The sequence below is a fragment of the Bufo bufo genome, chromosome 5 (genome assembly GCF_905171765.1).
Source record: "Bufo bufo chromosome 5, aBufBuf1.1, whole genome shotgun sequence".
Taxonomy (NCBI): Eukaryota; Metazoa; Chordata; class Amphibia; order Anura; family Bufonidae; genus Bufo; species Bufo bufo.
In genome coordinates this window covers 71,360,896-71,505,074 of record NC_053393.1, presented here as the reverse complement: position 1 = coordinate 71,505,074, position 144,179 = coordinate 71,360,896, and the positions used below count along the sequence as shown (strand labels likewise).

The 144,179-nt window shown below is 46.0% G+C and overlaps 1 protein-coding gene across 1 annotated transcript; it reads right to left on the bottom strand.

The window, feature by feature from the left end:
- Positions 1–36,242: 36,242 nt before the first annotated feature.
- Positions 36,243–102,287, bottom strand: ATP6V1C1 (ATPase H+ transporting V1 subunit C1). The gene is made up of 13 exons (XM_040432254.1): positions 102,163–102,287; positions 91,875–92,043; positions 88,371–88,438; positions 86,073–86,158; positions 78,123–78,217; positions 74,063–74,154; positions 68,751–68,849; positions 67,552–67,620; positions 60,609–60,701; positions 60,441–60,534; positions 45,485–45,582; positions 38,133–38,259; positions 36,243–36,889 (listed from the first exon to the last, which is right to left on the bottom strand). Exons 2-13 carry the CDS (start codon positions 92,004–92,006, stop codon positions 36,794–36,796), a joined length of 1,149 nt encoding a protein of 382 aa, XP_040288188.1. The 5' UTR covers positions 92,007–92,043; positions 102,163–102,287; the 3' UTR covers positions 36,243–36,793.
- Between the last annotated feature and the right edge of the window lie 41,892 nt (positions 102,288–144,179).

Here is a 144,179-nt window from a genome sequence, read left to right as displayed (position 1 = left end):
AGAAATCTCTGATGCCCGTAAGTTCACCCCTTTATTTTTTTCATTAAATATGATTACAGCATTGTTCAAGGGACAGAGAACCGTTGCAGCAGTTATAGCCACTCCTGGTAGTATTGCTACCTTGCAGCCTAATCGCTGGGGCTGCCATCATCATGAAGATGTATGCCCTAATAGGCACCTGTGCATATCTCTATGCACAGCCAGAATATGTTGTCACACAGAAGTATACCATGATATTACTGGTAAAAACAAATGTCACGTCTCTCTGCGGGAGACAATTATTTTTTTTTAATAAAGTTCTTGTATAAGATAAAAACATGAAACTATACAATTAACCACTTTTTTTATTTAATAAAATATATATTACATTAAAAGCTATGTACACCTTTGGGGGCTATTTTTAAAAAAATCATTATTGCGTTGTACTCATTTTGAGCTAAAAATCATTTTTTAAATTGGTCTTTATTACAAATATGGAGCTCTTTTTTCTGTACAGGGCTGAGATGCTCTAATAGAGGGATCTGAATTTTCTCTCTGCTCCGTCAGCCAGCTAATCTGACGGCTCCTTATCTCTGCTCTCTGACATTATAAACACTCATTATAGCTCAGTTCTTATCTTACTGATAAGAAAGTGGCTTAAATAAGTGTTTATCACCTCTTAGTAAATTAGAGATAAGGGTTTTTTGATGACCAGCGCAAAGTGAAAGTAAAAGCTAGACAAACAGTGAACTCTTTGTGACAGAATTGCTCTATATTTTTTATAAAGACCAATTGAAAAAAAAGATTTTTAGCCTAAAATGCTAAAAAATGTTTGCCTCTCATGGTGTACATAGCCTTTAAAGTCTATGTAGGGGATTAGATGCTTTGTATAAAGAAAACAACCCTTTGGCCATGCGTTTTATTTTGCCACCTTCCTGTGCTGGGAGATAAGTGTGCACGATTATGAGCACTGTAAAAAGCTTTACGGCAAGAATGTCACTCTCCCATTGTAGAAGTATCTGTAGCTATGTACAAAATGAAAGAGATCAAATGTCAGTCCGCAATTGATCTAAAGTCTGTTGTGCAACTTGGAATATGCTGGTAGAGCTCAGTGACAGCTATTTCATCTTACAGGAAAGTGAATGTGATTGTCAGAGGCTAGTTCAGATGAGAACAGTTGTCAATACAATGCTGCACAATCAAACTGTGTTCACGCGTTGTGATTGAAGTTTATTTTATTTTTAAGGACATTAGACATGTAATCTGTAATCCAGTGTACTGTCAGATCCAAAGAATATACAGTAAAATGGCATTAAAGTTACACCTGACGATAGTTCAGTATTTACCACTAAGCACGGTAGGTCCAGTGCCTAGGGTGGCACCATGAGGCTAAGAACGCCAGCTTATAGTTATAAAAATGTGTTAATTTATGTTGCAACCCCCCTTCCCGAGTAAACTAAAAACCAAACAAGTGGAATATAGTATCACAAAATATCATTTATTATAAAATATAAAAAAATCTGGAGAACAACGGGATGTTATACAGTACACGGAGAAGCACAAGGCCAGCAGCATCAAAAACACCACCATTAAAACTGCGCAATGTGTGGCGCAGAATGGTATGACCCAAAGATAGAGCTAAGACTCTGGGATAGCCAGATAGATATCACATATGAAAGGTCTCCCCAATACGGGTGTAGTATGCAGAGTACTACAGACCCAATACGGGTGTAGTATGCAGAGTACCACAGACCAATTATGGTAAACCCAGAGCCGTAGCTGGCAAGCACGGAAATGGTGTAGGCACCACAATCAGCCAATAGAAAATAATACAATGAATGTAGATCACAGGCTGAAATAACAATAACAAACGTGCGCCTAAGTACAGAGGCCCCAGTGTGGATACATACGAGGGTGCCCTGCACGCAGCATGAAACCGTGCTAATAGCGGGACGTACCTGAAGACATGGTGGTGGGATGAATGACAGGCCCTGAGCGCGAGACCTCGACGCGCGTTTCACCTCAGCGGCTTCGTCAGGAGGTACTGAATGCTAGATGAGCAGGGTATATATAGAGCATATGGTGGGGGTGGGACAATGGAAAAGAATTACCTGCATGCGGCACACCTGCGGACCACACAAACGGGCGCGGGAAGCACCATGATACGCGGCGCCATCTCTCAGCGCGTCCCCATCTGCACACCGCGCATGCGCGGCGCTGACAGACGTCATGGAGCGCGTCGAGATGGCGTCGCCCAGCGCATGCGCGCCCCGCGACCCCCGTGGAACGCAGGTGAACCGCAAACAACGGCTAAGATTAGGGCCTAGGGATGAAGCTAAAAGTCGCACAATAGATATAGTACTGCCACAGGCGCACACCCGCTATATCCACACAGGGTCCTACACCCACAGGCAACGCTGTGCTAAAAAGAAAACCGCCAGTGACTATGTGATGTAAACGAAAAATGCATAAAAATGATATATACTGGATAAGAAATATATAGTATAAGGTGATGGCATGATCATGGATATAGCGAAATATAGCATAATTACACGACCTGCCCACACAGTGACAAATAGAATTAAAAAGTGATATATTAGGGGTCCATATAAATGGACCCATCGGAGTGGCTAACCATAGCATAACTCCGTGACCTGCCCGCACGGTGACATATCAGTAAAAAACGCGATGTATTGGGGGTCCATGTAATTGGAACCGCAATACCATTATAACGATCATATAATTGATCTAGATACATAGTGAATAAGAAGTGAATAATTTTCCTATAAGAACATCATATGTGTGAAGAAATGCTATCAATAGTGTACAAGTGGCCATTATTATCCATAATCCAAAAGGCATACAGTTGGCAGTTCTCATGCTTGTAATAATGTAGTCTGGCCCGTAATTGGCCCATAATACAATGCACTCTCGATCTCAATCTAAAATATACGTGATAATACAATCACTCCAATAAAGAACGGATACATGTATATAAAATAAAAGGACCATAAGGGCATGTAGGCCTAAAACATTGGACATAATAAAGCAACAATTCATACAGATGAAAGGAATCGTCCCATTGAATTAATAGACAAAGATAATGTTATATTGAGAGCCACATAATGAGGACCCTAAGACATAGTTGCAACCCCCCTTCCCACCAGATTTTCGACTAAAACCATTGTCTTTCTTGGGGAAGGCTTGCTCAGGCCTTAATGAGAGAGAGATGGCGGCAAAGCAGCAATACTCCTCCCTCTCCTCTGCGATGCCTAGTGAATTCTCCTGTCTGATCTCCACTAATTAACGCAGTCAATGCTGGCTGCCTACGCCAACAAGGAAGCCGTGCTGTCAACTCACCCACCCTTGTCAGAAGATCCCAGTGCTCAGCCCTTGTCACATCCGTGACAGTTAAGTTGGGAGCTCCCCTGTGTAGTGGTTTTCTGACTGTTTGATGTGCTGTGGAGGCCAACATGCAAGGCCTCAGTGACAGGCAGCATCACATGACGCAATCTTCAGAGGTGAGAGATCGGGAGGCATGACAATAATCCTCAGGGGTGGGGAAGCACAAGCCATACAGCACAATCCTCAGCAATTACAGGCTATAGATAGTGCTGTGAGGCTGGGTACATGCAATATGGGACTGGTGAAAGGGGTCTATATTTATATAGTATATATTTAAATTACTGGGGGATGCAAAGTGACCCTCTGAAAATTATGTGGGTGTATAGCATGCGCAAGTGCTTCTCAAATTTATTTTATACTAGGCTGGGGTGCTGTATTGGAAGTAGCAGCAGGCTGTGACTATGGGCAGCAGGATAGGGAGTTTGTGTATAGCGTGAAGATATGCTTCGAAAGTGGGAGAAAGATGTCTGTGTGGTAAACTCTGCAGAAATAAGTCTGGGCTGAAAGAACCCATCATGGTGGTCTGGTCCAATGGAGAAGAAAAGGGAAAATGAAAAACTCAGAGAAGACATCTCCTGTGAATCACTAAATGTACCTGCTGTGCATTCTGCCTCAGAATGTGTTGGATTAGTCCTGTATTTCTGTATAGTCTGCAGTGTGATAATACTCTGCAGACTGCAAACACATCATGTGCACCATATCTGCCAATACTGCCTATCCTACTTAACACTAGGACTCCCTGGCATGTTTTACTGCCAGGATGAAAAGTGAAGGTGACTGTAAGGTGACTCCCCCTTTTCCTGATAAAAATGAAAGACTATTGTATCAGCTAAAGTGGCGGGAGATTTTCATCCATTTGTCATCTGGAGTTAAACATTTTTTTAGCGGGTTTACTTAAAAAAAAAAAAACAGGTTTAACTTCTGATAAATCACCAGTATTGACTAACCAGGGGTGTATTCAGTCTCAGTGCCTAGGGCAGTGTTAACGTAAAATGGGGTATCTTATGACTAGTGTTGAGCAAAGCACGGTTCGAATCATAGATCCGAAGTTGCTTCGTTCAAAACTCCGTTTCAATGCAGTATGGAGAATGGTCTCTGTACTGCATCTGAATGTATGGGCTTCGCGGAGGTGAAATTCGTTAAGTCGAAAGTCTCACAAGACTTTGGTGAATAACTTCTGACTTCAATTATTCAACTTGAAAACCATTTTAAAACTGGGATCTGAAGCCGGCTTCAGTACCGACTGGTACCTCAGTACCAAAGCAGACTTCGGATTGCAATTTTAAAATGGTTTTCAAGTTGCACAATTAAGTTATTCACCAAAGTCTTGTGAGACTTCATACTTAACAAATTTCACCTCTACGAAGCCCATACATTTGGATGTTGTACAGAGACAGGTCTCCATACCGCATTCAAAAAAAGTTTTGAACAAAGCGACTTCGGATCGAAAAATGACAATCAGACATCCTACAGTCCATGACAATCTCTTTCTAACAAAGCTAGAACCAGCCCTGTACCTCACGTGGATCCAGAGATCATCTCCCCATTCATTACTCTGCTAGATTTATATCTATTTTAAAGCTCAAGGGGAGTGCCTTTTCTTCTGCAGCTAAGGGTGTGTGTCCTTTCCGCTGCAGTTTTCTAACTCAGGAGAACAGTTGAAGGATGAAACTGAGCATGTGCTTTCTCAGGGAACTGGAGAAGAAAATACAAAAAACAAACAGCAGGAGGCGCTACACAGATACATTTTATTAAATAGATCACTGGCTATACAAAATTTTTTATTTTTACATGCAATTACAAAAAAAATTCAGATCTAGGCGCTGGCTTGAAAACTGTAGAATATTTTTCAATGGAAACCCCCTTTAAATACAGCCCTGGTAGTTTGCCCTGTGTAGCGTTGTAAACTGGTCAGCACAGTATTTAATATACTTTGCATGGTGTATGTCGAAATTCTATCATTTGTTATTATGGGAAAGTTTTTCCATCATAAGTGTTGATGACTGTTGAATCATGTGCATCCCCATCAGATGTGGACTGAATTGTCCTCAGGACATTCTATTCCAATGGAGATACAGTAATTTAATTCGTTCACACAGGTATGTTTCTCTGTATAGGTGCAGCTTTCCGGGATGTTACAAGGGAAATGCATAAGAGGCCAAACTGAATGCCATAGGCTCATAGAATGCATATGAACTATGGGCCTTATGGTAACATTTGTGCCTGGGGGGTTGAATTTGTGGTTCAGATAATGGTTTCTTTCCACTCCTCCCTTTTTTCTTATTCCATAGTTCTTACCTGGAATCTCATCTGGAGGTTAATGATGATGTCATGGCAGGTTCTGGAGGGTCTCGCTCAGGTGAAGATCTGCCTGCCTCCTGGTCACTGAGTCCATTCTGGTGGGAATCCAGTGTATTTAAAGGGCATCTGTCCCCCACAGGTAGTGTGGCCACTGGCTTCACCCCAAAAAGCCGAACCTCACCGACCATGCCCCCAAACAGATAAACCACGTCCCCCGCCCCCATTGCCGGCTGGAAAAAAAACGAATGGAAGAGGGAAGACGTTTCTGAGAGGAAGGTGAGCTGGCGGCCACAGGGAGCCATGTCTGCAGCTCTAGTGACTGACTGGGGGTGAGAGAAGCAGTGCTGCTGTCTGAGCGTGAGCTACTGCAAGGGTGGACATCCCTGTGTCCGTCCAGGCCCTGTGCCTAGATGGAGGACAGGGAGCCAGAGAACCGGACTGTCAGGCCTAAAACCGGACGTCTGGCCACCCTACTCACAGGGGCCACCTTGCCAGTAGCGCACTGCTAATTACCATATATTTCACTTTATAAGATGCAGTGCGTCTTATAAAGTGAATACTAGTGAGCACTCACTAGTCTGCAGGAGGCAGGGGAGTGAAGTGCTGTGAGCGCTGTACTCACCCCTCCTAACTGGTCTCCTCCAGGCCGAGCTGCACTGTCCTGATGGGATGTACAGCATGCACTATGACCTGACAGGTGACAGTGCAGCACGGGACAGAGGAGACCAGCGAGCAGAGTCTGATGGGGGTCACTGAGCAACTGATATGGGGTCTGAGTATCCGATATGGGGGGACTCAGGATCTGATAAGGGGGTCTGAGGATCTGATATGGCAGTTTGATTTGGGGATCTGATTTGAAGTCTAATATAGGGGTCTGATCTAAAAAGAAGGGGAGTATTTTGTGTATGGTCACACATTATAGGGGGTATTTTTGTACTGGTGCACATTATAAGGGGGCATTTTTCTACTGGCACACATTGTAAGGAGAATTATTACTACTGGGGGACTACGGGGAACATGAATACTAGTATGGGCACTATGGGGACATTATTACTTTTGGGGCACAATAGGGACATCATTACTAGTGTTAAGCATATAAATTACTGTTTCAAAATCCGAAGCTGAACTCGGCTTTGTTAATGAGATTTTGAAACAGTAATTTATACAATTTATATGCGCATAACTAAAGTGTCGTGCCATAGACGCGAGACGAAACAAGTCTCGCGTTATTTGCAGCAAGATTTTCAAGACCTCAGCGAAGCCCATACATTTTAGCGCTCTGCGGAGGAAATGTTGTAAAGAAAGTTTTCAAACAAATTGATTTGCTCAAGCCTAATTATTACTATTGGGGCACTGTTAACACTAAGTGCACTTTGGCAGATAAATATTTCTATTGGTGGGACTATGGGAAGCACTATTACTGTGGGGGGCACTCTGGCACAGTATCAGCTTAGCACAATTATTTTTGGGGGAGATTATGGATACACTATTAGTGTCAGAAATACTATTTCCTGGGAGCAATTATTATTTTGTTAGTTAGTTTGTTATTTTATTTATTTATCGTCTTTTTGTTAAACTCTGCAGAGACAAGATACAGCTGAAAGAAGTCATCATGGAGGTCTGGTCTGAATGGAGAAGATGAGGAAAGAAAAGACGTAACTGGATATAAGAGGTATGTGCGCTGTATTCTCCTGTATGTTTGTATCGCTGTTTATGTAATGGTTTCCAAGTATGTCTTTGACAGTAGGCTTGAGGGAAGGGGATAGGTTGAGAATTTGACATGGGGGGGTGCTATTTATATTTTTGCCTCTGGCAGCAGAAAGACTAGGTGTACCCCTGCCTCCTTGTCCCATGTTCATATGTGCCTGCATCGCTGAAAAAAATTATGTTTTAATATACACTGCTCAAAAAAATAAAGGGAACACAAAAATAACACATCCTAGATCTGAATTAATTAAATATTCTTCTGAAATACTTTGTTCTTTACATAGTTGAATGTGCTGACAACAAAATCACACAAAAATAAAAAAATGGAAATCAAATTTTTTAACCCATGGAGGTCTGGATTTGGAGTCACACTCAAAATTAAAGTGGAAAAACACACTACAGGCTGATCCAACTTTGATGTAATGTCCTTAAAACAAGTCAAAATGAGGCTCAGTAGTGTGTCTGGCCTCCACGTGCCTGTATGACCTCCCTACAACGCCTGTGCATGCTCCTGATGAGGTGGCGGACGGTCTCCTGAGGGATCTCCTCCCAGACCTGGACTAAAGCATCTGCCAACTCCTGGACAGTCTGGTGCAACGTGATGTTGGTGGATAGAGCGAGACATGATGTCCCAGATGTGCTCAATTGGATTCAGGTCTGGGGAACGGGCGGGCCAGTCCATAGCATCAATGCCTTCGTCTTGCAGGAACTGCTGACACACTCCAGCCACATGAGGTCTAGCATTGTCTTGCATTAGGAGGAACCCAGGGCCAACCGCACCAGCATATGGTCTCACAAGGGGTCTGAGGATCTCATCTCGGTACCTAATGCCAGTCAGGCTACCTCTGGCGAGTACATGGAGGGCTGTGCGGCCCTCCAAAGAAATGCCACCCCACACCATTACTGACCCAATGCCAAACCGGTCATGCTGGAGGATGTTGCAGGCAGCAGAACGTTCTCCACGGCGTCTCAAGACTCTGTCACGTCTGTCACATGTGCTCAGTGTGAACCTGCTTTCATCTGTGAAGAGCACAGGGCGCCAGTGGCGAATTTGCCAATCTTGGTGTTCTCTGGCAAATGCCAAACGTCCTGCACGGTGTTGGGCTGTAAGCACAACCCCCACCTGTGGACGTCGGTCCCTCATATCACCCTCATGGAGTCTGTTTCTGACCGTTTGAGCAGACACATGCACATTTGTGGCCTGCTGGAGGTCATTTTGCAGGACTCTGGCAGTGCTCCTCCTTGCACAAAGGCGAAGGTAGCGGTCCTACTGCTGGGTTGTTGCTCTCCTACGGCCTCCTCCACGTCTCTTGATGTACTGGCCTGTCTCCTGGTAGCGCCTCCATGCTCTGGACACTACGCTGACAGACACAGCAAACCTTCTTGCCACAGCTCGCATTGATGTGCCATCCTGGATAAGCTGCACTACCTGAGCCACTTGTGTGGGTTGTAGACTCCGTCTCATGCTACCACTAGAGTGAAAGCACCGCCAGCATTCAAAAGTGACCAAAACATCAGCCAGGAAGCATAGGAACTGAGAAGTGGTCTGTGGTCACCACCTGCAGAACCACTCCTTTATCGGGGGTGTCTTGGTAATTGCCTATAATTTCCACCTGGTGTCTATCCCATTTGCACAACAGCATGTGAAATTGATTGTCACTCAGTGTTGCTTCCTAAGTGGACAGTTTGATTTCACAGAAGTGTGATTGACTTGGAGTTACATTGTGTTGTTTAAGTGTTCCCTTTATTTTTTTGAGCAGTGAATTTAAATTACTGGGGGATGCAAAGTGACCCTCTGAAAATTATGTGGGTGTATAGCATGCACAAGTACTTCTCAAATTTATTTTATACTAGGCTGGGGTGCTGTATTGGAAGTAGCAGCAGGCTGTGACTATGGGCAGCAGGATAGGGAGTTTGTGTATAGCGTGAAGATATGCTTCGAAAGTGGGAGAAAGATGTCTGTGTGGTAAACTCTGCAGAAATAAGTCTGGGCTGAAAGAACCCATCATGGCTGCCTGGTCCAATGGAGAAGAAAAGGGAAAATGAGAAAAACTCAGAGAAGACATCTCCTGTGAATAACTGTATGTAACTGCTGTGCATTCTGCCTCAGAATGTGTTGGATTAGTCCTGTATTTCTGTTTTATTTTTAATATATGCAAATGAGACACTAGCGACTATGCCGTTACTCCTAGAGGCTCTGTTCTCTTTGCAACTGCTGCACCCTGAACACTTTAATTGACTTTAGGAGGTTAGGGCTATGCATGATGAGGTTTTCACTGCCTGGCTCTCTCACTCAAAGTGCAGAGGGAGCGGCAGTTGCAGAGAGAGCAGAGCATCTAGGTGTAATGACAACGCCCTCGTTGCTCCTAGAGGCTCACTTGCATATATTAAAGCTTCATTTTTTTCTCAGCGATGCAGACACATATGAAGACGGGACCAACACAGATGCCTTCAGCTGTCAAGCGCACATGTAACAGGTCAGCCAGTGTCATAGGTACAAATCTGCTGACAGATGCCTTTTAAGAAGGTGAAAAGTGGGAGAGGTGCCCACTGAAAAGAATTTAGCAGCACCCCATCTTCCCCTTGCAGGCTGGCATGGAAGTTTTGTTAGTGGGTAGTCGCCCAGCTTGTGATGGGTGGACAACGTCCCTCAAATGGTTTTAAATGTTTTTTTTTTTTTACTGATTTATTAAAATGGTTTATTTATTATTCATTTATTATTATTAATGGTATTAATTTTATATGTAACCCATAATAAAGCACTGCGGCCTTTATGTCCATATGCAGATCTCTGTGTTATTTAAATTAAATGGGTAATTGTCTCTTTTCATTACATACCTCAGGTTAGGTCATCAATATCAGATCGACAGGGGTCCGAGACCGGGGACCCCCGCTGATCAGCTGTTAGGAGAGGCCGGGTGCTCTGTGAGCGCTGCGGCCTCTTCCTAGGCCATGTTATGTCACCGTACATCGGTCACATGGCCTAGTTACTCCATTTACTTCAATGGGGCTGAGCTGTAAAACCAAGCACAGCTACTATACAATGTACGGCGCTGTGCTCGGTGAGCTGTCAGGAGCCCACCGTCCCAACCAGAGCTCCGGTAAGTGCGGCGGCTCCCTCAAAAAGCTGATCGGCGGGGATGCCGGGACTCAGACCCCCACCAATGTGATAATGATGATGTCATCATTATCATTTCCTGGAGAAACCCCTTTAAGGGTCCATTCACACGTCCGCAAATGGGTCCGCATCCGTTCCGCAATTTTGCGGAACGGGTGCGGACCCATTCATTTTCTATGGGCACGGAATGGATGCGAACAGCACACAGTGTGCTGTCCGCATCCGCGGAGCGTGGCCCCGATCTTCGGGTCCGCAGCTCCGCAAAAGATAGAACATGTCTTATTCTTCTCCGCAGCTGCCTAGGGGTGCCGGGCGGCTGTGTTGCGGATCCGCAACACACCACGGACGTGTGAATGGAGCCTAAGTGTTGGAATCTCGTTGGCCATAGCGGCATTTTGTGTGGATGCATAGACTGGTTTTGGTGTGTGTAGAGTTAAAAAAAAGGGAGTGTGGAAAAACCCAGTAACCCCTTTCAGAAATACTGATGGGCAGAAACCAGGAATCTGACCCCACACTTCTCGCCCCCTCTAGTCTTGCTGTACGCTCTGCGCTGCCTCCTGCCTCTCTTACGTATCTCTCCAACTGCTGTATTTTTCACAGCCCTTTATCAAAGCTTGTGACAGAGAAGCAGAGACATCCAATGGACACAGTCACACACTGCAGCCTGGAAATAATTCACAGTGCAGTCAAACGTATACATTGATAGTGAGGAAGAAATTCATCAATTAGAAGAACTGGGTCTACAAACACAGAGGGGGACACTTATCAAAACCGGTGCAAACTGGCTAAGTTGCCCATAGCAACCAATCAGATTCCACCTTTCATTTTTCAGAGCGCCTATGGAAAATGAAAGGATCAATCTGATTGGATGCTAGGGGAAACTAAGCCAGTTTTCCTTTGCACCAGTTTTGATAAATCTCCCCCATAGTGCGGCCTTCTCAACATATCCAAATCACAAGTACAAAAGGGGTAGTCGCCTGAGAATAACTACTTTAAATATAATAATAATCTTCAATAAAGGGAATGTGTCATCAGAAAATGACCTATTGTTTTAATCATGTTTTTAAGTTAAACATATATTTTTTAAAAATGTTATGTTATTTTTAATATTCCATGTCAATATTTATATTTAAGAGTAACTAACCTTTACATAAACTTTTAATATGTTGTCCCTAATTAAACTATCTCTAATACACTTTATTTATTAATGTTCTATTTTCACTACACTTTTCTCTGCCTAAAGCGCACCATTCCCTGTGCGCTTAAAACTCAGTTCTTTGGGGCCGCAGCAGCGCTGTGAGTACGGGCAGGAGCGCACATTGCTCCATGGACGATTACTAACTCTTGGCATAGCACATGGATACTCTGTACCCATGTACTACGCCAGGATTAGCTGGGCGAAGCGGGTTCCTGCCTGCCCTGCTAGGCTAAGAGCTGATGTAAGGTATGTCAAAATCAGGTAGCCCATAAAAAGCGAATACATATTACATTCCCAGCTTCAGCAATTTAGGAGTATAGCTGTGGTAATAGAAAAGTCAAACTCATGGCATTTCTATTAAATCACCACTAGATGGCAGCAGAGTGTTTAAAGCCTGAATGACGAGCACAGTTCATATAACACTGCTAAATGCAGGGGGAACTAAAAGACAGACCTTTTGTTCCTGGTGGGACAGAATACACAGTTGCTCTTCTGCCTACCTGACTGAAGGTCATGTTGTCATTGCAGGTAAGAGAACACATATTTAGGGCAATAAACACGGCAAAAGTGATTTAATTTATATCCCTGTAATCAACAAAGGCTGCTGGTGATGCTGTGTAAGTAAATAACACACTGCACAAATGTTAGTGGAGTACACTGACGTCACATGGCGCCAGTGTATGGTGAATGTGATTGTTATAGGATCTTATGTTAATATATTATATTATACTGCACTATTTGCCTACTGTGATGCAGATTGAGTAATAATAGATCTGCACATGGTTAATCGTTTATTATTTTATATAAGGACGTTATACCTGTATATGAGAATGTTATTATTAAATAGATAGATGTGCATTAATATGTATAGACAGAATACACAGTTGCTGTTCTGCCTACCTGACTGAACCTCATGCTGTCATTGCAGAACATGTTTCAATAAAAGCACTTCCGGTTTCACCCAGCCCTCTCCCTTCGCACATTGGAATTATTGACCATACTTTCAGCATATGTGCAACAAAATTGGTGGCCCGTACGGGGAACTGGGTGAAGAAGACGCAAAGTGATAAAGAAGTGAAAAAGAGCGGTTACGCGAGCACAGATGGATCTAGAGAGGCTGCAGGATGAAATCAGTGGACACCTGATCCACTTGTCAGTGGGTGATCTCATCGAGGTTTGCCAGTTCATTAAAGCCTCCGACGCCAGCATGGCGAAGGGAAAAACCTGTATATGCACCGGTCGAAGTTGAAAGTGAGGAGACGGTGACACAATTTCTGCAAGCAACAAAAAGATTCATTAGCGAGCTAGAGAAGAAGAGGGACAATGCGGAAGTCCCAAGCTTCAGTGAGAAAGACCCCAACCAGAACAGCAATTAGCGGACTTGCAACAACAGTATCACACTATGCAGGAGAAGTTCCAGGAAACGTCCAGAATAATTGAGGAAAAGATTAAAGAGCTGAGTACCAAAAGTAAAGTCAGCCAAAACCAGAACCAGCTCTGCTTACTCAGAGACTACACCCATGGTAGCTTGCCAGAGGTGACAATCAGAAAAGACTTCAAGATCACAGGCCATATTGGAGAAAAAGAGCAGAGGGATAAGCTGTCCTACACCAATCTGATGCACCAAATTGACCTGGGACTACAGAAAGGGTATCCTGAGACTGAGATCGTCGAAGCAGTGGTCAAAGCTATTAGCCCTGGTCTAAGCTTAAGAGGTATGCTGGGGATGAAAAATGGACTTACTCTAGAGCAACTTAGACAAATCTTGAAAAGTCACTACAAGGAGGAGAACGCCTCCGAACTGTACCAGCAACTCCTCAACATTTCCCAGAAGAGTAATGAAACTCTGCAGAATTTCCTGTTCAGAGCGATTGAATTGAAAGATCGGTTGCCATTTGTCTCCCAAGGGGAATGTTTGGAAGAACATTTCGGGACTGAGCTGATAATGAAGAAATTTCTAAGATCAGTGGGTACGGGACTCAGAAATGATCACATCACATTCCAATTAAAGCAGTATTTAGACGACCCTTCCATTCCAGATGAGGTGCTCATAGAGAAAACGAATGAAGCCGCTAATATGGAGATGGAAAGGGAACAGAAGCAAAAGAAATCTCAGCACAGCAGTTCAACGAAAGGGAAAGAATGTCAGTCTAACGCCTTACAGTGTCCGCAAGAACCAAGTGTCCTGACAACGACTGCCGACACAACACCTTGGTCCCCACCACAGGCAAGTAGCCCAACAATTCAACCGCTGTCTAAGAGCAACTCTGAACTGGAAAAGCTAATGCCACAGATGCAAAAAGAGATGATAGAGAGGAAGACACTTCTCCGAGATTCGAGAACCCGATGAGACTGTGAATTCTGAGGGCCTCAGGTAACAGTGGGTACGAGCAATGGATGTTGTAAATCCTGTAAGAGGAAACGGTCAGAGAAGTGCCTGCCAATCATTGCTTCAACTGTGGACGATCTGGACATAGAGAAAGATATTGCCAAACGCCTAGACCAAACCAGTTAAATGCGAGAGGGTTGCTGTCAAGGGACCGACAGTAACCTGTCCTAGAACCTACCCTGTGTCCCAAAGTGCAACTCTTGTTGGTAGCAAACCAGCAAGCTCCAAAACCACCATCTGTGCCACGGCTGGTAGGGGAAATCCAAACTCTTTTCAGAGAGTGCTCAACTGCTATGACCAAAGATCCCTCCAGATGGCTGAGCAAGTACCAACTCACGTGGACGGTGTTACCATGAGACAAAACAGCAAGTTACTGAGTCTCGTTGGAAAATATGCCTTGTGAACTGTGAAATAGACAATACTCCTGTGCAAGTCCTATGGGATATCGGCTCCCAGGTGAGCATCATCAATTAAAGCTGGAGACAACGGGTTCTGCCACATACAGTTGCTCGATCTTTTTGAAGAATTGCTGGGCCAGGAGTCCTCCATGGGAAGCGGCCAACAAGAATGAAATTCCTTTCTCCGGGTGGATTGAGGTAGTTTTTCAACAAACAGCGGGAAGTAACAACACCAAACAGCTAGTAGTGCCACTTGTGGTATCGGCAGATGAGAAAGTCGCAGAGACGCCAATCATCGGGTATAATGTCATAGAAGAACTCTTCAAGGAGACAGCTGTCAAGGTAAGGAGAACCACTACAGGGTTTGTGGACCTACTAGGAACCACCTTCGATTGGCGACCCCCAAAGCAGAAGTCCTGGTGAGTCAACTACAAGCCAGCCTGAAAGAAACTGGTGGTACTGCACTAAAGACTGGTACCAAGAGCCAAAGAATTCCGGCAAACACTGTGACGTATCTCAGATGTAGGGCTCACGTCAAACCAGCCTTGCAAGATCAGATGGTCTTGTTTATACCTGATTACACCATACCCGCACCACTAGGCTAAAGAACAGCTTTTACCCCAAATCAATCAGTCTCCTAAATGCTCGGAGATTATTGCCCCTTCCTAGGATAGAAACTACCAAAGACTGAAAGTGACTGTGCATTCATGAACCCATGATGATCTCTTGTCTGCAGTGGTGTCTGATCCGTGTGTATATATACTCATAAGCACTTCCTACTTTGCTCTTGCTATATATATGCTGTGAACTGTGAATAGTAATGCTTTCTAGTGCAATGTTTTTGTTTTTTGTTTTTTTTCTAGTGTAATGCTTTAGTTTAAATGTCAGTTCTTGTTCCTCTGTCCATGGCATCTAGGATTGCTCCAAACAATATTTCATTGTATTGTACATTGTATTGTACGGTGACAATAAAGGCATCTTCTCTTATGAGACTCATGATGTGCTAGAAGGACTGTATATCAGGGAGACGTTAGTATCCTTTCAAAAGGGACAGTTTTCCAAACTATTCATCCCGGTTTGGAACACCACCAAGCGAGACGTTATCTTACCAAGTCAGACTAGGATTGGGTGCCTCGAGCCCATCAAGACAACATACCCAGCTCAGGTGAAACCAAAAGAATCAGTGAGTGTGGCCACTCACTCAGTGACTCATAGTCAACAGTCATCCAGAACAGAGCCGGAAGGTCGAGTGGATAATTTAAACACGAGTCAGTCACCGATAAGCTATGCTCATCGAGAACACTGGGATCCATCAGTACCTATAGAACACCTACCAGAGGAAGATCAACAGATAGTCAAGACAATGCTAAGGGAGGAATACCACGCCTTCGCTAAAGATGATTCTGACGTCGGATGCTTCCCTTCCCTACAATTGCAACTGCGCCTGAAAGACAATACACCAGTTAGAAGAACTTACATGTCCGTGCCGAAGCTACTACACCAGGGGGTGAAAGAATACCTGCAGGATCTGCTAAACCGTGGATGGATTGCAGAGTCAAAATCATCATACTCTTCACCCATTGTGTGCGTGAGAAAGAAGGACGGTAGTTTAAGACTGTGTTGCGACTACAGGGAGTTGAATCAGAAGTCCATCCCTGACCGCCATCCAATCCCTAGGATCCAAGACATGCTGGACAGCCTAGGAGGAAGTTCATGGTTTTCGGTGCTAGACCAAGGGAAAGCCTACCATCAAGGATTTGTGGAAGAATCCAGTCAACCAGACTGCCTTCATCACACCTTGGGGTCTGTATGAGTGGATCAGAATACCCTTTGGCCTTAGCTCTGCACCAGCTGAATTTCAACGCAGCATGGAAACTTGTCTAATGGGACTGAGGGATGAGGTCTGTCTGCCGTACCTAGACGACAACCTGCTTCACAGCAGATCATTCCAAGAACATGTGGAACAAGTCCGGTTGTTACTGCAACGGTATTAGAAACATGGAGTCAAGTTAACAGCGAGGAAATGTGAACTATTCCGAAACAAAGTCAGATTCTTGGGCAAGATCGTGTCCAAAGATGGCCATTCCATTGATCCAGCAGACATTGCCCCTGTGCTGGCCTTGAAGAACAACCAGCCAAGGACTGTTGGAGAACTCAGGAAGTTATTAGGATTAATTTCCTACTATCATCCTTACGTCCAAAACTTTTCCAGGATTTCAAAACCCCTGTATGAATTACTATCAGCGGATACAACACCTATCAGAACGTCAGTACCGGCTAGCCAACCCAAGAAGAAAAAGAAGTCAAACTAAAAGGTCAACTACCTTCTCATCAGTCTATGGTCTGGACTGACCACCACCAGGTAGCGCTGAACCGGCTTATTCAGGCCTTAACTCATCCTCCAGTTATGGGTTATCCGGACTACAGCAAATCCTTTGTTCTGCACTGTGATGCCTCGCAAGAAGGACTAGGAGCTGTGTTGTACTAAGAGCAGGAGAAAAAGTTAAAATGAATTGCTTACAGGTCTAGGACTCTCACACCTGCCGAGAAGAACTATCACATACATTTAGGAAAACTAGAATTCCTAGCGATGAAGTGGGCCATATGTGAAAGGTTCCGAGACTACCTATACTACTGTCCATCCTTTGTAGTCTAAACTGACAACAATCCACTAACTTATGTCCTAACTACGGCTAAACTAAATGCAACAGGCCACCAATGGGTTGCAGAACTAGCTGACTTTAATTTCACTATCAAGTATCGTCCAGGAAAGAGAAATGCGGATGCGGATGTACTCTTTCATATGCCACTAAGTCCTGAACAATACATGCAACAGTGTTCGCAAGAAGTCGACCCCAAAGTCATCAGTTGCATAACCCATGCACTTCAAGTACAACAGAAAGAACAAACGCCTTGGCTGTGTCCAATAACCATCGTGAATACAATGTCAACAATAGATGGTACCCAAAAGAAGGTAGCTCAAATACCTAAAGAGACCATAAGGACAGCACAAAATCAAGAGTCAGTGATCGGTCCAGTGTGGAAGTACAAAAATCAAAACAGGTTCCCATCAAAGCAGAAACGACAAGGTGGACCGCTTGATCTCTTTATACTAATGAAGCAATGGACCAAATTATACCTCAACAAAGATGGAATCTTGAGACAGAAAACACGCTCAGGTTCTCAACTAGTGTTACCCAAGCTGTATCATTCATTGGTGTTGAGAGAATTGCATGAGGAAATGGGTCACCTAGCAGTTGAAAGGACTGTTAACTTGATCAGAGAAAGATTCTTTTGGCCACACATGAAGAGAGACGCTGAGCAATACATTAACCACCAGTGCCCCTGTCTGAAAGACAAACGCCCTAATAAGCCTACCAGAGCTCCATTGAACAATATTGTCACCACTTATCCCTTTGAGATGATCTCCATCGACTTCCTCCATCTGGAGACATGCAAAGGAGGTTATGAGTACATACTAGTAGTAATAGACTACTTCACCCAGTTTGCTCAGGCCTACGCGACCAAAAACAAGTCAGCAAAGAACGTTGCCGATGAGATATTCAGTGACTTTTGTCTTGAAGTTTGGATTTCCTACCAGAATCCACCATGACATGGGAAAAGAATTTGAAAACCAGTTATTCTTGGCATTAGGAAAACACTGCAAAAAAAGGGGGGTTAGTCAGCACCTCCCAGTGCGCAGGTGCATGCTGCCATGGCAAAGACCTAGAGGAAAAAAATGGAGGCCATTATGGCACAAAAAATGGAAAAAGGCAGAGTGGATCCAACATGCATGTGGGTCCAACACTCCCTGAATTTTATGGCGGTCATTATGGCGCATAACAGGTAGTATTTAGTGTTAGGACCCATCTAACAGAGATCGCCTTGACGTTCGGCAGACGGGCTCAGATGGTTTTGTACAAAATGCATTGGCCAAGCATCTCGCTTTATAAATAAGCGTAGCATTAGCACCATAATTTTTGTAAGCATTGTTGTTCTTTGTCTGATTTGCAGGGTGCTGCTGCATTGTCTCTTTTTTTTCCTCTAGGTCTTTGCCATGGCAGCGTGCACCTGCGCACTGGGAGGTGCTGACTAACCCCCCTTTTTTTGCAGATTTACAATGCTGGAGATGTGGCACTCCAGCGAGTCGTGCACTCCTGATTAGCCTGTCTGCCCCATAGGTTGATTTTAATTACTTTCAGTATAAAGCTGTAGCCTGCTCTCACTACATTCATTGGAAGCTGTCTAGCACCAGGAAGGGTATAGAGTGGGCTCAGCATGCATGTTGGTACCTGCATCCCTTGTAATGGAGGCCATTATGGCACAAAAAATAGAAAAAGGCAGAGTGGATCCAACATGCATGTGGGTCCAACACTCCCTGAATTTTATGGCGGTGATTATGGCGCATAACAGGTAGTATTTAGTGTTAGGACCCGTCTAACAGAGATCGCCTTGACGTACGGCAGACGGGCTCAGATGGTTTTATACAAAATGCATTGGCCAAGCATCTCGCTTTATAAATAAGCGTAGCATTAGCATTATAATTTTTCTAAGCATTGTTGTACTTTGTCTGATTTGCAGGGTGCTGCTGCATTGTCTCTTTTTTTTCAATTAGGAAAACACTGCCACATTTAGTACTCCCACATGACTCCATATCATCCAGAAGGTAATGGACAATGCAAAAGATGTAATCGTACTCTGTTGTCTATGCTTCGTACTCTGTCGCCAGGTTCCAAGAAAGACTGGAAGAACTCACTTTCCCAGGAACTACATGCATACAACTGCACCAAAAGTGAAGCTATGGGGTATTCTCCATTTTTTTCTACTGTTTAGGAGATCTCCAAGATTACCAATAGACAGCATGTTTGACACCCCAGTCACGGAAAAATATAAGAATCACTCTGAGTATGTAAAAACGTTGACCGATAGGATGACTGAAGCCTATGAGGTTGCTTCAAAAGTAGCTACCCAAGCTGTGCAAAGAGGAAAAGAGCACTATGACAGAAAAACTCATGGAATAGAACTCTCACCTGGCAGTAGAGTCCATGTAAGAAACCTTACTGTAAGAGGAGGACCAGTAAAACTGTGATCGTTCTGGGAAGACGCTGTACACAGGGCCGGCGCCACCAGTAAGGCGACTTAGGCAGTCGCCTAGGGCGCCATCTAGCAGGGGGCGCCCTTTTGCGGTGTAAAAAAAAAAAAAGTTGGTAATATAAGTTTGGGCGGCCGGCCGGCCAGCGGCGCCCGTCATGCTGCCCCTCCTGAGCGCTTGCCGCTCTAAAGAATCTCCGGCTCAGTGCTGCGCAGCCTGCTGTGTCTGCTCTGTGCTACTGCTGTTGTTAGTGTAGCGTGGCCGAGCTCTGTTCGGTCCGCGGTACAGGAGCTTTTGTTTCCTGTACCCGGCCGGACTGACAGGAAGTGCACACTAAGTGAGCACTTCCTGTCAGTCCGGCCGGGTACAAGAAACAAATGCTCCTGTACCGCGGACCGAACAGAGCTCGGCCACGCTACACTAGAGGTGACAAGGGAGGGGGGGGGTGTGTAAAATGAGAGTGACAAGGGGGGGGGGTGTAAAATGACAGTGACAAGGGGGGGTGCAAAATGACAGTGACAAGGGGGGGTGCAAAATGACAGTGACAAGGGGGGGTGTAAAATGAGAGTGACAAGGGGGGGGGAGTGTAAAATGAGTGTGACAAGGGGGGGGGTAAAATGACAGTGACAAGGGGGGGGTGTAAAATTACAGTAACAAGGGGGGGGGTGTAAAATTACAGTAACAAGGGGGGGGTGTAAAATTACAGTAACAAGGGGGGGGGTGTAAAATGAGAGTGACAAGGGGGGGGAGTGTAAAATGAGAGTGACAAGGGGGGGGTAAAATGACAGTGACAAGGGAGGGGTGTAAAATTACAGTAACAAGGGGGGGGGTGTAAAATTACAGTAACAAGGGGGGGGTGTAAAATGAGAGTGACAAGGGGGGGAGTGTAAAATGAGAGTGACAAGGGGGGGTGCAAAATGAGAGTGACAAGGGGGGGTGCAAAATGAGAGTGACAAGGGGGGGGTAAAATGAGAGTGACAAGGGGGGGTAAAATGAGAGTGACAAGGGGGGGTAAAATGAGAGTGACAAGGGGGGGTAAAATGAGAGTGACAAGGGGGGGGTAAAATGAGAGTGACAAGGGAGGGGGGGTGTAAAATGAGAGTGACAAGGGGGGTGTAAAATGAGAGTGACAAGGGGGGGTGTAAAATGAGAGTGACAAGGGGGGGTGTAAAATGAGAGTGACAAGGGGGGGTGCAAAATGAGAGTAACAAGGGGGGGTAAAATGAGAGTGACAAGGGGGGGTAAAATGAGAGTGACAAGGGGGGGTGCAAAATGAGAGTGACAAGGGGGGGTGCAAAATGAGAGTGACAAGGGGGGGTAAAATGAGAGTGACAAGGGGGGGGTAAAATGAGAATGACAAGGGAGGAGGGGGGGTGTAAAATGAGAGTGACAAGGGGGGGTAGAATGAGAGTGACAAGGGAGGGGGGTAGAATGAGAGTGACAAGGGAGCGGGGGTAGAATGAGAGTGACAAGGGAGGGGGGTAGAATGAGAGTGAAAGGGGGGGTAGAATGAGAGTGACAAGGAGGGCGGGGGAGAGTGACAAGGGAGGGGGAGAGTGACAAGAGAGGGAGGGGGGAGAAGAGAGTGACAAGGGAGGGAGGGGGGAGAAGAGAGTGACAAGGGAGGGAGGGGGGAGAAGAGAGTGACAAGGGAGGGAGGGGTGAGAAGAAAGTTACAAGGGAGGGAGGGGGGGAGAAGAGAGTGACAAGGGAGGGGGTAGAATGAGAGTGACAAGGGAGGGGGGTAGAATGAGAGTAAAAGGGGGGGTAGAATGAGAGTGACAAGGAGGGGGGGAGAGTGACAAGGGAGGGAGGGGGCGAGTGACAAGGGAGGGAGGGGGGAGAAGAGAGTGACAAGGGAGGGAGGGGGGGAGAAGAGAGTGACAAGGGAGGGGGGTAGAATGAGAGTGACAAGGGAGGGGGGTAGAATGAGAGTGAAAGGGGGGGGTAGAATGAGAGTGACAAGGAGGGGGGGGAGAGTGACAAGGGAGGGAGGGGGAGAGTGACAAGGGAGGGAGGGGTTTAGAAGAGAGTGACAAGGGAGGGAGGGGGGGAGAAGAGAGTGACAAGGGAGGGAGGGGGGAGAAGAGAGTGACAAGGGAGGGAGGGAGAAGAGAGTGACAAGGGAGGGAGGGGGGGAGAAGAGAGAGACAAGGGAGGGAGGGGGGGAGAAGAGAGTGACAAGGGAGGGAGGGGGGAGAAGAGAGTGACAAGGGGGGAGAAGAGAGTGACAAGGGAGGGAGGGGGGGGAGAGTGACAAGGGAGGGGGGGGGCAGAGTGACAAGGGAGGAGGGGGAAGAAGAGAGTGACAAGGGAGGAGGGGGGAGAAGAGAGTGACGAGCGAGGGAGGGAGGGAGGGGGGGAGAAGAGAGTGACAAGGGAGTCCCCAGAGCCAGACTGAAGCCAGAGACCAGATCATCTTATTGTCCTGGTGGTAAGTAGACAATGCAATATGTTTATTATGTAATTGTTTAGTTATTAATACTACATTGGAAACTAATTTACCTCACATTTAGGGTCCATTCACACATCCGTGTGTGTTTTGCGGATCCACAAAACACGGACAGCGGCAATGTGCGTTCCACATTTTGCGGACCGCACATTGCCGGCACTAAGAGAATATGCCTGTTCTTGTCCGCTATTGCGGACAAGAATAGGACATGTTCTATTTTTTTCAGGATCGGAATTGCGGATCCGGGTCCGCAATTCCGTTCCGCAAAAAGGGACAGCTACAAGAAGCTAGATTAACCGTAAGGGAAACATAGCAGTTTTTTAAATTTAAAAGCTGAGAAAGGGGTGGAACATATGTGATGTCATGATATGGGCAGATCATCTGATAAGGGGGGGGGGCGGCAATTTATATCTTGCCTAGGGCGGCAAAAATCCTTGCACCGGCCCTGGCTGTACATGTGGTCCTGAGGAAAAAGTGTGAAGATAGCCCAGTGTATGAGGTAAAGCCAGAACTCAGAATTCTGCACTGCAATTTGTTAATGCCTTGCGATTACTTACCCGTCGACCAAGGTCAGCAGATACCTGACAGACCCAGTACCAGAAGGCGAGGCCAAGTTTCAAAGACTCCTCAACCAGCGACACAGACATCTGAGGGAATATCAGAAGATGAATAGGATCTTGAACAAGAACAATGGAACTCGTTCATCCCTGTAACCCAGAGAGATCACACAAGGAAAGACAGAACTGAATCCTGAAGCAGCGGAGTTCTATCCTTGCCAGTTGGAAACGAGTGAGGAAAGTACAGAGGAAGTTACAGTGGAAATTACAGAGGACGAGCCTGTGAGTCAATGTGAACACACTACATGTTCATCAGGAAACACAGCAGAAGAAAACTCTTCACCAGAAAAACCAACAGAGACAGTTGACAGCGATGAAGGCAAGTTCGAGGACGCTTCGGATGCCTTTCCGCTATGCAGGATACATACAGCCCAGCAAGAACAGGAGACAGCCGAAAGTTCTGACTTACGACACTCTGGGTCAACCCAGTAGTGTTGCCAGGAATGCAGCAATACAGGTCATAGACTGTGTTGATAGGTACCAGCTAGGGCAAACCGGTGGTCTAAGTCCAGACTGTTTTGCTGAGGACTCTAAAAGTTGGAAACCGTATCCATGCCTATAATGCTATGCTTTATTAACCACCTCCCGTCCGCACGTTGACTATAAACGTCCGGGAGGTGGTTCTCTATTTCTGAATGGACGTTCCAGAACGTCCATTCAGAAACTGCAGCTGCACGCTAATCGTGCACCTGCTTATCAGGTTGCCCGCTGTCAGTGACAGCAGGGCAACCCTTAGAGAAGGCAGGGACAGTGCCCAGGTGTCCCTGTCTTATGGATCGCTGCATACACAGCGCTTACCGAGAAAAAAAAAGTGAAGTAAATGTCCCCCAGAGGTCTTGTATGACCTTATGGGGGACGAAAAGTGTAAAATAAAAAATAAAAAAATAAAATGTTTAAAAAATGAAATAAAAAAAAAAGGTTTCACATGAAAAAAAAAAATTCCTCAAGTAAGGAATAAAAAAAAATAAAAAAATAGAAAAAATAAAATAAAATAGACATATTTGGTATTGCCGCGTCCGTGACGGTCGGCTCTATAAATATATTCACATGATCGACCCAGTCCGGTAAACACCATAAAAAAATAAAACTGTCAAAAAAAGCCATTTTTGTCACCTTACATCACAAAAAGTGCAACACCAAGTGATCAAAAAGGCGCATGTCCCACAAAATGGTACCAATAAAATAGTCACCTCATCCCGCAAAAAATGAGCCCCTGCATAAGAAAATCTCTCAAAAAATTAAAAAAAATATAGCTCTCAGAACATGGACACATTAAAACATAATTTTTTTGGTTTCAAAAATGCTATTATTGTGTTAAAGTGAAATAAATAAATAAAAGTATACATATTAGGTATTGCCGCGTCCGTAACAACCAGCTCTATAAAAATATCACTTGACCGAACCCCTCAGGTGAACGCTGTAAAAATAAATAAATAAAAACTGTGCTAAAACAACCAATTTTATGGTCACCTTGCCTCAAGTGTTATAATGAGTACTCATAAGTACTCAAAAATAGTACCAATAAAACTGGCACCTTATCCCCTAGTTTCCAAAACGGGGTCACTTCTTGGGAGTTTCTACTGTAAGGGTCCATCAGGGGGGCTTCAAATGGGACATGGCATCTAAAAAAACATGTGGAGTTCCTTTTCTTCTGCGCCCTGCCGTGTGCCCATACAGCAGTTTATGATCACATGTGGGGTGTTTCTGTAAACAGCAGAATCTGGGTAATAAATATTGAGTTTTGTTTGGCTGTTAACCATCGATGTGTTAAAGAAAAAATTGGATTAAAATGGAAAATCTGCCAAAAAAGTGAAATAAAAAAATGTGATCTCCATTTTCCTTTAATTCTTGTGGGACGCCTAAAGGGTTAACAAAGTTTGTAAAATCGGTTTTAAGTAACTTGAGGGGTGTAGCTTTTACAATGGGGTCATTTATGGCGGTATCCACTATGTAAGCCCCACAAAGTGACTTCAGACCTGAACTAGTCCTTAAAAAGTGGGTTTTGGCAATTTTCTTAAAAATTTGAAGAATTGCTTTTAAACTTCTAAGCCTTCTAACGTCCTAAAAAAATAAAATGACATTTCCAAAATGATGCCAACATAAAGTGGACATATGGGGAATGTTAAAGTAATAAATATTTTATGAGTTTCACTTTCTGTTTTAAAAGCAGAGAAATTGAAATTTAGAAAATTGCGAATTTTTTCCATTTTTTGGTAAATTTGGGATTTTTTGGATAAATAAAAGGTGAAATATATTGACTCAAATTTATCATGAAATACAATGTTTCACGAGAAAACAATCTCTGAATGACTTGGATAAGTAAAAGCGTTCCACAGTTATTACCACATAAAGTGAGATATATCAGATTTGCAAAGTTAGGCCTGGTCAGGAAGGGGGCAAATGGCCCAGATGGGAAGTGGTTAATGTCTACTTATGTTGAAAATGTTAGATGTTATGTTCTGTGGTTAACAAAAGGAAATTTCTTGCATTCTTACTGCAGACATTCCAGGTAAAATAGCTTCAAGTGATGGAACTAGGTAGAAGGGAAAGTAGTCTGACAACAACAAAAAGTAGAGAATAATAGGTGGTTATGCTGTACTGTATTGGTATCATACCATGGGTATTCCACCTTATTAAAAAGAAAAAAAAGGACAGAAGTAATAAGGTGTCCCCTAGTTCTCCATCAACTCTTGTCTTCACAATGGCGTTTCTTAATAGTTGGCTATATGCAACAATATTCCACCAGGCTTCATAGCGTTGTGGACCTGGTGGGAAACTGTGACATAACTTGGAGTAGATGTCGCAGGGAGGATTGTTCCTCCAGTAATTGTATTACTATTTAACCTTGGCTCCTGATGGTTGTTGGGAGATGAGTAAGAGAATAGTTCTTATACTAAAGTCTGCGTATGTCGGGGACGACATAAAATTTTGTGGAGGAGAGTGTAAGGTATGTCAAAATCAGGTACCCCATAAAAAACTAATACATATTACATTCCCAGCTTCAGCAATCTAGGAGCATAGCTGTGGTAATAGAAATGTCAAACTCATGGCATTTCTATTAAATCACCAGTAGATGGCAGCAGAGTGTTTAAAGCCTGAATGACGAGCACAGTTCATATAACACTGCTAAATGCAGGGGGAACTAAAAGACAGACCTTTAGTTCCTGGTGGGACAAAATACACAGTTGCTCTTCTGCCTACCTGACTGAAGGTCATGCTGTCATTGCAGGTAAGAGAACACATATTTAGGGCAATAAACACGGCAAAAGTGATTTAATTCATGTCCCTGTAATCAGCAAAGGCTGCTGGTGATGCTGTGTGAGTAAATAACACACTGCACAAATGTTAGTGGAGTACACTGACGTCACATGGCGCCAGTGTATGGTGAATGTGATTGTTATAGGATCTTATGTTAATATATTATATTGTACTGCACTATTTGCCTACTGTGATGCAGATTGAGTAATAATAGATCTGCACATGGTTAATCGTTTATTATTTTATATAAGTACGTTATACCTGTATATGAGAATATTATTATTAAATAGATAGATGTGTGTTAATATGTATAGACAGAATACACAGTTGTTCTTCTGCCTACCTGACTGAACCTCATGCTGTCATTGCAGAACATGTTTTAATAAAAGCACTTCCGGTTTCACCCAGGCCTCTCCCTTCGCACATTGGAATTATTGACCATTATTTCAGCATATGTGCAACACTGACATGCGGTTCTCTTAGCTTAGATGAGCAGGCAGGAGCCCTGATCTGTGTCTAATCGTATTGTACAGGTGACTGCAGCTCACATTTGGAAGCTCACATATCCGAGATAAAAGGTGCTGCAAAACAGTGAACAATTACACAACCCACATAGCTACGGCCAGGCTCATGATAGGTTTTATCTTTCAGTATTCAGACCTGCTGACTGCACTGGCGTCACCTCCCAGATGAAACATGTAATAGCCGTCGGCAGAAAATATATCATTATTTTACAAATTCTACAGAGGAGTGCAGAGACATAGGAATTCAACCGCCACAAAGGAGCGCATTGTGTTGAGCTGCGGATCCCGGACGCTGACTCATCTGCTGGGAACACATTTTCCTGATAAAATATTAAACCTAAGCAGCAACGTGCGGATGTGGATCCCAAGGAAAGTGCCTCGCACATACATTTACATACATAAACTGCTTTTGAAACTCTGTTACAAAGGTTAAAAAAAGACCCCGGTCCATCGAGTTCAACCTCTTTCAGACCAATTATAAAACATTAATTGTTAGATTAATTATAACCCTCAATTCCGTTGCCTATGAGATAAGCATCTAGCCCTATTTTAAATGCTGACATAGTGTCTGGTTATGACAATAGAGGGGGGCGTCATGATGCTCCCCTCTAAAATGATTAAAAGGCACAATCATGAATCAGACGGCAGCCGCGCTCTCCGAAGGAACAAAGCAGGCCATACGTTAAAGCAGGAGTGTAAGTGGCTCAGTGATAGAAAACAGAGGGTGGTTATTAACGGACTAATGGGTCACCGTCACCAGCGGGGTACCACAGGGGTTGGTATTGGAGGGGTCACCAGTGGGGTACCACAGGGGTCGGTATTGGAGGGGTCACCAGTGGGGTACCACAGGGGTCGGTATTGGAGGGGTCACCAGTGGGGTACCACAGGGGTCGGTATTGGAGAGGTCACCAGCGGGGTACCACAGGGGTCGGTATCGGAGGGGTCACCAGTGGGGTACCACAGGGGTCGGTATTGGGCCCTATTCTCTTCAATATATTTATTAATGATCTTGTAGAAGGTTTGCATAGTAAACTATCAATATTTGCAGACAACACTAAACTGTGTAAAAAGGGTGGGTTCACATTAGCATTCCTAATTCCGCTATACTGTTCCATTATAACAGGGTTATAACGGAATATAACAGAATTTAAGGACGGAATACAAAACAGAACCCTTTAAGGGGCATTCCGTTTTGCTCGGTCCTAATACATTTCTATGGGCACGAATAACGGTTCCGTTATGCATGGCTGAAAAAAAAAGTCCTGTCGACGTTTCCATTTAGAATTTTTTGAACACCAGGAATTTGTTCAAATCCTTCCGATTGATAATAGTTCTGTGAGAACCATCTGGCTTGGGTGCCAGAAACAGTGGGGAAAAATAACCCTTGTACAGCGCTTTGTGGAACAGGAACAAAGACATTTTTTTTCTATCAGATCTTGCACTTCTTTTATTATGGGAAAAGCACCTTTTACAGAATTTATTTTTGTAATGACGAACCTTTGATGTGGCAAGGAGCGAAACTCTGGTTTTAGGTCTGTTTGAATGATGTCTAAAACCCATGGTCCTGCAATTTTTTCCCAGACGGGAAGGAAGAATTTTAGTCTTCCTCCCAATTTTAGCCTGGCGTCATTGCTACGACTGTTTCCTATTTGACGAGGAAGAGTTTCCGAACAAGAACCCCTTTCCTGCCAAATTTCTGGACCTTTGTCTTTGATCTTTGTCCCTAAAAAGTCTCCTATTTGAGTTACCTCTAAAGGAACGAAAGGACTGCCTGTACTTAGAAGAAAAAATTCCAGAAGGGTTAGGAGTAGGAAACCTTTTCTTTCTATCAGTTGCCCTCTCCAACAAATCATCTAAGTCAGGACCAAATAAAAACTCTCCCTGGCAGGGAATACCACATAATTTTTGTTTTGAGGCCACATTCCCTCCACTCCAACTCTTAAGCCAAATCGCCCTACGAGCGTAGTTAGTAAGGGATGCGGACAGAGCGCTACGTTTTACTGCATCAACAGAAGCGCCTGTCAAAAAGTCAGCCGCTTTCTGTAAGGTGGGCAGAGAATATAAAATTTGATCTCTAGGGCACCTATCCTTTAACTGGACTTCTAGCTGTTGTAACCAAAGAGCTAAGGTTCTGGCAGTCACAGTAGCAGCTATGCTAGGACGGAATGAGGAAGTGGATGCTTCCCATGCCCCTCTCAGGAAAGACTCAGCTTTTTAATCCAGGTTGTGCCTAAGAACACCAGTATCTTCAAAGGGGAGAGAGGATTTTTTTGAAACCTTTGAAATGGCGACATCTATATTGGGAGCGTTTCCCCACACAGATGATGTCTCCTCTTCAAAGGGGTATTTGCGCTTAAAGGATCTAGTGATAAAAACCTTTTTACATGGCTTTTTCCATTCCCTCTGAATTAGAGAAAGAATACTACTATGCCGACACCGACCCTTTCTTCTTGTAACCCTTTAAATAAAGATTCCGCTACTGACTTATCTTGCTTAACGTCCTCAATATTCATGGTAGATTTTATGACTTTAAGCAATCTATCAGTGTCCTCCGGGGGAAAAAAGGCTCTATTCATAACTTCATCATCAGAGGTTGAATCAGAGGAAGCGGTATGCTGAGGAGAATCACTGTCACCAGAGGAGGGATCCTGGGTGTGGCGAAACCAACCTCGCCACTGGGTTTTGGAGGGGCCTGGCTACTAGCCTCTTGCCCCAGGATTATGGGCCCTCTCATCAGCCAGGTCTCATTTGTTCACAAAGGACTTGGACTAACTTGAACTCTCACCCCCACGAATTAGACCAGGGTTCAAGTTAATCCATTACGTTTGGTAATTGTATTTTGTGGATTGCGTCTCAGACAATGCTCATTGTGTTAGTTAATTGTGTCTCAGACAATGCTCATTGTATTTTGTTTATTGCGTTACAGACAGAGGAAAGGGGATTTTGTGTACAATTGCTGGGAAGGTTGAATACTGTAAATACATGTGATTGGCTGTTTTTACAAAACCCTGGGGGTGGTAACCTTGTTGGAAGATGTGTATAAATCAATGCTTGTGTTTAAAATAAAGCGAGTTCCTGTTTTATACCTTCATGAAGTCTTGGCTCATGTTTGGGGGATGGAATAACTACACTCTTGGGGATTGCTATATCACAATACTCCCCTGAGTATAAGCTCTTGTAAGAGCTTGCTCCTGGTTCCTGTCTCTGGATTTAGGAGAGGTTCACCCACTGGAGCCTTGTCGTAGGTCCAGGGTGGGTAGGAGATGGCGAGACCTCCACCAAGCTTCGGCGGTTCGTGGGGTCTGCAGTGCTGACGGTGTCAAGTGGAGTGCTTGGAGTCCTCTGGAAGCACTCGGAGCATCTATCGACGGAGGTACCCGGTCGGGGTGCTAGGCGTTCCGTTACATTGGTGGCAAGCAGTGGGATGGCGTCCTAGTGTGAGGAGAAGCAGTTTGGAGACACCGTTCGTGGAGTATATTGAGGGCAACGCTAGTATCCGTACAGCGCCCCTGGCTACAGCAATATGGATGCCGTTGGTTCCTGCACAGCATTCCATGAGGAGGATCACCCGGATTACAGGGATGCCGAGCGGAAAGGCGTATGGCACCAGGCCCTGGAGGACGTGCAGCGTCGGAGGGGTGAGTCTTCCCAGTGAGGAGCAGAGATTGCGAATGCGATTGGCGCTGCGACTACCTCTACTGGGAGAGCAACCATTGATGGAGTGGGTGTCAGAGCTTGAGACACTGGTATGGCAGGAAACCTGGCTGGATGACGCTTACCAAGCACTATGGTGGGACACAGTACGACAGTCTCCATGGATGGAGGAGTACGCCAAGCCCGAAGGTGAGGAATATAAATGCCCTGGTTTATTGTGGGAGTCTTTTGAAGACATTGACTTTGGGAGCACAGAGGAGTCTAGATTTTGGGACATTACTGACTACAGGTGGGACTTGCACAATTGGCCTACAACTAGTGGGGTGAGGGCAGATCTGACCTTTCTGGTCCAAAGGGAGTGGGAACTGGAGCAAGATTATCAACAGTTGTTTCGCTCCATTCAAGACCAGCGCAAGATACAAGACAGTTGGATACCAGGCCCAGACCTGCAGCCCTACCCCTGGCAAGTCACAGCTGAGGTATCCCCTACTTCCTCACCAACTGTGGAGGTAGGGGACTTCATAGACTGGTACTGGGAGGAACCCCAGTCGGCAGGTGGAGATGGGACCGTAGTCACTCCACCGTCCCAACAGGGTGGCTGGGCAGGCGGCCCAGATCCCCAACTGCCACTGGGAGTACAGGGAGAGGAGATTGTCAGTCCCTCATCTCTGCAACAACCAGAATCCCTGGTAGTGGAGACAGTCGGTCTCACTACCCAGCGGCAGTATACTCTACAGGGAGAGGGGACAGTTGGTCTCTCTCCACAGTGGCAGATGGGGTATCCAGAGGAGGGGGTGATAGCTCTCTCCCAGCCCAATACTGAGGGTAGTGGGTAAGGCTTTAAACCCCACTGACCCCTCTCCAGCAGAAGAGCTGGCATCTGCCCTAACCATTCATTTACTACCCAGCAGGAGTTGGCACCATGCACCCCAGCTGAAGCGCTGGCATCAGGGCAGAGCGCCGCTGGCCTCTGCCCTCCCCTATCCTCTTCTCCAGAGCCGGACTTCCCACAGTCTACCCCAGCGGAAGAGCTGGCATCTGGGCAGAGCGCAGTCGGCCTCTGCCCTCCCCTATCCTCTTCTCCAGAGCCGGACTTTCCACAGGCTACCCCAGTGGAAGAGCTAGCATCTGGGCAGAGCTAGCATCTGGGCAGAGCGCAGTCGGCCTCTGCCCACCAAGTACCTACAGCTCCAAGCTAGAGAACCACAAGGAAGCAAGGAGTCGCAGATGCCCACTCAACAGCTGGGGACATACAAAATTCAACAGGTCCAGTATTGGGTTGTGGGTGGACTGCCAGACTAACTCAGGTACTGACCGTGAGGTCAGGTATCTGGTTTGTCTTCCCTGGGAGGGGGAGATGTGTGGCGAAACCAACCTCGCCACTGGGTTTTGGAGGCCTCATTTGTTCACAAAGGACTTGGACTAACTTGAACTCTTACCCCCACAAATTAGACCAGGGTTCAAGTTAGTCCATTACGTTTGGTAATTGTATTTTGTGGATTGCGTCACTAGGAGCAGCTATCGACGGAGGTACCCGGTCGGGGTGCTAGGAGATCCGTTACACTGGGATAGGCTAATCAAAGAGTCTTTAACCCTTTCAGAACCCTTACACTTTTTGCTTGGTTTCAAGGAACTCTTAACTTATTTTTTAATCAGCAATTTAATATTTTCTAAAAGTGACGGCGATTCGTCCGAGATGGTCTTGTCAATACAACTTTGGCATAACCTCTTTTCGTACACAGATGACAAAGATGTTTTGCATATAGCACATTCTTTGTTTTTTCTTTTTCCCAGCAGCTTCTTGGGATTTGACTGTTAAAAGACGAATACAAAGAACTTGGGTAAGAAAGAGAAGCATAGACGAATCACTTACCCAGAAGTAACAAATATTCCTAGTACCGGGACAGGAGCCACCATCTCTCTCTCTGTAGATTCCTGTGTCTTTTCTTCCTCCATTATAGCTGGACCGCAAGGAAGCCTAAAAAATCCTTTTCTTTTTTTTAGAATTTTTTTTTAAAACATTCCATTAATTCCTATTAAGTCCCCTAACCAAACAGGGAGGAAGGGGAGAGGGAAGAGAGAGAGGTGCAGAGCTTTCTTTAAACCTATTTGCGCGAAGAAGCTCTTTGTCAGACGATCATCCGCTCTATATCGCAGCAGGGCGTCCTATGCTTCACCTTCCCTGCCGCTCCAGAGGCTTTTTAAATTCCCCTGGACCGGAAGCACGATTCCCACGTGCTTTCGGAAGTACGTCACACTGCGCGCCGACCCAGAAGTAGCCGAGCTCCAGTCCCATAGAAAGGCTGCGTGTCAGAGCCCTTATTCAAGGATGACCATGCACCATCTGCTCCACCCGCGTCTGTCCAGAGTGCCGAGATGGAGCTTTCCGCGGAGCAGAGCTTTTCCCGAAAGTTACCCCGCAAAGAAGTGACGCAAGATACGGAGGGCCCCTGGAGCACCTCCACATCATAGGGTCCTGCCAGCACGCCATTGCAGTGCGATGGACCCCGGCAGTACACCGTTAGCCATCCCTAGGAATACCAGACCGACGGTAAGAACCTGCAAAAGAAACTGTAGGTCTCTAACTCCAGGGACAGGAAACCACTGATGGGGTAGAGAGGCTCCACCTTTTATTTGTAGGTTTCCTGTCCCTGGGGGTGGATCCCTCTCTCTTTGTGTGCTGGTCGTGGGGGAGGGGGAAAAAACGGATACTGTATTTAAAGGATTCTGTCAGATAGTTTTAGCCTATAGAGCTGTGGACATGCGCTGCTAGAACGCCACTAGCACGTCCACAATATACATTTCCCGTCCACAATATACATTTCCCATAGCTCTGAGTGCTTTTATTCAGTAAAATTTTTTTTTTTTTATATATATGCAAATTAGGCTAGTAAGGAGCCCACGGGGCTGTTACGAACGTTTCAGGAGCCCAGCACCGCCCCGCATCCTCCGAATCTCCTCCTTGCTCCCCTGACATCACAGAGTTGAAGCGCCGTAATCTCGTGCATGCGCGCGTACTCCGCATGTCAGTGTCGGCATAGTCTTTCTTCCCTGTGCTGGCATCAGTCTGTGCAACGTCGGGAAAGCAAGGAGGAGATTCAGAGGATGCGGGGGTGGTGCTGGGCTCCTGAAACGTTCGTAACAGCTCCGTGGGCGTCTTACTAGCCTCATTTGCATATATATATAAAATCGTTTTTTTTTACTGAATAAAAGCACTCGGAGCTATGGAAAATGCATGTTGCGGACGTGCTAGTGGCGATCTAGCAGCGCATGTCCACAGCTCTATAGGCTAAACCTAGCTGACAGAATCCCTTTAAGCATCCATTATTTTAGATGGAAAAAGCGTGTTCTTTTTAATTCCTGTCCCTTGCATCGCCCCCTCAGATTCTGCCCTAGGCATAACACCAGATTTCTCCATGAAAGGGGTATTCCTGTGTGAGACATTTATGGCACCCCCATAGGAAATGTGTGCAGCCAGAGGTCGCACTACGTTTTTCCAGAAGGAGTAAAAATACTCCTCTGAAAGTTACTGTAATTAAAATACATAATACATAGACCTGCACACGCTCACATCTGCGTTGAAGGCTGCGTTTGGAGCCTCTGTTGCAGATTCTGTTGAAAGACCAGACAAAAAAGCCCCGTTGCACTTTTTTGTCTGGTAAAAAGGATCCCGAATGGAAACTGAACGAATCCCATTATAGTTGGCAGAGTCTGTTCAGCTTCTTTCCTGTTGGGTGACAGGAGAAGGGGGGAGCAGGGTCACTAGTGGGGTGACAGGAGGAGGGGGAGCATGGTCACTAGTAGGGTAACAGGAGGAGGGGGGGGGGACAGGGTCACTAGTGGGGGTGACAGGAGGAAGGGGGCAGGGTCACTAGTGGGGTGACAGGAGGAGGGGGAGCTGGGTCACTAGTAGGGTAACAGGAGGAGGGGGGGGAACAGGGTCACTAGTGGGGGTGACAGGAGGAAGGGGCAGGTCACTAGTGGGATGACAGGAAGGGGGCAGGGTCACTAGTGGGTGACAGGCGGAGGGGGAGCATGGTCACTTGTGGGGTGACAGGAGGAGGGGAGAGCAGGGTCACTAGTGGGGTGACAGGAGAGGGGAGAGCAGGTCACTAGTGGGTGACAGGAGGAGGGGAGAGCAGGGTCACTAGTGGGTGACAGGAGGAAGGGGCAGGGTCACTAGTGGGATGACAGGAAGGGGGCAGGGTCACTAGTGGGGTGACAGGAGGAGGGGGGAGCAGAGAACTGGGAGACTGGATGGAGCCATGATTGGGTGAGGGGGGAACTACTTACTTGAAGACTGACAGGCCGGGCTTTTAACTGCCACGACATGGCCGGGGGGTTCACAGGCTCTGGGGCAGCTCTTCTCTCAGATCAGTCACGCAAGTCCACGGCTCCTTAGCTCTCCAGCGGCCCTGTCATGTTTTCCGGGGTCCTTGGGCAGCGTGCCCTACAGCCACCTCCGGGAGCCGGACCCTTCTCCTTCCAGCTCCCGTCAGCTTTACCTGCCTTAACCGACCTGTATCGCTCTGGCGCGCCAATACCCAACCAATAACAAAGCTCCTTGCTGTAAGGAGCTTTGTTATTGGTTATTTCAGGCACAGGCAGCATCGCTGCACTGTCTGTACCGTTCACAGCGCTCACTGCGCTGATGAATGTGGGGGAAAAGGCTAAGGCGTATTGGTAGCCTCAGACTTTTTCCAGGAGTAAAATCGCCTGAGCAAGCGTCATAGATGCGTCATGTGTGCAGCCCTCTTTATTGTAACTTGAAGGAGTTGTGGAACACTTGATTCTGTAATGTCTGAAAACTACAATGAAGATGGCCGCGTGCATGTGCTGATAGCGTGTCTCCTCTGTAGTGGGGGGCATGGTCCCCATTTTCTTGATAAGTGGGATTTCCATTTCTATTTAGGGAATATACTGTCAGCATGAAATAAATGCTTTATGTGAAAATAGCATTTAAAGAGGAGCTGCCCCCTCTCTTGACTTGTCTGTTTGAATGAATTGCTAGAAGTTTGCAACAAAGGTCTAGCAACTGGTGGGGAAGGGGGGGGGGGGGGGGGGGGGGGGGGGGGGCACAGCACTGATTCTTCGATAGTGTCAGACTGTACAGACTCCTAACTGGTAACAACCAGATGGACCTTAATTGTAGACTGCTGGCAATTGATTCATAACTTCTAGTAGGAATAATACAAGAATGGCACATCATAGAGCAATAATAAATGATGCTCCAGAAGACAGAGACTACATGCATCAATGAGCCTTGGATGTCCATGACCCTATTTATACGTCAATCCTTGGATGTCCACTTTTGATAGCTACTAACCTCTGCATACCAGGAACATCCCGCAAGATCTGCCATTTTGGAGAAGTTCTGACCCGGTCATCTATCAATCACAATTTGGCTTTTGTCAAAGTCACTCAGATCCTTACTCTTACCCATTTTTTCCGCTTCCAACACATCAACTTTAAGAACTGACTTTTCAACTGCTGCCTGCTATATCCCACCCAGGCGCTATTGACACAAGATAATCCATGTCACTAACTTCACCTTAAAGGGGGTTTCCAAATCTTTTAACTGATGACCTATCTCTACCTCTGGATAGGTCATCATTATCAGGACCCGGGCCGATCAGCTGTTTGAGAATGCACCGGCGCTCCTGTGAGCACTGCGGCCTTCTCTCGGCTCACCAAACACGGTGCTGTACATTGTATAGCGGCTGTGCTTTGTATCGCAGCCCAGCCTCATTCACTTCAATGGACCCGAACTGCGCCAAGGCCACGACTGATAGACGTGACGTCACATGGCCCAGGCTAAGCTGCGAGAAGGCCGTGGCGCTACTGCGACCCCGGTGCCTTCTCAAACAGCTGACTGTCAGGAGTCCCGGGTGTCAGACCCCCACCGATCAGACACTGATGACCTATGTCAGGCTTGACAAAGGCTATGTAGTAGCGGTTTATTTTTATGGCACACTTTCTGTGAAGTCTGTCCAATAAAGAAGTCGTTGGAGATGCTGCTGCCGTTACCTGTTTGTTTGTACAATCCAGAGGATAGGTCATCGGTTAAAAATTATCTCGGAATACCCCCTTAAATATTAGCTTTCATGGATAAGGTCAAAGCATGGACACAGTTTAACAGGAAGACAGAGACGTGGCCAGGTTACCGTTTTATTTCTTTTCCTTGTGAGTGCTGACAGTGCTCTAGAGATCTTTATCAAATATACAGAAAGCACACACTTTAAATAGTACATACACTTTACATCACGACGACTGCACACTGAAACACCATTTATGAACTAAATACAGTGAATGGAATGGTATAAAACAATTACACCAAGGGCCCTTGTAAACAAGATCTGGCTACGAGCAGGACAAATGCCGACCACCGTACGGATGAGGGATGACATCTACAACTTGGCGTCATGCGGCAAGGCCAGCCTTAAATAAATCTCTTTATAAATAGACTCTTCTGTCCTCGGCAGACATTTACAACAACTCATTGATTGATAAAAGTGACAATATCTACGGTATATTCTTTAAAAGGAAACAAATTAAGTGTCAAAAGGGGCGACTAGGGGAAGGGGGGTGGGGCGAGAGGGTTGTCCTGGTTACAGGCATGAGAAGCAAGCACAGGGTTAATTAGAGAGGAGAATCTCTGTACTTCAAACTCATCTCTGCGCCAATAACACAAGTGTACGGTTTTACTTAAATTCCAGCAAATTGCAGTCAATCTTGTAGTAGACGTAGGGGTAGTATTCCTGCTGGCTGAGGTTTAATCCGGGGATATCCATAGGAGCCTAGAAAAGAAATATACATAAGATTGGGGGGGGGGGTTAACTTGTTGGTTACCCTTAAAGGGTCACAGTACTTTACACAATTTGACTTCATTTATTAGAGAATGATGTAACTAGCAAATTTCTAAATCACTTCATTTAAAAAATCTGCCTGCATCCACCTGAAAAAAAGCTGTAAGTCATGGCCACTAGGGGTCTCACTTCCACCTAAGTTGCAGTCCACTGCCTGTAGTCAGACAAGATCTGTCCTTGGTAACAGACTCAGAAGACAGCGGAGAGGAAGTGGGGGCATGTCAGAGCTAGCTGAGGTCTTCAGCCTGATAAATGAACTGCTTCTACACTGCTTCTGCCTTATCTGTGCTGTGAGCTCGAGCTAAAACATACATAGCGGGAAATAAGGTTAAGGACGTGACAGCAGTACAGTGCAGGCAGATTCCACAGAAAGGAAACGCCCCCCTGCTTGTGAGAGAAATACATCTAGCTGTGCAGCTGAAAAGGGGAGCATTTAGGCTGAAGAAGACATTAAGGAAGCCCCAAAGGACTGTTCCTTCATTGTTATGATTGTACAAAGAAGCACAGCCATTTTGCAAACTTTTTTAAAACAGGTACACAAGAGCCTCCATCTTATTCTTTAATAATGGCCTATACTGCACTATATGGGCAAAGAAAAAAATCCCAGAGTGCATCTTTAACCCAGAACACCCCTTTAAATATATCTATAGTATAGATGGCTCCATATGCACAGTACGATCCCACAGCATGAGTTTAAACTATTCGGTATAACTGTTCCTTATTATAATCTGCTGCACAACTACAACTCCCAGCTAGGAGTAGTAGCTTCACAACAGCTAGAAAGACCGGGTTTGATGGGCACTGATATTATAAAGGTGAAAATGGTTACAACTAGAAAACCCCTTTAATCCCAGACACATATGGCTGCTTAGTGGAGGTGGTTGTGTTCTCATGACCATCAGATTCTGCGGTATGGACATCCTCTGCTACGTAAAATGACTAATCCACTGTACCAGAGTACAATGCATGAGACTAAATCCTGGATATGTTGAGGCTACGCTTCTGAGTGAAGTGAGGACGCTGGGCTGCTTAAAGGAGAGAAAGATACCATCATATCCAAGGTAACAGGAGACCGTGACCTCACTTGTGAGACTGATGTTCCTCTAGCCAAATCTGACACTCCAAGCAAGGACAGCATGAATACGTAGATGCGTCAGGGGCACGGATTACTTACATCAATAATGGATGCCGCGCTGCTGTCCAGGTGTTTGTACAGATCATACAGGACTTCCCGGAGTTTCTTCATGGTCTTCTTGTTGGGCTGAAGCAGCATGGCTTGAAAGTTCACTGGTAACCCGTACCTGAAAGGTGGTCACGACAGATATAACAGAAGTTGCATCGGACAAATTACCAGCGTCTTAGGCCACATTAGGACAAGGTGGATTTGTATCGGCTCTTCTGTGCAGATTGCAGACTGATCATCCACAAGAAGGAACAGTACACGATAAGTTCACACGCCAGGTTTTGACAATGTCAAAAAATCTGGTGCCTATTTGGCAGCGGAAACCGCCGAGTTTTCTGCCTCGGTTGTTTAATGTTAGCATCGCTGACCGAATGGCGGTTTAACCCCAACGAAGGGTTAAACCACAAGCCGAGCCAACACCCCAGGGCTGAGGTTTCCCAAGGTGTCTTGGATTCTTCAGTGCAGTCTGGAAAGCCACATGCAAGTAATCCGCAGTCAAAAGAACGGCGGCGCGGATTCCCACTGAAAACAATGGGAGGTGGCAACATGCAATGGAATCCGTGTGGCAAAAATCCTCCGTGCGAGGTTTTAAAGGGGTTGCGCAAGAATGGGACGAGGGGTTGGGGTTTGGCAAACCCCCTCTCATGGCTGGACCTGTAAAGGAAAGATGACTTACCCGCTTCCCGAGGCGGGCTCCTCGCTTCTTCTCCTCAAGGCATGAAATGCTCCACTGGGCTCCCTCAATGTCAACATCTGGTTTGATATTGCCGCAGCCAATCATTGACCGGATCCCCTTGTATCAAGTGACCATTTGCCATGAAGTAAGGGGAACTGGTCATCGATGCGGAACGCGATTGGCTGCAGTGATGTTAAACCGGATGTTGACATCGAGGGAGCCCAGTGGAGCATCGCAGGCTTGCAGGAGAAGGACCAGCCAAGGACCCCATTCTTGTACAGCCCCTTTAAATCTGCAGCATCTCTGTGGATTTGTACAAGGCAAAAGGTAAGATCTGATGAAAACACATCTGCTGCATCTGAACATCATTTCTAGCATAAAATGAAAAGCTGATATTTGCCAGCCTGGGTTGTCGTGTGCGCTACTGACAACTACTGGCCAATATACAAACTGCAAAGCTTCATACGTTTTTGGTGCGGATTCAGTGTGTAAATTACCATTAAAATCAATGGGAAGCAAAAAACATCAAAATCTGCTCAAAAAACACTTAAAATGGAAAAACTGCACCAAAAAAAATAAATAAAAAATTATGGAATTCTCAGTATCCCAATACAAACCATGTGAACATACCCTTCCGAAAAAAATAAACTAAAGTGAACTAGGCCATTTCTTGATGGGGGCGGTCCCATGATTAAATATTACATTTGTCTGTCATATCACAAAATAAAAATTGCTAGAGAAATGCAGTATGTGCTTGGATGGCCTGCACAATGAGGAACCACTCCGGGTACAAACGGATCCAGATTGGGTGACTGACCATGTGTGACCGCCATCACTGGATAGATCAGCTGGACATTCTGATACAGGAGCAAAAGAACACCAGAGGGCGCCATAACATGTATGTAGCAGCAATATCTAGACACGGGAGCATTTTTAAACATTACATTTTTTACATTTTATTCCAATTGAAATTGTTATGTGGGATCTAACAGGGCAAATTAATATTAGATAGCGCCCTTAAAGGAAACGTGTCACTATTTTAATTAGCGTTTTTCAGCGGTAATTTAATGCCAAATGTTGCATTTATTTCTTTAATTAATAGTTGTTTGTTGCTGGGTGTGACAACTGCTTAAAGGGAACCTGTCATGTGGATATTTGATTATAATCTAACTAATTATATACAATCATTAACTACTAAAAAGTACCTTAGATGTATTCACTTACTGGTGTGACAGATGGTTACCTCATAATATACACACAAAGATGCCGCATGCTAATGAGCTGATTTGAGTCCAGCGTGATGTCATTGAGTCCAGCGAATATTTAATATAGAGCTATAGCCACTCCCCTGCCCACCTGCTGCTGGTTCCTATGGAAACAAACTGTCATTCAGCAGCAGGTGGGCGGGGAGAGTCAGGAGCTCATGAATATTCATGACTCATCATTATCAGCTGGAGCTTTTCAATACAAGATGTTGGCAGATTGACTGGGTCAATTAAAGAAAGTGACCCAGCATTGTGTTAAGAGAATCAGTCACTTATTTATGTTGCCCTTAGTTAGGACATTATAAAACTGGTGACAGGTTCCCTTTAAGTGCGGTCCCAGGATAGGATTGAGGGTCACATATAAAAGTGACCGGACTATGCTGTTAGTCTGTTCATTTACATGGTGCAGTCTGGAAGAGGTTAAGTAAGAGCCAATGGTCTGGGTACTCTGTGTCGGCACCTGGACCAGTGGCTGTAAATAACAGAACAAACATGCCCCCCAGAAGGAGGAAACCCTGCGATCATCAGGGGACCACAAATATATGGCGGTTAACCAAACTGATGTATATTGACAAAGTACGATCAGGAAGGGGTTAATGGCCTCTGCAGTAAGGCACTTTGACAGTCACTAAAGGGTTAACCCTTCTGCACCCTGCCACCAACCTTAGTCATAGACACCTGTGACATCACAAGCACGTGTGTCATAAGGGAAGAATCCTTGTAAAAAGCTGGCGAGCGGCCATATTTGGTGCCGTACTTGATGGCCTGAGGACCTTGAGCTTGACTACCCCCACCCACCGCACCTTGACGAAATTTGGAGGTTCTAGCAGGAAGCCCATCGCCCAATGGGAGAAAAGGGACATCCGCCTAGCCAACCAGATCAGCCCGGCTGCTGCACCCACCCTTACTATTTATGTGGCAGCCACATAGTGGCATTACCCTCTAAGCCTAAGGGAAGGGCAGCCCTCCAGCCATGGTTCCCTAGAGGTTTCCTCCACAGGGGGTTTTCCTCTCCTGAGTGCTGGAGGGTGACTCTCCGTGAGTCGGGGGTTTGCCATTGTTAATATTTTAAATAAACAATTTGGCCATTTATTCCCCATTTAATGTGTTCTGTGTCTTTATTTTGCGTTCTTCGGTTTCAGGGGTGTAAGCATGATTTTCTGAGGGAGGAGGTTAAAGGGGTATTCCCATCTGGGACATATAAGGTATATATTGATAGGATGTGCCATAAATGTCCGATAGGTGCAAGTCCCACCTTTGGGACCTGCACATATGTCCAGGAGACCGAAGTAAAAGGAGAGCACATTGCACATGCGTGGCGTCCTCTCCATTCATTGCTATGGGAGTTCCAAAAATAGAGAGCGCGGATGTCCCATAGCAGCGAATGGAGAACAAGCAGCACAAACCGCGGCCACCTCTCCATTCATCACTATGGGACTCCTGAAAATAGCCAAACCAGCGCTCAGCTATATTCTGAAGTTCCATAGCAGTGAATAAAAGGGGGCCGCACATGCGTGACTTGCTGTCTGTACACCACGGGGGCATCATCCTGTGGATATGTAATGCATGTCTCTAATGGAAATACCCCTTAAAATTAAATTCATCATGAAATAACCAAGATGGCAAGCAGAGCACCTTTGCACTGAATGAGAGCAGTCGCTGGTGACGCGGAGGGTCAACGACTCTTCAGGTGAATTGATCAATCTTCTACAGCAGTGTCATGGTGTTGAAAAGTTGCAAATTTAGCCGCATTTCCCATTTTGTACCTACATTGGAACAATGCCTCGCCTAAATATATAAATGCGTATATATATGTAGAATATGATGGAGTGGCTCACCGCTGATTGTGGGTGGTACGGTGCTAACAAGCTCTGATTGAGGACACCCTGCCTCAATTGATAAAACGAGTGAAGAAAGTAAAATACGAGCGAGCACTCACTCTATGGCATGAAATAATTTATTATATATCTAATATAAATTCATACAATAAATAAAATCAACTGACATATACACTCAAAATATTAAAATTCCTAGGAAATTGGTCTGGTGTGACCAAGTGAATTACAACCACAATAGTATCTAAGTAATATCACTTGTAGCAATGAACAGCAGCAACTATTAAACAGTAATCATGTGGCAATAAATTAGCAGCTATTACACAAAGGATTATGGCAATATGGAAGAGCTATAATAGCGACAATTAGCGCAGGTACGCAATCAATATCCAAGAATGGCATGTGATGAGGACCACAAAAATTAGTGGAGGTGAAAAAGTGTTCAGTGATTTATATCCAAACAAATGGTGATGAGAGCAAAAATAATAATGAAAATGAAGATAAATTCCTTTTGTGTCCGTGAAAAAATAAACGAAGTGAAAATAAAGTCACAATATCAAGGTGAATTATGTTGCGGTCCAATACACATCAGTATGTGCTTAAACCTTCTTTAGTTTGCAGTAGTTGTCACAGACACTGTCCCAGTTAATGTCTTTTCATACGGACCATATAATAAGAAACTCTGTGGACTTGTAATTTTTGAACAAGGCTATAATCAGCCGTCTGAAGCAAGCGGTTCACTCAGATATGAGTGCGGCTAATGTTATTAGGAGAGGAGAAAACCCTTACCTCCTTCCACATATGATTCCGAAATCCTATTCCTAGCTGTGTGCAGCCGATGAAGAGAGGACGCCAATACTTCCTCGCTATTCGTGCTGATCGACAGTCCAGTCTCGTGATAGCAAGCGCGGGACTTCCGTCCGGTAAGCTGAATCACTGCGCTTAGTTCGTCGATTTATTTGCTGGAACAGCTTGGATTCGGTTCATAGAAACAAAGTCTAGCATGGCCATGCACAGATTAGTTGTTGCGGAGGTTTCACCAGAATGTCCGATATCCCAGACGCGTTTCGGGATGATTCCACATCCCTTCCTCAGTGGTTATGACCACTGAGGAAGGGATGTGGAATCATCCCGAAACGCGTCTGGGATATCGGACACTCTGGTGAAACCTCCGCAACAACTAATCTGTGCATGGCCATGCTAGACTTTGTTTCTATGAACCGAATCCAAGCTGTTCCAGCAAATAAATCGACGAACTAAGCGCAGTGATTCAGCTTACCGGACGGAAGTCCCGCGCTTGCTATCACGAGACTGGACTGTCGATCAGCACGAATAGCGAGGAAGTATTGGCGTCCTCTCTTCATCGGCTGCACACAGCTAGGAATAGGATTTCGGAATCATATGTGGAAGGAGGTAAGGGTTTTCTCCTCTCCTAATAACATTAGCCGCACTCATATCTGAGTGAACCGCTTGCTTCAGACGGCTGATTATAGCCTTGTTCAAAAATTACAAGTCCACAGAGTTTCTTATTATATGGTCCGTATGAAAAGACATTAACTGGGACAGTGTCTGTGACAACTACTGCAAACTAAAGAAGGTTTAAGCACATACTGATGTGTATTGGACCGCAACATAATTCACCTTGATATTGTGACTTTATTTTCACTTCGTTTATTTTTTCACGGACACAAAAGGAATTTATCTTCATTTTCATTATTATTTTTGCTCTCATCACCATTTGTTTGGATATAAATCACTGAACACTTTTTCACCTCCACTAATTTTTGTGGTCCTCATCACATGCCATTCTTGGATATTGATTGCGTACCTGCGCTAATTGTCGCTATTATAGCTCTTCCATATTGCCATAATCCTTTGTGTAATAGCTGCTAATTTATTGCCACATGATTACTGTTTAATAGTTGCTGCTGTTCATTGCTACAAGTGATATTACTTAGATACTATTGTGGTTGTAATTCATTTGGTCACACCAGACCAATTTCCTAGGAATTTTAATATTTTGAGTGTATATGTCAGTTGATTTTATTTATTGTATGAATTTATATTAGATATATAATAAATTATTTCATGCCATAGAGTGAGTGCTCGCTCGTATTTTACTTTCTTCACTCGTATATATATGTGTGTGTAATATTAGGGGATTACATACAATAAATAATAACATAGGTGCACCTCCCCCCTTGAGGAATGGGTTCTCATTCATCAAAGCTGTCTACCAGTAAGACTGTCTTCATTACCCATAGCAACCAATCAGAAAGCAGCTTTAATTTTTCCAGAGCAGGTATGAAATGAAAGCTGAGCTCTGATTGGTTGCTAGGGGTAACAAAGACAGTCCTTGATAAATGAGGCTTAAAGGGAACCTGTCACCAGTTTTATGGTGTCCTAACTAAGGGCAACATAAATAAGTGACTGATTCTCTTAGCACAATGCCGGGTCACTTTCTTTAATTGACCCAGTCAATCTGCCAACATCTTGTATTGAAAAGCTCCAGCTGATAATGATGAGTCATGAATATTCATGAGCTCCTGACTCTCCCCGCCCACCTGCTGCTGAGTGACAGTTTGTTTCCATAGGAATCAGCAGCAGGTGGGCAGGGGAGTGGCTATAGCTCGGAATTAAATAAACGCTGGACTCAATGACATCACGCTGGACTCCAATCAGCTCATTAGCATGCGGCATGCGGCATCTTTGTGTGTATATTATGAGGTAACCATCTGTCACACCAGTAAGTGAATACATCTAAGGCACTTTTTAGTAGTTAATGATTGTATATAATTAGTTAGATTATAATCAAATATCCACATGACAGGGTCCCTTTAAAGCGGTTGTCTCACTTCAGCAAATGGCATTTATCATATAGAGAAAGTTAATACAAAGCACTTACTAATGTATTGTGATTGTCCATATTTTCTCCTTTGCTGGCTGGATTCAGTTTTCCATCACATTATACACGGCTCGTTTTCATGGTTATGACCACCCTGCAATCCAGCAGCGATGGCCGTGGTTGCACACTATACAAACTATAGGAAAAGGCGCCGGCCTCTCTGGTGGCAGGGACGGTCCACAGGCACGGATGTGCTGAAACTAACGTCCTTGCCCCCCTAGTATCTGCAATGAAGCGGTGGTCGTAATCCTTGGAAACGAGCAGTGTACAGTGTGCGACTGAAAAACGGATGATGAAGCCAGCAAAGGAAGGACGCGTGCCTATGTGTGCTCCCACAGTCCCAGCCACCAGATAGGCCGGCGCCTTTTCCTATAGTGTGCAAGTACGACCACCGCTGCTGGATTACAGGGTGGAGCGTAACCATGGATACGAGCAGTGTATAATGTGATGTAAAAATGAAGGAGGCAATATGGAGAATCACAATACATTAGTAAGTGCCTTGTATTATCTGTGTCTACATGATAAATGCCATTGGCTGAAGTGAGACAACCCCTTTAAGAACTACACACTACCACCTGAGGGCGTCACTGCTTTGATGAGGTCTGGGTTTCGCCTGCAGACCTCAGTAACCATATCATCCATGTCTGGTAATTGCTTCCTACCTTAGTACAGACTCTACAAAAACCCGCAGAGCTTTCACGTGGATCCAGGCGATAAAAGCTTCGCTGAAATTAACTTTGAGCCATCGTACTAGAGGACCCTGCAGGAGAATGAGATAATGACAGCTTATTAAAAGAGACAAATTAACCATAATTCACTATTTTTACCCAGTACTGGCTGTAGACAGGAAACGGTGGCAGAAAAGGTTCTTGGAAGTTCTCAAAAAGATTCTTTCCTGGAAGGTTCACGCTCTGCTAATGCAGTCATGAGGTGAGCCACTTCTCCCAGTTCAAGGAAAATTCTACTTCCTTTGGACAATCGACCGTGGGCAGAAAACCGAGGTCTTTTTTGTTCCATGTCACACAATATTTTGTCTCCTCCAAAATCAGTTTCAAAGTAAGGGGTAGGTTCCCCCCGAAACACAGCCATACCTTTCTTGTGAAAATCCAGTCCCCTAATTCTTTTTATGCAAATAAGGCTACTTTCTTTCTTTTTTTTTTTTATCAAACATTTTTTTATTGAAATAAAGTTTTTCATATACAAAAAAGTTTCAGACTAAATTTTACAGCAATATCCATATAAGGCCTCTTGCACACGGCCGTTGTTTTGGTCCGCATCCGAGCCGCAGTTTTGGCGGCTCGGATGCGGACCCATTTACTTCGGATGCGTTCTGTGGTCCGCAAAAAAAATATATAACCTGTCCTATTCTTGTCCACACTTTGCGGAAAAGAATAGGCAGTTATAATAAAGGCTGTTCGTGCTGTTCTGCAAATTGCGTAACGCGCACGGACGCCATCCGTGTTTTTTGAGGATCCGCGATTTGCGGACCACAAAACACACAACGGTCGTGTGCATGTAGCCTAAGGAGTAGTTTACATAAGTCTTACAGTGCAAATACAAAAGCAAACCCCCCCCCCCAAACAATAATAATTCTGCAGAGAGACAACTAAGACTACTTTCACACTAGTGGTAATGTTTTCCAGTATTGAGATCCATCATAGGGTCTCAATACCGGAAAAAAACGCTTCCATTTTGTCCCCATTCATTGTCAATGGGGACCAAACGTAACTGAACAGAACGAAATGCTCCAAAATTCATTCCGTTCCGTTGTCACACCGGAGAGAGCAAACCGCAGCATGCTGCAGTTTGCTTTCCGTCCTGGGATGTGGAGCAAGACGGATCCGTCACGACCCACAATGCAAGTCAATGGGGATGAATACGTTTTCTCTGACACAATAGAAAACGGATCCGTCCCCCATTGACTTTCAATGGAGTTCATGACGGATCCGTCTTGGCTATGTTAAAGATAATAACGGATGCAGATGGTTGTATTATCAGTAACGGAAGTGTTTTTTCTGAACCCTGCCGAAAGTCATACCTTGTCCAAAAAGGTACGCAGAACGGGAATGCGGAGAGCACAATATGTGTTCTCCGCATCCGCATTTCCGGAGCGCGGCCCCGAACTTCCGGGACGCGGCTCCGCAAAAAAAAGAGAACATGTCCTATTCTTGTCCGCAATTGCGGACAAAAATAGGCAGTTCTATGGGGGATGCCGGCCGGGGGTATTGCAGATCCGCAATACACCACGGACGTGTGAATGGGCCCTGAGCTTTATGCTAGGGTGTAGAAGAAATATGCAATCAGGTGTGTCAATTGCATCAGGCCATGAAGGAGAACCAAGGAATCAGGTCACTTGGCCCAACATGGACATCTGTCCCCTCACACAATCCCTCGTCAGCGCCGCAGATGCCAATCCAGGGACCGTAAACCATCCCTGCCATATTGCCATAAATTTGTCTGGGCACCTCCTTCTCAGGTATATCACTTTTTCAAATCTTGGTACACTGTTCAGACGATGCACGAACTCCAGCCCGGTAGGCGGGTTTCTCTATGTCCAATGTTTGGCCTGGAAAAGCACTCTTTGAATAGACATGGATGGTTTATCATCTATACCCGGTGAATTTAAGAGACCTAATATACAGAACAGACCCCGGGGTCCCTTGGCATTTCTATCTGGGTTATTTTAGAAATGACCCCTTCCCCCAGTAGGCCACCAGTCCAGGGCACTCCCAGAACATATGTAGCACGGACACACCGGGGACAGTTTGAGTCAGTCCGCAGACCTATGTTGTATACACTCTATGTAATAAGTATATCTAGGATAAACTTTGAGCCTCACTAAGCGTGGGGCTAGGGGTTAAAGGGGTTATCCGAGTTATGGGAAAAAAAATAAAACCTAACAAAATTAATCAGGATATACATATACATTAGTCAAGCTTGATTTTTTGAAAAAAAAACGATCTTTACACCTTTTCTAGGTTCTGTTATTGCTGTGTTTACATGCAGCAGTAACAACAATGACTCATCTCTCCCTCATGAATATTTGTGAGAGGGGTTGATCATCATGATGGCACTGTTTAGGGGAGGGGGGATCTGTGGATGGCACTGTTTAGGGGGGAGATCTGTGTGGATGGCACTGTTTAGGGGAGGGGATCTGTGGTCTGTGGATGGCACTGTAGGGGGATCTGTGGATGGCACTGCCTGCCATCCACAGACCACAGATCCCCCTACAGTGCCATCCACAGATCCCCCTCCCCGACGCTCACAGCAGCAGTATATTAATAAACTAATCAGTCACTTCATTTCTCATTGCTGAGCTCTTTACTTATTATTTTGATATCTCTGAGTCTCTGACTCTTACTTTGGCTGAGCTCCGGTAACAACAGCAGGCAGTGCAGGCGGCGTTCACTCACTGACGTCACGCGCCTGCTCCGCCTAGTGGGAGGAGCAGGCGCGTGACGTCAGTGACAGTGAGTGAGCGCCGCCCCCCGAACTGCCTGCTCTGCTATTACCGGAGTACAGAGCTAAGACAAAGTAAGAGATATCCTGTAATAATCCAAGTAAAGAGCTCACTACAGCGCCCTGTATATTCTAACCCCCAGGTAAGCGTCCCTGTCACCATGGGAACGCTTGGGGGTTAGAATATACCATCGGAGTTGAGTTTTTTACGATCTCACTGAGCTCGAAAAACTCAGATCCGATGGTATATTCTAACCAGGCAAGCGTCCCCGTCACCATGGGAACGCCTGGGGGTTAGAATATTTTATACCATTGGATCAGCTATTAGCCGCAGGGAGGAACTTGGAGGTAGCCGCGGCACAAGTGAGGATCGCGCATGCGCGATCAACTCACAGCCGCACGGACTGTAATCCAGAGAGGTGGGGGCGTGGCCAAGGCTGATGACGTTCCGTTTACATGGCTTAGTCACTCCGACAAGCAGAGAGCTCCATGTAAACGGAACGTCACAGCTGATGACGTGGGCGGTCACATGACTGTTTAGTGTAGCAGAGAAACGGCACAAGATAGGTACTGCAAGTGATTTAGGAAAACTAATGTATAGGAGAAATAAAGCCATAGAGAGAAATTAAGTTAACTCGGATAACCCCTTTAAGGATAAGACAGTGTCCCATTGTTCCTGGGAGATGCCACCAACGTCCCGGTCCCACTTATATTTCACTGGCAATGGGCTCGATGAATTACATTAAGTAAATAGATGTCTATAGATCAAGGAGATAAGACGCTTGGCGCTACCATCACACAGCAACTGTTAGGAGGGGATGCGGTCACCTGCAAACCATCCTCAAACTGCGCATGTCTCAATTGAAGGTATTGGTAAAATACAGTTCCAGGGCTCTTTAAACACGACTGTGGTTTTGGTCCGCATCCGAGCCGCATTTTTTGCAGCTCGTGTGCGGACCCATTCACTTCAATGGGGCACACTCCGTGTGCCGTCCGCATCCATTGCTCCGTTCCGTGGCCCCGTTTTGCGGACAAGAATAGGCATTTCTATAATGGGCCTCCTGTTCCGTTCCGTAAAATTGCAGAAGGCACACGTGCGGCATCCGTGTTTTGTGGATCCGCGTGACTGCAAAAACACGACACGGTCGTGTGAAAGAGCCATTAGGAAGACCAAACTCCACCTGGAGCTGTGTAAACGACTTCAGACCCTCTCCTGTATGCATCTGACGGAGAAAAAGAATGCCGATTTCTTCCCAAGGGGAAAAGTCTTCTAGTCTAAACCGGTCTAATAATTGTGGATTGCGCCATGATCATTTCTTTAAACCTAGACCAAACTTTCGTTATTAGAGAAATGGTGTCGTAGCTCCCATAGTAAAAGCGCGGTCTCCCCAGCTCTGCCATAGTGATGGGCACTTTTTGCTTCATAATAAAAGAGGCGATCCTGGCCGAGGGTCCCAGCTTTGTATGCTGTCCCCACCCCTTTAAGATGTTGTAATTGTGCCGCAATGAAATATAGCCAAGGGCTGGGAAGAGAAGGGCCTCTCTCCTCCGTGCCCCTTTGAAGGGTTTCCAGATGGATTCTGGGTTGTTGTTTTTTCCACACCAAGGAGCGGGAAATACCCTGAATCTTGTAGAATATCCGCTGAGGAATCCATACGGGGGAACTGTGTAATACATAAAGCAGTTGAGGCATGAGTATCATTTTAATTAGGTTACAACGGCCGACCACAGAGAGGCAGTGACTTTTCCTATAAATTTTATGATTAGGGGATCAATGTTGGTTTTAACGTAATCAGTCAATATACCGTAGGTGTGATCACAACGCCCAGATATTTAAAGCTGTGGGTTATCTGCAGTTGGAGTTGGGTCAAATCCATCTGAGACGAAGGGGATCAAGCCGAAGGATTACAGATTTGTCCCAATTGATAGTCAGCCCCGACCGTTTCCCGAATTCAATAATATCATGCATAATGGGATGAATGGAGTGTTCCAAATTTCCCACATATAGGAGCGTTTCATCGGCGTACAGGGACACTCTCTCCTTCCCATGTAGGAGAAGAACGTAAAATACAGGACAGGGGTTCAATGGCAATTGCAAATAATAGGGGGGGATAAAGGACAGCCCTGTCTCGTTCCTCTGTGCAATGTAAATTGTGCAGAAAGCTCCCCATTCGCCCTAATCCTTGCCACTGGTTAACTATATAGTAGCTTAACACAAGACATAAATCCCTGGCCAAACCCCATGGTCTCCATAACCGTCCACAAGTATCCCCACTCCACGCTGTCAAATGCTTTGGCAGCATCCAAAGATATTATTGCCCGGCATCCCCCAGTGTCAGCAGGCCTTTGCAAATTAAAAAAAGAGTCTACGAAGGTTAATGGAGGTACTCTTGTCAGGCATAAAGCCGGATTGGTCTTCACGTATGAGGGAAGTAATAACCTTGTTAAGCCGATTGGCCAGTACCTTTGCTAGTATTTTCACGTCAGTGGACAACAGGGAAATGGGCCTGTAAGATTCTGGCAGAGTTGGATCCTTACCAGGTTTTGGTATCACCACCACCACCGCTTCCCGAATAGATTCCGGCAATGTCCCCAATCTTAAAGCATCATTAACGGTATCTAGTAAATGAGGGAGGGTGATCTATTGGCATCTTTTGAAAAATTCTGATGGAAGGCAATGCGAGCCCGGGGCCTTCTCATTGGGGAGTGATCTCAAAGCCTCCCCGAGTTCCTCCAATTCTAGGGGCTTGTCCAGGTATCAAGCCGCCTCCAGTGACAACTGAGGGGCAGAAATATCAGCAAGGTAGGATTTTATATCACTACCTCCCATCAATAATTTGGTATTATATAGGTCTTGATAGTGTGTATAGAAGTCATTAAGGATGATTGAGTCCTCCATAGAATGAACGCCCTCTCTAGTTATAACGGCCGCAATCCTCGTTGGGCCCTCCTGCGAACGAGTTATCCTGGCTAGCAAGCTTCCCGCACTTTCGCCCGCTTCAGAGTATTTCTGTTTTAGAAAAAAGCGCTTATTGTCAGCAACTTGGGTCAGGTGATTATTTAGCGTATCCTGTGCCTCCCTCCACGGAGATTGATTCCGCTCAGATGGGTTTCCACGTAAGCATCCTCAGAGTCAGTGAGTCCCCTAGACTTCCTTTTACACCTTTTAATTTTTTGTATATACAGCCCCCGTAAATAGGTTTTCATGGTATACCACACCGTCCCTATATCCGTTGACTCCACATTAATCCGAAAAAACTCTGTAGTCCCGTGAGAGGCTCTTCCTCGTCTAACAACTGAATCCTGAACAGATTAAGTTTCCAAAGGGCCGGACCGCCCCTTTCCCTATCCCTTACAAGTTGTAACTCCATGCCAATGGGCGAGTGGTTCGATAGGCTACGCGACAGGTATTCTATAGAGGAGACATAGGCCGAAGCCTCCAAGCGCCCTATGGGTGGGTCTATTCTGGAAAGAGAATTGTGAGACGGGGAAAAGCAGGAATAGTGGCGCACCTGGGGATACCGAATCCTCCACAAGTCATGAAGGTCCAGCTCTCGTAGTGACCTTGTCAATGAGGTCTCCGGAGTACCGGGTAGGGCAGAGCCCTGCTGAAATTTGTCTAGTGCTGGATTTAGACAACAGGACTTGTACATCAGGCGGCACTTAAATAATATAGCCAACGTATATAGACAGCTAGTCTAACAGCAAAAAAAAAAGAAGAGAAAAATGAAAGAACTATAAGACTAAAGAATTAAAGAGGCAGTAATGAGACACAGAAGAGGTAGAAGCCTCATCGCTACGCCCCGTCACGTAATGCAGTCCTCTCATCTAGAGGCCAAGTTTAGAGAATCAGTCCTCCCGGTCATCCGGTCTCAGCAGGTTCACGCAGGGAGCTTTCGTTCAGATCCAGCCAACGGGTAGCGTCGTCCGTCGAATCAAAGAAATTAACTATTCCTCCAGCGACTATTCGCAGCTTGGAAGGGTAAAGCATGGAGTATTCCACATTTTTCATTCTCAGGCGTCTTTTAACATCCAGGAATTTTGCCCGTCGTCTTAGAAATTCCACTGAGAAATTGGGAAAGATGGAGAGTTTATGGCCATGGATGAGCAGGTCTGTATTATCTCTTGCTTTGCGTAAGATAGTGTCCCTATCTTGAAAGTGGTGGAGCCCCCGGAGGTGGTGGACGGAACGGCACTCTGTGAGCTCGTTCTATTGCAAATAATGGAGATAGAGAGTCCTGTCCGAATTTAGCTTTAAACCATTCTTCAAAGAACCGAACAGCATTAACCCCTTCCGCCTTCTCAGGGACTCCCACTAAGCGGAGGTTGTTGCGACGGGACCTGTTCTCTAAGTCCTCCATTTTGTCAATGAGAAGAGCGATATTATGGATGACTTTGGCCAGGTCGCGTTTCACCGGAGGTACTTGATCCTCCAGCAGGCCCACTCTTTCCTCCACTCCAGCAACCCTCTCATTGATTTTTCGGATGTCTTGTCTGATAAAAGAAACACTCTCTTGTAGTGACCCCATAGAGGTGTTAAGGGTCATTAGGGCAGATCTGCATTGTTGTACCGCCAAAAATATGTCCCTAGTTCATGGGTCATCCCGTGAAGGGGAAGGTTCAGTGGAGGCATAAACTGCGTGGCCATCCCATCTGGGGTCCACCCTTCACCTGCACCCACAACTGCTATGTTGGATCCTCCTTCCTCTTGGGCGCCATCTTGTAGAGAGAGCTCTGTCAGTAGGGGAGCTCGCCTCCTGCTCCTCCGTCCTCCTCAGCTCAGCGTCCGAGTCCCCAGGGCTTCCCTCTGCAGGGGGAACTCGCGCCAACTGCTCCAGGATACAGGCAAGTGGAGCTCAGGCAGCCACGTCTGTTCACACGGCCGGCCAGGCCATGACCCCAAAGGGATCAGCAAAAACGCTTCCGTTACTGAACAGATCCGGTTGTATTATCTTTAACATAGCTAAGACGGATCCGTCATTAAAACCATTGAAAGTCAATGGGTGACAGATCTATTGTGTCTGAGAAACCGGATATGTTCCCATTGACTTGCATTAGGGGTCATGCCAGATCAGTTTTGCTCTGCATCCCATGACGGAAAGAAAACCGCAGCATGCAGCGGGAATGCAACCAAACGGAATGAATGGAATGCATTTTGGAGCGTTACGTTTTGTCCCCATTGACAATGAATGGGGACAAAACGGAAGCGTTTTTCTCCGGTATTGAGATCCTCTGCCGGATTTCAATACCGGAAAATTTTAACGCAAGTGTGAAAGTAGCCTAAGTTATTCCGTGCACTGTGGGCGGGACTGCAATGTGAGGTGCATCGCTGCGGTGCCATAACCCCCAGCACCTCCCACTCTGGCAGCAGTGATAGAGGAGAAGCGAGGTGCACTGGAAATCCTATCTGCACAGTAATACAAAGACTTATTTCTCAGGATTAGAGGACTGGATTTTCACCAGGAAGTTGTGGTTATGTTTCATGACAGTATGCTTCCGAACTAATTTTGGGGACGACAGACTTCGTTTAAAGCGGTTGTGTCACAAAACATATTTTACATTTTTCGAACCAGAACCAGAACCTGGATCTGAATAACCTTCTGTAATTGCATGTAATTAAAACTTTAGTATAGCCAGTGAGCTATTCAATAAAATGTATACGTACAGCGCCACCTGCTGTTTGTTCTTTTCCTTATTTTTTGTCCAGCAAACTGAGGTGGTCGCACGTGCTCAGTTTAAATCTTCAACTGTCACCAGCCATATATTCTGTTAGAAGCTGTGGCAGTTACAGGGAGAGAACTGCATCAGAAAGGACACGTCCCCTGAGCTGTCATCCTGAAGGAAATCTAGCAGAGCAATTGGAGCAATGAATGGGGAGATCTCTGGACCCATGTGAGGTACAGGGCTGGTTCTAGCTTTGTTACAAAGAGGTTGTCATGTACTATATGATGTATGATTTTCATATTTTACATCAATCATGGGATAACCCTTTTAGGCCTCTTTCACACTTGCGTTGTCCGGATCCGGCGTGTACTCCACTTGCCGGAATTACACGCCGGATCCGGAAAAACGCAAGTGTACTGAAAGCATTTGAAGACGGAACCGTCTTCCAAATGCGTTCAGTGTTACTATGGCACCCAGGACGCTATTAAAGTCCTGGTTGCCATAGTAGGAGCGGGGAGCGGGGAAGCGGTATACTTACAGTCCGTGCGGCTCCCCGGGCGCTCCAGAATGACGTCAGAGCGCCCCATGCGCATGGATGACGTGATCCATGTGATCACATGATCCATGCGCTTGGGGCGCCCTGACGTCACTCTGGAGCGCCCGGGGAGCCGCACGGACGGTAAGTATGCTGCTCCCCCGCTCCCCGCTACACTTTACCATGGCTGCCAGGACTTTAGCGTCCCGGCAGCCATGGTAACCACTCTGAAAAAGCTAAATGTCGGCTCCGGCAATGCGCCGAAACGACGTTTAGCTTAAGGCCGGATCCGGATCAATGCCTTTCAATGGGCATTAATTCCGGATCCGGCCTTGCGGCAAGTGTTCCGGATTTTTGGCCGGAGCAAAAAGCGCAGCATGCTGCGGTATTTTCTCCGGCCAAAAAACGTTCCGTTCCGGAACTGAAGACATCCTGATGCATCCTGAACGGATTTCTCTCCATTCAGAATACATTAGGATAAAACTGATCAGGATTCTTCCGGCATAGAGCCCCGACGACGGAACTCTATGCCGGAAGACAAGAACTCAAGTGTGAAAGAGCCCTTAAGGACCCATGTATTGAATAGAAAGTGAGGCTAAGGGTACTTTCACACTTACGTTTTTCCGTCCTAGGGGCTCTATACCGGAAAAGAACTGATCAGTTTTATCCCCATGCATTCTGAATGGAGAGCAATCTGTTCAGGATGCATCAGGATGTCTTCAGTTCAGTCTTTTTGACTGATCAGGACAGAGATAATACCACAGCATGCTACGGTTTTATCTCCGGCCAAAAAAACGGAACACTTGCCTGAATGCCGGATCCAGCATTCTTTTTCATAGGAATGTATTAGTGTCGGATCCGGCATTTAAAATACCGGAGTGCCGGATCCGTCCTTCCAGTCTGCGCATGTGCAGACCGAAAAAAAGGTGAAAAAAATAAATGCCGGATCCGTTTTTCCAGATGACACCGGAAAGACGGATCCGGAATTTTTAATGCATTTGTAAGATGGATCAGGCATTTTTGAGACTGATCAGGATCCTGATCAGTCTTACAAATGCCATCAGTTGGCATACGTTTTGCCGGATCCGGCAGGCAGTTTCGGCGATAGAACTGCTTGCCGGATCTCTCTGCCGCAAGTGTGAAAGTAGCCTAACACGCTCTGGAAAGTAAAAGTTGCAATCTGGTTACTGTAGGGAACTGCTCCCATCTTTGTTTGTAGTAGTTACTATATACGAGGTCTATAAAGACTTCAGACTCTTGTATGGAATATCGTCCGTCTGTGATGTTCATATGTTAAGATACTGGATCCCATAAGCTATTCCATCTTGCTGCGTGTCTTACGGCTCTTCACGCATCTCCGGGGCCGACCGCAGCTCCACTGACTCAAACTGACTGCATCATAGTACAGTCATTTTTGACACAGCCAGTCATCTGATCGCGGGTCTATTGCGATGTAGTCGCACTCACAACATCATCATCAGGAGAGTACATAGGCTCAGATACCCTTTTAACATAGGATCAGATATTAACCCCTTCCTGATGCAGCAATTTTCATTTTTGTTTTTCACTCCCTGCCTTCTCGGAGCCATAACTTTTTTATTTTTCCATTCACATAGCCGTATGAGGGATTGTTTTCTGCGGGACAAGTTGTACTTTCTAATGCCACCATTTAATATTACATACAACTTAGTGGGAAGCAGGAAAAAAAAATTCCAAATAAAAATAAAATAAAAAATGTTGCGCAACAGTTTTATGGGTTTTGTTTTTACGCCGTTCACTATGCGGCAAGATTGACTTGTGCTTTTCATTCTACGGGACAGTACGTTTATGGCAATATCACCTATGTATAGTTTTTCTTGCCTTTTAATACTGGAAAAAAAATTCTTGTTTTCTCCATATTCTGACTTCCATAACTTTTTTTTATAGTTAGGGCTACAGAGATAAGTTTTTTCAGGACAATCTGTAGTTTGACTCTTTTTAATCACTTTTGTTACACCATTCACTGTATGGGATATTTTTTTTATATATTTTAATAGCAGAGGCATTTTCACAAGTGGCAATGCCCATGGTGTTATTTTTTAAATGGTTTATTTTCATTTTGGGGAAATCGGGGTGATTTGAATTTTTATATATATTTTTTACTTTTTCTTTTAACTTTCTGTTAGGACCCCAACTTGCAATCATCAGATTGCAATTTGTATAAAATAATGGGATTTGCTACATTTATGGGATTTGCTTATTCTATATAGAAATCACTATTACAGTTCAGTGCTGCCACCTGTTGGCCTCAACTGTAATATACAAGTAATGAGCCCGGAAGCCAAGTACAAGGATAAAGGCCTGAGGGAAGGAGTCATCAGCGAAGCCGAATATCAGTTTACCTTGCCAAGTTGATTCCTATTCAGAATGGTCCCGGGTTATAAGTGGTGTACCCCAAGGTTCAGTGCTGGATCTTCTATTATTTAATTTATTTATTAATGATATAGAGGACGGGATTAATAGCACCATTTCTATTTTTGCAGATGACACTAAGCTATGTAGTACAGTGCAGTCTATTGAAGATGTCTATATACTACAAGCTGAGTTGAACACTCCGAGTGATTGGGCATCAACTTGGCAAATGTGGTTCAATGTGGATAAATGTAAAGTTATGCATCTTGGTAGTAATAATCTCTGTGCTTCATATGTCCTAGGTGATGTAGCACTGGGAGAGTCACTTATAGAGAAGGATTTGGGTGTCCTTGTGGATGGTAGATTAAATTACAGCACACAATGTCAATCAGCTGCTTCTAAGGCCACCAGGATATTGTCATGTATTAAACAAGGCATGGACTCGTGGGGCAGGGATGTAATACTACCACTTTACAAAGCGCTGGTGCGGCCTCATCTGGAATATGCAGTTCAGTTCTGGGCACCAGTCCATAGAAAGGACGCACTGCAGCTGGAAAAAGTACAGAGGAGAGCGACTAAACTGATAAGGGGCATGGAGTGTCTTAGTTATGAAAAAAGATTAAAAGAATTGAATTTATTTAGTCTTGAGAATAGACGTCTAAGGGGGGACATGATTAACCCATACAAATATATAAATGGGCCATACAAAAAATATGGTGGAAAACTGTTCCATGTAAAATGCCCTCTTAAGATAACGGGGCGCTGCCTCAGACAGGAGAAGATAAAGTTCAGTCTCCAGAAGCGTCAAAGCTTCTTTACTGTATGAACTGTGACTCTCTGGAATAGACTTCCTCAGGACGTGGTCACAGCAGGAACAGTGGACAGTTTCAAAAAGGGTTTAGAGGAATTCTTAAAAGTAAACAACATTAATGCTTATGAAAACGTGTAGAAATCTGAGTCTCACTTCCTTCTGGGATTCGCATCTCCATCTATCCCTTGGCTGAACTTGATGGACTTTTTTCAACCGTATTAACTATGTAACTATGTAAGTTCACCCCAGATCACTACCAGAAGCCCTCGCTTCTTGATTTTAGCCCTTTCATTTTTTCCATCACATTATACACTACTCTTATCCAGGGGTTATGACCACCTTGCAATCCAGCAGCTATGGTCGTGCTCACACACTATAGGAAAACGGCCAAAGCACAGGGGGTGTTACACAGCAGTGCTCAAAGGATTCAGCCTCGCCTCCTGGTGCACCAACGTGCTCATTTGCATATGATTAAAAACACAGATCTCTCTGCAGCTCTTTGGCATACAGACAAAATAAAGGCATCTTTTTAATCAGGATGATGAGCCCTACCAGGCAATATGCTTGGTTTAATAGGGTTGATCATGTTGACAGAGGCTCTTTAATATCTTCTTTTAGGCCTCATGCACACGACCGTTGTGTGCATCCGTGGCCGTTGTGCCGTTTTCCGTTTTTTTTTTCGCGGACCCATTGACTTTCAATGGGTCCGTGGAAAAATCGGAAAATGCACCGTTTTGCAGCCACATCCGTGATCCGTGTTTCCTGTCTGTCCAAAAAATATGACCTGTCCTATTTTTTTGACGGACAACGGTTCACGGACCCATTCAAGTCAATGGGTCCGTGAAAGAACACGGATGCACACAAGATTGGCATCCACGTCCGTAGGTTACTTTCATACAGACGGATCCGAAGATCTGTCTGCATAAAAGCTTTTTCAGAGATGAGTTTTCACTTCGTGAAAACTCATATTCGACAGTATATTCTAACACAGAGGCGTTCCCATAGTGATGGGGACGCTTCTAGTTAGAATATACTACGAACTGTGTACATGACTGCCCCCTGCTGCCTGGCAGCACCCCCCTCCCTCCCCAGTTTGAATATCATTGGTGGCCAGTGTGCGGCCTCCCCCGGCCCCCCTCCCTCTATTGTAATATCATTGGTAGCCAGCGTGCGCCCCCCCCTCTATTGTAATATCATTAGTGGCCAGTGTGCGGCCCCCCCTCTATTGTATTAATATCATTGGTGGCCAGTGTGCCGGGAGGGGAGGCCGCACACTGGCCACCAATGATATTATAATAGAGGGAGGGGAGGGGGGGCGATGGAGGCCGCACACTGGCCACCAATGATATTACAATAAAGGGAGGGAGGGTGGGCCGACGGAGGCCGCACGCTGGCCACCAATGATATTACAATAAAGGGAGGGAGGGGGGGCCGCACACTGGCCTACCAATGATATTCAAACTGGGGAGGGAGAGGGGGCGCTATGATACGCACAATTAACCCCTTCAGGTGCGGCACCTGAAGGGTTAATTGTGCTGATCACAGCCCCCTGTAAGAGATCGGGTGCTGCCAGGCAGCAGGGGGCAGTCATGTACACAGTTCGTAGTATATTCTAACTAGAAGCGTCCCCATCACTATAGGAATGCCTCTGTGTTAGAATATACTGTCGGATCTGAGTTTCACGATGTAACTCAAATCCGATGGTATATTCTAACATAGAGGCGTTCCCATGGTGATGGGGACGCTTCAAGTTAAAATCTACCATCGGATTGGAGAAAACTCCGATCCTATGGTATATTAACTCCTGACTTTACATTGAAAGTCAATGGGGGACGGATCCGTTTGAAATTTAACCATATTGTGTCAACGTCAAACGGATCCGTCCCCATTGACTTGCATTGTAATTCAGGACGGATCCGTTTGGCTCCGCACGGCCAGGCGGACACCAAAACGACTTTTTTTTCATGTCCGTGGATCCTCCAAAAATCAAGGAAGACCCACGGACGAAAAAACGGTCACGGACCAACGGAACCCCGTTTTGCGGACCGTGAAAAAATACGGTCGTGTGCATGAGGCCTTAGAGTTAGCAGATGTATACAGAATCATTTGTCACTAGGGATGAGCGAATCTACTCCGGATGCGGTACCTGAACCGAACCAGAGTTCGGGAAATGTTTTTTTACAGTACAAATCAATTCATGAAGTTATTACCTGAAAGGTCGTGAGACTTCACGAAGCAATAACTTCGGCTCATCGGAGCCAATACATTCTAATACTGTACGGAGCTCCTGCTCTGTACAGTATTGGAACAAAGTTTTATGCGAATCGACATCGGATGTTTCATCCGAAGTCGATTCGCTCATCCCTACTTGTCACCACCCAATGCAGATTTCCTGTCATTTGTAGCATACCATACCAGCACTAAACTGCTACCATCACGGCAGTTACCTGGAGCTCACTGTATAAAGGTTCTTAAAGCTTCCATTGATATCAATAATAGCTGTACAGTACATAATAAGTACATAATGAGCTCCCTCTAGTGGTGGCTACAGGTAGCCAAAATGACATAATTTATTAAGACAGAAAAAACATTTATCACCAGTAAATATATATTATGTAAAAATGCATCATTGCAGAGCTCAATGAGATGGTGGAAAGGAGTGCACTTGACAAAGCTCATCAGTGGGGTCTATTCTGAGTTTTGCTTTGGGACCCTATCCTGTCTCTGTGGGCCCCTAAACATATAATGCTGTACTTACGAACTGTTTTTTCTTATCAGTAGACAGTCTGTTCATCTCTTCTTTATCGGCTTTCATCTCCTCTTCGTTGTACTGGAAATCACGGACCACAAACCTGTAATTAGGGAGATATTAGGTACAGACATCTGATGCGGAGCAGCCTCCCCAGGGATTGAAGACACAACTCACTTATTTTCTCTGGCTTTGTGCCGGAAGTCGTCCACTGCTTTTCTGAAGAGGGTGACATTACACAGGTAGCTGTCCTGGTCTTCTGATAACACACTGAAGAAGAGAAAATCATTAGAAAGAGAGTCTGGCAGAGGCGTGTCCATGAGTGGCACACGTTACCCCTGTAGGGAAGTAAATATCCAATAAGACTACTTTCACATCTGCGTTTTTCTTTTCCGGTACTGAGATCCGGTGTTCTGACATTCTGGTGGACCTTATCGAGATGACTCCTCTAGCTGATCTCACACCCCCGGAAATCCACCAATCAGCAGCCTCACACACAGTCACACACCCCTGCTAATCCTCCAATCACTATCCTGCGGGGGCAAATGTAGGCGGATCCTGGGCGTCTCCTCTGCTCTTCCACAGGCAGATCACTCTGCCCAGGATCCAGGGGAAGCCGTGGCTGGTTATGCCGATGAGCTTGAGCATGGAGCAGGCGCTGCCCCAAGACGAGGTGCCGTGGGCACAGACGCCGAGCCTCTTGGACATGGCGATATCTATGGCCATGAGGGAGTTCCAGGCGATTCCTTTAAAAGGACGGGTTGAGCTGCAGGCAGTCCTCCTCCGCCAGGACCCGTCTACATTTGCACCTGCGGGATAGTGATTGGAGGATTTGCAGGGTTGTGTGACTGTGTGTGAGGCTGCTGATTGGTGGATTTCCCAGGGGTGTCAGATCAGCTAGAGGAGAATCACATCTCGATAAGTTCCACCAGAATGACAGAACACCGGCAGAGGATCTCAATACCGGAGAAAAATTCTTCCGTTTTGTTCCCATTCATTGTCAATGGGGACAAAACTGAACTGACCATTTGGTGATGGTCCCATATGGGACAGAAAACTGCCACGAACAACATTTTTCTGTCAAACGTGGGATGCGGCGCAAAATCTCAGACACAATAGAAAACGGATCTGGCACCCATTGACTTACAACGGTTTTAGAGACGGATCCGTCATGGCTATTTTAAAGATAATACAACCAGATCTGTTCAGCCAGATGCAGCCAGTTGTATTATCAAAAACAGAAGCGTTTTTGCTGATCCCTGCCGGATCAGACAAAAACGAATATGTGAGAGTAACCTAACCCTACTGACCATATGTGAAAGTATTTGGGGAATTGAGTCAGCACAACCTGTATGTAGGTGCACATCACTATGGCGAAATACATATACAAACGGAAAATACAAATGTGATCGCACTCTACATCCAGCATTCTGCCCTGCCTCCATGCTGGATGAGGCATTGGTGTACATTTTGGCCAAAGCGTAATAAGCCACTCACCACGTCAAGGTCGCCTCTATTTGAGTGGTCCTAACACTAGTTCCTACCTGTTTATGGGCCATGACAGCCACATGTGTTCGGGACCACTCAAATAGAGGTGACCTTGACGTGGTGAGTGGCTTATTACGCTTTGGCAAAAATGTACACCAATGCCTCATCCAGCATGGAGGCAGGGCAGAATGCTGGATGTAGAGTGCGATCACATTTGTATTTTCCGTTTGCATATGTGAAAGTAGCCTAACCCTACTGAAAGAATATTACTGACAGACCGAACACAAGAGAATCCTGCAATCTAAACCTACACAGACAGATATTTTGTGGGACTAGACAATCATTGTCTGCATCCAGAAATTCCAAGGCCTTGTTTGTCAGCCGGAATTATTATTCCCAACGAGACATGTATGGCATACAAACTCAGTGACAAAAAAAATCCAGCACCAAGAAGTTGTTGTTGGAATTGAATGAAACTTTCTAAACCCTCTCCTCTCATCTCAGCTAAGGAATTTGCCACATACTTCAAACAAAAGATAGTCAACATTAGAGAAAGCTTCAGTACACAGTCCCCACAGACCCTCTACACAACTGCTCAGTCCTCTTCTCCCAAAACACGCTTCTCCACCATTACAGAAGAAAAACTCTCCACTCTACTCTCCAGATCTCATCTGACCACCTGTGCACTTGACCCAATCCCATCCCACCTCATCCCTAACATCACCACAGTGTTTATCCCAGCCCTAACTCATCTCTTCAACCTATCACTAACCTCTGGTGTCTCCCCCTCTGCTTTTAAACATGCTACCATTACATCCATCCTCAAAAAGCCTTCACTTGACCCATCTTCTTTGTCCAGTTATCGCCCCATATCGCTTCTTCCGTATGCCTCAAAGCTACTTGAACAACATGTCCATTCGGAACTGTCCTCTCACCTCTCCTCCTGCTCCCTCTTTGACCGCCTACAATCTGGCTTCCGACCCCACCACTCGACTGAGACTGTCCTTACCAAAGTCACCAATGACCTACTAAGAGCCAAAACCAAAAAACATTACCCTGTCCTCCTTCTCCTTGACCTGTCCTCTGCCTTTGACACTGTTGACCACTCCCTCTTGTTGCAAACTCTCTCATCTCTTGGCATCACTGACCTGGCCCTCTCCTGGATCACATCATACCTCACAGACCAGACGTTTAGCGTCTCCCACTCTCACACCACCTCCTTGTCTCATTCCCTCTCTGTTGGTGTCCCGCAAGGCTCTTTCCTAGGACACCTGCTCTTCTCTATTTACACTTTTGGTCTGGGACATCTGACAGAGTCCCATGGCTTTCAGTATCACTCTTATGCTGATGACACACAAATCTACCTCTCTGGTCCAGACATCACCACCTTATTATCCAGAATCCCACAATGTCTATCTGCTATATCATCCTTCTTCTCCTCACGCTTTCTAAAACTTAACATGGATAAAACAGAATTCATCATCTTTCCCCCATCTTGCTCAACCCCCCCAACAGACCTATCTATCACGATCAATGGCTGCACACTATCCCCGGTCAACCAAGTCCGCTGCCTTGGAGTGACCTTGGATTCTGCCCTCTCCTTCCAACCTCACATCCAAGCCCTTTACACCACCTGCCGCCTCCAACTCAAAAATATCTCCTGCATCCGCGCTTTCCTTAACTTTGAATCTGCAAAAATGCTTGTACATGCCCTCATCATCATCTCCCGACTAGACTACTGCAACACTCTCCTCTGTGGCCTTCCATCTAGCACCCCTCCCATCTATCCTCAACTCTGCTGCCCGACTAATACACCTCTCATCCTGTTACTACTCTGCCTCTCCCCTCTGCCAATCCCTTCACTGGCTCCCCATTGCCCAGTTAATTCAGTTCAAAATACTAACAAATACATACAAGGCCGTCCACAACCTGTCCCCTCCCTACATCTAAGCTACTTTCCCGATACATCCCCACACGCAATCTCCGATCCTCACAAGACCTCCTTCTCTCCTCTCCTCTTATCACAATCGCCTCCAAGATTTCTCCCGTGCATCCCCCACACTCTGGAACTCGCTACCCCAACATATCAGACTCTCACCTACAGTAGAATCATTCAAAAGAAACCTGAAAACCCACCTCTTCAGACAAGCCTACAACCAGTGACCCTGCTGTCTCTATACCGCCATGACCAGCTTCACCCGCACCTACTGTGTCCTTCTCCCATACCATGTAGATTGTAAACCTCACGGGCAGGGCCCTCTCTCCTTCTGTACCAGTTTGTAACTCGTCTTGTTTGTGCTTAGTGCAATTGTCTATATTATGTATACCTCTTCTCATATGTACAGCGCTATGGAATGAATGGCGCTTTAATAATAAAGAATAATAATAATATGTGTGAATGTAATGACGATATATGTAAGGGATTACAATTTTAGAGCGAAAGGGTTTATTAAGGAAAACCGTACAATTCAAGGGAGGCTCTTGGACCCTGTTGGACTCCTCAAGCATGGTTGCAAGATAGATGAAGTACGGTTGGGTGTGGAGGAATACAGGTTCTGTATGGTATCCTGCGGCACATTTACCCACAGATGCTAAAGCTGGACCTGTAGATCCTACACATTGGAAGGTTGCTGAAGCTGACGTTCCAGCTGGTCCCTTAAATGCTCGATTAACGATAAATCTGGTGACCAGGAACCAAGCCAAGGAACTGTTGTAATCTGGAGAAGACATTCCTGGAAAACCCTTGCTGTGTGGGTGAATGATATTCTGATGAAAAATGCAAGTTGGAAGTCCTACCATGAGAGGAACACATGTAGCCGCAGGATGTCCTGTACATATAAGCTTATCTGTTAGTGTCCCTCGTATCATTACTAGGGGTGACTGACTGTCATATGGGATGGTCCCCAGATCATCCCACCAGCAGTTGAGGCACTGTGTAGCTCCAAAACAAAGGTTGGATTGAAGCTCTAACAATGAGGCCTCCATACTGGAACCTGGGATCTCAAACAGAACCTGGATTCATCGCTAAATATGATATGGTTCCAGTCCGTAGCAGTTCAGGTGTCTCATTCCCATCAAAACGGTGGCTGACCGTCAATGGCAGGACATGTAATCCGCGCCGTGACCCAAAATTTCCTTCTGCTAATTGCCTGGAAATGGTCCGGCCAGAGACAGGGTTGTGTAAGGAAGGTGTCACCTGTGTCTGAATGGTGGACAACAAAACTGTGGGAGCTGCTCATGCTTGTCAGTGGCTCAAACAATCCTCTCTACTGATGGCCTGTCTGGGCTGCCCAGAGTCTGTTCACCATGTGTGCGTACCTTCACGTAATCACTGCTCCTAACAGCTAGGTCAGTCCACCGGCCAAATCAAAATGACAATCCTGATTCTCTCAATCTAATGATGCAGCCCCCTCTCAAAGTCTGTCCACTGGGCAAAACATCTCTGAGTGCTTCATAGAAGCATGTCTAGCAATCAACACTCTCTCATCAAGAAGTTCACTGCCCAAAAGTAGCCTCTGAGCGCATCATTATAAGGCTTTGGGGGAGGTACTTTTATGCCTGTTATGGCAAGACCCAGTGTCTAATGAGACCACACGTGTAATCATTTTCATATCTGCCGAAGACATAACTGCATTCTGAGTTTTGCAGCAATCCGACATTTCTATCGGGGTGTGGTCATTTTTTCTTTGGAAATGAATGTAAATGGTCCCACCCCTGAGACTGGCACCTTTCACAGATGGAAAAACTATGGACACAATGTGCTGCTCCTGCGGGTGGCTCATGAGCATTTAAAGAAGCGCATTTTCTGGATTACCACCCTGTAAAGCCGGCGGTCATACATGAGGTACCTGCCGGCTGCACAATTGTTTGGGCGATGGCTATCTCTCCAGATTCTCCCATACAAGTGTATGCCCAGCTCAGCTGAAAATGCATATGTAGTGAGTTGGCAAAGAGGAGAAAGTTGCTGCCAGACTCCCCCCGAAAACAAAAAGAGGGGCTTTTAAAATTCTAAATTTCCATTCCTTATCCCCCCCCCAGCATGTTGCATCATGGGAGAGTTGGGAGGCCCCAAACATATAAGTTGGTTGGATGACCGTTAAGGCCCTCCCCTTCATATACCCTTAATATCAGCTGATACAACAAGGAACATTTGTTTTTCCTACTCTAAATCCTGAAAGATCTAGTATGAAAGGCTATTAGCTAAATCATTTCCTCCTAGACACATCTCCACCCTGTTGATATGGCGAGCCCAAGCCCAATACTCCATCATTTACTGGGTTTTTACTTTGATTGTACAGGATTGTTTTATGGACTTTCCGCGCCCTCTCTAATGGTAATTTCCTCTTCTGCTATATTATACTGAAAGTCATCTTATTTCTATTGTTATGTTTTTAAAATTTGACAATTATAATAAAAAATCAGCAGGTCCAACCGACATCTATTGTGTAAGACCAACTTAAAAAGACTATTGCGACACTTAAAATGAATAACTAAAGCTGGCCATACCCAAAAGTCTGCAGAACTCCTCAAATTTAGGGATAAATGTGTATGGTGGTCCCCACTGATGGCAGATGTTGGGGGTAAGAAGTACAAGGTGTGTTGGAGTCCTTCGTTCTCAGAAGAAATAAGGTGCTGCCTTAGGAGTCTGACAGTGGCCTACTCCCCTCTGCCTATTAAGAGCATATCCACGCTCTGCCAAGTCGAGCCTGCATGTGTATAGCGAGGGGGTCAGGAGGAACGGGTGTTTGGCCCACAGCTATGTAAGGTGTGTGGTCACCTTGAGCCCCACAAGGTAGCCATAAAAATCTAATAACTATTAGCTAAACGGGTTATTTGACCCCTGAAATGCCTCCCCTACTGCCCGAGCCCCTCACACACTGGATGTTTTCATCCGTGCACTGGGAGAAGTAGCGGCAGCCGTGCAGGAACCAGGAGCAACGAGGGTGTCGGGGAGTGAGGTAAGTACATGGTGTGTGAGGGGCCCGGGCATATGTGGGAGCATTTCGGGGGTCAGATAACCCCTTTAATTCTCCTGACACCCACAGTGTGCGGGTTTATTTTAGGGGAGGGGAGATTAGGCCTTCTGGTGTATTTCTCATGAGAACAAAGGATCGGGCACGGCAAATACATTGGGGCAGATTTACTAATCCTGTAGATGGTGTACACTTAGACCGGCTGTCTAGACCTGCACCAGATTTATCACAGGGGCTCGGGTTGGAGGACACATCTGGTGCAGGGGTAGATGCTTTTATCTAGCTCTATACCAACTATTCGTTGGCTTACTTAGTTTGAAACTACATTTTATGCCAAAAATGTGGCGTAATTTGGGGCGAAAACATTGCATCTTGGACCACTCCCCTTTTCTGAAAAGCCACACTCCATTCTGGATTTCTCAAGAGCTAGATGCGACAAACTGTGCCAAAAATGTGCCAGACGGCATCAAATTTTGCTGAGGTTCATGACAGTGTCTAGGTGCACCGACACCGTGCAGGCTGCTATGCCGAATCCCATTTTCCTCCAACATTTGCTGTCGGGGGGAGGACTCAGTGGCCCCCATACAAATTAAGACTGGTGTGGGTTTGGCACCTGTATATTACATTACATTTATACCTGAACTTGGCTGGTCACTTACCTGCTGGAGCGGGGGACCACCATCTCTGCCAGAGTTTCATATTGCTTAACCCAGTCATTATAACTAATTCTGAAAGACAACATTGATAACACATTGATCAGTGCAACAAAATCTCTGCAACCAATCAACAATTAGATACTGTAATATAAATATATATATATAATCCAAACAACTGACAGACTCCGCCGTACCAACCAGATACCGGACATACAGTTCTGGTTTTACTGGCGTCATAGATTCCATTCATATTGGAGCCATGTAGGCCGGAGCTGCTGTGACCTGATTGACTTTAAACTGGTTTTCTGGTCTTAAGTATTTTTCACCTACTCACTAAATAGTAGAGAAATTCTCGACCGGTGGGCGTCTGACTGCGGGGGCCCCCACGGGTCACCAAACACAGTGCTCAACTATTTTCTTTAGAGTCATAGACATTGAATGGAGTGGCAGCTGGCACGCCTAATCCCATGTGGTCTTACGACTGGGGGAAAATGGACTCTCCCGTTGTGACGATCAATAATAAAATGATTTAGACAGCACGTCCATCAGAATATGGTATTTTGTTTCTCAAACTCAATATTTAAAGGGGTTATCCAACCCCAAATATGCCCCGCCAAATGCCCAGTCCCCTTACACAGGCTGTACTTACCTCGCTCTCTGGCACCCGCATCGCTTCTGATGCCCACACGGCCGCCGCTGGATCTCCCCGTCACGGCCTGCTATTGGCTGCCCCCGGCGGCGGCCATGTGAGGGGCCTGGGCATTTGGGGGGGTTGGATAACCCCTTTAAGGTTTTTTATCTTTATCTTAGAATTTGTGACTGTTTTTTAATTCAGCAGCACTATGCTATTAAATACAAAAATACACAATACTGTCCTGCAAAAATATACAAAAATACACAATATTGGCTGCTCAATTATACGGGAACTAGCGTCCCTATGAAGGCTTCTTACTGATAACGGCCGTGCGGTCTAATAGGGCCCCTATATGGAATGTGATATCTAACATTGCTCTCTACAGACCCAACCACTGATTTGTCGTGATTCTAGATCAACCTCCATAACAATTCTTGTATCCCTGTGACATCTGCCACCACCGTGCTAAGCAAAGAAAGACCCTAAAAGTAGATGATGTGGGGTCTGATGATGATGATGGTGGTGGCCTTCTCCTCACCAGTGAGTATGAACGGAAAATACTACTTACTTTGGAACGACAACTAATAGAGTGATCAAGTATTCAGATTCCAGGACAAAGTCGTCTTTCTTCACAATTTCCGCTAGGCTTCTGGTTATTAAGCTTCCTCTGCAGGGATAAAACAACCGTATAAAAACCTAGTATAACCGTATTACAGAGCAAAACCCGCAATTACAGATACATGGCGACCGGGTCAAAAGGACCATGTCTATAACTACTAATCAACAAAATGACTTTTTAATGAAATTTCGTTTGTATTGAGTGTCTGCAATATAACAAAAGGTTACACGATTTGCCAGTATACTTTCCTCATGGTTTTCAAAGATCTCTGCTTGCTGTCATTCAATAGGAACTTTTATCAGGCATTTGATGGGGTTACAACTCTGTCCTGGTCACAAAGCTCTAAGGCTGGTATTACACCAGCAGATCAGGCAGGAGATCGTCGCCTGCTCATCGGTGAAGGAGATCTCTGCTATTAGGCTACTTTCTCACTTGCGTTTTTGCTGGATCCGGCAGGGCTCAGCAAAAACACTTCTGTTACTGATAATACAACCGTCTGCATCCGTTCTAAATGGATCCGGTTGTATTATCTTTAACATAGCCAAGACGGATCCGCCATGAAGTCCACTGAAAGTCAATGGGGGACGGATCCGTTTACTATTGCGTCAGAGCTCCGTGGGATGCGGAGCAAGACGGATGCGTCATGACCCACAATGCAAGTCAATGGGGACAGATGCGTCTTGCTCCTCATCCCATCACGGAAAGAAAACCTCAGCATGCTGCGGTTTGCTCTCCGGTATGAGAACGCAACCAAACGGAACGGAATGCATTTTGGAGCATTCCGTTCTGTTCAGTTACGTTTTGTCCCCATTGACAATGAATGGGGACAAAACGGAAGCGTTTTTTTGCGGTATTGAAACCCTATGACGGATCTTAATACCGGAAAATAGAAACGCTAGTGTGAAAGTAGTCTTACATGCAGCAATCTCCTCGTCAGTATGGGGAGCAGCGATTTATAATGCCATCGCTCGTCCCAATACTGAATCACTGTTTGCCAGCAGCAGATCGTGATTACCATCTGCCATCAGCAAACAACGATTTTTAAACCTGCAGAAAGCTTGATTGCCCGGGTAATCGGCAACAGTATTACACTGCCATATCCTCTCTTACGAGCTTTCCTACGCACGCTCGTTAGCAATGATCTGGCCAGCCATCGGCCAGTGTAATATAAGCTTAATGCGCTGAGCACCGGAGTGAAGTAAGACATCGAGATCAAGACCAGGCGCATGGGGCTTTATTTTAAGCCATTTTGATTTAAGTATTTGAGTATTTTTATTTTTGCTTTTTATACGTAAAAACAAAGGGAAAACAGACTGTCACATTTTTTGGTTTTTCAAAAGCACAAATAAAATAAACTTATTTTTATTATTTCTCCAATAACTGTTAGGGCTCATGCACACGAAAGTTTTTTGCGTTCAGTATACTGGCCATTTTTTTAGTTCAGTATGCATTACCTAGGCTACTTTCACACTTGCGTTAGGTGCGGATCCGTCTGGTATCTGCACAGACGGATCCGCACCTATAATGCAAACGCTTGTATCCGTTTGCATTATTCATTCAAAAAAAAAGTCTAAGTCAAAACGGATCCAGCTTGACTTACATTGAAAGTCAATGGGGGGCGGATCCGTTTGCATTACCATGAACAAAAAAAATAAATAATAAATAATTATTTTTTTTATTATTTTCTTTCATGATAATGAAAACGAATCCGTTTTGACTTACACTGAAAGTCAATGGGAGGCGGATCCGTTTTTTAATTGCACCATATTGTGTCAGTGAAAACGGATCCGTCCCCACTGACTTACATTGGAAGTCAGGACGGATCCGTTTGGCTCCGCATCGTCAGGCGGACATCAAAACGCTGCAAGCAGCGTTTTGGTGTCCACCTCCAGAGCGGAACGGAGGCTGAACGGAGACAAACTGATGCATTCTGAGCGGATCCTTATCCCTTCAGAATGTATTGGGGTAAAACTGATCCGTTTTGGGCCGCTTGTGAGGGCCCTGAACTGATCTCACAAGCGGACCCAGAAACGCCAGTGCGAAAGTAGCCTAATACTGAACCATTCATTTCAATGGGTCAGCAAAAAAAAATAAAGTGTCTCCGTGTGCATTCCATTTCCGTATTTTCGTTCCTTTCAAAGATAGAACATGTCCTATTATTGCCAACAAATCACGTTCTGTGGCTCCATTCAAGTAAATAGGTCTTCCGTATCCGTTTCATTTTTGCGGAACCATCTATTGGAAATGTTATCCCCAGCCCAATTTTTTCCTATGTAATTACTGTATACTGTATATGCCATACAGAAAAACGGAACCGAAAACACTACTGAAACAAAAAACAGAAAAACGGCCCGCAAAACACTGGAAAAGCCATACGGTCGTGTGCATGAGCCCTTACAGGGACAATACGGCCTCTGGAAGACCCATCTGTGAAGACCCAGCAGTTCTTTCAGTGACCCAGCGATCACATGTGCAGGAAGCGTCATGGCTGCTTCCAGGTCTGTATACACAGTGCCCATTGAGGGGGAAGCAGAGACGATGATAAACTGTCTCTACCTTCTGTCACTGGCAGGTCATGCATGTGCATTTATTCTGTATGGGAGCGCTGGAGATAGCCGAATACAGCGATAAAGGCCCCCCTTCTCGTGATCAGTGGGGGTCCTAGCAGCTTGTTATTCTCTAACCCCTTTAAGGATTCATACAGTTAACCTGTGGCCAGATGACTCAGTTTTCCAACAGAGCTAGAAACTCACGTGATAAGAGCAAAGAGGGAACTGATCCTACATGAATCACACAGAAACTGCTATATGGCTGCGGGTAACATATCCGAGCCCGCAGCGTGGGGCTTTATGGAAATAACCGGGTCACGGTAACCTCCCTCCAGCAGCCACGGAAAGAGACGCAGCTCGCTAGCACCACCTTTTGGAAGCGGCTCTCTCCGAGTCAAAGTCTGACTTTCTAACAAGCCTTGAGGTATGGCAAGGGTAAATACCTAAAATAGCCAAATATCCGTCCGCAGACGGCTTAAAGGGCATCGTCAGCAGATTTATACCTAGGAAACCGAATGACCCGTTGCATCTGCGCTTGGCAGCTGCTGCGCCTTCTCCACTTTGACAGGGCCAGGCAGACGTGATAAAAAACAGAGGGCGCGGCAGTTGTAGAGACAGTAGAGCCTCTAGGTGTAATGGTAACGCCCCTGTTGCTTCTAGAGGTTCATTTGCATATAATAAAACATCATTTTTCTCAGCAATGCGGACACATATGAACATGGGACCAACACAGACGCCTTCAGCTGCCGAGCGCACATGGAACAGGTCAGCCGGTGTCATAGGTACAAATCTGCTGACAGATGCCCTTTAAATCTCCGTTCACAGCTGGTATCTTAAGGGTCCATTCACATGTCCGTAGGTGTTTTGCGGTCGGCAAATTGTGGATCCGCAAAACACGGACACTGGCAATGTGCGTTCCGCATTTCGCGGAACACACATCGCCGACACTATAATAGAAAATGCCTTTCCTTGTCCGCAGTTGCGGACAAGAATAGGACATGTTCTATTTTTTTCGGGAACGTAATTGCATCACCGGAAGTGCGGGTCTGGAAATGCGGACAGCACATAGTGTGCTGTCTGCATCCGTTCCGCAAAATTGAGGAACAGATCCGGATCCAAGTTGCGGACGTGTGAATGGACCCTTAAGGAAAGACCAGCTGCCTCCAAGGCACTCACTGACGAGGACCCGAAAGAGCTGTCTGCAGATGGAGATTTGGCTACTTTCTGTGGACACGTCACAATACTGGTTATAACGTCAGACTCTGACTCGTAGGGAGCCACTTCCAACACGAGACACCTATTTGTCCACGGTGTTCATTGTGCGCTAAAAATGACATGACGTCCTTATTCTGCGGGTCAGTGGGATTACAGGGACACTACATTTCCGTCTACGGCTTGTTTTTGCAGGGCGAACTGTAGTTCTTATTGGTACCTTTTTTGGGACTTTTTGATCACTTTCTATTGTATTTTTTTGAGTGGACAAGGTGACAAAAAATGGTAAGTCCTGGATATTTTAATTTTTTTTTTCTTTTACAGCATTCACCACACAGGAAAAATATTTTTATACCTGTTATATTTTTTTGTTTATTTTATATGTAAAATTGAAAGGGGGTGATTTGAATTATTAATATTTTTGTGTGTTTTTTTATTTTATTTTTAAAACTTTTTTTTTACATTGTAATTTTCAGTCCCCTTGGGATACTATTGCAGTCTATGGCACTCTGAGAGGCTGCATGAAAAGCTGTGTCTCGAGCATTCGTCCCAGACACCACCCACTGCTCCCTGCCACAACGACCAGACGTCCCTGTTCAATTCTTATTGCATTGAGTTTTGCACAGTCTACCGCTCCGATCCCTACGTGACAGATTCGGTGCTTCAAGAAAGGTAGGGATTCAGTCTTCTGAGAGAGAAATTTAAAATGGTCAAAATTTGCTATTTCTGCATTGAAGACATTATAGAGGACACTGGTAATGGTTTCCCTGCATGAATAGCAACCCCATAATGTTATGTAGCACTACGTCATTGCGTATTTTATATATATATATAAATAAATATAAATAACTGCAATTTTCGTACTCCTCCTCGGCTAAAAATACTCCTCAAAAATGGTAAGAGGAGTATTTTTACTCTTCCGGAAAAAATGTAGTGCGACCTCTGTGTGCCACCACTCCATTCAACTCCACAGGGCTTGTATGTGGCTGTCCCACAGAGCGGATTGGAGCAGCAGCGCACATGCGTGTCTGCCGCTGCAGTCAAATGGAAGAACACAGGCCCGGATTTTTAATGATCGGCAGGGATCCCTGCGGTCCCTTGGGGGATAAGGTTGTCCCCCGGGGGGATAGTGATGCCTGTATTCTGTCAGTCTGCCCCCGCCAGGTGAACCATCCCGGAATAAGTGAGATTGGACAATATATATTTTATGAGATTTTTTTTCCCCCCAATTATTTTAATACATACCGTATAAAAGTTACATTTTAGCGACATTTATTTGCTTAGTGAACCGTTCTAACGCATCTATTCGTCAAACTAATTACGTATTTTGGGATTTAACCCCTCTGTTGTCCATATAAACCAATCACAGCACAGCTCTTATTTTTTCAGAGGAGAACATTTCATGAAAGCTGTGCTGTGACTGGATGCCATGGGCAACAAAGACCATTGTTCTTTTAGGCACATATATATAAATCTTGACCACAGAATGTGGAATCTTACGCGTTTTTTCTTTCGAGATTTTGAAGATTTCCTTTCAGGTTGTTGTAGGCAGAAGCTCTTGCTTTCAGGTCATTATCAATCTGTGTAACACCCTGTAAATGCACAAAGTAAAAGGTCAGACGCTTACATCAGTCCGGATGACATAGCCGAGGGACTTTCTGCATTAGGGCTCATGCACACGGCCTTTCCGTGCAATTTGCGGCCCCCAATGCACAGGCAACATCCGTGTGGATTCCCCAGACGGATCCAGACCCATTCAACTTGAATGGGCCCGTGATCCGTCGGCGCCGCTCAGTGGTGCTTCCGTACCTCTGTTCCGCACCTTCTAGATTGCGGACCCATTCAAGTGAATGGGTTCGCATCCGTGATGCACGGTGGCCGCATATTGCGGACCCGCTGTTTGCAAGCATGACCGGGAAACGGCCGCGTGCATGAACCCTAAGTATGAGAGGTGGAAGAACAGGTTGCAAATTTGATGCGGATTTGTCGCATTGCAAAGGGTGAAATCCGCACAGAAAAATCCACACATACATTTGTCTGATCTCATTCGCTTTGCTAGTATCCAGTGGTAATCTGCAATGTGTGCAGGTAGCCTTCAGTGTATCAGTAGTGGTGCAGCATAAGTAAAGATAACGCCAATAACCCTACACGTTATCTTCATCCCGCTAACAATACACTGTAAGGAGTGCAGGCCTAGGCCTCTAAATCTACTGCATAACTTCTACTAGGCCGAGTGACGTCACGTTCATCGGTCACATGGCCTAGGTGCAGCTCAGCCCTACAGAAGTGAATGGGGCTGAGCCCGATACCAAGCACTGCCGCTATACGATGTACGGCACTGCGCTTGGTGAGCAGAGAGAAGGGTGCGGAGCTCACAGGAGTGCCGCTGCCTTCTCAAACAGCCGGGGGTCCCGGGTGTCAGACCCCCACCAATCAGATCCCGAGGATAGGTCATCGGTAATAAAATCTCAGAAAACCCTTTTAAGTATTTACTAAAGGAAACATGTCAGGACAGGTCCCCTTTAAAGGCAGACTGACCTGTGGTTTAGTGGCATCTGTACCAAAACGAGCTTTGCCCCTAGTCTCTGCATGATGGGCAGGATACGGAGAGACTACAGCCACGTCAACAGCTGCCTTTTAGGGGGACGTCAGTAAATTACCAACCCCTTGCAAAAGGGACCAACAATAGGAAACGAGGCAACAGCTTTAATGCCATCTTTTATTTCAATATAATCCGAGGGGAGCGTTCTTACAAAGTTTCTCTCATTAAAGGGGTTGTCCACTTTCTGGCTACTTGTGACCAATGTCTACATAGGAGGACTATACGGCACTTACTAATATAACCCTTTGCTGATATTCTGTGCCATTTGCTAGATTTCTAAAAACCACGTCTCACTGTTAGGTAAATATTATGTGCTCTCTGCATAGAGGTCCTGTCCATAAAATGGCTGCTGATGGAGGGTCACTTGACCACACAAATCACCTCCATGTGATGTCTCCTCCATTCATGCACCTGCAGTGTAATTCAATGGAGGAGACATCGCATGGAGGCGATTTGCCTGGTCACATGACCCTCCATCAGCAGCCATTTTATGGACAAGAGCACAAAAGACCTGGCAAACAAGGGGGCATACCTTATGAAATATAGAAAATGGTGAAACATTTCAGCAAAGGCTATATTATTAAGTGCCAGATAATCATCTTGCAAACACATTGGTCCACAATAACCAGAAAGTGGTCGACCCCTTTAAGCTACTGTGACATCACAACAAGATTTCAGTCAGGCGAGCTGCTGTGGTAATCACAATGGGGTTTCAATCAAGTAAGCTACTGTGACATCACCAGTGGGGTTGATTTGGGTAAGCTATAGTGACATCACAAGTGTGCTTCAGTCAGGTAAGCGACTATGACTTCACAGGAGGGTTTCATTCAATTAAAGGGGTTCTCTGGGAATTAAGAAAATGAAAATACTTAAATATTACTTTAATTATAAATATATTCACAAATACCTTTCATTAGTTAGAATGGCTTGTTTTCTCTGGGGAGCAATCATTAGGGGAAACAAAATGGCCGCCCGTCCTATCAGTACACACAAAACCTGTCCTAATCACACAGGAAGACAAGTTACTTTACAACACTGATCTGCTCTGCTTGTCAGGGATTATGATCCTGATTACAGATGATAAGAACTTTAGCTGAATCTCTATGGAATTTAGTTCATGAGGAGACATAAAGTACAGAGAGGACGGACAGGAGAGACTGTGGTAATGTGTTGCTGTGGTAATGGAGACTGTAATCAAGTGCTGCTGCTCATTAGCCACACCTCACCCTCCTCTCATGTCTCCTCATCATCTCCATTCCCACAGAGATTCACCTGTATTGAGGATCATAATCCCTGACAAATAGAGCACAGCGGAGGAGGAGGCAGCACTATGGCTCATTGTGGTGAAGTAACATGTCCTCCTGTGTGATTAGGAAAGGTTTTGTGTGTACTGATAGGACGGCGGCCATTTTTTCCCCCCTAATGACTACTCCCCAGACAAAACAAGCCATTCTAACTAATGCAAAGTATTTTCATTTTATTAATTCCTAGAGAATCCCTTTAAGCTATTAAGGGATGTGAGGGTAAAATATAGGATTCCGGGGCTCTGCCATTAAATGAACTTAAAATTTAATAAAAGAAATCAAGTACAAAGTGCTCGTGTTTCTGAGACAAACTCCTTCATCAGGCACATAATAAGGCATTGAGCACAGACCCCGGAAATGGACACAATCAATATAGGGGTCGCAACCACTAAAATACAAAGCAAACGGCACATTCAAATTGGTAATATCAGTAAAAATATAAATAAAATTCAGGTGAACCAACGGGTTTGTCAGTATTGCGGTCATCACCCGGAGCGGTCATAGAGATCCCTTGTGCTCAAAACAGAATGACAGAAAACACTCTGCAGATATGAACTTAGCCAGTGACATCACAAGTGGGTTTTAATCAAGTAAGCCACTGCAACCTCACATGCTGGTTTTTGCCCAGTAAGCTACAGCGTCATCACATGTGGGTTTCCATCAATGTAGGTACTGTGACATCACAGGCAGAATAAGGTAAGGTCAGGTAAGCTTCTGTGACATCATAGGTGGGTTTCAGTTAGGTAAGCTTCTGTGCCACCATATGTAGATATAGTGAGGTAAGTTACTGTGACATCATAAGTGGGTTTCAGTTAGGTAAGCTACTGTGACATATGTAGATTTAGTCAGGTAAGCTACTGACATCACAAACATGTTTCCATCAGATAAGCTATTGTGACATCACAAGCAGGTTTCAGTCAGATAAGCTACTATGACATCATAGATAGATAGCGTGACATCATAAGTGGGTTTCAGTCAGTTAAGCTATTGTGACATTACAAGTGGGTTTCAGTCAGGTAAACTACTGTGACATCATAGGTATATTTAGTCAGGCAAGTTATTGTGACATCATAAGTGGGGTTCAGCCAGGTAAGCTACAGTGACATCATAAGTGGGGTTCAGTCTAGTAAACTGCAGTGACATCACAATCGGTTTTCAGCCAATTAAGCTGCTGCAACATCACAGGTAGATTTGGTTAGGTAAGCTACTGTGACATCATAAGTGGATTTCAGTAAGGTAAAACACTGTGACATCACAAGGTTTCAGTCAAGTAAGGTATTGTGACATCATCAGTAGGTTTGATACCACCAGTAATATTCTGATTCCCCCAGATTTATGTATCACTAGTGTCACGATCAGTAAAGCTTTTCTCTGCTTGAGAATTTCAGACGGTCACGCTGCATTCACATATGGCTGACATATAGCCAGTATCGCGGCATCATGTGAACACTTCCTACAAATGCACGTATTGTCTGACGGAAACAGAGCGGCCCTTGACCCACCGGCGACCGATTCCTCTTAGCCATGGTATAGATTTAGAACATAGGAATAGCAATGGCCACAAACGAAATAACGTACTCCTTTTCCATGACACCATTTTTCCTCACCCTCGGCAAGAGGCGGAAAATGACAGTACTGAAAACACGAGTCTTACTTTAGCAATTATTTCTGAAATGTTCTTCAAAGACTGTTTAATCGGGTACTTTGCCATGTCCCACTGGAACCTTGTGATGTATGTCACCAGATCCACTGAAAAACAAAGAGAGAGTCACTCGCACGCGTCAGCCGTCATGTGCTTCTCAATCTTCTCCTTCACAAGGAGCCGTTTACTGAGCAAGTCTCCATCTATATGGACTGAATCACTTGGAATGTGTCATATAAGAAGGGGCATTTACAGGGTAATCACAGGACTTCAATCTCCCTCCGACGACGGGTGGAATAACCTATCATTTCATACATTACCGTGAAAACCGCAAGATAATTACACTCTGAGATGAAAATGGACAGAAAATTCAGAGTAGATCTATACGAAAACTAGAACTGATCTGTAATAATGGGGCTTCTGGTAAGTATAGGTAGTTGGTTGTCCTAGTATTAAAAGAAAAATCACATTTAAAAAAAACAATACCGGCTAATTACGGCAACCAGGTTTCCATAATTACAACCTAGGGTACAGAGAATATCATCTCCGCCACTTCCAAGAACAAAGGGTTAAAAAATCACTATAAAGTAATAAAGTAAGCAATACCATTTCCCGACGCTCCTGTGCCAATGCTTCTCAGGTCACGTCACATGTCATCGCTACAGGAGTGACATCATCGCTGGGGCAGAAAGACCGGCGGGGGGATCAGTAACGTGAGCATTAAATCTTTTATTTTTTGACATTGTAAGCATTTTTTTTTTTGTTTTTTTTTATTGAGGACAACCTCTTTAAAAGGGTCATAAAGGGGTTCGCTGGGCTACAGATATTGAGGACCTATCCTCAGGATAGGTCAACAACATCACACTGACGGAGCGAAAGCAGAAGGCTCTGTACATTGTGTCGTTTCTGGCGCCGGCGTGCTGAAGATCAGCGCCAACTCACTTGAATTGAAGCTGAGCTGCAGTACCCTGGTAGGTCTGCCTACCCTGGTACCCTGGTAGGTCTGAGCTGCAGTACCCTGGTAGGTCTGCCTTCAGCTCTGAGGATGGTACAGCTTCTGGCATAGCCTGAAACAGCTGATCGGTGGCAGTGCCAGCTGCTGGTTGAACCCCCACCAATCTGATACTAATGACCTATCTTGAGGACAGGGCATCAATATCTGTAGCCTGGAGAATCCCTTTAAATGATAAGTGGTCTAAAAAATGGGTCACTATCATTTTAAAAACTTCTCATGTTATGGTGATTGGTGGTGGTCCGGCTGCTGAGACCACATGCTACAATGAAGGGGCAAGATATGTGCCCCTACGGTTGTCTTCTGCTTTTGTTCCAGCTCTTTTTGTTAATAAAAAGTCTTCAGCCCCTACATGGCTAAGGAAGAGGAGGAGATCAAGCACTTCTGCCCCTTCCTTCTAGCAATCATTGGGGGTCTTGGAATCTATTAATAGGGTTCTCCAGGAATGATTTAAAATGGCTGCCAGCAACCTGTCCTAGAACGTGAGCAGGACTGATTGCCTCCACTAGCAGAGCGGCCTAGGGGGGTGAGGGGACAAGGCATCACTATATACCACACTGCTCTACAATAGCTGGTAATGATGCGGTCCTGCCTATGATATGCCATCATGGCTGAGCTGCCTGACAGGAACGCTCACCAATACATAGCATATGCAAGTGCCGAGCATAGTGTGTAGTAAGGCTCTGCAAGTGGAGGCAACCAGTCCTGCTCACATTCTAGGACAGGTCCTGGGGAACCCCTTTAAGGTGTCACTATGACACCTTAAAATCTTTTAAAAAGGAGACTTTTGTATTACTTACCAGTAAAGTCTCTTTCTCGCTCTTCCTTGGGGGACACAGGAAACCATGGGTATAGCTCTGCTCCCTAGGAGGCGTGACACTAAGTGAAAGCTGTAAGCCCCTCCTCCATCAGCTATACCCTTCAGCCTGGAGAAGAGACTGCCAGTTGCGTGTCCAAGTAGTGAAAGATAACCACCAACCGGAAAAAAGAACTGTCGAGCCCCAACGGGGGCAACCAAGCCGGAACCACAACTGTAACCCAAATGAAGGGCGGGTGCTGTGTCCCCCAAGGAAGAGCGAGAAAGAGACTTTACTGGTAAGTAATACAAAAGTCTCCTTTTCTCGCCCATATTCCTTGGGGGACACAGGAAACCATGGGACGTTCCAGAGCAGTCCCAGAAGGGAGGGACCAGAACAAACTAGACCAACACCAGAGGCATCAATCAACTGCCGCCTGCAACACCAGACGGCCTAAAGCAGCGTCAGCCGACGCATGAGTATGCACCCTGTAGAACTTGGTGAAGGTGTGCAAGGAGGACCAAGTGGCCGCCTTGCAAATCTGCTCCGTAGAAGCCCGATTCCTCTGAGCCCAGGAAGCCCCGACCGCTCTAGTGGAGTGAGCGGTAACACCGAGGGGCGGAACCTTGCCCTTGGCGAGATAAGCCTCAGTAACAGCCATCTTGACAAAACGGGCGATAGCAACTTTGGATGCCGCCATCCCTCTGCGCGACCCCTCCGGAACCACAAAGAGCGAGTCAGTACGCCTGAAAGAGCTGGTTACCTCCAGGTAAACCTTGAGCGCCCTGACAACGTCCAGGCGATGAAGCTTCCTCTCCCGCGGGTGGGAAGGGGAAGGACACAAAGAGGGGAGAACGATGTCCTCGTTCAGATGAAAGGCGGAGACCACCTTAGGAAGGAAGGAAGGGACCGGACGAAGAACTACCTTGTCCTGGTGGAACACTAGGAAAGGTTCCAGATAGGAGAGTGCAGCCAATTCGGACACCCTCCGAAGAGAGGTGACGGCTACAAGGAAAATAACCTTGCAGGACAGAAGTCGCAAGGAAACCGTCCGCAGAGGCTCGAAAGGAGAAGCCTGGAGCGCTGAGAGAACCAGGTTCAGGTCCCAGGGCGGTACCGGAGGGCGGTACGGGGGAACCGCGTGAGCCACGCCCTGAAGGAAGGTCTTGACAGGACCAAGGGGGGCCAGTGGGCGCTGAAACAAAATGGACAGCGCAGACACCTGACCCTTCAAAGAACTAAGGCCCAGACCTTGGGCAAGTCCGCTCTGCAGGAAGGACAAAACGGTGGGGAGAGAAAAGCGGAGCGGAGGAATCCCCAGATCGGCACAGAACCCCAAATAGGTCCTCCAGGTCCTATAATAGATCCTAGAAGAGGACGGCTTACGGGCGCGCCGACGTCCGCAGAAAAACCCCTACGTGTCAGGACGGTGGTCTCAACAACCACGCCGTCAAACGTAGGGACCTTAAACGCGGGTGGAAGATTGGTCCCTGAGAGAGAAGATCTTCCCTGGTGGGCAGCGGCCAGGGCGCGTCTGCCAGGAGCAGCATGAGGTCGGCATACCAAGACCGGCGGGGCCAGTCCGGAGCGACCAGAATCACCGAGACGCCTTCCGCCGCGATCTTCCGAAGGACCTTGGGCAGGAGTGGGATGGGAGGGAATATGTATGGACGCGCGAAGCCTCGCCAAGGAAGAACGAGGGCGTCGGCTCCGCAGGCTCCCGGATCCCTGGCCCTGGACAGATAGGCGGGGACCTTGTGATTGAATTTGGAGGCCATGAGGTCCACGTCCGGTATGCCCCAACGAAGGCAAATGGCCTCGAACACCTCCGGGTGAAGAGACCACTCGCCGGGGTCGACGGTGGTGCGACTGAGGAAGTCCGCCGCCCAATTGTCCACCCCTGGAATAAAAATTGCAGATAGGGCCGGGACGTGGGCTTCCGCCCAACGGAGAATGCTGGTGACCTCCCGCATTGCTGCAACGCTGCGAGTGCCCCCCTGGTGGTTTATGTACGCCACGGCCGTGGCGTTGTCCGATTGCACACGAACTGGATGACCCTTCAGCAGATGAGTCCAGTGTCGCAGAGACAGAAGGGCCGCTCTCAGCTCCAGGACATTGATCGAGAGTTTGGACTCCGATGGAGACCAAATGCCCTGGACGGATCGGGGAGGAAACACGCCTCCCCAGCCCAAGAGACTGGCATCGGTTGTAACCACCAACCAGTTGAGCGGCAGAAAGGACCTGCCCAGAAGAGGGGACTGCAACCACCAGCGGAGAGATGACCGCACCGGAGGCGATAGATGGAAGGGATGATCCAGAGACTCCGGCGATTTGTCCCAGGAGGAGAGGATCGCCCGTTGGAGAGGGCGGGAGTGAAACTGCGCAAATGGGATCGCCTCGAAGCAGGCAACCATCTGCCCCAAGACCCGCATGCAGAAGCGGAAGGACGGTCGACGGTGGAGAAGGAGACCCCGAATCGCCCGACGGAGGATCAGTCGTTTTTCCGAGGGAAGACGTACCTCCGCCGCTTCCGTGTCTAAAAGCATTCCCAGGAAGACCAGTTGTCTGGCGGGAGGAAGGGAGGACTTGGGGAAGTTGATGACCCAACCGAATCTCGCCAGAGTCTCTAGAGTGAGATCCACGCTGGCAACCGCTTGGGAAAGGGACGGAGCCTTGATGAGGATATCGTCCAAGTACGGTAGCAGAAAAACACCCCTGGAACGGAGTAAGGCCAAAACCGGGGCCAGGACCTTGGTGAACACCCGGGGGGCTGTTGCCAGCCCAAAGGGAAGGGCGACAAACTGGAAGTGGAGGTCCCCCACGGCGAATCGGAGGAAGCGATGGTGACACCGGGCTACCGGAACATGGAGGTAGGCATCCTGTATATCGATGGAAGACATGAAATCTCCCTGCTCCAGGGAAGCCACCGCGGAACGGAGGGACTCCATCCAAAACCGTCGAAGGAGGAGAAAACGGTTGAGCTTTTTGAGGTCCAAAATGGGCCGCACCGAACCTCCCTTCTTGGGAACTACAAAGAGGTTCGAATAGAACCCTTGGAACCTTTCCTCTAGAGGAACGGGGGTAATCACCCCCCTGTCCAGTAAGGCTTGAACAGCCGCGGAGAACGCAGCCGCGCTTTTCGGGTCCCGCGGGGGGCGGGAGCGAAAGAACCGATCTGGAGGGAAGGACGCAAATTTGATTTTGTATCCTGAGGACACAATTTCGAGAGCCCAGGCGTCGGAGACGTGAGCCATCCAGATGTCCCTGAAAAGGAGGAGCCGGCCCCCCACCCGGGTGGGTGGGGGCGCGCCTTCAGGCAGAGGACTGCTTTGCTGCGGGTGTGCGGGCAGCCTGCGGCCTGCGCCAGGAGGGCTGCGCCCGAAAAAACGGCTTCCTACGCTTATCCTGGGGAGGGGCCGAAGTGGCAGCTGCGGGGGGAGCCCCAGAGGTCCTGCGGGAGGACCGAAAACGAGACGCACCAGGGCGTCCGCGGGGGGCGCCCCTGGCTTGGGGTTGAGGAAGATGGGTGCTTTTACCACCCGTGGCCTCCGAAATAAGCTCGTCTAGGCGGACCCCGAAAAGGCGGGAACCCGCAAACGGTAGCCCCGCCAAGGAACGTTTGGAGGCCGCGTCCGCTTTCCAAACCTTCAGCCAGAGCTCCCTCCTGACGGAAACCGCCAGGGCGGAGGAGCGTGCAATAAGGGCTCCCGCATCAAGGGAGGCCTCACAAACAAAATTCCCAGCCCGAATAATAAGCTGGGCCAAGGAACGTAGGTCCTGGATGGGGACGTCCGAGTCCAACTCCTGTTCCAGCTGCGCACCCCAAGCAGAGATTGCTTTACCTGCCCAAGCAGAGGCAAAAACCGGTCTGAGGGCAGAACCGGAGGCAGCAAAAATGCCCTTGGAAAGGGTCTACATGCGACGGTCCTCCGCTGACTGAAGAGAGGACCCGTCGGGAACAGGGATGGCCGTGTTCTTTGACAGACGGGCCACAGGGGGGTCCACCTTGGGTGGGGACGACCAGGTGGCCACGACATCGGCTGGAAAAGGATAGCAAATGTCCAGCTTCTTGGGATTGACAAAACGGGCGTCCGGGCGAGCCCAAGCCTTAGACACCACGGAGGAGAAATCAGAGTGGATTGGAAAGACTTTTGAGGCCTGCCTGGGTCTGATAAAGGAGACGCTAGCTGCGTCAGAGCTAGGGGGGTCATCTTGCACCTTAAAGGTGTCACGAATATCCGAGATGAGTTGACCCATCGCTGAGGCTAGCTTGGACGGCAGGGCCGAGTCCATTTCCAAATCTGAAACCGCCAATTCACCTTCAGAGAGCGAATCCTTTGGAGAGGAGAGGCTCGTCTGAGTGCGCACGCGTGGCGGGGAGAGTGAGGCCTCAGAGGAGGAGGCTCGCTCTACTCTAATACGCTTCTGAGAGTGCCTAGCTCGGGAGGGGTCACTAAGAAGGGGTGAACCCGCTGCAGCGGCAGAAGCGGTGGACCCGGAGGGCGCGACAGTAAGAGTGGCGTCCTGCGGGGTAGGCGGCCTGTCTATTAGGCGGCCCACGACATGAGTGAGGCTTTCCACGGCCTGGGACAGGGATCTAGCCCAGTCAGGCGGGTCAGAGGAAGCAGGGAGCGACACAGCGGGCGACTGAGGCTGCGGTGGAACTCGGCATGCAGGACAGTGCGGATCAGACTGCCCCCGGGGAAAGGGTTCCCTACAAGCAGTACAGGCATGGTACCAAGGCTTGGCGGCTGCAGAAGGGTCTGACATGGTGGAAAAAATGTTGCCTTAAAGTGGGAGACCCCAGGGCAAAAGGAACGGGGATTACACCCAACAACAGTACTGGTGGCACGGAGGGGGTTAACAGTCCTACCAGACCCGGATGATGCAAGCGGCAGCAGCAAGGGGAGCAGACTGAAGGAGGCTGTGGAGGAGAGGCAGCAGGCACGGGGATGAATAGCTTCAGGATCGGACGCAGATAGGATTCCACGCAGCACTATGCGATGTGGAGCCCGACGAAACCGGAAGTAGCGGAGCGCTGTGAAGCTCCGCCCACCCCTTGATGCGCTGAAAGAGACGCAGAGCCGCGCGCACGCGGCAAAATGATTTTAACCCCCGAGGTGGATGAGTGCCGGCCAGATGAAATGGCGCCGTTCGCGCCAAGAAAACGGCCCCCGCCGCGCCTGATGTGGCAGACTGCCTCCTGCCTACAGCCGTCCCCTGAAGGCAGAGTTCGTGCCCTGCCCATAAATAAAGGATTTTGCCCAGATAAAGTCCCCCCCAAATGATACCCGGTAAGGTTGCCGGTACGATATGCCCATATGGGGGGGGGGGGTGGTGGATGTAGCAGCGGTGGGAGGAAGGAAGGGGAGGCTGGAGCAGCCACTCTCACCATATGCTGTCTTCGCCCTCAATCCATCCAGCAGGGTCGCCCCTTCAGCTACTGGCACCGCAGTGGCAGGAAGCCGGGGGAGGGACTTGGCGTGCGGGCGACCCTTGAGCTGGCGGGACGCAGGGGAGCGAGGCTGCCCTGGTCCACCTTGTCTTCTGTGGGGGAGGCGGCAGTGCGGAATTACCGGCACTGGCGCAACTCAACCCCGGGAGAAACAGAGGGGTCTAATGCGCCTCTGTTGTCCCTGTAAGTAGAAAAAAATCGAATTAAAACAACAAAAAACGCAAAAATAAAAATTATAGGAAAACAACCCTGCATAAGCAGGGGGTGTCTTGCCTCCTTGGACACTAAGCAAAAACTGGCAGTCTCTTCTCCAGGCTGAAGGGTATAGCTGATGGAGGAGGGGCTTACAGCTTTCACTTAGTGTCACGCCTCCTAGGGAGCAGAGCTATACCCATGGTTTCCTGTGTCCCCCAAGGAATATGGGCGAGAAATCAAAGTCACCCTTCAGGAAAGTGACAAGGAGGAGATGTCATAGTCTCCACCATTTATCCAGAACTTTATTTTTTGATCTACCAAAATTATAAAGTCCCAGGGGTCCTGCCCGCCTTCAGTGAACCTCGTGTGGATAGGTGGACAAGCTGAAGAGATAGCCAGCTGTGATACATATGATATATGTCATAAAAAATTGTAATATGATACGGGTTATATGGATGGCCCGTTACTATAAATGTATCAGTCTGCATGAGCGCTAGCGTTACCTCCACTGGCCAAAAGGTTCTCCTGCACCTTGTCTCTGCTGTCCTCCAGAACATCCGCCATATACTGCGCAACCTTCTTCACCGCTCTGTAAAAAAACATTAAAGGATTTATGTTGTCGACTATTACAATAATCATTACTATTACAGGAATTTTATGGTTCAATCTTTTTATTAAAGTAATAAAAGAATACACATTCAAATGGTGCAGGTGTGTGGACACTGCTGTTCTTTCAAATACATTTTCCATTGTATAATGTCTCGTACACATGCATCTATCCCTTAACTATAATAATTAAGGGATACCAAGTCATAATAGGACATGAACTCACAGACATTGGGGCCTGACAGGGACAGAAGGTAAGGTGGGTAAGGGTGAATGCTGTGTGCGTGACACATATTGGCTATATGGCTTATGAGGGGACAATGCCTTTGGCCAACCAGTCCGAAAATTGGAACCGAGACCATGGCTCCCAGACCTGTGTTAAGACACACATCCATGATTAAACCTCGGCTCCCATCTCCTCCATACGGACAAGGATATTAAGTGCAGATACCCAAGTTATTTTTTGTATACACTCGGTTGATCTCCATCTGCGGGGAATAATTTGTCTCACGGCTCGCAGAAAGGTCCTGAGTGCGCCTCTCTTGACTTGTTGGATCCGCCCCGGAAAAATGGATTTTAGAAGAAACGACCGCTCAGTTCGAGCTTATCATTTCCTAACAAAAAATAAAATCTAAAAACAATGACCCTAACCCAATCATCAAGAAGCATGCCCACGGAAGCACAAAGGAAGATACGGACAGACAAGCCAACAACCTGTAAGGCCTATTGCACACGACCGTATGGCTTTTTCAGTGTTTTGCGGTCCGTTTTTCACGGATCCGTTGTTCCGTTTTTTGTTTCCATTGTGTTTCCGTTTCTGTTCCGTTTTTCCGTATGGCATATACAGTATACTGTAATTACATAGAAAAAATTGGGCTGGGCATAACATTTTCAATAGATGGTTCCGCAAAAAACGGAACGGAAACCGGAAACGGAAGACATACGGATGCATTTCCGTATGTATTCCGTTTTTTTTTTGCGGCCCTATTGACTTGAATGGAGCCACGGAACGTGATTTGCGGGCAATAATAGGACATGTTCTATGTTAGAACGGAACGGAAAAACGGAAATGGAATGCATACGGAGTACATTCCGTTTTTTTTGCAGAACCATTGAAATTAATGGTTCCGTATACGGAACGCAAAAAACGGCCAGTAAACGGGAAAAAAAAACGTCCGTGTGCAGGGGGCCTAAGGCTACTTTCACACCTGCGTTAGGTGCGGATCCGTCTGGTATCTGCACAGACGGATCCACACCTATAATGCAAACGCTTAGATCCGTTCAGAACGGATCCGTTTGCATTACCATGAACAGAAAAAAAAAATGTTATTTTTTTTTGTTCATGATAATGCAAACGGATCTGTTTTGACTTTACATTGAAAGTCAATGGGGGACGGATCCGTTTGAAGATTGAGCCATATAGTGTCATCTTCAAACGGATCCGTCCCCATTGACTTACATTGTAAGTCTGGACGGATCCGTTTGCCTCCGCACGGCCAGGCGGACACCTGAACGCTGCAAGCTGCATTCAGGGGTCCGCCTGCTGAGCGGAGGACAAACGGTGCCAAACTGATGCATTCTGAGCGGATCCGCATCCACTCAGAATGCATTAGGGCTGGACGGATCCGTTCGGGGCCGCTTGTGAGAGCCTTCAAACGGAACTCACAAGCGGAGCCCTGAACGCTAGTGTGAAAGTAGCCTAAGACTGCCTCCCTCCCACCTACAAGCAGACTTGGCCGAGCATGCACGTGTTTTCAATAAGAGAATTATCGCCCTGAAGAACAAAAGGGTGGTCATGATGAAATCCAACAGCCCTATCCTCATGTCCCCAGACATGTGCTATCAGGAGAAAGTCATGACATCCCCCATGCATATTAGATGGATACATATCAACTGCTCGTTTCCAGGGGTTATGACCACCTTGCAATCCAGCAGCGGTGGTTGTGCTTGCAGGGTGGCCAGGACTGTGGGGGCGCACATAAGCACGCATGCACCACAGCTCCTGCCCCGGCCACCTCGTATCTGGGCTGCAGCGGTGGCCGTGATCCCCGGAAATGAGCCATGTATAATGCGATGGAAAAGGAAGCAATATGGACAATCACGATACATTAGTAAGTGGCCTGTATTCACTTTCTCTACATGCCATTTGCTGAACTGAGACAACCCCTTCAAACATATATTAATATAGCATTTACCCTTCTACAAATGAGTCCAGTTTAGCCAGTTCATCAGATAAACCGACCAGGACATCAAGAGTGCCGACCTGGATAAAAGCAAAATCAGAAACAAAAATTAAGAAACATCACAAATTACCCGAGAGGCGTGTTACCTGTGTATTAAAATCGGACATAAAATATATGACCATAGACAGTGGCGGGGAGAAAAGATACCTCACTGGAGCAGCACTCTTATAGGCCACCTGCGCACGAGTGCCGATGAATGCACACAAGATCTGCGCAAATTTCCGTGCACCAAAATCCACAATTTCTAACAGTAGTTTTTGGTGTGGATTTGATGCAGTTCTGCCGCAGATCTCACCCTTCATTGGAGAAGGGTTAAATCCGCAGCCAAAACCACAAACATAATTGACATGCTGCAGATTTGGAAATCCGCACCGCAGGTCAATATCCGCACAGAAAAAAAATCTGCAAAGTGTACATGAGAGTTGTGTAATCTCATACACTTTGCCGATACTGTGCTACGCTGTGCTGCATAGAGAAACCTGCTCGTATTCCGCAACGTGTGCAGGTGGCTTGAAGGGGTTGTCCAAGTTTAATAAATAAAAGGCAGCCCAGGCTACTAAAACCCTCCAAAGAGTTCTCTAACTCTTTATAAGTGATGGCTTATCCTCAGGATAGGTCATTGCTATCTGATCAGATCGGACACTCCGCCGATCAGTTGCTGTGCAGAAGCTCCGGCGCTGTAGAGCAGCAACGTCTGTTGCTCAGTGGACGGAGCGGTTTAATGCAGCGCTGCTCCCATTCACTTCAAGGGTACAATGGATGAAGCTGTGTGGTTCTGCCACCGGGGCTACTGCAGAAGAGCTGATCAGTGGGGGTGCGGGTGGCCTGATCAGTGGGGGACAGCGGTGGCCTAACTTGAGGGGGGAGTCAACAAAAAGAGGTGAACCCACGGCACTGCACCTCACAGGTCTTCATTAAATTCCTGACAACAGGTACATTATCGGGAGAGGACTAGTAAATGTACGGACTGCATGGGGCTTACAAGCCACCGTTGGTGGGTTTGTAGTTGCTACCACAATAGAATTAATGGTGGGCAGTGCCGATTGTTTTGCTTTGTTGGTGCTAACCTGAAGATAGGCCATCACTGGACAGCCTCTAAAGTGTAGAGAACATATCATAGACTACACCCCTCCATCTGTTTGCTGCAGCTCTGGTTCTCTGCAAGCTGTCTGCATACAAGCCATCAGTGATGACACACAGGTATACAGCACGTGACCGCTGCAGCCAATCAATGTCCTCAGAAGTCTCATGTTGTATACAGCGGAGGGCATTAGCTGACTGCAGTGCTCACGCGCCATAGAACAGTGGTGCTCGAAAGTTTGTGATATTTTCTATACTTCCGCATAAATTTGATCAAAAACTACATCACATTTGTCGCACAAGTCCTAAAAGTAGGTAAAAAACACCAAATCAAACAAATGAGTCAAAATATTAAGACTTGATGATTTATTGAAATAATTATCAAATATCACATGTCTGTGAGTGGCAAAAATATGTGAACCTTTAGGATTAGTAAATAATTTGAAGGTGAAATTAAGAGTCATATGTTTTCAGTCAATGGGATGACAATCAGTGGTGAGTGGGCGAACAGTTTTATTTAAAGAACAGGGTCCTATCAAAAGTCTGATCTTTGCAACACATTTATGGAAGTGTATCCTTGCATCAACAAAGGAGATTTCTGAGGGCCTCAGAAGAAGAGTTGTTGATGCTCATCAGACTGGAAAAGGTTAGAAAACCATCTCTAAAGAGTTTGGACTCCACCAATCCATAGTCAGACAGACTGTGTACAAATTGAGAAAATTGAAGAGTATTATTACCCACTCCAGGAGTAGTTAACCAACAAAGATCACACCAAGAGCAAGGTGTGTTATAGTCCACGAGGTCACAAAGGAACCCAAGGTAACGTCTAAGCAACTAAAGGCCTTTCTCACATTAGCTAATATTAATGTTCATGAGTTCACCATCAGGAGGACAGTGAACAGCAATGCTGAGCATGACAAGATTGCAAGAGAAGCATTATATTTGGAGAAAGAAAAACACTGCATTCCAGCATAAAAACGCATCCCATCTGGAAAACACTGTGGTGGTACTATCATGTTTTAGGACTGTGCATGAGCTGAATCTCAAGAGAGCATTGGTCATGCAGTAAGACAACAACCCTAAGCACACAACTCATTCTACCAAAGAATGGTTAAAGAAGAATAAAGTTAGAGTTGTGGAATGGCTGAGTCAAAGTCCTGACCTTAATCCAATAGAAAGGACCTGAAGCGAGCAGTTCATGGGAGGAAACCACCAACATAGCAGAGGTGAAGCTGTTTTGTACGGAGGAATGGGGTAAAACTCCCCCAAGCTGATGTGCAGGACTCATCAACAAGCAGGAACTTTTTGTAGTTATTGTTGCACAAGGGGGTCACACCAGATACTGAAAGCAAAGGTTCACATACTTTTACCACTCGCAGACATGCGATATTGGATCATTTTCCTCAATAAATAAATGACCAAGTCTACCATTTATGACTCATTCCTTTGAGTTATCTTTATCTACTTTTATAGAAAATTCAGAACGGTTCACAAACTCAAAGTCATCTGACGGCAAAATGTTAAGGAGACAAAAAAAAAAGCAAAAAATAAAATAAAAGCTAAAGCAAGTGTCGTCTAGTATTTATGACTGAAAAAACCTGGAGAGAAGAATTTGACAGTGTTTTTCTGTCATAAGTAGCTCACAGAGGAGCCTCACCGCCAGCGTCCACCTTCCTCCATTAGCTAAGGGGGTTGTACAGCCAGTACATATTTCTGACCTAGCCTCAGAATAGGTTATCAATATCTATTCGCACCCTGCGATCAGCCGTTTGAAGAGGAGGTAGCTACTTTCTCTTTAAGAATACACAGCGCGTTGGCAGCGCAGTGTCATTACAAGTGCTCATCCCATTCAAGAGATTACACTGCGCCGCCAAGACCTCCAAGATGACCAGCAGTGTAATCTGAAAGTGGAAGTAGATCGCAGCTTCCTCTTCAAAACAGCCGGGTGTCAGACCCCCACCGATCAAATATGGATGACCTATCCTGAGGAAAGGTCATCAACATGTACTGGCTTCACAACCCCTTTAAGAGCCACATCTCGCACTTGCTAGGCCACAAGCCTCTCATGAAAATCAGTGAGAAACATTTAATTCAGATTGAGTTGTCCACGTTCTGGATGTTGATGACCTATCCTCAGGATCAGAAAAGTGGAGGTCCGACTCTCAGCACCCCAAGTGATCTGCAGCGTAAAAGAGCCGCGATGAGCTTTAAGGCACCGTGACCTCTTCGCTGCTTACATGGGGCCATCTAACTGCACGCTGTCTACATTATAGCGGCAGTGCAGGATATTGCAGCTTCGTCCAGTCCCTGAGGGTAGGCCATCAAGATCCCGAACCAGGAAAACCCCTTTAAGATCTCAAAATCAAAAGTACGTACCTTTAAGTCAGGTATGTTAAACTTGTGATTGGCAGACAAGTTGTTATTCTTAATGGTGGCGGCCATGAGTTTTTCCCAGGTTTGCTGGCATGTTTTCTCCCCAGGAGCGGAGATCAACCAGAACTCGGTCATAATTGTGGGTTAAGTGTTGGTCGTAGGCGGAATTTCCCTAGAATAAAACATAAAAAAATGACATAAGCTTTTTAAAATGATGAAGCTGGCATTGAATAAAGCTTGCTCAGGTGGTTGGCATTGTCCAAAGTGTACGACATCAAGTTTAGAACAACCCCTTTAAAGATTATGTCCGACTTCATTTTTTTTCTATTATCCATGTATTAGGCCCTGGACAAGCTCCTGCCCCGTTCAGTGGGGCAGCATTAGTTAAGTCTGTCTGGGCATCAGTGACTTCGGCTGTCAGCTTTCCTCCGGCCACCGCATCGATCCCTTCAACCTATTCCACTCCAACAGGTGGGTGGCCGCAACTTCATGGCGTTACAGTAGGTAAAAAAAAAACAAAAAAAAAAACAGGAAAAAAATATAATCTATTTGATTTTATATTTATGCAAATAAGACAGTTTGAGGACCGAGGGGCCAGCATAGCTCTTGGAGCACCACTGCGCCCTTCAAAATCATGCATTCCTCTAGGAAGCTTCAAAGACAACGAGTGGCGGCAGAATGGAAAGGTAAGTATTCTCTTGTCCCCGTATAGCGCTCTCTATTAGGCTGGGTTCACACGTTTTGCACACGCGTGAGAAAAATCGGCATATTTGGTACCCAGACCCGAACCCGACTTCTTCACAGAAGTTCGGGTTTGGGTTAGGTGTTCTGTAGATTTATTATCTTCCCTTATAACATGGTTATAAGAGAAAATAATAGCATTCTTCATACAGAATGCTTAGTAAAATAGTGATGGAGGGGTTAAAAAAAAAAATATTTAACTCACCTTAATCCACTTGTTCACGCAGCCCGGCATCTCTTCTTTCTTCTTCTTTGAAGGAAAAGGACCTGTGGTGACGTCACTGCGCTCTTCACATGGTCCATCACATGATCCATCACCATGGTGGTGGTTCATGTGATGGACCATGTGATGAGCGCAGTGACGTCACCACAGGTCCTTTTCCTCCTGGACAACAAAGAAGAAGAAAGAAGACGGGCTGCGCGAACAAGTGTATGAGGTGAGTTAAATTATAAAAAAAAAAATTTAACCCCTCCATCCCTATTTTGCTAAGCATTCTGTATTAAGAATGCTATTATTTTCCCTTATAACCATGTTATAAGGGAAAATAATAATGATCGGATCCCCATCCTGATCGTCTCCTAGCAACCATATGTGAAAATCGCACCGCATCCGCACTCGCATTCACTTCTATGGGGCCTGCGTTGCGTGAAAAAACGCACAATGTAGAGCATGGTGCGATTTTCACGCAACGCACAATTGATGCGTGAAAATCACCGCTCATGTGCACAGCCCCATAGAAATGAATGGGTCCGTATTCAGTGCGGGTGCAATGCGTTCACCTCACGCATTGCACCCGCGCGGAAATCTCGCCCGTGTGAAAGAGGCCTTAGTGAGTCACAGCGCAGACACCATTAGACAGAGATATTAGTCCTGTCAATCAAAGGGGAAGGGGGGGGGGGGAACCGTACTGAGCGTTAAGGCCTCTTTCACACAAGCGAGTTTTCCGTCTGGATGCGATACGTGTTGTGAACACATAGCATTCGGACTGAATCCTGACCCCTTCATTTCAATGGGTTTGTGCACATGAGCATCGTTTTTTCACGCATTATTCTGCGTTCAGGAAAAAAAAAAAAATCGCAGCACGTTCTATATTGTGCATTTTTCACGCAACCTCGGCTCCATAGAAGTGAATGGGGCTTGTGTGAAAAACGGAAGACATCCGGATACAATGGGTTTTTCACTGATTGTTGCAAGGAGATGTTGAGTGTTATATTTCAGGTTATTTTTCATACATGTGAAAAACACACGCAATCCGGAAGGGGGGAAAAAATGCACACACTGAACACAATGGCAGACAAAACTGATTGAACTTGCTTGCAAAACCATCAGTTTTTCCCTGAACAGATCCTGATGCAATCCATATCGTTGGTGTGAAAGAGTCCTAAGGGCGTAGCAGTGGCGGTGCTCCAAGAGCTAGACTGGCCCCTTGGTGCTCGCACTGCCTAATTTGCATAAAAACTAATATAATTGCTGCAGGAGTTCTTCTTACAACCATAAGGGCTCATGAACATGGCCATAAGGGGCGGTCCGCAAATCACCGATCCGTGCCTACTGCATGTCACCATTTATCTTTTTAACTGCAGTAGTAATGTCCGGATGCGGAGCGGATAGCACACAGTGCGCTGCCCGAATCTTTTGCGGCCCCCATTAAAGTGAACGGGTCGTATCGGATCCACAATAAATGAAGATTGGGTGCGGACCAAAACTATGGCCGCGTGCATGAGTCCTAAGACATATCAATTTAATCAGCATGATCAACCCTATCAGGCAAAATGCCTGGTTTAATAGGGTTGGTCATGCTGATAGATGCTCTGTACGTGGAAAATAATCAAGATTGTATTTTGCATCTGTGTACAATCCACTGTTTTTGCAGAATGCACATGGACCCCGTCATTTCTAATGTCAACCTTGCGCTGTCCGCAACCGTATGTCCGTTCCGCAAATTATAGAATGTGTCCTGTTCTTTCTTGTATTGCAGAAATTGCTAAAAAAAAAAAAAGTTTCCCCTTAATAGAGGAGCTGAAATGTTCAGCGCAAAACATGTTTACTTGGTGTGTGTTCCTCGAACTCATAGCCGGCCACACGGCAATTATCTAATTAAAATGTTAGATGAAATGGTAAATGACTGGACAGACGGAGAGGTTACATAAAAAGTCAGCCGGCTCTGGCAAACAAGCAAAAGAGAAAGGGGGAAGAGGTCTACAACGCCCACACTTATAGGTACGGCTAGCCATATGCGCCGTTCATCCCATGAACATGCACGCTTGGCTTAGCCGAGCATGCATGTGTTCTCAATGGGGACAAGAGAATATGCCACCGCCAGACATCTCTGGGGGCGGCTTATCTCCTGAGAAAACAAAGGATCGGGCATATTTAAATCCAAAATGTCGAATACTTTTATCCCCAGAAATCTGCTGTAGGCCGAGTCAGGACCCCTCCATGCCCACCCTGGGAAAATTATCCTTTTAATGCAAAGTTGGACAAATCTTATGTAGGTCTGGGAGTCAGCAAGGATGCACCATGGGACTGGGGCCACTCTGCAATGGGGGATGTGCAAGAGGCGTCCAAGTGATATTTGTTTTGCGTGCACATCATATTCTGGCTAAAAGGAGCTCACTGCATGTACTGTGTTATTACTGAGTTCAATGTATATCAGTATGCAGGAAGCAGCTGAGCTCCCTCTAGTGGCGGCTGCAGGCGACCAGAACATACAGCTCCTTAGCCCACCTTTATTTATCCGATTGTGCCAAGAATTTGGCGTAAAATGCTTCTTTAAAAAGGGGTATTCAAAGATGGATATTTATTGCACAGCAATAGGATATAGTATAATTTTAGGTGTAGAACCCATTTCAAGAACAGGGAATGGACAGCGCACCATACAAGCGCGGCTTTCTTCATTCACTGCTATGGGACTTCTGAAAATAGCCGAATGCTGGCTTGACTATTTTCGGAAGTCTCATTGCAGTGAATGGAGGGTGGTCGCACATGCGTGTTATGCTCTTCATTCACGGCGGGTCCCCCAGAAGGTACCTGCACCTATAGGACCTCTATGGCATATCCTACCGATATGCCGTAAACGCCCAGATGGGAGAACCCCTCTAATGTAGCAGAGTCTGGCGTATTTTCTTATACAGATGCATTTTTTTTCCAATGGGTATTAAAGGGGTTATGCCATAATCAAACCACGACGTCCTGTTGCGCTGCACACGAAAACGCCATTTCACTTTATTAGCTGGTGCGCTGCAGTGTACGGGAGGCGCTTCGAGTGATACCTACCGTATGAGTATAACGTAAGCACGCACCATGGTAACCCGTGGACACCAAACACGATATAACCATCCAGATTTACACCGCACAATTGTCCGGTCGAATATTGGAAACAAATGGAACTAAGAATGCTCATTCCTTAAGATTGGCCCGTGTACATATGTCACCGATCACCCACATTCAGACGTCCGTAAGTGTTTTGCAGTTTGCGGACCGCACATGGCCGGCTCCATGATAGAAATGCCTATTCTTGTCCGCGATTGCGGGCAAGAATAGGACATGCTCTATCTTTTTTGCAGGGCTGCGGTGCTGTCCACATCTTTTGCGGCCCCGTTGAAATTAATGGGTCCGCTGCCGTTATGCAAAACTGCCATCAGCGGCCATCATTCGTCCCCATACAGCAGAGGTGATTTCTACATGTAAATGCAACTCTCACCTCCACTGACGAGTGCGCAGTTATTGGGTAAGAATGGTTCCTTCCTGATAATTGCCCACTCGCCCGGGGCGTGTAAATGCGCCTTGAGGCCTCCTTCACGTTTCTGTGTCCATATGAAATCTGTGCAAAAATCAGTAAGTGTTTTATCCGTGAAGAATCCGAGTTTGGTCCGTGTGTCATCCTTAGTCCATGGACTAGGCTGCTAGGCTGAATGTTAATTTCCAAAGCATCTCCTATCAGTGGTCAGGGAAAAACGGACCGAACCCGGACACAAACCAATGCCATCCGTGTGGTGTGCATGTTTTTTCACTGTCCCATGACTATAATGGACGATCTTGGTCCACATCACAGATGAAAGTAGGGCATGTGTTCGTGATTTTTTTTACCAGACCCAAGGTCACTAAAAACACGGATCCGCAAAATATACAGATGATGTCCGTGTGACATCCGTATTGCATCCGTTTTTTCTCCTCCAATCCACTCTAACAAATGCCTATCCTCCGCAAAATAAGAATAAGGACGTTTTATTTTTTTTTGCGGAACAGCCATATGGAAATGGAATACCCACGGAGTAATTTCCCTTTTTTTTTGCGGACCCTTTGAAGTGATTGGTTCTGTATACGGAGGGGGGGAGGAATGGGATGGACACGGAAAATAAATATGTTGATGTGCATGAGCCCTAAGGCACTAGCTCACACTAGTGTCATGGCTTCATGAGAACCAAAATGTCTGCCGCAAGTCCTCAGTAGTGGATTCTAAAGGACAGTATACATATCTCCGGAAAAAAGAACAGCTCTCAACAGGGGCGACAGCGCAGGTAGGTTTTGTGTAGAATCCAGTGTCACCAGAAGACAAATTACAAGCGACGTTTGGGGCTCACACGCCCTTGTTCAAGCTTAAAGGGAACCTGTCATGTTGAACATAGTGTTTGAGCTGCAGGCAGCAGGTTATAGAGCAGGAGGAGCTGAGCAGGTTGTTATATAGTTTTGGGCGAAAAGATTCAGTATAATTTGTATTTTATTCAGTTAAATACCTGCTCATTCTGAGTCTTGAAGTCCTGGAGTCGGTCCTATCAGTGACAGACAGCATTCCCTCTATGAGGAGGCGGTCCTATCAGTGATTGACAGCATTCCCTCTGAGGAGGCGGTCCTATCAGTGACTGACAGCCTTCCCTCTGAGGAGGCGGTCCTATCAGTGACTGACAGCCTTCCTTCTGAGGAGTCGGTCCTATCAGTGACTGACAGCCTTCCCTCTGAGGAGGCGGTCCTATCAGTGATTGACAGCTATCTCTGTATACACAGTCACAGTGGGCAGGTTGTCAATCACTGATAGGACCGCCTCCTTGACTTCAAAGTCCAGAATGAGAAGAAATTTAAATGAATAAAATACAAATTTGGATGAATTTTTTCCCGTAAAACTAAATACCAATCTGCTCAGCTCCTCCTGTTCTGTAATATACTGCATATACCTTACATTGCATTTCCATGGCGACAGGTTCCCTCTAAGTGGAGCGAGCAAGTACTCAGGCGAAACACGTCCCGTCCGCCGCTCCACCATGCCTTGGAAAAGGGTATGTAAGCCCAAAACGTTGCTTGCAGTTTGTCTTCAGGCGACACTAGATTCTCAACAAAACCTACCTGCACTGCGACCTTTTTGAGAGCTGTACGTTTGTCTGGAGATACATATCCTATTGGTGATCCGTGAAACTTGAGGGGCGGGCACTGCTTATTTCACATACAACCAAAGGGTGTGCGACTTCTAGCTGCTGTATGGACAGACTCGTATGGGTCAAGGAAGTCCTGAGGAGTTTATTTAGAGGCGACTTGTCCGTCTTCATGTGTGATTTATAATGTAGAACGCTAAAAATAATGGGGTTTTCATGTCATCCACTCTTACTTATTCTGTTGGTAAGTGATCAGTAAGCTGAAAAATCCTCTTTCAAAGAAGTTATCCCATGATTAATGTAAAAAATGAGAATCAGACACCCTATAGGACATGACAACCTCTCTCTAACAAAGCTAGAACCAGCCCTGGACCTCACATGGATCCAGAGATCTCCCCATTCTTTACTCCTATTACTCTGCTAGATTTATTTCAGGCTGGCAGCCCAGGGGACGTGGCCTTTTTGCTCAGCTCTTTCCCGTCACAGAAGATATGGCTGGCGGCAGTTAAAGATTTAAACTGAGCGTGTGCGACCACCTCAGTGAGATGGACAAGAAATAAGGACAAGAACAAACAGCAGGTGGCGCTATACAGATACATTTTATTGAATAACTCAGTGGCTTTATTAATTTTTAATTACATGAAATTACTGAAGTATTGAGATCCAGGTCCTGGTTTAAAAATTTTATTCATGGCACAAATTCAGAGGCTTTGGCCCAGATTCACTAACGCATCCACGCCAAAAACTCAGGGGCACATTTATTAAGACCGGTGTTTTAGACGCCGGTCTTTATAAACCCCTAGGATGGCGGTGGATGCGCAGGAGTTATGAAGAGCCGCCGGCCTTTTCATTACTTTAGCGGATCCTCCGCCACTTCTAAATGTAAGACGGCATCCTGGCGGTTTTACAGTTAGACCTTCTTCTATGCCTGGTAGTACATGAGACGGGACTGCAGCCTTCTCCATCCACTTTTTTAGACCTGGCGTGAGTGGGGAGAAGTCGCAGATTGCAACCAGCTGCGCCTAAAATATGTCTAATATAGGCGTATTTCAGCTTAATAAAATGACTCGCTTAGTCTAAAAAATTTTTTAAAAAAGTGGAGCAAAATGGCGCATCTCGGGTTTCTACACTTTTTTCCAACATGCTACAAAAAAAATGGTGGGGCTTAACAGGAAGTGAGTTGAGCTTCACAGGAAAGTGTATGGGACCTAAGATACACCATTATTCACCAAAATGACCAAAATGTTAGCGCAATTCTTAAGTAAAAATGTGTCTCAAGGTAAGCCAACCAATAGTTGGTATAGAGTCAGAGAAAAGTGTCCGTCCCTGCACCAGACGTATCATCCAGCCGGGGCCCCTGTGATAAATCTGGTGCAGGTCCAGACAGCCGGGCTGTATACTGTCTATGGCAGGGATGCTCAACCTGCGGCCCTCCAGCTATTGCAAAACTACAGCTCCCAGCCTGCTCTAATAGCTGTAGGCTGTGCAGGAATGCTGGGAGTTGTAGTTTTGCAACAGCTGGAGGGCCGCAGGTAGTAAATCAGGACCAGGTGTGATCACGTTTACACTGCCTGGCCCTGTCAAAGTGCAGAGGGAGCAGAGCCTCTAGGTGTAACAGCACCGCCCCCGTTGCTCCTAGAAGCTCATTTGCATATATAAATACATTTTTCTCAGCAATGCGGGCAACATATGAACATGGGACCAACACGGATGCCTTCAGCTGCCAAGTGCACATGTAACAGGTCAGCCAGTGTCATAGGTACAAAACTGCTGACAGATGCCCTTTAATGGAGCCCAAATCATGTCACAAGTTTGTCCAGAAACGTACATATAATGTAGAGACCCAGAAGCAGACACTCCGGCGCGCTGATGTCACATCATGACCAGCTGCAGGGATTACTACAGTGATGTCATACAACGACATGTCACCATGCAGAGGGACAATGGGGAAGAAATGGATTATTTTAACATTTTGGATTTTTTTCTTTTCTTTTTATGTGCAGAAAAAGCTTCCAATAAGCTCTTGCATTACAGGTTCTGGAAATCACGGCCTTCACATTACTTTACTTCCCTCTACCATGTGAGGCAATCGAAATAGTGGGAAGAGGAGCGTGCGGTCAAGAGCTTCCTGTCACAGGTGACGCAATCGCCACTGAGCCGCAGGGCGCCATTCACACACACACGCCGGGCTGTACCCTCAGCTGGGGCATTCGTGTTACTCCATAGAGCAGAAAGTGCGCTCCGGACAATGTGGGCTCAACAATGACCAAAACCGAAGCGTCTCCTGAACGGTCAATTTCCCAATGCCCTCAGGGTACGTTGACATCAGCGGCATGCTTCATCCGGCACAAATGCTGGGGATCCGGTGGTGAACTATAGAAACTGGCACGGCCGGATGCTGCTCGCTGCCGCAGATGTGAAGGTACCCGCACCCGTAATCTGTACAGGATATAACACCACGGCATGCAGACATCGCCAAACTGCTGACGACGCCTGAAAGAAAATGGTGGAGGAGCTCCTCGGCTGACCTGATCAGACTATGAGGGTTAGTAAGGCGCCTACAAAGTGCGCTGATAGACCGGCGTGTTGTTCTGCTACAGGGGTGGGCCTCCGAATATATGATAGATGCTGGACAAACCTTCTCTTAAATCCAAACCCTATAATGCCCGGGCCCCTCACACAGGTTGTACTTCCCTCGCTCCCTGGCACCCGTGTCACTTCTGATGCCCGCACGTCCCCCGCCCTCTCTTCCCATCGCGCCGATCAAAACATCCAGCAATGGTGGGTGGGAGGACAAGCAATAGCAGGCTGCAACGGGAACAAGCCTCCCTAGCGTCACCTGCGATGCTAGGGAGGCTTGTCCCCATCGCGGCCTGCTATTGCCCCCCCTCCCCATGTTGCCATATGCTTTGGTCCGCACGACAGGGGGGTTGCAGTGGCGGCCGTGCTAGCATCAGAAGCGTCGTGGGTGCCGGGGAGCGAGGTAAGTACCACCTGTGTGAGGGGCCCAGGCATTTGAGGGGTATTCTGACACCCAGGACCCCCATCGATCAGCTGTTTGAGAAGGTAAGCACTGCTCGCAGTACCATCGTCGCCTTCTCTCTGCTTTTCCAAAGCCGAGTGACGACACGTTCAGAAGTGAGTGGGGCAGAGCACGATACCGAGCGCAGCCGCTATACGATGTACGGCGCTGTGCTTGGTGAGCACTGTGCTGTACTGTGAGCGCTGCTGCCTTCTCAAACAGCTGATCGGCGGAGGTCCCGGGTGTCGGACCACCACCGATCAGATACTGATGACCTATCCAGTATAAAACTCCCCATGAACCCATTGCTCGGCTTAGCCAATAGCGATGAAAAGAAAAGGGCTGCCAAACACCGCAGACAACTGCTTATCTCTTGGCAGAAAAAAAAAGGGATTAGGCCTATTTACCCCAACATGTCCGATCCTTGTTTCTCAATATTTGCAGTTGGGTTGAATTTAGCGGGCTCCACAGAGATTTTTAGGGGTTCAGTAGAGGAGCCCTACAAAAAAAACAATGCCGCGGCGGGATGTGATACCAGTAGTTCTAGAGCAGGGATGCTCAGCCTGCAGAGCTCCAGCTGTTGCAAAACTACAACTCCCAACATGCCCCTATATCTGTACACTGTCCTGACATGCTGGGAGTTGTAGTTTTGCAACAGCTGGAGAGACGCAGGTTGGGCATCCCTGTTCTAGAGCAAATAGAGAGTCGCAGATTGCTCCAGAGATGAGTGAGAGATGGATAATATGTGTGTGTGTGTGTGTGTGTACACACACACACACCATGTATTAATACTACATCATACACATATACTTAGACTGTGAGCCCCATTGGGGACAGCTGGATGCTAATATCTGTAAAGAGCTGCGGAATATAGTAACGCTATAAGTGCATAATATAAATATATACACACACACATATCATGTATACACATTGTACCCTACACACACATCATGTATAGATACCACATCATACATGCACATTACACCCTATACACACCTGTCCATATGTAGCACTTTCATCATACATTTCCCATATACACATATTATACCATCTCCTTCATGCACTGTACACCATTCCTCACATATACGTTGGTGCACACACATGCTACATGTATGTGCAGCCCTCGGCCACTCGCCCCTCCTCACGTTGCAGGATCCTTACCTGATTAGCTGAGATAAACTGTCACAGTCGGTATAAACAAGCGGAGGGTCAGCTCATCAGATCTCCGCCATCCTCTTGCTCACAACCCACCGCCTCTTCTCGGTACAAGAAGTAAAGCATTAAAATACATTCGCTTCCCTTCACACAGTTAGACAGAAGCCATTTTCTAGAAGGCAAACGCATGAGTTATGTCCTAAAGTCACCAACAAAATGGTTCCGCAGATGGAGACAAGACAGTGGAGTCAGGGTGCTCGCTCTGGTGCTCCCGAGCCCGTGTCACACACCGCATCACATGATTGTATCAGCTGACACGCACACACACCAAGGTCTTTTTACCGCAATACACCCAGCTGTAATGCCCGAGCTCGTGACAGCTAGAGGGAACGGCTCCTCCTAGCGGTGGATGGTGGGAAGGTTTCTTTCCCTGCAGTTTACAGCTGTGTGGTCAGTAGTGTGACCCGGAATGGGAAACATAAAGATGCAGCAGAGCCGGGTGTGTTATGCTGCATGTTATATGTATAGTTACATAGCCTGTACATGGTCTGCAGTATCTATGGAGTTGTAATGTCTACACGCCTTATAGGGAGGGGTTATGCTTCCGTTTGAAGTATACGTTAGAAGAAAAAAAAGGATACAAAAACGCAGCGCGCCACGTTCTTGTATCCTGCAGAGTCCGGTAAAAAAAGTATACAGTAAAAAATATTTTTTTTAAATTGAACTCTATGGTGAACGGATGCCACTGTATGGCCTTAGTCTGAGGCTTCGTTTTAACTTATACGTTTTTGTATACGTTAGGGTCCATTCACACGTCCGTGGTGTGTTGCGGACCCGCAAATTGTGGATCCGCAACACACCCGGCCGGCACCCGCTATAGAAATGCCTATTCTTGTCCGCAGCTGCGGACAAGAATAGGACATGTTCTATCTTTTGCGGAGCTGCGGACCTGAAGTTCGGGGCCGCGCCCCGCAAATGTGGAAGTGGAGATCACATAGTGTGCTCTCCGCTTCCCGTCCGGGCCCAAAGAGAATGAGAGGGTCCGCACCCGTTCCGCAAAATTGAGGAACGGGTGCGGACCCTTTTGCGGACGTGTGAATGGACCCTTAAGCGGATGGGAAAAACATGATGTAAACTCACCCTTAGATCTATGGCACGCTGTTTTTCTTGACCCTCTGGCGCCTCGTTTTACATACTTTTTTGTTATAGAATTTTAATAAAAAATAAAAAAAAGTAAGGATTTTAAAACCCCAGAGTGCTAAATGTGGGTCTGCACATGGTCTTTGTGGCAGTTATTGAAAGGAATGAGAAATATCAAAGGACTTCTTTCTACTGGATCCATTCCTGGCTTCAATTATCTGCATGAAAAGAAAACTGCACTGGCTTTTTTTTTTCTTTTTCAAAGAAGCCATATTTGAAACTACCGGTTTAAAACAAAATCCACAGCGTATTCCGCAGCAGAAAACCCTCTGGTTTTGAACGCTGCGGACCCCTCGTGGTTCATCCCCAGCGAATGGAGCTAAACCTGGACAGCCCGTAAAAATAGGCAACTTTTTTCTTGTGTCCGTGATTTTTTTTGAGGCTGGTGGTACATGACTAGATTATTTTGGGGTTAATTATAAGCATTTTACAGCTCACAGTAAGGCCCCTTTCACACGGGGCGAGAATTCCGCGTGGGTGCAATGCGTGAGGTGAACGCATTGCACCCGCACTTAATCCGGATCCATTCACTTCAATGGGGCTGTTCAGATGAGCAGTGATTTTCACGCATCACTTGTGCGTTGCGTGAAAATCGCAGCATGCTCTATATTCAGCGTTTTTCACGCAACGCAGGCCCCATATAAATAAATGGGGATGCGTGAAAATCGCATCGCATCCGCAAGCACTTGCGAATGCGGTGCGATTTTCACGCATGGTTGCTAGGAGATGATAGGGATGAAAGCAACCCCGGACCCCAATAAAGTCTAATCACTGTATTATTTTCCCTTATAACATGGTTATAAGGGAAAGTAATAGCATTCTTAATACAGAATGCATACGATAGTAAAATGTAGATTGACGGGTTAAAAAATAAAAAAGAAGAAGCAAGAAGAGGATGCTGGATGCGTGATCAATTGGAACAGGTAAGTTTAATTTTTTTAATTTTTTAACCCCTCAATCTACATTTTATTATGCATTCTGTATTCAGAATGCTATTATTTTCCCTTATAACCATGTTATAAGGGAAAATAATAAAATCTACAGAACACCGATCCCAAACCCGAACTTCAGTGAAGAAGTCCGGGTGCAGGTCTGTGTACCACATTCAGTTTTTTCTCAAGTGCGTGCAAAATGCATTGCATTTAGGCGGAAAAAACTGAAGAACGCAAGGCAATCGCATACAAAACTCACCCCTTTCGCAGGCAAAAAATAATTGCACCCGCCTCTTATCCGGCCCTCACACCTGTGTGAAAGGGGCCTTAAAGGGAACCTGTCACCGGGATTTTGTGTATAGAGCTGAGGACATGGGTTGCTAGATGGCCGCTAGCACATCCGCAATATCCAGTCCCCATAGCTCTGTGTGCTTTTTCCTGTCCCTGACTCATCTCAGGTTAATTTGCATATGTATCAAATCATTTTTTTTACATAATAAAAGCACACAGAGCTATGGGGACCGGGTATTGCGGATGTGCTAGCGGCCATCTAGCAGCCCATGTCCTCAGCTCTATACACAAAATCCTGGTGACAGGTTCCCTTTAATGCTGGTAGTGAGTTCCTACCAGTATATTGAGCTATAGACCTGTTACTTATAATCTTCATCATTCATTTTGGTTTTCCAATTTGTCCGTAAAAAATGTTGGCTGTCCGTGATTTTGGGATAAGTTGCCCAGAAAAAAGAAAAATTCCCGTTGGCAACCTTGGTTGCAGACTCAGGGATTTTATATTTTTGCATGTCTAGAGTTTTTTTAGTTTTTTTGAGGAAAGTATATGACGCATGTAATGTCACCTCCTCTATCGAAATCCATAGGAAAAAAGCATTAGTAAAAGAAAAAGAAAATGGCATTAAAAAAGGCCAGCAGCAATGGACGTCTGTTTGGGTTAATCTCCACACCCAGAGCATGCTGAGGTTAGAAGAAAAAAAGCTATCAGGGGTCATTTACTATGGCCAGTTTCACACTGGCGTTAAGCTTTTCCGGCAGGCTGTTCCCCTGCCGAATCCATACTACTGTTTGCACAGGTGTGCTACCGGAAGTCCGCCCAGCTCCATGCACTATAACATGCCGAGAGGCGGCCGGACAAAAACCGCAGCATGCACGTTCTTCTCTACCTGTTGTATGATGTTCTTTGTTTTGGTTTCACTTTCTCATCTCCTTTCCTTCTCCCAGCTGTCACCTATTTGCACTGATTGTCTCCCTTTATATTCCCTCCCATACTGCCTCACTTTGCGGTTTATACTTCTTCCTGGATTGTGATCACTGCTGGAGGCTGCTTCTCCTGATTCCTCAGATAAGTCTGTTTCCTTTATTTGTGTTTCTTGCTGGCTTGATTGTAGGTGACCCTGACTCCCTCCATGTTAAGTGCAGGGAGCTGGTGGTCGTGTCCCCTCACTATTATAGGGTTTTCAGGTGTCACATAGTATAAGGTACGAGGGCATGCAATCGTCTACCATAAAGATCTTTGCATGGGCATAGCAGTCAGGGAGAGCTCTAGGGGTTTTATAGGGCTCACCCATATGCCCCTTTGTTTCGGATCAAGCCAGTCGGATGTTTATTTATAAGTTCCAGCTTTCTGCAACACCATCCGTGACAGAACCCCTTTAGCCCTTCCTCTCCTAGACAACTCCTTGGTCCAATGGAGCTCACTAGGTCCATTTAGATAGTCTGTAGTTGGCTTCCCTCCATGATGTCCTTCCTTTACCACCCCTTGCTCCGAGAAGGTCTTACACCATCTTTAATCTAGGCCAATGTATGGCAGTTGTCTGGCACTCATACTGTTAAATGTGTCGGCCTCAGAGGTTGGTTCACCACCTTCTGCCCACACACCACCCACTTTTTGTAAAAGCGGTTAGGTTGTTGGATATGGGTGAAAAGATTTTACCACCGGTGGCGTCCTAAGGGGCGGCGGGGTGTGGGGGCGGTCCGCCCCAGGTGCGGGCTCTCAGGGGGGTGCCAGAAGCAATGAGCGCTTCCAACAATACAGATAGAAGTACTCATTGCTGGGAGCTGCTGTCCTGTCACTCACTGACCGCTCAGCACCCCGCGCTCCTCCCCTCCCTGCGCCACCATTCAGCCTGCAGGCACAGATCGTACTGCTGGCCTGTGTGGGAGGAGCCTGCAGCCCCGAAATCTGCCTAAACTCCCCCCACACAGTGCTGCAGAGCGATCTGTGTCTGCAGGGGAGAGAGATGTGAGATTCAGGAACAGGACAAGGTGAGTAGTTACTGTGTTCTTTTTGTTTTGTTTTTTAACACACAGGTCATTACTGCTACAAAGGGGGCACAGAGGGCATTACTACTACAAAGGGGGCACAGAGGAGAGGGCATTGCTACTATAAAGGGGGCACAGAGGTCATTACTACTATAAAGGGCGCACAGAGGGCATTACTACTACAAAGGGGGCACAGAGGGCATTACTACTACAAACAGGGCACAGAGGGCATTACTACTGCAAATGGATCACAGAGGAGAGGGCATTGCTACTATAAAGGTGCACAGAGGGCATTGCTACCATAAAGGGGGCACAGAGGGTATAACTACTATAAAGGGGGCACAGAGGAGAGGGCATTGCTACTATAAAGGTGCACAGAGGGCATTACTACCATAAAGGCGGCACGGAGGGCATTGCTACTACAAAGGGGCATAGAGTGCATTGCTACTATAAAGGCACAGAGGGCATTGCTACTATAAAGGGGGCACAGAGGGCATTACTACTATAAAGGGGGCACAGAGGGCATTACTACTATAAAGGGGGCACAGAGGGCATTACTACTATAAAGGGGGCACAGAGGGCTTTACTACTGTGAAGGGGGCACAGTGGACATTACTACTATGAAGGGGTCATAATAGGCATTATTACAAAGGGGGCCAGAGGAGAGGGCATTTCTACTATAAACCCACACAGAGGGCATTACAACTACAAAGGTGGCACAGAGGAGAGGGCATTGCTACTATAAAGGTGCACAGAGGGCATTACCACCATAAAGGGGACACAGAGGGCATAACTACTATAAAGGGGGCACAGAGGAGAGGGCATTGCTACTATTAAGGTGCACAGAGGGAATTACTACCATAAAGGGGGCACAGAGGGCATTACTACTACAAAGGGGCATAGAGGGCATTGCTACTATATGTTGTGCCTTTTCATAGGTAAATACGTTCATATCCAATTCATTCTAGTCAAGATGGATGTTCATTACCTTTAAGAGCCATGCTCGACTATAGTTGCAATTTTGTATGTCTTGAGTAGGCCAAATTAAGGTCACACAAAGGTTTATACTCTTCAGTGTTATTCTTCTAATGAATGTACCAGTCTGAGAAGAAGCCTCCTTGTCTACTTTTAAATTTATGACGGGAGATAAAGATAAGCTCTATGCAGCTGGTGATAATTACCTATACAATTAGGCATTTATTAATGAAGCAAAATATATAATATGTATGTATTCATTTAATGAGCCTTAGTTAGTCCTTAGCATAAGACAATCAGTAGGACATATATATATATTTGTTTATATTATATTGTTATATGTTACGAAGACAACATGTATCCAGTATATTGTATATATTTCTCATTAGAAGAGTGTCTGTGAAGATGTGTGTTTTGTAACAATTAATCACATCTTTGGTATGACAGAGGAGGTACTGATATCTCTGTGAGAAAACAAGGCCATTTACGATCCATAAATTAGCAGTGTGAGAAACGTTTAAAGAGACGCCTAGAGGTCTGTCTCTAATTGCTACAAGTGTCAGAATTAAAAGAAAAGTTTGTGAGACGCACAGGACTGAGGAAAAATAAGGAGGAGGTGCTGCCAGTAAAGAGGATCCGCCCTTCCTCTAAAAGTGTATAAATAATGATAAAAAGTATACTGGGCACACTCACTTATGCAGAATCATACATTTTATTAATATACATATAAAATACAATCAATTACTCTAAGAACGCATATAAAATACAATCAATTAGTATATGAACACATTAGCACAATAAAATGGGATAAAATATATACTAGATTTCTGGCAATAAATACAATGTATCAAATAAGGCCAGCCGTGATAGGGCTGGAGATGGAAAATGATCAGTCCATGTGAAGCGAAAAAACGGGAGATCCCGACTGGTGGCTTATGCTAGTTTAGTAACTAGCCTCACAATGTCATATAGAATTCACAGTCCTGACTCGTTGGAGGTGAGTAAAAGTACTGTGGTCAGAGCAATTTACTTGGGTGAGTGTATTTGCGGCGTCCCGCTTATACTCACTGTGCAGTGCGGTTCTTTGTGCTGATAGACTTGGAGACCAAAACGTTCTTGGCTACTCCTGTAGTGGCTGGATGATGCTGTGCCTTTCTTCCCGTGTCCTTACAGTCCTCTGGCTACCGCTCCGTAGTGGCAAAGAGCCGGTCAGCACTGGGATTCAAAGTTGCTTTTCCCCACGTCGGCTAATCTGCGACACACTCCTGTGTATCCTCGTGTGTTACGCTTGTAACCGCCGGCGTGTCAGGGTTTGGTAAGACACGGGATCCTCAATGGGTTTAAATTACCGCACAGCTTTTTATAATTCCAGCATGTACTTCTTGAGATTCCTCTGGGGGTCTCTTCACCAAACGCGTTTCGGGGTACTGCCCCCTTCCTCAGTGGTAGTGACTCCCCCGCAAGTGTCTGCTTTTATAATGCCATACAAATTGTAATTATTCAAACACATGATGATTCTCCTCATTTTACTCAAAGACTGATACGGAGTTAAAGTCCATTCCATTCAGTTCAACCCAATTATCCACAGTAAAACTTAAGTTCCAACTAACATGCTACTTAATGCACATTAATGTTCGCCGGTTCCTAGATATAATACATTCCTGTGTGTGATTGTTATATTTGATTTATTTCATTTGTTTTCCACCAAAAAAATATATATATTTCGTTGACTTTATTTATTTTCAATCAAAAATCCCTTGCGGTATCTATGCGGTATTGATTTAATAGTAGGGGGGTTATAGATAGCAAATTAAATAACAATCATTCTTTGCTATCCCCTGTCAGTTTTATGTAACTGCAATTTATAAATATAAAATACACCAACAGTGGGATAGTCAGATGACCCTGGTCATTCCCAGGGATTGGGGCGTTAACCCCCTAGTAACCAAACATAGTGGTGGTTTCATATCACTTAATTTCCTCTTCAATATCCCACTGTTAAAACTTCCTGTAGGGACCATAGGCATCATTCCCAACGAAAAAAACTTTTGCATTTGTTATTTTAAAATATATAATTTATTAATTAATTAACTAAAAACACTTCCATTCTTCTTCATCATTTGAAAACCAGGGTGGATTGAGACTTCCCAAAAATGGGGAATAAGATGTCAGGAGGAGGTCCCCCACGAAGGGCCGAACCCCCCAGGAAAGAGAAAAACCTGCAGGGGTTTTGCCGTCCACGGGGGACATCCACCAATTTATAGGAATCCGAATAACTCGAATTCTGCGTTCAATCCACCCGGCATCAAAGTATTAAGTTCGTATATTCGTTGGGACTCTAGTCTGGACATTTTACTTATGTGGTCCCCTCCCCTCCATCCTTTCTCTACTTTGTCAATCGCCGCAAATTTCATGCCTGTCGGGTTTTGGTCATGCATCAATTTGAAATGTTTGGACAGTGTATGGGTTTCTAGGCCCTTTTTAATGTTAGTGATATGTTCGGAGATACGTTTTTTTAGAAGTCTTTTCGTTCTCCCAACATATTGACGTCCACATGGGCACTCGATGATATATATGACATTATCAGAATTGCATGTTAAAAAATCCTTTATTATGTGTTTATGCTTGTTGACCGATGATATGATTTCTTTTGTTTTCCGGGGGAAAGAGGTGATCCTGCAATTCCCACATTTCCCGCATCTATGGAAACCCTCCATATTCAACAAATTTTGTAAGGAGGTACTTTCCTTTATTTCCTCTTTTTTTTTTTAAACTCGTTTTATTGCATGGTAGAAAAGTTTACAAGCATGGCACATATACAAAAAGAAATTATCATGACCCTCATTTGGGCCGTACATAAAAGCAGAAGCATCGCATGAAGAATCTTACATACATCTTTAAACATTTTTAAACAGCTGTGAATGTCAGGATGTGTATGCCAATGATAACAATTTCAGCAACAGTCGGGGGACATAAACTTGTGGATGCGTAATAGAAATAGATTAGAACACTTGCCTCAGGAGGCCTTTCATCCAGGCATACAAGCTTCCATACATGCTCACAAAAGGACTATCCAGAACCATCATTCTCCTGATGCCTTCTCTCGTCGTGCATGGTGAGTGAGGAGTCGCACCAGGCTCCCCACACCCTATCAAACTTTTGCGGGCAGCCCCTATGCTTATATACTATGTTTTCCATTGATACCGTAGCATTCACCAGAGACAGCCATTGACCCCTGGATGGTATATTGTCTCCCATCCAACACAAGGCGATTGCCTTTCTAGCCATAAACAGTGTTCTTTCAAGGAAGATCTTATGATAGTGTGTCCAAGATTCCTCATCAACTATACCCAGTATACACATTTTAGGGCACATCTGTAATGGTGCCGGCACCAGGGCTCTGAGGATCTCCAGTATAGATTCCCAGAACTGCCGGATGTATGAACAGTCCCACATCAGGTGCCAGAAGTCTGCACCCTCCACCCCGCACCTGGGACATCTGGTATTATCCATCCTACCCATTTTGTGAAGCCTGGTGGGAGTTAAATAGCTATAATGCAAAATAAAGAGCTGCGTCATCCTGTTGTTAATGGAAGGGGACACTCTAGTTGGTGCCATTAGAGCCTCTTCCCACTCTTCCTCAGACAGAGAGGGTATGAACCCTTTCCATTTGTCCTCTACGGCCAGCGGAGAGATCAGCAATTGGCGATCCAGCAGGTGGGTATAGAGGGCCGATACTATCCCCTTAGGTCCCTGAGATCTGAGTATACCGATGGTGGGGTATTTGGATATTCTTCTACTACTGTCTCTAAATTGGGTTTGAAGGGCATGTCGCAGCTGGAGATACCTAAAGGATAAGGTACCTGGCACTTGGAACCTAACCTGGATTTGCGCGAAATCTATAAGCTTGCTATCCTCGAATAAGTCCCCCAACGTTTGGATCCCATTTCTCCTCCACTCCCCTGCACCCTCTAGCCTCAACAGGTGAGGAAACATGCAGTTATCCCATATAGGAATATTGCAAGGTAAGTCTTTATAAACATTCAGCTTGGAGGCCTGCCATATCTGATGGGCTAGCTTGTGCAACGGGAGGGTAGCTTTCTGTATACGTCCCATTCCTTCTAACACCGGCCACAAGGTCGAGACCTGCAGATATTCATGCAGATAGTATTCCGAGTTAGGTCTTGAGGTCTCGGTGACCCAGCTCCTCAGGAATCTCAGCTGACTAGCAATGAAATAGAGGAAAAAATCAGGCAGGGCTGCACCGCCTTGCAGCTTTGACCTCTGGAGGACCTGGAGCGAGAGCTTTCTTCTAGCTTTCCCCCATACAAAAGCAGTGACCAAGGAGTGTATGCGTTTAAAGAAGCTCCGAGGGATCGGTGTGCATGCATGAGACAATACATATAACCCTTTAGGTAGCAGAACCATTTTCACTAGATTCAGTCTGCCCATAACAGACAGTGGGAGGGCCTCCCATGTTTTCATTTTATCTTTAAAAAGAGCCTCAAGAGGCTCAACATTCAGGTCGTATGCAAGCTGTGGAGCCCTAGTGATCATCACCCCGAGATATTTGAATCTATCCACTACCGGCAGATTATGATGATCAGTCCCCCAGTCATGTTCCCACAAAGGCATGATATCTGACTTACCCCAATTTATGTGTAGGCCAGAATAACGCCCAAACTCGGCTATTACTTCAATCGCCCTAGGCAGGGACACCTCTGGACTAGACATAAAAATTATAAGATCATCCTCATATAAGCCTATTCTCTCCTCCCTACAGCCCATTGAAATTCCTGTATACATTGGGTCCTGCCTGATTCTAATTGCCAGGTGTTCTATCGCGATTGCAAACAATAAGGGTGAAAGCGGGCAACCCTGCCTAGTGCCTCTGTGCAAGGAGATCACCTCAGAGTAGGAGCCGTTGAGCTGAATACGAGCTGATGGGTTATTATAAAGTATGTTAATCCATTTAACGAACTTGGGACCAAAACCAAAGCTTCTCAGCACAGCTACCAGGAATGGCCATTCTAGGGAGTCAAAAGCCTTGGCCGTGTCTAAAGAGGCCAAGGCCCACCTTTCCTTCCCTGCCGAGCCTATTTGCGCGATCACCTGGGTTCTCCTAATATTATCCGAGGTGGATCTACCCGGCATAAATCCTGATTGATCAGAGTGAATCACTGTGGTTATCGCCTTGTTAAGCCTGTTAGCTAATATTTTAGTCAGGATTTTATAATCCAAGTTCAGCAATGAAATTGGACGGTAAGATCCACAGTCCAGCGGGTCCTTGCCAGGCTTCAGTATCAAAACTATAGAGGCATCATATAAAGAGACTGGCAATGATCCGCCGGAGTGCACCGCCCCATACAGCTTCACAAGTTGTGGCGCCAGGATCTCCCTATACTTTGCATACACCTCCACCGGGATACCGTCAGGACCCGGGGCTTTCCCGGCTGGGAGATCCGAGATGGCCCTCTCTACTTCCTCCAAGGTAATGTCCTCTTCTATGATACCCTTATCTAGATCACTAAGTTGGGGGTAAGTGATCTCATTGAGGTACACCTCCAAATCCTGCTCAGTGTAATTTACCGCTGACTTGTATAGATCCGCATAAAAGGTATGCATGCAGTTTAAAATGTCCCGAGCCGTCTCGACTATGCGACCATCGGTCTCCCTAAGGCGGAGTAACGGTGGAGCCATAGTGTTAGCACGAGCTATATGGGCCAGCAATTTCCCGGCTTGGTTACCCACCTCGAACGCCTGCTGTTTGAGAAAAAAGAGTTTTCTTTTACTCTTCTCTTCCAGGTGCATAGCATATAGTCTGCCCTTGGTCAGCCACACTCCCCTATGTTCCTCCGTAGGGGATTCAACAAATCTCCTCTCTGCCTCTTTACAACTGGCAAGCAATTCTTCCTCTTTATGCTGCGCATCCCTTTTGACATATGAAATGGAAGACTTAAGGCAACCTCTAAGGTACGCCTTCAGGGTCTCCCAGAGTAATAGGGAGTTGGTAGAAACATCCTGTGCTTCAAAGAAGACCCCCAACTGATCTGGGACCCTGTCCGTCATACCAAATAAAGTTATCCAGAACGGATGGATGCGCATCCTACTACCTATTCCCGAGGGGTCAGGGGATCCCAGCACAGCGAGGACCGATGCATGATCAGAGGGACCCTGCGGTCCGTGACGAACGCTCACCAGATCAGTGTATGCTGCAGGGTTACCAAGCAAATAATCGATTCTAGAGAGGGCGCCCCGGGAGGGTGTAAAACAGGAGTATTCTCTGGTATTTGGGTTCATGACCCTCCACATATCTATCCACCCCATCTCCTGTGAAATCCTAGTCAAGGGCGTGTCATCATTCCCCGTCCATGTATTATCACTCCTACTTCTAAATCTATCCATATTCTCACTCATGACCTGGTTGAAGTCCCCCATACACAGTAAGCGGGCACTGGGATAGTGAGTCACAAAACCTACAACTGATTGTAGTAGGGAAACTGAGGCAGGCGGTGCATTATACAGGTTTACTATCACATAAGGGATACATTCAATATGGGCATATAAGAAGATGTATTGACCTGCTGGATCAATCATTGAGTGATGGATCTCACATCTCAAGCTTCTGTGAAGCATGAGTGCCACTCCCCTAGAGTGCGAGTTGCCATAGGCGTTAAATAGATGCTGGACCCAAGGTTTTTTAAGCCTATGTCCCGTTTCCGGGGTGAGGTGGGTCTCCTGGAGGCCTAAAATGTGGGGATTGAAGGAGCGTATCTGGGAGGCCACAGCTATCTGCTTCTTAGGATCACCCAATCCCCTGACATTCCAAGACATGAGTCTCAAGGAGGCCATAAGGGCGTAACATCAATATCCTGACTATCTAACCCCTTAATCACTCCATTCCTAAAAATAAATTGCATCTGCTTAAAACAGAACATCAATCCTACTACAGGACAATAGTAGACATTAGAACTAAAAGGTATAGGACGGCTCACCCCTGTGTTGGTGATGTATAGGTGCTCCAAACTAGTGCGACACCCTACTCACCAGGTTAAACAAATGTATATAAAGTGAATGGGCACTCTGATAGGTGGAGTCACATACAGAATCAATATCAAATTGGATCAATTTAATAACACAATATAAAACACTATAAGTATAAAAATCCTAGCATAAATGACCATATGGCATAAAGTGAATAAAATATTGGCACTATATGATAATACAATAGTTAATATTGACTGATGTTGGTCCGACAATTGATATCGTCACAATTGTTCAGTGGACTATAAAATGTACATATTAAAAAAGAAGAAAAAAGAAAAAAGAGAGAGTCCAAAGTTCTTCAACGTGAATATGAATATATATTGTTGTACAGACTCACATTGAGCTGGCAGAAAATGATGATGGTAGTAATTGATATTGTTATTTCTCAATACACGATGGTATATGTTGGTGATACCGCACACAGACGATTTCTATATTAAATCTTTCCAAGAATAGATTTTTGATAGATAACAGCAGGTAGTGATTGCATAGATTTTACTCAGCTCTTGGTATGAGCAGCTATTACTCACAGTTAGCAGCTTCGATTCGTGGCGTCCCACGAGCTGTCCTTATGTAGTGAGGTTGCTTCTTAATTAAAGATTTTTCGTACGGTTGGTATACCGAATCTTTATTCTTTCTGTTAGAACACGGCTGTGTGGAGCTGTAACACACGCGGTCCCAGTTTTCGAGCTGGTTTCCTTTGGCGTTCCACGTGTCTCCAATTGTGCGGAGCTTCAGTGTTTGCTGAAATCCCTGCTATAAACCGGTTGTTTGCAGGCTGTGGATTCCGCCAGTGGATTTCTTTAGTGAAGCGCTTCACTTATGGGCCATCTAGTCGATGTTATCCAACATAGGCCGGCTGTTTAAGTCTGTGACCGAAGGTTACCGCCAGACGCGTTTCGGGGACTATGCTCGTCTCCTTCCTCAGTGGCAGCCACTGAGGAAGGAGACGAGCATAGTCCCCGAAACGCGTCTGGCGGTAACCTTCGGTCACAGACTTAAACAGCCGGCCTATGTTGGATAACATCGACTAGATGGCCCATAAGTGAAGCGCTTCACTAAAGAAATCCACTGGCGGAATCCACAGCCTGCAAACAACCGGTTTATAGCAGGGATTTCAGCAAACACTGAAGCTCCGCACAATTGGAGACACGTGGAACGCCAAAGGAAACCAGCTCGAAAACTGGGACCGCGTGTGTTACAGCTCCACACAGCCGTGTTCTAACAGAAAGAATAAAGATTCGGTATACCAACCGTACGAAAAATCTTTAATTAAGAAGCAACCTCACTACATAAGGACAGCTCGTGGGACGCCACGAATCGAAGCTGCTAACTGTGAGTAATAGCTGCTCATACCAAGAGCTGAGTAAAATCTATGCAATCACTACCTGCTGTTATCTATCAAAAATCTATTCTTGGAAAGATTTAATATAGAAATCGTCTGTGTGCGGTATCACCAACATATACCATCGTGTATTGAGAAATAACAATATCAATTACTACCATCATCATTTTCTGCCAGCTCAATGTGAGTCTGTACAACAATATATATTCATATTCACGTTGAAGAACTTTGGACTCTCTCTTTTTTCTTTTTTCTTCTTTTTTAATATGTACATTTTATAGTCCACTGAACAATTGTGACGATATCAATTGTCGGACCAACATCAGTCAATATTAACTATTGTATTATCATATAGTGCCAATATTTTATTCACTTTATGCCATATGGTCATTTATGCTAGGATTTTTATACTTATAGTGTTTTATATTGTGTTATTAAATTGATCCAATTTGATATTGATTCTGTATGTGACTCCACCTATCAGAGTGCCCATTCACTTTATATACAATAGTAGACATTAGGCCATGCTTGATACGAGTGTGCATTAACATGAACAAAAATAACATATAACAACATCTTGAAAGACCTGAGGTTATCAGGTGCAGGACCAAAGAACGTACTGGTCCTAAACTCGGGGACCTGCATGGTGTAAAAGGTTGGTATTACCACACAGGTGCCGCTCCAACCCTCATTGCAATATACTTATGTAAACTGCCACCTTTAGCTTAAAGGAGCCAAGCTCAGTGGCACAGTGTTCCTTCTTTCGAGCCTGTTGCTCCCCTCCAGGAGAGGAGCTGACACTGACTGTCCAGATCTCCATGGACATAAGTCATAGCAGGGAAGCAGCAATATTTGTAAAAAAACCACATTAAGCTCCAATATCGCTCCTCTCACATAGAGGGAACATATGATACTTGCTGCGTATCTAGGAAGCTGCTCATCGCCTTGGCGGACGGACCGCTATTCTCGAGGCCCAGTCCTCCGCCTCCTTGGGGTCATTAAAGAAGATGGTCTTTTCGCCGTCAATCACTCTAAGGCGGGCAGGGTATGCCATAGAATATTGCAAATTTAGTTCCCTTAAACGGCGCTTCACCGCCACAAATGTAGCCCTTCTCTTCTGAAGGTCCGCCGAAAAGTCCGGGAAAAGAGAGATTCTGACGTTGTCATGCCTGATGTCTTGCTTTTGTCTGGCCTGACTGAGAAGAAGATCTCGATCTCTCCAGTTCAGGAGACGAGCCAGGAGAGGCCTTGGTGGCGCACCCGGAAGAGGTGGTCTAGCAGGAACTCGGTGGGCCCTCTCCACTGCATATGCTGATGTGAAAGGCGCTCCAGGAAACTGTTCCTTGAACCAATTCTCCAGAAACGCTGCAGGATCCCTTCCCTCCGTCCTCTCAGGTAGGCCCAGGATTCTTACATTATTACGGCGCGACCTATTCTCTAGGTCATCGCATTTCTGCTGCCATTGACCCATCGCCCTCTCCAGATCTTGCACTCTCCCCTCCAATGGTCTTGTCTGATCTTCTAAGGCTGAGAGGCGGTCTTCAGTGGTTTTGACCCTGTCACGCAGCTGCTGCATATCATGGCGGAGTAAGCTAACGTCCACTCTTACCTCCTCCAGCTTTCCGGTCAGCGAGGACTGGCATGAGGAGATCGCCAGTAGCAGCTGGTCATATGCTGCCTTTGGGGTGAACTCCGGTTCGGTAGGCTCGTCCGCCTCCGCCTGTTGAGCAGACTGGCCTCTTGTGACCGCAGCGCGCGACGGTGAGGCAGACGCGGCGCCATGCTGGGCCTCAGATCTGGCGAACTCCTTTAGCCTCTCCGCTGCATTCTGAGCTTTACTGGGCCCCATCGTCGGTGTGCGGGGTCTTCTCTTCCGTCTGCACACCTTCCAGTCGGTGTCTGTGGTGGTCAGTTTGTCAGGATGATGTAGGATTACTCAGGGTTGTCGGAGCTGCTCTCAAACGCGTGCTCTCATGCCGGCCTTTATTTCCTCTTTTTACTGTTGGGGCCACCTTATTCCCTAAATTGGGAGCTTTAGTAAAGGTTATCCGAGGTTTAGCTGGGATTAGGGGGCCTATCGTTTTATCCTTTTGTAATAAATTCCAATGCCTCCCTATTATCTTTTGGATCTTCCTATATTCGTCATTAAAGGGTAAGATAATCCTTATCTCTTCCTTTTCCCCATCTGAATTTTTTACCTTTTCTACAAAGAAATCTTCCCTTTTCATATTTCTTACTTTGTTCAGGGATCCAGTTATTAATTCCTCTGGGTAATTTTTATCTAAAAATGCCTTTTTCATTTTGTTAGCCTCTTCTTCAAATTGATTTTCTAGTGCGCAATTTCGCTTTATTCTTTGGAACTGGCCTTGCGGTATATTTATCAACCAGCTAGGTAAGTGACAGCTGTTGTACAGTATATAACTGTTTCTCATAGTGGGTTTCATAAAAGTACAACTTTTAACTGTCCTCTCCTCTATAAAAAGTTTTAGATCTAAAAATTCTAACGTCTCATTACTAATATTGTGAGTGAATTTTAAATTAAGATTATTATAATTAATAGCCCCTAAAAAATTCTCCAAAGATTCTTTACCCGATTTCCAAATGAAGAGCACGTCATCTATATATCTTTGCCATAGCACCAGGTCCACCCCCAGTCGGGGGGTAATATTGTGTTCCTCCCAATCCGCCATAAATAAATTTGCATAACTGGGGGCGAACCTGGTGCCCATGGCTGTGCCCTGGGTTTGGAGATAAAAATCTGTTTCAAAGTTAAAATAATTATGCGTTAATATAAAATCTATACTTTGTATTAAAAAATTAATCTGCTCCTCCTTTAGCCTACCTTCTTGTTTTAGTTGGGACTCAATTGCTCGGAAAACGAGCAAGGAAAACGAGCAATTGAGTCCCAACTAAAACAAGAAGGTAGGCTAAAGGAGGAGCAGATTAATTTTTTAATACAAAGTATAGATTTTATATTAACGCATAATTATTTTAACTTTGAAACAGATTTTTATCTCCAAACCCAGGGCACAGCCATGGGCACCAGGTTCGCCCCCAGTTATGCAAATTTATTTATGGCGGATTGGGAGGAACGCAATATTACCCCCCGACTGGGGGTGGACCTGGTGCTATGGCAAAGATATATAGATGACGTGCTCTTCATTTGGAAATCGGGTAAAGAATCTTTGGAGAATTTTTTAGGGGCTATTAATTATAATAATCTTAATTTGAAATTCACTCACAATATTAGTAATGAGACGTTAGAATTTTTAGATCTAAAACTTTTTATAGAGGAGAGGACAGTTAAAAGTTGTACTTTTATGAAACCCACTATAAGAAACAGTTATATACTGTACAACAGCTGTCACTTACCTAGCTGGTTGATAAATATACCGCAAGGCCAGATCCAAAGAATGAAGCGAAATTGCACACTAGAAAATCAATTTGAAGAAGAGGCTAACAAAATGAAAAAGGCATTTTTAGATAAAAATTACCCAGAGGAATTAATAACTGGATCCCTGAACAAAGTAAGAAATATGAAAAGGGAAGATTTCTTTGTAGAAAAGGTGAAAAATTCAGATGGGGAAAAGGAAGAGATAAGGATTATCTTACCCTTTAATGACGAATATAGGAAGATCCAAAAGATAATAGGGAGGCATTGGAATTTATTACAAAAGGATAAAACGATAGGCCCCCTAATCCCAGCTAAACCTCGGATAAACTTTACTAAAGCTCCCAATTTAGGGAATAAGGTGGCCCCAACAGTAAAAAGAGGAAATAAAGGAAGTACCTCCTTACAAAATTGGTTGAATATGGAGGGTTTCCATAGATGCGGGAAATGTGGGAATTGCAGGATCACCTCTTTCCCCGGAAAACAGAAGAAATCACATCATCGGTCAACAAGCATAAACACATAATAAAGGATTTTTTAACATGCAATTCTGATAATGTCATATATATCATCGAGTGCCCATGTGGACGTCAATATGTTGGGAGAACGAAAAGACTTCTAAAAAAACGTATATCCGAACATATCACTAACATTAAAAAGGGCCTAGAAACCCATACACTGTCCAAACATTTCAAATTGATGCATGACCAAAACCCGACAGGCATGAAATTTGCGGCGAAAGTAGAGAAAGGATGGAGGGGAGGGGACCACATAAGTAAAATGTCCAGACTAGAGTCCCAACGAATATACGAACTGAATACTTTGATGCCGGGTGGATTGAACGCAGAATTCGAGTTATTCGGATTCCTATAAATTGGTGGATGTGCCCCGTGGACGGCAAAACCCCTGCAGGTTTTTCTCTTTCCTGGGGGGTTCGGCCCTTCGTGGGGGACCTCCACCTGACATCTTATTCCCCATTTTTGGGAAGTCTCAATCCACCCTGGTTTTCAAATGATGAAGAAGAATGGAAGTGTTTTTAGTTAATTAATTAATAAATTATATATTTTAAAATAACAAATGCAAAAGTTTTTTTCGTTGGGAATGATGCCTATGGTCCCTACAGGAAGTTTTAACAGTGGGATATTGAAGATGAAATTAAGTGATATGAAACCACCACTATGTTTGGTTACTAGGGGGTTAACGCCCCAATCCCTGGGAATGACCAGGGTCATCTGACTATCCCACTGTTGGTGTATTTTATATTTATAAATTGCAGTTACATGAAACTGACAGGGGATAGCAAAGAATGATTGTTATTTAATTTGCTATCTATAACCCCCCTACTATTAAATCAATACCGCATAGATACCGCAAGGGATTTTTGATTGAAAATAAATAAAGTCAACGAAATATATATATTTTTTTGGTGGAAAACAAATGAAATAAATCAAATATAACAATCACACACAGGAATGTATTATATCTAGGAACCGGCGAACATTAATGTGCATTAAGTAGCATGTTAGTTGGAACTTAAGTTTTACTGTGGATAATTGGGTTGAACTGAATGGAATGGACTTTAACTCCGTATCAGTCTTTGAGTAAAATGAGGAGAATCATCATGTGTTTGAATAATTACAATTTGTATGGCATTATAAAAGCAGACACTTGCGGGGGAGTCACTACCACTGAGGAAGGGGGAAGTACCCCGAAACGCGTTTGGTGAAGAGACCCCCAGAGGAATCTCAAGAAGTACATGCTGGAATTATAAAAAGCTGTGCGGTAATTTAAACCCATTGAGGATCCCGTGTCTTACCAAACCCTGACACGCCGGCGGTTACAAGCGTAACACACGAGGATACACAGGAGTGTGTCGCAGATCAGCCGACGTGGGGAAAAGCAACTTTGAATCCCAGTGCTGACCGGCTCTTTGCCACTACAGAGCGGTAGCCAGAGGACTGTAAGGACACGGGAAGAAAGGCACAGCATCATCCAGCCACTACAGGAGTAGCCAAGAACGTTTTGGTCTCCAAGTCTATCAGCACAAAGAACCGCACTGCACAGTGAGTATAAGCGGGACGCCGCGAATACACTCACCCAAGTAAATTGCTCTGACCACAGTACTTTTACTCACCTCCAACGAGTCAGGACTGTGAATTCTATATGACATTGTGAGGCTAGTTACTAAACTAGCATAAGCCACCAGTCGGGATCTCCCGTTTTTTCGCTTCACATGGACTGATCATTTTCCATCTCCAGCCCTATCACGGCTGGCCTTATTTATTTGATACATTGTATTTATTGCCAGAAATCTAGTATATATTTTATCCCATTTTATTGTGCTAATGTGTTCATATACTAATTGATTGTATTTTATATGCGTTCTTAGAGTAATTGATTGTATTTTATATGTATATTAATAAAATGTATGATTCTGCATAAGTGAGTGTGCCCAGTATACTTTTTATCATTAAGTGTCAGAATTAATCCCTATGGCTTTGAATTAAAGCTTCTAAGGTCAAAATGTATATTCAGACTTACTTAAGTTAACCCTTTATACTATGATGCAAATAGGTTATACAGTAGAGCCACCTAGGTATCAGTAGGTGACATTACAACAGTAGCAAAAGTGCATTCTGGGTAAGGTTATGATGTCACATCTTTTATCAATGGTCACGCCCATCCGACAATGATTGGGAAGTTCCAAACTAGGAAGGTGTGTCTAACTGATAAGTTTGTGATCATAAGCCATACACAGGAGGCAGAAGGGGGAAGGAAGGAGAAGAGAGAAAGAGAGAGGAGAAGAGAAGTAGAGGGGTCTATCTAGATGAAAGCCATAATGAGATGCGCTATGATGGACCACCCAGCTTTCCTAGGAGCAGAAGTGAGATTCCTGCTAGGACTTGGTAAGAGACACAGAAAATGATATTTCATTTTATTAAGACTAATTTGATAGTGTGGGTGAAATTATACCATCTAGATTGGTGAATAAATAAATAATTAAATTAATTGATCATCTCCATATTGAGATGTAGTCTTAGGATATTGTGAGGCTTCATTCTACCTGCAGAAGAATCTAGACTCATAATCTAGCAAAGCATTAAATAATTGCTTATATATATATATTGATAGAACATTCTTCGCCAAGCTAAGTGATGGATTCCCACAGGAAAGACTTGTTTCAAATCCTTTCCATTTAAGATCCTAGATCCCTGTTATTCGTCTTAATAGTCTTACCAAAGTTATATATGTGAAAATAGTCCAGGATGTGGCGGAAGGATACAGTTGTCTCTTCTAAGTTATATCCTTGAATGGATTTGCCCATCTTGAAGTCATGTGATGTGTAGTTGGTTAGGGGGGCAGAATGTATTTAGCATTCTATAATGATGTCTAGGATTAGACATGCCCGTCCTGATATCATGAGGTTTTCTCTGAACAGAAGTGATATATATAACTTATGTTCCTACTTTGATATCCTAACCTAATAATAGCTTGGTTATAATGTGAACAAGTTATTTCCACTCACATGTATTGTTAAGCTTGTAATGCTTTATATTAACGCTATATATATATATATATTCATTTGCATGTATCATTATGTTTATTTACTTGTATATGTTTATAATCTTGTAACCAATAAATCTGCATATTTTTATAATACCTGTGTATTATTGTATAATGCAGAACTACATTTTATCATTAACGTCATCTCACGTCAAAAAGAACTTATTTATCTGAGGAAATAGTCGGACTCAGATGTGAATTGTATCAATTAGGTTGTCTACAATTCACCAGGTCATGATTTTAAGAATTTATGACAAATTTTATAAATCTTATTTTTTTATGGTTAATTATTTTTATGACCATAATTAATAATTCTTAATTGAAGGGCATTACTACTCTAAAGGGGTCACAGAGGGAATTGCTACTATAAAGGGGGCTCAGAGGGCATTACTACTATAAAGGTGCCAGAGTAGAATTGCCCTCATTGTACAACCTTCACAGTAGTTATGTCCATATATGTGCCCCCTAATAATATCCACATTGTGCCCCCTCACGGTAGTTATGCCCATATTATGTCCCCTCATGGTAGTTATGCCCACACTCTGCCCCCTCACAGTAGTTATGCACATATTGTGCCCCCTCATAGTAGTTATGCCCTTATTGTACAGTCTTCACAGTAATTATGCACACATTGTGCCCCCTTAAAGTACTTATCCCTTCATTGTGCCCCCCTCACAGTAGTTATGCCCTCTCTGTGCCTCTTCAGTGTAGTTATGCCCTCTGTGCCCCTGTTACAGGAGTTAAGCCCCTCTGTGCCCCCTTCACAGCAGTAATACCCATTGTGCCTCGTTCACAGAAGTAATGCCCTCTCTGTGCCCCCTTCACAGGAGTAATACCCATTGTGCCCCCATCATAGTAATAAAGCCCATTGTGCCCCATTCATATTAGTAATGCCCATTGTGCCCCCTTCATAGTAGTAATGCCCTCTGTGCCCCTTTGTAGTAATAATGCCCTCTGTCCCCCACTTGTAGTAGTAAAAAAAACCTGTAATCTTTTAAAATGACCACAGATGTTGAGTTCCCAAAATGTGTCTGCAATGCGCAGTCTGCGGGTTGCAGTCCTAGATCGGATGGCCAATCTGTCTCAGAAATGTGCCGGGCACCAGAAGCAATGAACCCAGGTCACAGGTAGTAAAGTCCAAAACCATCAGCGTGTCTTACCTTTACTGACCAAGCACAGCCTCCATGGTCCTCAACCATCTGCAAAATGACAATGCTTCTTTCTCTCAGAGGTAGTTCTCAGCAAAGTTCCTTTTTCTGGCAGCTTTCCACTTTCAGTACTGGTGTTTTCCCGGAGAACAGTTCTTTCAGGGCCTATTTGGCAAAGCACACCAAAACAGGTCTTTTCTTGGCTTTCTAGGAATACCCTATTTATAGTCAGGACAAAATGGGATCAGCCCATATCCTGGCAACCGTAACTAAAGCTGCCAGTTTAACTGTTTCCTACCTATACATATAGCCTCTTTAGGTCACATAGTGCATAGATCATATTTATTATAATAGCCAACACTTTAAATACTTTAGCAATAACTCATAACATTAAGCCAATAGCAGTGGAGATACTTTACATTTATACATTAATGACGTATTATTATATTTTTAGGGGAGGTTTTGCCTCAGGATGCAGTCCTTGAGCTCTGAGGTGATACAGGATAGAGTTCCCATCCTCCACCTAGTTTACCCATTTCCTTATGAGTTTACAAATTAACCTTCACGTATGACCTTTGACCTTCTTTTGTATTGTAGATAGGTTTCTGCCTGAGCAGACTTTAGTTCAGTCTCTTTGTGTATTACCGTGACTTCCTCTTTTGTGCTCATGCTGCGCTTTGTGTGGCTGTTTATCCTATGACATTGGTGTCTGGTAGTTAATAGATTAATCTGAATTGTTATCTTGATGTAGATTTGTTTCCTTTATTACTTTCTCATGGGTGTAAGCCAGTATTCAGTTATGAGAAAAATGTTGGATGGAGTAATGTCAAAGTGAGGGTCCATTTACATGGGTCTGTATGGAGGGCATTGATTGGAAATGAACCCTTCGTTCCCAGTCACTGTTTAGGGATGAATGATCGCTACTGTGATTGTTCTTCCCTATACAAATTCATTGTTTGTTGGGAGCACATTCCTTTTTACACAGGTAGCGTTGTACACAAATCTCCTAGGGCCCCATTATAAAATTTAGTATGGGCTCCCCTGCTCCCACCCAAGTTTGCCAGTATGTCTGTGCCAGACACTCCTAGGCAATGCAGAATGTGCACTGCAATGTTAAAAAAAAATAGTAATAAAAAAAATGTGCCCTCTGTCTCACCCACTTTATCCAACTTCTATGTTTGAAAAAGTGGAACCAGTGGTTTAAAATTATGGCACTCATGAACGGCATATTTCTTAATGTAAGACAACTAGCATAAAAACATTTATTAAATCTCCACTATACAACTCTAAATCACTGTTCCCTTAACATTATTCAATACAAAACGGGCTGCCTGCAGTCACCACTAGGGGGAGCTCATTGCATAGGAATTTGCACTGAGCTCCACCTAGGGGCAATTGCATGAAAAGGCAGTGTTTTCATGTTGGGAGGAGAGGAATTTCAGCACCAGACTTCCTTCTTTGTGCAGACACCAATGGCACCCAACAGACATCACTTACTTCTAATGAGGTCCATCGGGATTCCATAATGTTGTCCCATGTTTTGACAGGAAGAAGAGCGCTGCATGCTGTTCTATTCATTCCATGTGATCCGGTGGAACTGTAGTGTGCTGAAGTACGGTAGTGTAAATGCAGCCTAAATTAACTCATCTCAACCTATACTTGAATATGCATCATAACAAAAGCCACAACACTACAGTCGTGGCTAAAAGTTTTGAGAATTACATAAATATTGGAAAAGTTGCTGCTTAAGTTTTTATAATAGCAATTTGCATATACTCCAGAATGTTATGAAGAGTGATCAGATGAATTGCATAGTCCTTCTTTGCCATGAAAATTAACTTAATCGCAAAAAAAAACTTTCCACTGCATTTCATTGCTGTCATTAAAGGACCTGCTGAGATAATTTCAGTAATCGTCTTGTTAACTCAGGTGAGAATGTTGACGAGCACAAGGCTGGAGATCATTATGTCAGGCTGATTGGGTTAAAATGGCAGACTTGACATGTTAAAAGGAGGGTGATGCTTGAAATCATTGTTCTTCCATTGTTAACCATGGTGACCTGCAAAGAAACGCGTGCAGCCATCATTGCGTTGCATAAAAATGGCTTCACAGGCAAGGATATTGTGGCTACTAAGATTGCACCTCAATCAACAATTTATAGGCTCATCAAGAACTTCAAGGAAAGAGGTTCAATTCTTGTTAAGAAGGCTTCAGGGCATCCAAGAAAGTCCAGCAAGCGCCAGGATCGTCTCCTAAAGAGGATTCAGCTGTGGGATGCTTGCTCAGGAATGGCAGCAAGCAGGTGTGAGCGCATCTGCACGCACAGTGAGGCGAAGACTTTTGGAAGATGGCCTGGTGTCAAGAAGGGCAGCAAAGAAGCCACTTCTCTCCAAAAAAACCCATCAGGGACAGATTGATCTTCTGCAGAAAGTATGGTGAATGGACTGCTGAGGACTGGGGCAAAGTCATATTCTCCAATGAAGCCTCTTTCTGATTGTTTGGGGCATCTGGAAAATGGCTTGTCCGGAGAAGAAAAGGTGAGCGCTACCATCATTCCTGTGTCATGCCAACAGTAAAGCATCCTGAAACCATTCATGTGTGGGGTTGCTTCTCATCCAAGGGAGTGGGCTCACTCACAATTTTGCCCAAAAACACAGCCATGAATAAAGAATGGTACCAAAACACCCTCCAACAGCAACTTCTTCCAACAATCCATAACACCTGCCTGGCATGTGGAGCCCCCATGCTTCATAACGCCTCCTCTCTGATAGCAGTAGCTGCAATCCCCTTAGCAACCCCCCCCCCCTTGTGGCTGCAGATAATGTACCGCCTCTCATCTCCCTTGGGGAAACACAGGAGACAACTCAGCCCATGATCCCCCTGCCAGCGTCCATATATCCAGTCATAAATGCTGACGGCACCTACTACGTACCAGACAGGGGAGTGTCACAAAGATGGAAATCAGTGGTGTCAATCATGATGGGGGCAGGGAATCATGCAGAGTAAGTGATGTTATATGTGTAATATTAATAGAAGACAAAGAATTGTTCAATTACTTTCTTTCTTCTTTCCCAAGCAGTGTACTGTGGGAATCCGGCTTTTAACAAAATGACTGTATGATTATAACATGTATATTGTCTTATAGCAACAGACCATCAGCAATTCTGGGTGTGGTGTGGCTATCTGTTTCCAGGAAAGCTGTGTTTGTCTGTGCTGCAAGTTTTGGGATGAAACAATGTGGGTTGGAAGACATAAATGATTCAGTGGAATGTGAATGGGTGTGGCTTTGAGTTGTAATTGAGGCGAATATGTGTGAAGACTGATTATGAGCTGTTAATGAAAATGAGTACATGGAAAAATGAATGCGTAAGGAGTACGGTATTTGTCTTTTAAATAATATGCGCATTGAGGATTTTATTTTATTTTTCTTGGAAGTTTTGGGGTTTTTATTGGTGCCAACAGCATTGATCAAGCTGTACATTTTTTTTTTTTATATCGAAGTCAATGAAAAGTTTTTATGGGCCCTTTGTGTGTTCATGTCTGTATTGTCAGATCTGGTGTTTCAATGTTTTAAGTTACGTGTTACATGTTAAGTGTTGTGCTAAACATCAGAGCTCTGTTCTTATAGATAGCTAGCACATTACTGACGCACAAAAAGGAAGACCACAGCGTCTGACTGAAGGGGGTGGACTTAGATGACTCAGAGCGGAGGGAGGAGGATAGGGGTGGACGTTACAGACAATGACAGCCCTTGTGCCAATCCCCTAGTTATAAGACACTCCCATGGAAGATGATAAGTCCTGTTTTGTTTTCCAGTCTACTAATTCCGCGATAGGGAAAGTTGGATACTTCTGTAAGCCAAAATGCAAAGTAACATCAAGCGGCATTGGGTGGTTCAGTGGTGCCAACCATAGGTAGGGTTCCTTAGGCATTGCTACAGCCCTCATTGAAGTGAGGAAAAAGTAAGTCTGCCACCCTATGATGGGCCTTCAGAGTCTGTGGGACCCAGATCCCAGAAGAGAGAGTGTTGTGCTGTGTGTGGTACTCCTCGTCCACACCACACGAGAGGATTGTATTCTATGTTGACCATGCCCGGATCACTGTCCATCCCCACAGACACCCATGTTTTTTGTTATAAGGAGAACACAAAGACCGGTAAGGGGTGGGGGCGGAGTTAGATCAAGATTAGGAAACAGGAAATCCAGTATCGGCTCTACTTTTAAACATTTTAAGCAGATTCACTCTGGCCCAATGATATCCCTCACTCTGGGTGATAAAGAAGTAGTCCCTTTTTGATTGATACTGGAGCAGCCAAGACAGTTGTGCACAGCAAACATGGCCTCCCCTGATTTACTCTCCAAGCACACCAGTCTTTGGGTAGAAGTGGATGGGAAAGTAGTACGCTCCTTTTTTCAACAGAAACCATCCATATTAGATTTGCCCCTAACCAAGATGCGCTTGCCTGTTTGCTAGTCAGTGATAACGCCCCTTGTTGCCTCCTAGGTGCAGAGTTGCTTGCAAAAGTACATTCTGGTATCTCATATCAGGAGGACGGCACTGTGAAGCTTACAGGTGCCCTCAACGACCAGGAACTTTGTTGGCCATTAGTGATAAAATTCCCTGGTCCATGTTTGTATCAGTACTCCCAGAAGCTGAGAAAAGCAAAACCACTCACCATTTCATGGTACATGACCTACATGCCGTTAATGAGGCCACAGTTTTTAACACCCACTGCGTGCCCAATACACACACCTTGTTGGCTCAGGTTCCCATTACCCCTACTCACTCCACTGTGATTGATTTGTCCTTTAGTCCCTACCCCCTCACAGATGAGGTGGTAGATGCTTTTTATGCCTAGAGCTGGCAATTTTGTGTTCCCCCACACTGGGCCTATCAGATTATTACATTTAGATTGTATTGCTATGAAGAGAGTGGCCATGACTCAGCTGTCCTCACCCAACTGCATGGCCAGCAATAACGCCCCGTAGCATATTATTCAGTCAGACTTGATCCCGTGGCCAGAGGTGCCCCTTTCTGCATCAGAGCTGTAGTAGTTGTACTAGCTATGCTTGATGAAAGCTCTGAGATAGTTCTGAACCACAAAGTGATGGTGATATTACATCTATCCTCATGAACGTACAATCCAAATGATTGTTTTGTTGCCCGTTATTTGAGAATGCAGTGTTCCATTTTGTTGCCTGACAATGTTGCTCTCCAAAGGTGTAATACTTTGGACCCAGCCACCCTGTTGCCTCTGGACCAAGGGGGGAGGGAAGAGTTAGGGCACCACACTTTAAACTTTTCTTCCAGATTCAAAGGAAGAGGCTCCTGACTGTTTGCAGATGATGTCACAAGAGGTAGTGGGATTTGGTAAATCAGCCATTAGGTAATCTAGATCATGTGCTCTTTGTGGATGGATCGAGGTATGGCCAGGATGGCAGGTACTACACAGGTTGGGCAGTGGTGATTAAACGTGAACTACCACACATGTCTGCTCAAGAAGTGGAGCTAAAAGACTCTGAAGATGGCTTGCAGATATGCAGATGGAAAAACAGCCAACATTTACACTGATTCCAGGTGTGCTTTTGGGATAGCCCATGACTATGGGCCCATATGGAAAGCCAGAGACTCCTTGATCGCTTCAGGTAAACCCATCGAAAATGGGGAAGCAGTGAGGTCTCTGATGGAAGCCCTCTTGTCACTAACATGAGAGGTGATGATAGCAACGAAAGGCCACTGTAAACAGATGCAGAGGAGGCAAAGGGGAAAGCCACGGCAGATCAGGTGGCAAAAATGGCTGCCAAATTACCTAAGCAGACCCCTGTCTTAAGTGGCCACAGTTCAGGTCCCTGAAATAACTCCTCCTGTCTCCCGAAAGTTCTTAAGACCTTACAGAACCAGATGGGGAAGGAGGAAAGGGACTGGTGGATGGAAAAGGGGGGACTACAAATAAGAAGGGAAACTTTACCTTCCCAGGTCCCTCTACTCCACGATGGCACAGGCAACCCATGGAGTGACACACCAGACAAAAACTGCTATGTGTGATTTAGTACGTAGCATATGGGTTCAGCGTACAGGGTTCAGCACTGTAACAGTCAGACATACTCAAGGATAAATGGTTCGTGTCCAGAACAACGTGGACAAGGTGGTTAAGGTACCCAAGAAACAGGTCTTGCTTTTTGTATCTGTTTCAACGTTTGCACACTACCTTCAAATACACAAGGTGGGCATGTATGAGTATGTATTGATATGTGACTTGGTTTCAGGATGGCCAAAACCGTACCCAAAGAAGTAAAGAAGATTATGGCCGAAGTTGTGTGCAGGTATGGGGTACCTTAGATCATTGAAAGTGACACAGGTGTTCACTTCACAGGTGAAGTGATGCAGGAGATGATGAAGGTTTTGGGTGTAGGACAGGCCTTACATGCTTCGTACCATCCACAAAACAGCAGTAGAGTAGGGAAAAGGAACTGAACGGGACACTAAGTTAAAGATTCAAAAGCCTTAGAGTGCCTGCTGGTAGCCCTCTTTTAGTAAGGTAAACGCCTAACCGTGAGACAGGCCTTTGTCCCTATAAGGTCCTTTTTGGGTCAGCCCCTAGGATAGGATTTATTTCCCACAGCAGCTTCAGATGCAACATGGTTGTCTGGCAGATTATGCAATCAGTTTTGTACAAGCATTTGACTAAAGTACATTTTCGAGTTTTTGCTTCACTTCCAGGTTTTGATAAAGTACCAGGAACCCACCCACTTGTGTCTGGAGATTGGGTGGTAGAAAAAGACACGTTAGAAAAGTCCCAAAACCCTGGTTTGATGGTCCATTCCGAGTGTTGTTGACCACATGCACAGTGAAGCTCAAAGAAAGCATAATTAGATTGATTTCAAGGAAGTGTTGAGACTGGTTTTCGCTTGTGTGACTGTTGATCATGACTCAAAAGAATATGGAAAAATTGTATGAAAACATCGATCCGGAAAATCAGAAGCATTGATGACCTCCAGTCCCCCCATATAATGTCAACGCCAGTTAGGGAAAGATCATCTGACTTCCCTGTGCTCAAATCCAGTGTCACGGGAGGCTGTTCGCTAGGTATGGCTTGTCGTGGAAGCTGGTGAAGAGGAGGCGGAGCATTGGGACAGATGGTTAGGTTTAGGGAGAGAATGAAATTCAAGGGGGGACTGTTAAAGATGTGTGAATTTGACTGTTAAAGATGTGTGAATTTTATTCTATATTCAGTATCTCTAGGACTGTAATGAGTTAAACTTTTTCTTCTCCAAGTGCCTCCCTCCCACCCCCCTCTCTTTGTTTAAAGACTGTAGAGAGAGGGGGGCAAAGTGCTGCGGGCAGTGTCTGATTTCTCACCTTTTTGCAGGTGTCCCATGGAGTGTGGTGGAATGTGTAGACCAATCACATGACTTGATGATATATGTTGTTCACTGCCTATAGAGAAGCACCTCTTTGAAGTGTCACATATGACGTATGCAGTAGTAGTGTTAGACTATCCACCATCACAAAATGGAGACCCTTAGATGTTTACAATTAGCTTAACATTCCAAGGTGGTACCTACTGCGCAGATGTTGAGTGTTATCTCTGTTTCTCTTATCTCTTCTTAACTTTGACCAATGAAACAATGGTTTGTGTCTCAGTGAGGACTGCCCTCTTCTGAAGATATATATATGTCTACCTGATGTAATAAAAGTTAGAGATTGCTTTGACCAACTTCTGTGTCAGTGTTCAGTCTCTCAGCCATGCGTGGATATTAACCCCCGGGGGGGGGGGGGGGGGAGTACATTGATCTGGAACACCAGAGTGTATCTAAAATGCCCTAATTTAGGGCTGCTTTAACAGTTTGGTGAAGAACAATGCATTTTCCAGCACGATGGAGCACCGTGCCATAAGGCAAAAGTGATAACTAAGTGGCTCGGGGACCAAAACGTTGACATTTTGGGTCCATGGCCTGGAAACTCCCCAGATCTTAATCCCATTGAGAACTTGTGGTCAATCCTCAAGTGGCGGGTGGACAAACAAAAACCCACTAATTCTGACAAACTCCAAGAAGTTATTATGAAAGAATGGGTTGCTATCAGTCAGGAATTGGCCCAGAAGTTGATTGAGAGCATGCCCAGTCGAATTGCAGAGGTCCTGAAAAAGAAGGGCCAACACTGCAAATACTGACTCTTTGCATAAATGTCATGTAATTGTCGATAAAAGCCTATAAAGTGCGTGTAATTATATTTCACTACATCACAGAAACAACAAACAAAGATCTAAAAGCAGTTTAGCAGCAAACTTTGTGAAAACTAATATTTGTCATTCTCAACTTTTGGCCACGACTGTGTTATATAAGTTGAAGGTAGATCTCAGAAGCACCTGATGGACTCCATTGAGTTTTAAGGGGTCCTTTGTAGTTCCATCATAGTGTCTGGGCTATCATTGCGGTCACATGTGACAAACCTGTTGATGCAGGCACATACTGGGGCATATATTGATAATGTGAACAGAGCCTTAAGGTCATATTTCCAGCTTCATTTGAAAACTTGACTGTACTCTGGAATTCGAGTAACAAACAGTATGTGGAGTCTTTTTCTCATGAAATCTTAGTTATGGTGAAGGACGAAATGGTATTCCCAAAGAGATTGATCCTGGATCAAAAGCATGTAAGGGGGTTAGACATTATTTATGAGGGTTATTTCAAGCCTGTGAGTAGAATATGTGCTTCCCCTCTCAAAAACATATGGAGCAGGGCTCTCTAAAGAGACCCTATGAGCCCTAAGTTTTTAATATTTTCCTAATATAACTGTTTAAAACTATTATATATTTGCCCCTGGCCTGCAGAACATGCCAACAGGCCAGTTTCCATCGTCATCTCGACCATGACACTAATGCTATGACCATGTGACCCTGAATTTCAGTGGTGCACTAACGGGGTGTTCAAGAACTATTTCTGCTCTGCTGCTCTTGGATGGAGAATGGAGATCTGGTGCAACGGTCAAACACGTTATAACCGTCCTACTCCTGCCTTGCTGGCGGGATCTCTTCTAGGATTTTGAATGCCACTTTCTGCCTGCAGTGGAAGCGCTTCTTATTGCCCCATTGCATCACAGCCCTCAAGCGCCCTTAAAGAGGTTTTCCATCCTTAAGATATGATAATCCTAGAACTGGTCATAAATATCAGGTTGGAGAAGTTGCGTCCAAAAACTGCTGATCAGTAAGGGTGGACCTCCAACAATCTGATATTAATGAACTAGCCTCAGGATAAATTATCAACATCTTCAAGTTCGAAACCCCCTTATGTACAGTGGATCATGCAAAATATGTTTGATTCATGCGGAGAATCTATTGTTGTCACTGTTATGGAGGTCTATTGTTGTAGGGGATCTATGACCGTTTCTGTTATGGAGGATCTATGGCTGTCACTCTCAAGGGGGTCCATTGCTGTCATTGTTGTAGGGGATCTATGGCAGTTGCAAGTATGGAGGATCTATGACTGTCACTGTGAGGATGTATAGCTGTCACTATTATGAACTTTAATCTTTAATCCTTGTAAATCTTATGGGGCACCTCTGTGACTGTCACTCTTATGGGGCTCTGTCACTGTCATGGAGGGTTTGTAGCTTTTACTGTCATGGGAGGTTTATGGCTGTCACTATAATAGGGGGTTTGAATGGCTGTCATTGGTATGGGGACATCAATGAGGTCTGAATTTATTTTTGTTGGTGGAGAGGCTGAAAACTGCTGCAAAACCAAGGATCCAAAATGTGTTGTCAATTAACTTAGCAGCCTTCAAAATTCATCATAGCAGTCTGGCCAGGATAGATAAGAACCGATTAAGGCTACCTTCACACTTGGAACAGCCTGCCGGTTCTGTGCTTCACACTTGCGGTAGCCCTTTCAGGTAGGCTGTTCCGGCGGGGGAACAGCCTGCCGGTTCTGTGCTTCACACTTGCGGTAGCCCTTTCCGGCAGGCTGTTCCGGTGGGGGAACAGCCTGCCGGATCTGTGCTACTGCTAGTCCTTCGTGCCACCGGAAGTACACTCCAGCCCCATTTACTATAATGGGGGATGGGGGGGCAGAGGTCCGGCCGCAGCACGACAAACAAGCCAAGAGGTGGCCGGACAAAAACCCCAGGAACAGCATGCCGGAAAAGGCTACCGCAAGTGTGAAATTAGTCTAAGATATGCCATAACATTGTTGTAACAGCGTCCTCTGTGCAACACTGTCCCCCTGCTTAGCGCCGCGGTTCCGGGCGCCGTGCTCATCTGTGATTGTGATCTGTGCTTCCCTGTCTCTGCTGCAGCTTTGGGTTCTGCCTGTGTGGTTAGTATTACCTTGAAGATTCCGCTCCACAACTTCCATTCAACCTGAACACTGCTTGAACTCGGCTTCGGTTGTGGCAGTACGCATCACTCCCTGGGCGGGGCTGAGTTGTGTCAGGTGATCTCGTTAACCTATCCTGGCTCTCCTGCAGGTACTTTAGTGGCTCAGCCCTCTAGCCAGACTCCTCAGTGTCAAGGTCCTAATCTTGTGCTAAAGAGCTTGCTTACCACTCGTGTTCCTGACTTCATGCTTCATTACTGGACTTTGTTTATCTCCTATCCCAGCCTGCTTGCATCGCCCCTCCTGTTGCCGACCCGGATTGTCTGACCTTGCTCCTGTGCCGCCTGCCTTGACCCTTTGCTCGTCCTGACTACGTCTCTGCATCATCCTCCGGTTCCTGTCTTGTTGCTCCTGGTCGCGACCCTGCCTGGTTTACTACGTCTGCACTGACGGTACCTTCGCAGGTACCTCCTGGTCTGCCTGGACCAGAAGTCACTGACTGGTTTACGCTCCAGAGTAGCCCCTGGCAACTACCGACGGTCAAGCCTATACTCACCATCTGAAGCTCTAGTGAAATCCGGGTAGTTGCTTAGTCACGCCCCTCTGGAGTATTGCTAGTCAGTGGCACAGTGGGTTCACACCCGATGTTCCGTGATAATTGTGATCAATGAAAGCACTATGCATGAGACTATAAACTGATGAGACTCTTAAAGGGAATCTGTCACCACATTTATTATGTCTTATCTGAGGGTAGCATGAATTAGTTAGGGTATGTGTGTGAGATTGTGGAACAGCTATTCCTGTCTGATGTTTGTGCCTAATTGTATTGAAACTGTCATTTGGAATTCCGGGCACTAGAGGCCGCTGTTTTGCAGCTACAGCCAGCACACTCTGGGATTTGAATATGCAAAGCAGATGATGACTCATGCAGTGTGCTTCTACACAGAACCAGGAAGTCCGAGCTGATCTGACATGATGGAAGCATTGTTCTGTGAGAGGCTGAATCCGATTCCATCCTGGCTTGCAGATGTCCGGGAGTGAATGGACACGCAGAGTAAGAAGAGTAGCAGTCGTCCCCTTACTGGATCTGGCTCTTTGAAAGAGAGATTGTTCCAGGAAGACCATTTACAGCGTGTGGGCAGAAGTCTTATTATCAAGCAAGGCCACACGGTTGCTGAGAGGTTGGTGGCCATCCCGGGTAAGCGGCATCCTCGGGCCCAGAACAGATGCAGGTCAGTACACTTGGTTACTGATTGTCTTATACTGTGTGGCACCTGAAGTAACAGAGACTAGCCTAGGCCTTGGAGTAGTTAGATAGTTAGGGTTATATGTTTTGCTAGGCCTTACGGTACTGGACTGTGGCGCAGTAATTGACTTGCAGGCTCTGCTGCGTCTGCCACCGGCTAGGTGTGTCCTCTTCAGCGGCACAGCACGACTTGCAGGCTCTGCTGTGTGCGCCATCGGGCTAGGCCTGTCCCTCGGACAGGGACGGTGACTGTGGGCCTGGGGTATAACTTAGTCTGTTTATACTTGTATTGTTATGTTATTACTATTGTCAAAGTAAAGTTTCTGTTCTTGCATATAAAGCTGATGTCAGTGTCTCTTTTCTTGTCTGAGACTTCGCTGTATCCTGGGGAGCCCACCCCGGGACACGGCTTACATATGTACACAGCAAATTTTCCATGTAGATCTCAGCTTGTATTCTGCCCAAAAATCCATGTGGAATCTAGTTAAAATCTCCATTCCATTCTTAAAATCTGCAGTGCATATGCAATACCCCAGAGAAGGTATTTGCAACTAGTATGTTTTGTATGTGATGCTAAGTATTTTAATGTATTGGCCATATATTTCAACTAAAGGGAGGTATGGTTGGCAGGAACAGAGATAACTACCCTGTGTCACGACCACCCCCGTTTAAATCAGACTTCTGACCACCAGGACGCCCCAGTGTGGAGAAAAGCCCAACCGAGGGTGGACCGCGACAGGGGGGGGATTCAGAATTACCCAAACAGTCAATCCTGCACCCCCCTTATTTTCTGCTGCCACCACGTTCGTGAGTGAACGACTCTATAATTGTAGGGATAGGGGTTCGGACCACTCACAGATCAGCCCCACTATCACGCTACAAGCTAACCCAATCGAGTCATAAAACAGTTATGTCTCTAATATCAGTCTACTATAAAACAGGTAGGTCTCTTCAGGGCGTACGAGTACTTTGTTGCAGTGGGGCTTAGAGCAATAAGAGAGAGACAATTTAAAAGATATGAATATATCTTTTACTATAAGTAACACAGAAGTGAAACAAACAATGCATACAAAAATTTACAGAAAAATATTACAATAGCAAGCTGGGATCATGTGGAAAATAAACAGGGATAAAAAGAGAAATACTATCTTGGATTTTGCCTATGCAAAATCCAGGCACAAACTTACGTTCCAACGGACAGCCTATCGGCGATGTGACCACAGGGCAAAAAGCTCCCCTCTCCCATTGCGCACTGACCTTTATGCCCCATTCTGTGGGAGGGTAAGGGGGGTTGGCCCAGCCAATCGCTGGCCAAGGGCTGCACGGTGGGTGTTCCTGAAGGAGGGTTTTGGGAGGGCTTGTTCGACCACTTTTCCCTAATTTTCCAAAAGAGGCCCATAACTTTGCCGGCGTAATAAATAAGAAAAACCGGGCACTTGTGCGGGGTCCCCCATTAATTTATGGACGATTCTATGGGTGACACCCCACCTCTCTCCCCTCCAGGTGACTAGTAACCCACTTCCCAGTCTGGGAAGACCCCAGAGCTGCCAAGTTTGGACTCTCCTGGTTCCTCTGGGTGAGAGGTGCACTTTGAGGGTACCTACATTTTTGGGTCATAATTCCATATAGCCCCAATATGCTTTTTGGGGTTCTCAGAGCACGGTTCCCATGTCTCTCCTACGCGCTCCCCCCTCCCAGCTATCTCTGCTTCTGATGTGTAAATTGAGCAGGCTGCAAGGAAGGGCCAACTAGCATGGGTTTAGCTTTCATGGTTTCAAAGTGGACAGGAGACGCATGGGCTGGGGTCTGTCCTTAGAAGCTTTCCAAGGTGTGAGGTGATCTCAGCAGGGGGTGATTAGAGTCTGTGGTCTCCAAAGGGCTACAGGAACGACCATATATGGACGTCCTGTTTCCAGATTAGATGTGGTTAATTTTTTCTAAACTGACAGTCATTTTTTTTTAATAAGATCCGGACAGGGACGTGACATCGCGTCACACCTCCCCCCTTAGATGGCAGCAAGGGTGGGATCAATCGATCCTGCCCGTCGCGGCCACGCCCACCTCCGCTAAGGTGAGTGGTTCACCTCCATGCCGAGACAGCCCATCCGCGTTCGCGTGCAAGGAGCCTTTCCGATGCTGTATGGTGAAATCGTGTTGCTGGAGAGCTAGACTCCAACGCAGCAGTTTGCCATTCTCCCCAGAGACACGATTCAACCAGTGCAAGGGATTGTGATCCGTGATCACGGTGAACTTCCGGCCGTACAGGTACGGCTGGAGTTTCCCCAAGGCCCAAACTATGGCTAGGCACTCTTTCTCGATGGTGGCGTAGGCCACCTCCCGGGGTAGTAACTTCCTGCTCAGGTATAGGACAGGATGCTCCTCCCCGGCCTGATCTACTTGGCTCAGAACGGCACCTAGGCCAAAGTCTGAGGCGTCGGTCTGGACCACGAAACTGCGCTTGAAATCGGGGGCCTGCAATACAGGGGCACTACTTAGGGCATTTTTCAGAGCCTGGAAGGCCTGCTCACAGTCTGGTGTCCAAGCCACCAACTTCGGCAATTTCTTTTTGGTAAGGTCGGTCAGTGGTTTGGCGAGGGTGCTGTAACCCTGGACAAACTTGCGGTAATAACCCGCCGTGCCCAGAAAAGATTGCACCTGCTTCTTGGTTTGGGGGGTGGGCCAGTGGGTGATGGCTTCTATCTTACCCGTGTCAGGACTCAACTTCCCGCTCCCCACCCTATGTCCCAGGTACTGGACTTCTGTCATTCCCAGCTGACACTTGCTTGGTTTAACAGTCAGCCCAGCCTTCCGCAGGCTATCCAGCACACATGACAGGTGCACTAGGTGCTCCTTCCAGGTGTTGCTGAATACCGCTATGTCATCTAAATAGGCGACAGCAAACTCCTCCTGTCCCTCTAGGAGTCCGTTCACCAGCCTCTGAAACGTGGCAGGGGCGTTCTTCATCCCAAATGGCATCACGGTGGATTCATACAGGCCAAACGGGGTGATGAAGGCCGAACGTTCCCGAGCCTCCGGCGTCAGGGGAATCTGCCAGTACCCTCGGCTAAGATCCATAATTGTCAGATAGCTGGCGCTGGCCAGTCTATCTAGCAAGTCATCGATCCTGGGCATGGGGTACGCATCAGAGACTGTGATGGCATTGAGTTTCCTGTAGTCCACACAGAATCGGGTAGTCTTATCTTTCTTAGGGACCAGAACCACCGGTGAGGCCCAGGCACTGCAGGATTTCTGGATAACTTCCAATCCCAGCTTCTCCTCAATTTCCCTTTTCATGTCAGTTCTTACCTGGTCTGAGACCCGATAAGACCACTGTCTGATTGGGGGATGTGTGCCTGTGTCCACGTGGTGGGTCGTGAGGTGGGTCTTCCCTGGCCTGCCGGAGAAGATGCTGGCGTATTCCGCCAGTACCTCCCAGAGCTGGCTGCTCTGAGTAGGTGAAATATCAGGATTGATACTCCACCCAGCCCTGGCCTCCCTAGTGTCCTCAAGCAGGTCCCTTAGAGGGTCCACCTCCTCTCCCTCAGGCATGCTACATACTGCCAGGGCATGTGCTGGCCGCTCATGGTGTCTTTTTAGCATGTTTACATGAAAGGTTCTGTGTCCCCTCTCCCTCATGTCAACCACATAGTGGATCCTGTCCTTACACTGAAGTATGGGGTAAGGGCCCTCCCATGCAGCCTGAAGTTTGTTTTGTCTCAGGGGAAGCAGCACGTACACCTGGTCCCCCTCCTGGTAGGTCCTTTCCCTGGCATGGCGATCGTACCAGCGTTTTTGGGTACGTTGCGTCTGTGCCATGTTTTCTGCCACCTGTTTGACCAGGGACTCCATCTTAGCCCTGAATCGCAGCACATAGTCAACCACAGATTGGTCAAGGCTGACAATTGGGCCTTCCCAGGACTCCCTAATGAGGTCCAGGGGGCCCCTTACACGTCTCCTGTACAGGAGTTCAAAAGGTGAGAAACCCGTGGACTCTTGTGGCACTTCCCTGTAGGCAAAAAGCAGGTGGGGCAGATATCGCTCCCAGTCTCTACCCTGGGACTCCACAAATGTGCGCAGCATTTCCTTCAGGGTCCCGTTGAATCGCTCACACAGGCCATTGGTCTGCGGATGGTACGGACTGGACACAATATGCTCCACCCGCATTTTTCTACAAAGGCCCTGCATAAGGTCAGACATGAACTGTGGGCCTTAGTCGGTCAGCATTTCGGCCGGGAAGCCGACACGTGCGAATATCCCCAGCAGGGCATCCGCAACTTTGTCTGCCCGGGTGGAGAACAATGCCACAGCCTCGGGGTATCGAGTGGCATAATCGACCACTGTCAGTATAAATCGTTTGCCCGTATTACTCGGGATAGCGAGGGGACCAATGATGTCCACAGCCACTCTCCGGAAAGGTTCCTCAATTATGGGCAAAGGATTTAGCGGGGCACGAGACACGTCGCCCGTCTTGCCGACACGCTGACAGGTGTCACAAGACCGACAGTACCGCGCTACGTCTGAGCTTATGCCAGGCCAGTAGAAGTTGTACAACAAACGGGACCTGGTCCTTTTAACCCCCAGGTGACCAGCCAAAGGGATCTCGTGCGCCACATGCAGCAATTGTCCTCGGTATTGGGTAGGGACAATCATCCGCCTGTAGGCCGGATCACTTCCACCCCCACCTGGGAGTACCGCTTCCTGGTACAACCTACCATTCTCCCAGAAGACCCTGTGCGTAGCCCCCTCCGCAGGGTGGCTCTCAGCGGCACTTCTGAGTTGCACCAGGCTGGGGTCGCTCCGCAACGCCTGTTCAAAAGCGGTTCCCCAGGAGTCAGACAACTGTCCCGTGGCAAACGTGGACAGAGGTCTGGGGCCTGCAGCTGCCAGGTCCATGGGGTCAGAACAGGTCGGAGCAATGGCTCCTACCTGCTCCGCCCTGGACGGCCGGACAGCTGTCACTTTCGAAGCGCTGCGGGTGACCGCCAGAACAGACCCATCATTACACACGACATTTGCATTAGTTTCACCAACATTACCCACAGATACATTGCAAGTATTACCACATTCAGTGTCCTGGTTCCCTGAATCAATACATACTTTCCCGATTACCTGTGAGCCTTCTGCTGCAAATGTCTCCGAATCTCCCTCCTCCAGAGATTCCCTCCCACACAAGTCAGCCTCCCCCGCCCGTACATTTTCCCAGGATACCTCACCCTCACTCACATCTCGGGTAGGTACCCTGGAATGTCCCGGAATTCCAGAGGAGTCCTGTGTGGTACCAGGCAGCACATAGCATGCCTGCATCCTGCCCAGATCAGTTCCGAGCAGGACATTCGTGGGTATGTCAGCCATGACACCCACTTCCCTCATTCCACTCCCGACACCCCAGTCCAGATAAACACGAGCCAGGGGTACCTTGGGGAGCGGCCCTCCAACGCCAGTGAGCGAGAGGGTTCTTCCTGGAATGAGGTCCTTTTTGTCCACCATCTCTGGACGGACTAAAGTTACCTGGGCTCCCGAGTCCAACAGTCCAGTGGTGCATCGGTTACCCACGGTAACGACTTGCATATTGTCCGCTGGGCGCTGGATCTCCTTCCCGACGAGGAAAACTCTGGGCGGCTTGCGGACAGATGTGCTGGTTGGGTTGCTGGTGGGCCTGCCAGTTGATGATTGTGGACTTCCCTTCTGCTCTGGGCACTCGCGGCTGAGGTGACCCGGCTTGTGGCACCGATAGCAGGTCCGGATCTCCGCTGAGGCTGGCTTGGCTCCGTCAGGTCGCTGAGCAGGCCTCTGGAAGGGTCGCTGGAAGGGCCGTGAGGAGGAAACAGGGGAAGGGTTTCCTCCCAAATGTGACAAAGCGTCCTTGGAGGCCCGAGTGCTGGGCATAGCGAGGAATTCATCAGCTAACTCGGCCGCCTCCCGCGCACTCTTTGGCTTGTGCTCACAGACATACTTTTGCACATCAGGGGGGCAATTGGCGACAAACTGTTCCCGGACCATCAGATCAGCCAGGGACTGCTTGGTGTCCTGGGTGAGGGGATCAGACCACTGTTTGAAGATGGTCTGTAATTTGCCAAGATAGTCCGTAAATGTATCCTCAGGCCCTCTCCTCAGGGACCGGAATTTCAAACGGTAAGTCTCTGGGGTAAGCATGTACTTGGCTAGGATAGCATTTTTGATGGCCTTGTAACTGGCCCTCTCTGCAAAGGGTAGTCCAACAAGGGCCTCTATGGCTTTTCCCTTCAGCGCAGACATAAGGTGTCCCGCCCACTGTGGCTCTGGCACTTGGTACTGATGGCATGAGGTCTCAAAAGCATGCAGGAAGATGCCAATGTCACAGTTCTCTGACTCCATCACAGGCAGTTTTGGCTTGACCACCAGGGATGGTCCTGTGGAAGCAGCAGCCCGGTATGGCCTTTGAAGCTGTAATTGGGCCATTGCCAGTTCATGACGTTGGGCAGCCTCACGTTCCGCCCGACGCACCTCCAGCAGCCGAAAATACAAGTCCGGGTTAGTGTGGAGTAGCTGGTCCATAACACTTAGGGATGGCATAGAAACAGAGCTATGCTCAGCTGGAGAACTGCAAGGCTCAGCAGGATCTCCGTTTCCCAGTTCGTCACCCTCAGCCTGGGAGGGGTTATCCAACTCAGTGGCATCTGAGTTTCCTCCATGCAATAACTTCAGCATACCTCTGGTTTGAGGGCCAAATAAAAGAAAGGAAAGAAAAACAAAGAGGGGTTGGGGTACACTTCCAGCTGCTATGTATGTATAAACAGAAAATGCACTGTGTCTCTTTCTTAAAAAACGGTTAGGTTTTTTCAGTGTGAGGCTAATCGCTTAACCAACACACTGACGCTCTAAGCAAGCTGCAATCCCACTTAGCTGCCACCAATTCTGTCACGACCACCCCCGTTTAAATCAGACTTCTGACCGCCAGGACGCCCCAGCGTGGAGAAAAGCCCAACCGAGGGTGGACCGCAACAGGGGGGGATTCAGAATTACCCAAACAGTCAATCCTGCACCCCCCTTATTTTCTGCTGCCACCACGTTCGTGAGTGAACGACTCTATAATTGTAGGGATAGGGGTTCGGACCACTCACAGATCAGCCCCACTATCACGCTACAAGCTAACCCAATCGAGTCATAAAACAGTTATGTCTCTAATATCAGTCTACTATAAAACAGGTAGGTCTCTTCAGGGCATACGAGTACTTTGTTGCAGTGGGGCTTAGAGCAATAAGAGATAGACAATTTAAAAGATATGAAAATATCTTTTACTATAAGTAACACAGAAGTGAAACAAACAATGCATACAAAAATTTACAGAAAAATATTACAATAGCAAGCTGGAATCATGTGGAAAATAAACAGGGATAAAAAGAGAAATACTATCTTGGATTTTGCCTATGCAAAATCCAGGCACAAACTTACGTTCCAACGGACAGCCTATCGGCGATGTGACCACAGGGCAAAAAGCTCCCCTCTCCCATTGCGCACTGACCTTTATGCCCCATTCTGTGGGAGTGTAAGGGGGGTTGGCCCAGCCAATCGCTAGCCAAGGGCTGCATGGTGGGTGTTCCTGAAGGAGGGTTTTGGGAGGGCTTGTTCGACCACTTTTCCCTAATTTTCCAAAAGAGGCCCATAACTTTGCCGGCGTAATAAATATGAAAAACCGGGCACTTGTGCGGGGTCCCCCATGAATTTATGGACGATTCTATGGGTGACACCCCACCTCTCTCCCCTCCAGGTGACTAGTAACCCACTTCCCAGTCTGGGAAGACCCCAGAGCTGCCAAGTTTGGACTCTCCTGGTTCCTCTGGGTGAGAGGTGCACTTTGAGGGTACCTACATTTTTGGGTCATAATTCCATATAGCCCCAATATGCTTTTTGGGGTTCTCAGAGCACGGTTCACATGTCTCTCCTATGCGCTCCCCCTCCCAGCTATCTCTGCTTCTGATGTGTAAATTGAGCAGGCTGCAAGGAAGGGCCAACTAGCATGGGTTTAGCTTTCATGGTTTCAAAGTGGACAGGAGACGCATGGGCTGGGGTCTGTCCTTAGAAGCTTTCCAAGGTGTGAGGTGATCTCAGCAGGGGGTGATTAGAGTCTGTGGTCTCCAAAGGGCTACAGGAACGACCATATATGGACGTCCTGTTTCCAGATTAGATGTGGTTAATTTTTTCTAAACTGACAGTCATTTTTTTTAATAAGATCCGGACAGGGACGTGACATCGCGTTACACCCTGTTCCTCCCCTCCTCCTCTCTAAAAGCATTATTTAAACTCTCTTACTACTCCGGACCTCCGTCATACATGTACAGTGGAAGGCCTCTTTCACACTTGCGTTGTCCGGATCCGGCGTGTACTCCACTTGCCGGAATTACACTCCGGATCCGGAAAAACGCAAGTGTACTGAAAGCATTTGAAGACGGAACCGTCTTCCAAATGCTTTCAGTGTTACTATGGCACCCAGGACGCTATTAAAGTCCTGGTTGCCATAGTAGGAGCGAGGAGCGGGGGAGCGGTATACTTACAGTCCGTGCGGTTCCCGGGGCGCTCCAGAATGACGTCAGAGCGCCCCATGCGCAT

What these genes read in the sequence shown, in the direction of transcription:
- ATP6V1C1 (XM_040432254.1), bottom strand. Translation starts at nt 92,006, where the DNA reads ATGACCGAGTTCTGGTTGATCTCCGCTCCTGGGGAGAAAACATGCCAG. An exon ending in TTTCAGAAATAATTGCTAAA is followed by an intron (nt 74,155 to 78,122) that starts GTAAGACTCGTG and finishes GTGCATTTACAG; the next exon opens with GGTGTTACACAGATTGATAA. An exon ending in GCGCGGCATCCATTATTGAT is followed by an intron (nt 36,890 to 38,132) that starts GTAAGTAATCCG and finishes TTTCTTTTCTAG; the next exon opens with GCTCCTATGGATATCCCCGG.